This window comes from Carassius auratus, unplaced genomic scaffold, assembly GCF_003368295.1.
Source record: "Carassius auratus strain Wakin unplaced genomic scaffold, ASM336829v1 scaf_tig00215390, whole genome shotgun sequence".
Classification (NCBI taxonomy): domain Eukaryota; kingdom Metazoa; phylum Chordata; class Actinopteri; order Cypriniformes; family Cyprinidae; genus Carassius; species Carassius auratus.
In genome coordinates, this window is record NW_020528061.1 from 1 (window position 1) to 114375 (window position 114375).

The following is a 114375-nucleotide window of genomic DNA, read 5'->3' on the forward strand; positions in this document are numbered from 1 at the left end:
TGGTTGCTTTTCTTTTGTGAATAATGGAACCACCATCAGTAGCCACATGAAGACCGGGGTTGAGTTTATGTAGGCAGTTTTGAGGTGCACCTTATTTTTATTTTTGTCCTATAGTTTGAGTGCTACCAATTTTAGCTGAGATTTTACGCACGTTGGGTGCGTAAAAATAATTATTAGATCTCTGCTTAAGAGATCAGCTTTTTAAAATAGCTGAAAATTATGGTATTGATGGCAGCAGTAATATGCCTAAAGAACGACAAAAATCTATTTTGAGGAGTTATTAAATTGAAAAAAGATTTTAGCCTAAAAATTGTCTGTTTAATTTCCTGTGTTTAAGTTCCATATCGACTTCAAGTTTAACATTTGAATAGCAACTCAGCTTCTTTTTAGGACGCGGCAGTTCTGGTTTTGATTTTGTGGGAAATTTGCGACAGGTGCATATTTTGTGAAAAAAAATCAGATATTTTTTTTTTACTTTTTGAACGAATTGCAGATTCATGTTGGCCGGATGCGGCCCATGAATTGATGCTTCAGACTGTATTGATAGGAAAAGCACAGGAAGTGTATTCATCTTTAACTGTGGAGGATATGTGAAAGTGAAGGCAGTAGTGTTAAAAGCCTACGAACGTGTCCCAGGCAGCAATTTAGAACCTGGAAGAAAAGAAAAATGCAGAGACATCTTGAGTTTGCACGTGACTTACTAATGGATTTTTCATGCTGGTGTTCTGCTTCTGAGGTCAGTGACTTCAATGGTTGTGCAACTTAATTTTCGAAACAATAAAAAAATTCTGTTCCCAATCGTGTTGCAGTTTATGTAAAGAAAAAAATCACACACGGCAACTAAAGCAGCAATGCTTGCAGACGAACATGTGTTAACGCACAGAGACATCTTTAAGTACTAATGTGTCTGACATTTTTGTGTGCCAGAGTATGGGTCTCCATTCTGAAAATAGAGGTGATGGTTCGTTTGACTTGCGATTTTGTCAGTATTGAAAGTCTGACTGTTATATGCTTAAACCTAAGCCTTAAGCTGTGTTCAGCTCCTATATATTTCATATTTAAAACAAACAGCTGCACTGCAATTACATTTCCATACATTTATTTTTAAATCTCTTTTGCTCTTATAGTTTGCCTGCCAGGGATTATTATAACTTCAGTACACGTGCCTGAGGTCACGACCCCTGATGTAGCTCATTTTTTTTATACAGTGTTTGTTTCATCATTGGTTTCATGCATGTCAATCTCAGTTTTTCTATCTCAACATGAATCCTGTTTAAATAGACACATATTGCTTGTTTGTAGGGAAAATAGAAACTCAGCAGGACAGTTCTTTTCCTAGGGAAGCATCTGGAACAACTGCCACTGGTTTCTGCATTTAATGTAATTACAACAATAAAACACTATAATAAAATGTAGTTAGGTCCTTTAACGTCATGATATCTTAGGGCTAAAAATCCCAGTTCAACCATTTCTGTCCGGATAATCAGACTGCAACTCACAAGGCAGAAGTGTCCACTTTATGGTCCACCCATGGCTAAAAGCTTTATTGCGTGTTGTAAAATTCATGCAGAGGTGAGGGACCTGTCCTTGCTTGGTGTGGAGAGGTGGCTGTGTTGGGATCTCGCACAGCATAAAAACTGACCTCTTTTACCCCAGGGCTCTTAAAGGCCTGTTCGATGGCGCCCATCTGATGTGATTACTGAATGTTTATTCCCCTTTTCTCTCATTGTTAGTGCACTTAGACTGATTAATTATGCCAACCTCTCTCGCTGATGTCTCGTCTCACTCTGGGGAGAAAAAACATGCACTACTTGCTTCTTCCCCCTGTCTCTTTCTATCACTTGCTCCCTCAGTCCTCTCCATTCAAATCAAATTCAATTCAGAGAGCACTCCGTCTGCCATTACAGCCACTATATAATAATAACTACAGCCATGGTTAAACAGACAACAAATAAATAAGAACACCCATAAATTGAAAGAATAGTTAAAGTATGGTTAAACCCAGACTACTCAGTAAAACATAATAAGATTTTATGTGGGTGGCACTTTACAACCTTCCTGTCTCTTTCTATACCCAGTTGTCCATCTCTTTTCTCATCCCTCTGTCTTTGTCTCAGCGTCCTCATTCTGTTACAAAGCTGCTGAGTTTGACATTCCAAGAGGTATCAGATCACTAGACCACCACTTATCTTTCACATCTGCGGTGTGAAATTCTTGACACAGAAAAAGCCCTTTTACCCAAATAAACCTGTGTCTGTGTTTAAACAGGCATATTTCAATTAAAAAGCTGTGAACTGTCTGTCCACTATGCAAGCAATCCATTTAAACACCCAGACTGAAGCATCCACAGATGTCCATCCTTTATACCAGCTGAGCAGCCAAAAGGGAAGGACAGTACCAGCAGGCACGCTGTCTGCATTCAGATTTAGCCACCAAGTTGCTGCCACCTGACATGCTGTTCACGAGCCAACAGATTTTGTTTGTGATCTGTTCCATTATCTTGACAAATCCGTATTTAACTGCTTACCTATAAACTATACATGTGCCAGTTTTTGTTATATTGCTGTAATGAACATACACTGTATTGATATCATTGGCACTTAAAGGGTTACTTCACCATTCTTCTCCTCAGGTTACCATCTTCCGCCATTTTGGAAAGTACCCCAGAACGTAACTTGGGGAGAAGAATTGCTAAATAAATTATATTATGTTTCCTTTGCACACAAAAAGAATTGTCAGAACTTGGTAAAATTGTGGTCGAACCCCTGAGGTCACATGGACTATTTTACAGATGTCCTTGCTACGTTTCTGTTCGTTGATCGTGAAAATACCATTACTTTCTATGGAGGGTCAGAGAGCTCTCAGGTTCCATGAAAAATATTTACATTTGTGTTCTGAAGATGAACGAAGTTCTTACGGGTTTGGAACGACAAGAGGGTGAGTAATTAATGACAGAATTTTTGGGTAAACTATCCCTTTAAATATACTGTGAAATGCATTATTAGCCATTACCATTTTCCAAGTCTGTATGATATATTAAACCCATTTAAAAATCATAATAAATCATAATGCTATTATGAAATCACAAACTCTACAGTTCAAATAAATAAATATATGCAATGAAGGTTTAATAGCTTATGTGCTAATTATTTACATGCATACTTACTTTTGATACTACAAATTAGTATTGTCTCATTGCCATTATATATGTATTTCAAGGAATCTTAGAGGTTATTGTTCCCTTAGGAGTATTTTTATTACCACAAAATGTTTATTACAATTATCAGATTACTTGATTAATCGTCAGAATAATCACCTGATTACTCAAGTACCAACATAATGGTACCAACATAATCGTTGGTACAAGCCTTGGTACTAATTCTATATATGTTATTATCCAAATTGTTTACATTTTCTATCAACTGGTTAAAATTCATGACACTATGTGTATGCCGCATAAAACTTTGGTTAGCAAAACAGCAGATGTGTTGAATGAAAATCAAATTTACTCTGAGTTGGTGGCACTACAAAACTAAAGAAATGCAGTGGCTACCCTGGCTGCTCTGGAACACAATGCAGCTGGGCAACTTCCTGTTTCTGAAAATAAATTTTATTTTTTATTTTTTTATTTTTTATTTTTTACAGATAATAAAATAAATCAAACAATTATCCCTAATCTTAACCCTATAATATGTACGCTGTTAATTTAAAAGTAACTTAAAAGTATAAGTACACTGTAACACTAATAAGTGCAACCAAAATTGTATATAATCACATGTTCTTTTGTTCCCCCATTCATTTTCCTGATCAGTCTCAACTGCAGCCTCTCCTGTCCTACAGCAGAGACAATGCTAAGGTAGTTTGCGTAGGATGTTTATATTATTGAAAGAAAATAGTGTATTTATGCATGCCATAATTATATAGCATTACTTAGTTAACATCCTTCAGATTTTATTGGGCGTTAAAGATTGTACAAGGGTACATCCGCCCTAAGGCCAGCGAAAAAGAAGAGGAGACAGCTTCCTGGATTAACACTGTGTGTTGAGATCTGACAGCTTAATTGCGACTGCTTTCTCGGTAAAGAGAGTGCTTGATAAGAAACTTGAAAAGGAGGATATCGTCATCATTAATATGATTCATTTTGTTAAGACATATTCCTTAATACCCCTACCAGGGTCTCCAAGATCTCACTCCTGCATTATACATCCACGTCTTTATCATTTGTCTTCAGTGAAGTGCATGCGAACAATCCCTCCTGTCAGATTTTCCTTGGTGTGAAAATAGACACATTCTATTTATTAATCCTAACACTGTAATTCTCCACTCTAGCTCTCTATCCTTCTAGACATTTACAGGCAAATAACTGATAAAAAACAAAGCGTATTGTAAAATGTAACTTTTAATTAACAGATACAACAATATATCACATTTACTTGTTATAAACGTCCTCAGCTAATATGAGAAACTAGGTTTTCTCATTACCACTTTTCACTTTATAAGTGCAATAAAGGTGATGGAAAACAATTCCCAATCGCACAAACAACTGATATTGGAGGCACCCTCGCTGTGCCGTGAACATTAAATTATAAATAGTTTTTATTAGAGCAGTACTTGGACACAACTCTTTATTATCTGTGTGCATATAATGAACACCAAAGATATGTTACCATGGCAATAACTGGGAACAACAATCCCATTAGTGGGATTGATTAAAGGCCAAATGGAAAAAAAAGGATAAAAGAAAAAAGAAGGAGAGAAATAGCGGCAATATTATGGGTAAAACCTCTGATTATATTTACCGGTTGTTTCTGTTTTGAACATTAGCCTGTGTTAAGCCTTTACCCTGAGGTAGTGGTGGTTATTTAAAAAAAATAAAATAAAAATAAATAACCTTATTACAATTGAGTGATGAAGAGGAAGGTCTGTCAAATGAAAAGGGGCTTGGTGAACAGTAAAGAAAACAACTGATAGGGCATAACAATTAACGGATAGTCCTGAACATCTGAAATTTCTCATGGCAAAACACCCTTAAATTTACAGCTAGAGATGAGAATTGCCATATGATTCTGCTTCTGTGGCTTCATTTATAAAATGTGCGTATGCACAGATTTGATCTTATTGTAGTGTGTGTACGCTAAAATCCACAGCAATGTTCATATTTATAAAAAGTCTCTATACCGCCATGTCAGGGTCTGAGCAGGAGTAAACACTTTTCCTAGTGGCAAAGTCGGAGTACTGCAGCTATTGAACATCTAAGCTGCAATAATAATAATAAAAGTGGTGTATGTGCAAGCACCAGACTCAACATAAATAAAAATGCAGTGTAAGAGATTAATTGTGCTGTGTAGTCAATTTTTTTGTTAATGGGAGTTTTTGCAAGATTAAACTGACCTTTTTAGTAGCCTGATGTTGAGACTCGCATTCTGTAAAGTTTATTCCATGTTGTTGTTTTTTATTATTGAATTTTACAAGAAAACTTGCGAAGTCTTGATTTACCACTAATGCATAAAATAGAAAAAAACAATGCATAAACGCATCTCCCACTGTTTTGTCTGTAGCCTTTAGAATCGGCCTATGTCGTGCAATAACGGTTTTAATATATTCAGTTCAATAAATTGTTAACTGTTTTTATTTATAACATCTGCTGCTTTGCTTCTGAGAAAATGAATGGAGACATTAAACATTAAACATTGTTTTTGTCATTTACATTAGTTTTATTTGTATAAAATACACTATGTTTTTGTGTCAGTAAGTCTACATTAATTTGAGCAGCATTATAAACTGTAAATATAAAGAAATGTCAAATCACATGCAGGTTTTGAAAGAACTTAACTTTTAATTAGTTGGCTCTTGAAGATGACTGACAATTTTACCTGAATAGTTTATTCTTAAACCTAATTGTTTTATAATTACTAGTATTGTTATTATTATTTCTGTTGTTTCTAGAAGTAGCCATTTTGATAATAGTTAATAGAAAAATATAACCATACACACATTGTTTGTCCACAGAATAATTACACATTATTTAATAAAAATCGTCCCAGCACGAACCTCTACCTCTGCCAGCAGGACTTCAGTTTCAGACTCAGAACTTGTTTAGTAATTCAGATATTGGCGTGTGCTCTTTTTTATGGCAATTATAATAATAAGGGGTGTTTAAAAGGCAGAGATCTGACACCAGACAATCTTTTGAACAGTTGAACTGGCTGAATAATAACACCGCTGCTATCTGCACAGCCATAATTGATGAACTTTGCAACACTGACAGTTATTGAACTAAACTTGAATTCAACCAAGTTGAATAATGACACTATATTTATGACATAATAATCATATAATGACTCAATATAGAACTGCTTTAAAGCTTTAAAGCAATTTACACTGATTTTTTCCCCATTCAGTGCTGTGGAAAAAGTTTTTGCTGTCCTCAAAAATGAAACCAGTTCTCAACATTATTTACAGCCCCTTTCTTGAGGAGTGCCATTCTAAGAAACTTTAAACCATTCAGTAGTTCAGACCGTATAATCATTAATGACAGATTCTTTTATTTGCAGCAACATTCGTTGCTAAACTGCAGTATCTCATGGGAAAGAATCCCTGCAATTATTTGTTTCAAGATAAGCCACTCATCTTTGATGCATCGAGTTGGATGCATCAGACTCAGGTTAAGTCATTCAGCCATTCCAATGTGGTGGATCAGCGTTCTAATTATACCCTTGAAATGCTGGCTTTTAAAATAACTATCGCATGTGCCAAGATTTCCAAAATAGACCATATCGTTCAGCATGACTTCCCCTTTCATCTCACATCATTGGAGTAATTTGCACTCTGTATTTTAGTGGTTTCCAGCATACGTTAAGACAATCCAGTGCAGACAGTCACAACAGCCTTTGTTTTCTGTGCATTTGCGTGTGGATTAGTAACAAAAAGATAACAGATACTTTAAAAGAAACCATAGAAAACAGATCTTGGAGTTTGTCATTGTCATTGAAGGAATTATAAAGATGGAATCCACTTTAATCTGACACACACACACACACACACACACAGAGACTCACCTGCAGTGTCTGTGTACACCTGCCACTGTTTCGATGATGAAGCACTCTCCCTCATTCAAACAGAAGGCCATCTCCTGACTGTCCTGGCATGGCTTGAAGAACTCCGAACGTACAGTGGAGGTTGTGGGGGCAACTGCATTTGAAAGAGACACAGGAGGGCAAGAAAGATTAGGGGGGACAGAAAGAGATTAATCAAGGTTAAATAGATTCAATTCAATGAATCAAACACTAATAATCCATCAATTTCCATAATGTCTATTCCTGTGATAAAATTACGTCTGAGTGATTTCTCAATATTATGGCACGAATGGTGTTAATTGAATCACATGTTCAAGTACGATGGTTTCACAATCACTCCACTGATTAAAAATGAGCCCATGTGAGGACCAGAAAATATTCTAGAATCTATTATAGAGCTTATATAGGGTATAAGGGTTTAATGACTCAGGCCATCAGAGATAATAAACCTCATGTAATAAGCTACAACATGGATTTTTCAAAGCTTTTACTGCAAAAATGTATAGAATTACACATCATATAAAAATATTATTAGCTAATATTATTTCTATACACACACACGTGTAAAATATTCTGCAAAGACAATAAACAAACAAGCTGAAACAATGCCCGCTCACCCTCTTAGAAGCTTTGGGAATTCTGATTCATTGTGAAGAAACAGTTTGCTCTGATTGTTCTTTTAAACTAACCAGTAAAAATCATACACATATGTATGTCTGCTTTATCACAGAATATACAGTATGTAGCACTTAACAAGAAGAGGACCATAATGCATTGGCTATTTAATATATTTAATTAGTGCGATTTATGAACATAATCATGACTCAAGTATAATGAATCAGAATGCTTGTCAAAGCTAAATAGCCTGCATTACCTTCATGTAGTTTTCTGTTTAAACTGCAGGGATAATTCACATAAACAGGAATGCTGTTTATAAAAGACAGCCTACACCTTTTAATCTAAATCAGAATAGGGCTAGACTAAAGAATCCGGTTCCTCTGATGCTTCTTTCAACTGACTTCAACATGGATATCAACATCTGCTCTGCTGTTAGCAGTCACTCTGAATACAAATCCAAGGCCTGCTGCACTTGGTACATGTTTACACAGTCATATCGCCACCAACCGTGTCCATAAGCAGAAAACAATGCACTGAAAGCATGCATACACATAATCTTCCGGACATCTGCCACAAGATGAAATAAAGAGTCCCATGTAGTCTGCCTCTGCCAGCAGAGGAGGCAGTGCAAGCATGCATCCTGGTCAAAATCAAGGCAATCCAAATAGCACCAGACACCTGCAGTAACACAGGAAAGGTCAAATCAATCTGTTGTTCTCACGTATTGATGGATAAGTCTCGGGTCACTGGTGCAGAAGACGATGACAGATTCGAAAATTGTTGAAACGAGTAAAAGAGAACAAAGATCCTTCATTCGTTTGAGAAAGCTGCGATGGATGACTCCATTACGTGGAGTCACGCGGTAGCCAAAAGCAACTGCTTTGCACCATAAACAATACAACAGCGCCAAATGCCTTATCCGAGCCCTCAGACAGCAACCGACTGGATTTTTCATATCCTCTTGTTCAAGTGTCCATAGAAACTGAGGGTGTTATGACTCAGTATAAATCAACAGAGAAGCATCGATCAAATGACCATTGATCTGCACATTTTCTTGTTAAAACGGAGGATTCTGTTGGGTAGATTATTAGTGTCATTTTTCTCCAGAGTGGCGTTTCAAACCTGACTGGTATACTGCTGCTGACTGGCCAGTCGATCAGCAATCAGCAGTGTTTACTGTGTGACCCAGGGCTACTTATGGACTGATCTCTCAGCACTGCAGCTCTAATATAGGTGCTCATAAAATCTGCCGTATTGAGCCCATCTGCAGGCGATGACCGGCGGAACATGCAATAATCATTGGCCAGGACTATATTAAAAAAAAAAAAAAAAAAAATCCTGTATAATAAACACATGATCTCAAGGGGGTGGCGGAAGTGCTCGGTGAATTAATGAACATTGCAATCGATGCTCTGGGATTCAGAAGCGCTATTAGCAATCAGCTTCATTTTAGAAGCGATCATCGATGAGTTTATTAAATCAAAGGTACAGAATGCCTGCAGAGACAGTTCTGAAGCATAGCACCCACAATGCGTGCTTTATTCTTTTGCTTTCTATTGACAGGTTATTGAAACAGAACGGAAACCCAGAGCACGTGGGCAACGACCCCCACTATCCAGCCTAATTAAGTCTACAGGGAAGTAATGATTTCCTCTGCCCACAACAGGCTTTGCTGTAAAGACAAACTTTTACAAATGTCACAAAATTTAACGTGGGCAGATATTGTACAAAGAAATGAATAAAGACGACTACCCAGTCCCATTCCCTGAGTTTGTCATCACCAGTTGAGGCCATCAGAGGAAAAACGAGTGCATTCACACTGTGCACCTGCGCTGTGGGACTCGAGAGTGCTCTCTGCACATCAGACAATGTGGTTTCATGGGCAGCCAGCTCATGCATGACATGATAATTGCTCAGCTTCTGGTTATTTAGTGATAAATCCTCCCTCCTTGTTATTCCCAAAATGGTTTGTCATAACATTTGATTCATCCCGGTTGCTTTAAAATTAGCCTATTTTTGTCTGGAAGGCAATCTTCACAAGTAAGTCCCTTGATAAGGTGCATGAAACAGTCTTGCAGCAGTTCAAAATTGAATCAGAAATCCCTGTGGGTTATTCATCTGAATAGATGATATGTGTTGAGCTAATGCACAAAAAATAATGTGCATCCTTCATGCATGCTGAACAAGGTAAATATATGAATAAATCCTGCAGTGGGAGCTAATGTAAAACTGCACCTTATAATTTAAAGTACTGGAGTTAAATTACAGAGAAGATTCAGTCAGCTTACAAATAATATCAGATCATTTATTTTATATGCATTAAGAGCACTAAGTAAACTCTTTGAATCTACTGCCACTAAAACAAGAAAACACAATTTTCCACATTCACATTTTGTGTATTTGCATTTTGTGTAAAATGATGAGTAGGCGTCTAAAGTTTTTTAAAATGAATTGTCTTCTGAACTGGTTCATTTAAAAGAAGAGTCCCACTAAGCAAATAGCTGTAATGAATCAGATTTGCTATGCTTCATGTGAAAGAGAGAAAGTGTAGGAAGGTTAACGCATTAGTTTAACACCTTAACTACACAACCCTAAAACCGCAACTGTCTATATGTGTGAACGTGTATATTCTGAGCCAGAAGAGCAAAAATATTTATCATAGTAGTCGGCGAGACCAGGAGCAAATGTAACACACAACATTTCTTCAGTTAACAGTGATGACACTTTTCAGCATATGCTGTATTCAGTAGTGTTCGTTCTCTGAGCCTGAGAAAAAGAATCTTGTCGCTTTATATAAAAATCTGACACCCAGTATTTTTCCTGCTGTCTAATGTTTGATGCCTTCGAGTTTAAACATGTGTCAACCGATAGGTTTTTGGTTAAATGTTGCAAACACTTTAGCTGGAAGCTAGTTGGGAAAAATGCAACAACATTAGTTCTGAAAGAAAAATGTAATTACTGAACTGAAAGTGTTTTTAGTTCATCTTTAACATAATTTCATTAAAACTATCAAGAGTACTGTTCTAATTCAACAATTACTTTTAGTAAAAAAGTCCATCTATAACTGTACACAAATGATTTCTGACAGCTAAAATAAAAAGTGTCAGAATAAAGGAGAAAACTGTTCAGTATTATATTAAAGCAGTGTATATATTATATTATATATTATATTAGTTGTTATGTGAGGTGAAGTGGACAATCACTGTGATGCTACACACACACACACACAAACTAAAACACAGCTGATATATTTGTAATAGCCTGAGAGTTCTGAAGAAAAATGTAAAAAAAAACAAAAAAAACAATTGCCTTGGTCTCCCCTATTTACAGCAGATTAGAATTGTTCAAGTATCTTTGAATACGAGAGCAAATCATACGCTGTTGTTCCACTAGCCAGTTCTGCACACAATGTCTTGTATTATGTAATCTATGTAATATAGCAGTTCAACAACTCAGCTGTGAAAAGAATCAACCAATTTAAAAATCGCAGCAATCCCTAACACTAATTTATAATTCCCTGGCGCTCTCTTTCGGTTTCTAAGCCCCAAAACGCCCAAACTGAAGAGATGAATGGGAAAAGGATTTAAAATATTAAAAGAACATAGCTATTAATCACCTCCATATATCTGAAAAACCATACATACTGTATCCATGTGTAAAAAACACATGCTTCTGTCATAGCAGAGACAGCCATGCACATGTACATTTGTAACATTTTCCTGAAAGTCTTCTTGTAATCACCCTGCTCATTAGTGTGCTTATGCGCTGGCATACCTCTGGGGAGACACCAGAATGAGCAGAGTTCTTCTGTGCTGTTTACTGCACTGCACATCAAACACTGCACACACACAGCGCTGGAAGGTCTTCTGGGAACCTGGGCTTAGCTTTCCCATCATGCACCACTGCCCACTGCCCTGCTGCTCTCTCCTGAGTGGTGTACTGAGGCAGGGAGTCTGTGTCTGACCGCTGAGCGTACAGAGCTTCTGGGACACAAGCTCCGCAGAGAAGCCCCGGCAATTCTGTGGTGCTTTGCATATTTTGAATAATGTATGTCGATATATTAGAATAATTATGTAGGAATCTGGTCTTCGCTAACAAAAATAGATATTAAGAGCATATTTTTGTGGGTCAAGATCTTGGATTATACAATATTTAGTTCTGGCCCTCTAATTTGATTGGCCAGTGGCATCCAAGGATGGCTGATATACAGTTCAAAGCATGGATTTTGCCGTCTGTATCACTTCACTCATGTACTGGTTAATAGTATTTCAGAACAGAGCATCTAGGGCTATGAATTATTATATATTTTTTCAGATTCCTTTTTTTTTATTTTAATTTTACTGTATTCCATTATTTTGTGTATTTTTTAGACTCTGTTTTAATACTTATATTACTTTGTAATCATCATAAACCATGTCTAATTAATTGAAATCATGACACTTACAATATTAAATAGCAATTTATTAAAAGTTCAACAGATTTATTTTTTTAAAGGTCATAAAGGTTTATTCTTATCAAAGTTAATTTTCTGGATTCAATTTTAATAGTTTCATTAAATATTAATAATCAAAATCATCTCTTATTCATTTTTTTATTTATTTTTCAGAAATACTGTGTTGTGTATTTATATTTTTTCTGCTAAATAAATTCTGGTAAATAATTTGTCGGGTACTTTTTCCTTTAAAAATAATTTTTAATAATAATTTTATAATTAGTAGTAGTGTCATTACATTAAGTAATATTTCTGTCATGGTTTCTTCAAGTTAAGAACTTTTATTTTGACGGGTTGCTGTGAAGACCTTTAGTTTTCTGTTTGTATATGATATAATGACAGTTTTACTCAAAACAAACTTAGAGCAGTTCTAGAGATTATATTTATGTGTTCATGTACTCATATTTTGAGGCGAAAGAGGCTGTGTGCATCATGTGCACTTCATATGTACCGTATAGTAAACTAAACCGCGCATCTGCGCCATTCATTCACGACACGCAGAACATGCAGGATTCATATTCAAATGGTATTTTTGTGGCTTAATATTAATGAGTAAATTATTCGTTGACTCACTCTAGGACAGTCTTTTTTTCATTCCTGAATGAATCAGTGTTCTGAACAAATTGGTTCAGTAAATGACTAAATGACTAACTCCATCCTAAATGAGTCAGTGTTGATTCTCCCATATAGTCAGTCACCTGTTAAGTGCTGGATAACTCGGTGTGTTTAAACACAACATTTTAGACTAGAATATTCAGTGTTTCACACCATTTACTGGTGTTACAGTGTATCTTATGGAAAGAATGACTGAAAATATACTGTTGGACTGTTATATCATCTTTCTTAGAATGCTGTTCAGCTATATTTGTCTTTGTCAAATTCATAAAATCTGAGAAACAGAACTAAATGTTGTATAATTTTTAATTATAGGATTACTGCTGCAGTGTGGTTACTTAGAGATAAATTAAATGAACTCTCTGTATGATTTGATTTATCTCTTATGCATTTCACTATGTATAGGCCAATGACAGAAGTCACTTACGCACATGCTCACCTTTGATAGCCTCCACCTTGCTTTTACCTCTCACACTTACCCAGTGGGGCCACCTGTCATGGACAAATGGAGGTTAGTGGGGGGACTTGTGCGTAGAAGCGTATGCCTTTACTGTCAGAGGGATGGCGGGCAATGAATGCTTCCGCTTACTGACAGCTCATGATGGCTGTACACACAGGCATCTGTCACACAGTAACAGCACGCCCTGTCCTTCACCGGTCAGGATGACAGGCCATTGGGGCAACTTTCTGCAATAAGCCTGTTTTCTGAACTCACAACTAGTATTGGGGAGTGAGAACTGATTATATTTAAAATAATAATAAAATACTGAAGCTCAGTGGTCTTCATGACATCCGGTTTTGATAATGTCTCCATTCTTTCTCCTCTGTGGAGGGAACAGTGCACTAAAATACTCTGCCAGTGATTCCTGCACAGCAGGACTGTGCTGATACCAAAAATACAGAACAATAAATCATGTTTTAGCTGTGCTGAGGCTTTCAGTCTGAACTGAATGTGATGAAAGTAATACTTCATGTACTAAAATAATTGTTAATGCAACTGTGAAGTGCGTAGGTTTTCATACTGCATGATAAAATATTTGCACTATTGAATTTTCGATCTATAAAAAGTGCCTTCTGACCAGCCCAACATGGCAACATTGACTCAACCGTGAGGCATGAGGTCTATTGGAAATAACCTTATGTTTGGCCACCCAACGGCAGGCAAGGGGCGTGTTAAAATCAGTGATTCTTACAGAAACTTGTATACAATTCCATATGCAAATTGTGCACAAATTCGTTAAATTCCTTACAATTTCCAACCCTACTTAACCAACAGGGTTTTTATACGTGAGAAAACTGCAGAAAGCCAAACTCACAATAGGCTACTTTAACAAATGGAGATAAATGATGAGTACCAGTGATCGCCTGAAACACACCGAGGTTATGGATTAAGTATATAGATCTGCTAATGCCTTTAGTGTTGCGAGAGAATTCTTACTCTGTCCTTTGAGCATTTTCATTATGCTAAGCAAATTAAAAGCTTTCACCTCTGAATTACAGTGAAGATGAAAAAGATGATTTACTTCCAAAAAGGACGAAGCTAGAGAGTGCTACAGGGCTTACTTTTGTAAGACATGTTGCTACCAAAAATCCTTTTTGGTCATGAAAACAGCACATTTTAATCTGTTCATCGAGCCACCATGAAATGAACATTTTCCTTCTTTCTTTCTTTCCTTTTTTAAAGTAAAGTACCCTGCCAATTTTTCATTTAGATATTCCTGCAGTTTAGAAAGCTCAGATGACAGCATGTATGAGGCTAGCAAAACTGTAACAAACTTGTATAACGGATCGCTGCGCCAGCACAGCACCTTTACCTATCAGACAGTTGAAGTTTCTGAGTAAACAGTGATTTTTGCGCTGCGCTTGCATTAACATCATCACAATGGATCTACTGGCCTGTCTCAATGTAAGAGGTCAGAAGTAACATATTTGCTAAAGCAGGGACAGTTGATATTGAACATTAAAGAAGTAAGAAAATCAGGATTGAATGGAATAAAAAACCCTCTTATTCTGATTGATGTACATTTTTTGCATTCAGTGAAAACCTTTTTGATAGATACCACAGAGAATATATCACAGCATGCCTTCTAGATTGGGTAAATATATAAAGATGCTGCAAAAGTTCATTACAGCTGTCTAAAATGACCATAATTGAACAGGAGAAAACAGAGGGAAGACAATTTGTTGCTCTTTTAAGAAGAGGTGAAAGTGTCTAGACTGATGAGTTCCCCTGAGAGGAAAAGGAGACTGACTCATTAAATACCCCTGCGAGGCGGAGACAGGGAAAACTTAAGACAGATTAATGCCAGAAACGAGACCCATTACTGCTCTGAACAGGAAAAAAAAATCAGACAGAATAACTCTTAGAAAAGAGTGTGATGTAGAAAGGTGAATGGACTTGTCTTAGCACTTCCTCTGGAAACAATGACAGCCATGGCTGAACAAAGTGTGCCTGACTAAATGCAAGGGCCAATTACGACAAAACCAGTGGCCTGGAGGAGTTAAATAAGAGTCAGCCATGGCAAAAACATATTCAAAATACAGAATCATGATGAACTGGACAGAGAATGAATCTAAATGGTTTTAGCATGCTAAAAGCAAATATCCTTAATTAAGCTAGATGTCTCACATGCATTAGTAGAATATAAAAGGCAAATTATGTGCTTTCACAACCTCCGCTATGATAGTCCATGAATGACTTTAAACTGCACAATTTTAAATGGTATGAATTATTAAGCCTTCTATTCATTAGCAGGAAATATCTTACAAACATCTCCCAACACCACCAAAAGGGTTCTTATGTTTCCTGAATAACAGAAAACAGATGATATAAAAATAGATGATGTACAGGCTCTAAAACGCTATTAACTTCAACACCTGTTGACCATGTGACAGAAACAATAAGTGGTTTATAATGTGATGAATGTATAAATAGAAAGCAGCAATGAATGTATGAATGAAGCTGCTATCTTAACGTTTTATTATAGATATGTCAACTTCTTAAATCTACAGTTGCAATCTCAGGTTCCCCCCGAAACGAAGGCTGTTAAAAAATCTGGCAATTTAATTATGCTGCACTTTGTCTCAGGCAAGTTCTAAGGTAGCACTGTACATGTTCTTCATGGTGAGGACGATCCCCAGAGTTCATTATGACAAGCTCAGTGAAAACAAATTCAAAGATGCTGAACAAGATGGGAGAAATGGTGATTAAAAAACATATATTGTATGCAGTTCTCTGAGAAGCACTGCACTAAAAATACTTCAGCATAATTAAAATGGATCATTTCATCTTTTCAGCAATATTTGTTGTAGGTTTTTTTTTTTTTTTGCTTATTAGAGTATTTCTCCAATAGCTTTGCAACAAGCTAACATCAATCTCTCTATAAGAAAGCAGTCATGTAGATAGCAGGCTTGTGAACTGTTCAAAATTAACTTGATAATGGATTTCAAATGCTAATTCATATACTGAATTTGTGCTTATGTGGTGAACACGTTGAATGCAATGAATATAAATTAATTCAAAGTAATTAATAATACTTTAGTATAGGGACCAATTCTCAATATTAAGGAGTTGCTTATTAACATGCCTATTATTAACATATTGGCTGTTTATTAGTACTTGTTCTAATAAATATTCTAAATATTCTAGCACATATTCTGCAAGACCATATTCAACATCTCCAATCCTACCCAATACCTAAACTTAACAACTACCTTACTATTAATAAGCAGAAAATTATTAAGGTGAAAATCATAGTGAATGGTTTGTTAATGGCAGAAATTGGACCTTAAAATAAAGTTTTTTTTTTTTTTTTAGATAGATAGAAAGAACAGAGCAACTGAGTACAGGTACAAAATTCTCTGTACTTGTCAAACAAAGGCCGTTAATTGATATTTTATAGCACATTTTCCTCGCAATGTACTGATTTCCTGCGGCAGGAACACAAGCATTGAAATCCTCGACGCTAGAGATCTAGATTACACACTATTGTCTTTTATGAGGTTTTTCTGCACAAGACAACAAACCAGGACCCTTTAGCCTTCCCAAGTCTCCTGATGTACTGCAGATTTGGCCAGTTATTCATCATTTGATCTGCTTAAATCGCACTGCCTCCCACACTCTCAAAACGTCAAACTGATTCATGTATTCATTATCCAGTGCCGAGGATGCATGCTTAAGCTCGCACACTCTCTTTCTCTCCTGGTCCCTATATCTCACTATTCTTATTCGTCTTCTTCTTCCTCCTTCTTATCTCCGTCTGTCTCTTGTTCTTCCATGCTCACATAAAGCTACTTTATGTTTCTGCTTGGTCTCATGTTTCTCCATAAGAGGAGGAGTTATAATGAGCCATGTCTCTGAATACACAGTAGATAACAGACTTCTCCTGCGAATGTAACCGATAAGCTTAACCAGCTACCGTATTGAAGCCTTATCAAAGGCAATCTGCTGCTTTTCACATGCATCTTGGGGAGAGCTCCTAACATACTGCAGCACATGTTTCTCAGACTTCACTGGGTGTTTGACCAGAATAACCTTGGCAATAAGAGAACAGCTGCAGGTCTGATCCAGGATAAAGGGGAGTCTCCTTTGAGCTGGGTGTCCTCTCGTCTCTCCTGTCTCAAGCACCCCATACCCCACCCCCCACCCTCACTAACTCCTGTCCTGTAGAGGAAGTGTAGCTCCGTCAGCTTTGCTGTGAGCACAACTATATTTAATGGCCAATGAAATATTTATCCTCAAGCTGAGACACAGGAGAATGTGCAGAGCCAGCATAAATGGAGTGGGACTGAGATACAGGAGAGTGAAAGAGAGACGGGTTGAGGAAGTGCAAGGAATGAGGGGTCTGGATTGCCTGCACAAAAAAAAAAGGAAAAAAAAAATGCCAATGAACAAAAGCAAAACTGACAACTGTGCATGTAGCGGTTTGATTTGCTGTACTTGCTGGACTTTCGCCTTTTCAAATGTTAAATTGTAAATATTCTATTGTTAATTCACAAGAAATATGTAAACTATCAGAACTATTGTCAACAATGATTTTCATTATCGATTAGTCGGGTCTGCCCACAGTGCAGGCACAACTGCAGCCAGTCATCAAATTACAGTACTGATATGCATTCTATGCACAAAATACATCTACAAATATTTGAGGACACAGAACGAGCTCCTACAGGAAAAGTATGTGATCTAAGTTGCCCAAAACATGATAAATCTTTATTTTAAGCTTCAAGATTATGCATTAGCATAAGGGCTTGCCTGTCAGGCGCTTTGACAGATATGTATGTGCATCCTCGTTGCAAAAAAACTTAGTTAACGGTCATAATCTTATCTGTAAATGTCACACATTTCACACAAAAATTTTAATTTTGGCATAAAGGCATGCCATGACACTGTGACTGCGTTGTTGAAATCTTTACTGAAAGACCCCGTTAAACAGAGGAACACAGAGAGGCGAGAGAGACAATATTCAGCGCAAAAACATTAATTGTGATTAAAGGTCTAAAAGTCAACATGCAGTGCGAGTAATTTATGAGAGTAGGAACTGTGAAGGGACAGCAGCGTGTTGTCTGAATATAAATATCAGACGCTTTTACAGGATAAAGAAATAACGGTAAGAGGAGACTGACTATGATCAAAGTGCATGCGATGCATGTTCCTGCAGAGTATTACTGTGATATTATTTGTCTTCATTATCTTTATTATTTTATTTTATGATGTAGAGATTTAAACTATATTTACTATATAGCCTACAGTGATTAAAACAATTATTAAAACAAATTTATGTGAGGTTTTTAACCAGTTTTGTAAGGTTTTTGCCACTGCTGCTCTTAACTAACAGTATTGGTAATTACCAAAATAATTTTTTAGCTTTCTGTATTGGTTAAACCTCCAGTATGCATAAGCTCTTTAGTTACATTAATAGGCTATTTCTAATGCTATAATATAAGATAATTATTGGTTGTTATATCTGAAAGAAAGGCAGAAAAAAATGGTCAAGTGCTTTATAGTGTTTTTATTCAGATACTGTACCCAAATAGTCAAAGAGTACATAAACAATGCCAGCAAGAATGTGAGCTGTTAACAAAGGCAAAGGAGGTAATTTTTGTTATTATGTGAATAAATACTATTTAGTTGTTTCAGTTTATCTGTCCAAAAATTTCAATAGCATTTTTAGAATCTTTTTTTTTTTTGACAGATTCCTAAAATATTTGTGTTTTGTCTTATGACAAGTGGTCTAATAATTTGTTAAGCACTGTATGTTTTCATAGTAATTAGTTGGCACATTTGTTTTAAGGACATTGGGCAGAATGTGGAATAGTGTGTTTTTGTCAGTAACATTAAAATAAAGAAAATAGGGGTTTTTAATCTGATTCATCGATTCATAGAAAAAATATTCGACCAACTAATCGATCACCAAAATAATCGTTAGTTGCAGCCCTACCCAATATCAACCTCAATATCCAACATCTTATATTGTGTTTGAGTGTACATTATGTGTGTTGTGATACATTGTGTTTAATAGAATCCTGTGAGGGAAATAACATTTAAACTGAATGACCAAATCATTTGATTTGCTAACACATCCTAAATACAGAGAATTAAAGGAATAGTTTAATAGCATTCAAAATTAAAATTGGCTTAAAATGTATTTACCCTCGGGTCATCCAAAACATAGATTCATTTGCTTCCTAACTGGAACACATTTAGAGAAATAAAGCACTGTTTATAAGTGAAAATAGTTCAGAACCACAACTTTTACCACAACTTTAGCCTGATTGGTAATTATGCCAATTTTTTTTTTTTTTTTTTTTTTTTTATAAATTAAAATAATTAAGTAATATTAATAATTTCCCTTACATTTCATGTGTCTCTTATTTCATCATAAGCTCTTCATTAATGCTATCTCCTTGGTACCGTAGGACACTACCTTTGCATTTTTTGGCTAAAATGATGCCATAGCTAACAACATTTTAACACAATTCTTTTTGAAATGGTTTATGATTATTTCACACTAATATAATCATTTAAAATATAATAATTTAAGCAATAAGCCACTGGAGAATGTGTGGTACAGTGATTTTACTATAGCTAAAGGCTATTCTTATGATTTTACAATAATTTCGAATTAAAAATATCAATCCCTTGGACATAAAAGCGCCTGTAGTTGAAGAAACACAGAATTATGGATTCAAATACATCTTTTGAAAGAAACCAGTGGTTTTATTATGCTTTTATTATGCTTTCCCCCAACCAGAGCATCTTGATTAAATGCCCAACATGATTTAGTGAATCAAAATCCTTTTTTGGTCCTGGAAAAATTCTTTATCGAAACAATCAAATCCTTAATCCTAACCTTAAACATAGCCCAAAATATCACTCCCTCCCTAAAATTTGACTGGTTGATTCAACTCCCAACATGAGTGATTCAGGAGCATGCCCTACTTGGTTAAATCACATTAAGCTAGATGAAAAACATATCCTTTTGAATTCAGAAAATCAGGTTTAAGATGAGTAACATACAGCATGACCTAGATCTTAAGCTTCAGTAAAGCATCATGTCTAAAAATCACGAAAAATGAAACTGAAAGGTCTGTCTGAATTAGGAAACCTTAAACCCTTTTTCGTTTGCTGTCACTGAAAGGCAGTTATTTGGCGGGAAGCTAGCACAAAGGCGGCACTCTACCAGTCTATAAAAAAACCCTACTATGAATGAGAGATACTGGAGTGGAAAGATAGCAGTGAGTTACAAGTATAGGTGTGCTATGGTTATTTATTCTTTCAACCTGTATCTGTCGCTTTCTATTTTCTCACAGAGCGCCGGACATATCAGACGAGCAATTCCTTCACTACCTTCCGGAGTGAAATGTGATTCAGCTGTGGGCAGTGAGGTTGTGAGGTAGTGTATAGTCTTAGCAGTGTATGCGTGTGTGAGATGAAGCAAGCAGGGTGTGATGTACTGCTAGCAGGTGGCCTGGATTTAGTATGCACGGAAGCAGGATGGAGAGTGGAGTGTGTGCACACCAGTCTCAAAGTCTCTCTCTTCCTGCATCTTTCCTACCTTTCCCTTGGCTCTGCTCCCAGCATATGGCTCAAAGATGGGCATCCATGGGGCATGCATTAGGACCCACTGACACATAAAACAACAGGCCTGATGCAAGACTGCCCACACTGACCTTTTTCTGCACTGTGGCCAGAGCTTTCTGTTTGTTTGCTTGCAAACATTCGCACCACTGCACAGGCCATTCATGTGGGTGAGGTGATGTTATCAATGTTAACCAATCAAATGAATCACAATTAATTGCACTTGCATCAGTATTTGCAGAAGAAAGCCTGTAAAGAATTATCATTTAAGTCATAACATTACATATCATGCCATCTGCTGGGTATTTTTTGCAGTAGGCCACTGATGTCTAGATGTAGGATTGTATTAAGATCTGTCCGCAATCTAATCTCCATGTTAGTACTCTCATACGAACTGTGGTTCGCTTGAATTCGTCCAAACAAACATAGGAGGTGCCAGCTCTCTGGATTCCAGAAAAGAGGATTACAAGGCTGAAGCTCAGCACACCCTCCACCCTCTTCCTGCACGATCTGGGCTGATCCAATCATCCTGACACACTCTAAACAAGTGAGGGGTCACGCTCTTTGCCTCCTTGGAGTGTCTATCATGGGACCCCTGGGTGCTGGTGCATTTGAGTGACACAGACTCTGAATGTGTGTGATCCTGTTTAACCTCTGTGCCCTGCCAAGTGCCAGGCTCCCTGCCTGTTTAGTATGCAGACCTGTGACATTCATCCAACCACAGAGAATGAAAGATGGACTGCTGCCTGCCAATGCAGAGGAGAAGGGAAAAGGGGAGAGAGGAGAGGAGATGAAACAAGAAGGAGGGAAAAGGAGATGAGATAAAAGGGCAGAAGAGGAGTTAATTGAAGAGGAGATGGAAGCCACGAGGAGAACAGAGAACAGAGGATAGAGGGATGAGAGGGCAGACAAGACCAAATCAGACATGAGGAGAAGTAATAAAAGTAGAGATGAGGAGAGGAGACTATAGGAGTTGGGAGGAGAGACTAGGGGGAAGTGAAAGGGGGATGCGACAAGGTAAGACAGATGAGACTAAATAAGACACGAGGATTAAGAAAAGTAAAGAGGAGAAGAGACTAGATTAGAGGGGTTGGGAGGAGAAACTTGGAGGAGGCGAAAGGAAATGAGACAAGGTAAGAGGAGAAAGAGGAGAAAGAACAGAGGATGGAGGGATGAGAGGACAGACAAGACCACTTGAGACATGAGGATAAGAAAGAAAAGTGGAGAAGAGAGTAGATTAGAGAAGTTACCAGGAGAGACTAGGAGGAGGCAAAAGGAAATAGAGGTGATTGAAAAAAGGAAATGGGAAGAAGGTAAAAGGCAAGGAGGAAAACACAGGAAAGGAGTGGAGAACCAAGGATGGGAGATTAGATTAAAGGAGAGGAGGGACAATACAAAATAAGGCATGAGGAGAGGAGACTAGATGAGAGGAGACGGGAAGAGACAATGAGATCAGAGGAGAAAAGAGGAATAAAGATGGAGGAGAGTGAACGAGACGAGCCAAGAGGAGATGGATCTTGGAGAGGCAGGAGGAGAACAGAGAACTGGGGGTTAGAGGAAGGAAGAAATGGGACAAAAATGAGAGGCGAAGAGAGAAAAAGGAGATAGAGAGGAGAAAATAGGAAAGAACACAGAAGGAGATGAGATAATATGAGTCAAGAGGAGAGGGAAGGGAAGGAGACAAATGTGAGAACAAAAGACAAGGTTTGAGATGAGAAGAGAGAAGACTAAATGAAAAGAGGTGGGAGAGGGGAGAAGAAGGGAGGAGAGGAGAGGAAACAAGTGAAACGGTCAGGAATAAGAATGAAAAAGGAGGAGACGAGGAGCTGGGAGGTAGGAGATTAGACAGTAGGAGACAATACAAGTGGAAAAGGAGGCTGAGAGGAGAGAAGGTGCGGGGAGGAGATTAGGTGATGCGAGAGGGAGTTGAGATTAAAACAGATGAGAGGGGAGGAGACAAGAAGAAAAGAGAAAATATAGGAGGAGAGCAGCACAACCTATGAGAGGGAAAAAAAAGGGAAAGGCCCTTGTTGCTGTGCTCACTTTCTCTCTTAGTATCGCTCCTCTTCCCTCCTGCCTGAGATTTTCATTAACCAACAGCCCTGTGATTTACGAGCAGGAGCCCAGCTGAAGGTGGGGGAGTACAGTCTGTGTGCATATGCACTTCTGCAAACACACACATGATTCCTCTGCTCAAACGCACACAGATGTGCTACTACAAACATTACCTGAAACGCAAACAAACATTAATAATATACTTCATCAGATATGCATCAGTCGTGTTCTTAAAATGCCTCTTCTCGCAGTGGGCAGCTGCAATTATCTTCTCTTCTTTTTTGATGAAGAACCAAAGATAAGATTTAATCGAGAGTAGGTACAGATTTGATGAAGCAATCTGTCTTTACTTCACACAAATTCAAAGGTGAAGTGTTTTATTCCCGCACTTTCAGCAGTGACAATCAGAACTGAAGGACTGTTTTTAAGCAATAACATCAATAACAACAAAAAGATTTTTCAGTTGGGAAGTCCCAGCCTAAAATCACACTACTGGTTGAGCCAATGTTTTGATGTTCAATTGCAATTCTGTTTTGGTGCCACTAGTGTCGCACAAATTACACACTTCACCTTTATGCTGCAATCATTTCAGTGAGAGACCAAATTATGTACTCAGAACTGCGAAGCCCATCTTACATGTTTTCAGCCAACATCAACCCTATCTGTTTATTCACATTTGAACAGTCCTTGCACAAAAACACAGCGTTGCTTTAACAAAATATAAACCTGGCAGAAAGTTCTGACTGATATTGCAGAGTAGGCCGAGCTGATTAGTTGGCCAACATTTGGACATTTCTGAGATTACCAGCATTGGTAGCAGTCAGCTGAATATCCATAGTCTGAGAAGGTTTAACAGTGCACATTTCCTGATTTTGAAATATTTAAATGTTCATTTTTAAATTCAATTTTTAACCATTTATTAATTTGTACTCTGCATTGAATGATATTTATATTTTACCCAGGCAGATACCAATACTGCTATTAATATTATTTCTGAGGATAAAATTAGTAGTTACAGTATATCCACTCAACATCCTATTTGAAAGCCATACTTTTTTAAACATTTAATAGGCTTACAATGTAAATTTTAAAACCACTGTTAGTAATAATTAAAGAACATACTCAATCTAAAAGCTTTTAATTTGAATAATTAAACTTGTTTATGTGATAAGTCACATTTAACTTTGCATTTAATTACCATGAATAAAATAGATTGTCATCTCTCTCTGTTTCGATTAAAAGCCTGTTCATTTTTATCACTATGAAGCTTATTTTATGCATTTAATTTCAGAATGAATAAAATCACTACTTAAAAATACTGATAACACCTTAGTATACAGAACGATTCTCACTATTAACTAGTTGCTAATTAGCATGCCTATTAATAACATATTGGCTGTTTATTAGTAATTATAAAGCTTATATTTTGCATGTCCATATTCTACATCTCTAATCCTACCCAATACCTAAACTTAACAATTACCATACTAACTATTAATAAGAAGCAAATTAGTAGTTAGAGACAAAAGATGTAGTAAATGGTTTGTTAATAGTGAGAATTGGACCTTAAAATAAAGTGTGACCAAAACACTTAAATATCCTGTGCACTTCACGTATATGCTTCACACTCCTTATGAATTGTATCAAAACAATATAAAATATAGCTAGACTTGACAATATCTATTTTCCAAAACCCAAGTCAGTTTGCCACTAGAAGAAAGTGGGATAGAAACAAATGCATAGAAAGAGCAGAGAAGTAGACGCGATGTAGTGAAAGTGCACAAGAGAATAACAGACCAAGTCCTGGAAGGACATCTGAAAGCGTGGCCCTGACACACAAAATGTAGCTTCAGACTGATGGACCTGTTTTTCAAAATGGTTTCCACCAGAGCGCAGCACTCCTACTAGACATATTTATCAAATATGTTCTGCTCTGAGGCATGTTGTGATTTTCGCAAAAGCTAACTCCACACTCAACAAAAACAGCCGTTCAGGGGTGGAGCGTGTGAGTGACAGGCAGATACGCCGGGGAGATTGTGTCTACATCACCCGCCAGTCCTGAGGAGACAAATCGAGTTAATTAGCTTCCATTTTTTCAAACCTTGCAGCTGAAGTATGTGTTTGCTTTCGTTCAGCATAATGCCAGCTATGAGTTTGCATGGGGTGCAACACAAACAGCCCTTTCTGTTCCCTTAATCTTGTTCTGCGTGAAGCATTCCTATTCCACCTGAGCTCAGAGGTCTGTATGTTCGCTCACAGCTGAGATGAAATGGCTGCACCAAAACGATGTTTGTGAGCAAACAAATTATTTTGGGAAAAAATTAGATCTGTTCCTCAATTACATATCCGTCCCCCTTCAACCTTCTGCCATCGGTAATTGCTTTCCTTTTCATATTTTTCATATTCACACTATGAGAGCAGCTTAAAGGTTTTGAAGCCTATTAGTCACATGATCTGACGGTTCTGTTCAATTTCCCTTTTCTTCACTATTACACTCAGCTCTCTGATGAAATGTATTTTTATTATTTCTGTTTGCTTGCATGTTGGGAAAGTGATATCTAATTGAATTGTGTGCAAATGTCTATATTTTGTGTATTTCAATAGTCCTTGAAACATTGGGCTTGATTTGTTCTAGCATTAGTTAATGAAGGAGGACATGTTTTTCCTACATTGTGCAATTTTGTGTTCCTCTTTCATCTGAGTGGGGACAAGAGGTGATAATCACCAAATGAGACCAGCACCTTCTCAATTTCTCTGAGAAGCACACACATGCACTCTCTCTGCTGCTCCTTGACTCTAACTATTTCTATCTGTTTCTAGCAGAAAATCAGGGTGCAGCCTGGTGCCAGCAGCCTTTACTGCGGCCATCAGTTCACAACTGAACTCATTGCCTCTATCTGATAGGCTACACTCCACCGCAACCAGTTCATATAATTAACCTGTCAGCAGGATCAACCAGGGTTACACTTTGCTGTCCAATCTCATATTAAACCCAAACATTCTCACAGCTTCATTCAGCCAGAGAAGGACACTTTAATATTGCAGACCATCCCTGACCCGTTCTTCTTTTCTGTCGGCAGGCATATGTGGTAATTAATTTATTAGTCAATAATCCAATAATCTATTAGTATTGGTCATGCTTCATCTTCTTTGGAAGTCTGGACACCATCTTTGGTGTTCCCTTTACTCATTCCCTTTCTATTTGATCGATAAATTGTGCAAAAAAATCTTAAGTCATTTTAATAGAGGTTAAAATTGAAAGTAGGTAATTTTTTGGATGTTTATACTCAAATAAACCATTTTAATATATAGACACAACTATTAGCAAACCATTAGAATATTTAGCAAACTGCGACACTAATATTGTGAAATATTGTCGTTTTCATGTACTTTAAAATGTATTTTATTCCGTTGATGGCAAAGCTAAATTTTCAGCTTCATTCCTCCAGTCTTCAGTGTCACATGATCCTTCAGAAATCATTTTAATATGCTTATTCAGTACTTAAGAAACACTGATGATCTGAATTGTTCAAAAGAACAGCATTTATTTGAAAGAAAAATATTTTGTAGCATTGTAAATGTATTTACTATCACTTACTATCACTTAATCGCATCAATTAAATGTGTCCTTGTTGAATAAAATTATTAATTCCTTTAAAAACTGTATTGATCCCAAATTTTGATGGTAGTATATGAACGTATGCAATGCCATACATTTTATATATATATATATATATATATATATATATATATATATATATATATATATATATATATATATATATATATATATATATATACTGATGTTACTGATCACATAAAATTTTTATTTGCGTTACATGCAGGATTTGCCACTATGACACTAAATTTAACATCCAACAAAAAATATTTCAAAATAAATATGTTTAAGACACTTAACACTTTTGAGCTGCCTTTCTTTATTTGATGCACAATTGCTCAAAATGGAAATAATCTTGAGAATGTATAAAATTTACCATATTAGAATACAAATGAGAAATGAGAAAAACTTTCTCCTCTCCAACATACACATCTCACATACAACCAACATAAAACTTATCTGTGACGCATTAAACAGAGTTATCTCCTGCTTTTGACAGCTTTGTATGCAATTTTTCACGCCACAGCTCATTACATAAGCACCAGCCTTCAAATGTGGTTTTTCCACAAATTCACATCACCTCTATGTTAGGTGAAGCATGTAAGATTTTTCATCAAATACATTCTCTGAACCCAGTGTATTGTTCATTGACTACTATTATTATTCCATTCATGAGTAAATATAAGGCTACCCATGCACCATCAAAACATCCACTCAGATCTCCTTCAAGCTCAACCAATGGCAAGAGTTTGGGGTGTGGCTACTGTAGCAGGCGGAGCTAACGGATGTTTAGCCAGTATGGAACCATGGCTGACATGCTACATGGGAAAAGAAAAGCATATTCGGTACTAGAGGTGCTAGCCAAGATTCAAAGACTTGCCACAATACACAGACAATGGAGAAAAACAGGAACAAACATGGGTGTTGTGTTTTACAAAATGCAGGAATATGATGGAATCTTTTGAGTTTTTGCCAGACTTAAAGACTTTCTTCTGGACGTATAAGCTCATGATTTTTCTGCTCATGGCTATATGAGACATGTCCAATAACACGTACTGTATCTGTACTAGCCATCTGAATGGGTTTACACTTCTATTGGTTCTATAGGTTAACATTTGACATTTCATCATAAGAAGAAGTTTATGTCAGCTCAAGTTTGTGCTGAGTAAATGTATTGTTAGGTTCCAGTGATGTGCTTACTTCTGGTCTTCACTTAGCATACTGGTCTCTACATTGGTTAAAAACAGTATCCCCATATAATATGTACTGTATGATATCAGATAACCCAAGTCCTCTACAATGCTTTTTACTTGGTGTGTACACATTATTTATTTATTTTTTAATAAAATCTCCTACAGAATATTACATGGCCGTTTTGGAAAAAGTTAAGTTACGACATAGGACATACTGTACTTACAAGTAAAGTAGGACAAATCTACATTATAGCCAAAGCAACTCACTTCTGTATAAAACTCGTCCTACAGTACAACATACATTGTAACCCGACTCTCTTGTGAATGTGCAAATGGCATTTGCTGGAAGCCAGTGATAATAGTTTATAAAGTTTTTAATATTCATATTTTTTGTACAAAAACTCAACGCTTCACTATGAAAGGTGAAACCCATTGGAGTTGTAAGGATTACTGTAATGTTGGATGAATTAGCTTTTTGGAGGTTCAAAAATTCGGGCACTATTCCCTACCATTACCAAACTGTGATTATTTAATATAACTCTGATTGTGTTCTTCTGAAAGAAGAAAGGCATATACACCTCGGATGGCTTGAGGGTGAGTAAATCATCGGATAATTGTAATTGTTGGGTGAATTAAAACAGAGCTATGAATAACGCCACAAATGCAAATGGTTGTTAAGTATTTTGATTGTCAAATACAAACTTTATCTGAGTTGTTGCAGGCTTCCCCACTGGGCCAGGGCAAGATCACAACCCATGCAGGCAAACCCAAATTGCAATATGGGATGTGGATGAGCAGTGATTGTTTGAAATGGGAACTGTGTGCTCTGAAGCATACATGGGCACCTATGTGAGAGGATGTCATTACTTAAGAATGCAGAGTGAAAGAGTGACAGGCGTCAGGGGACACGGAAAGGCCCAGACGTGTAAGGGACAGCCAACAGAGGCGGGAAATTAGTGAGTGAAAACAGATCCAATGAGACGTGAAGGAGCCTCTCCTCTCGTTCATTGGCAATAAATGAAGCTCTGCCTCAGTCTATCTTCAGTCACGAGGCTCCGGGGCCCAGGAGGACGAATGAATGAAATGCCCAACAGGCAGACAGGGGAAAAACAGGAATGAGCCTCTGAAGGGAAAAAGCACAAATGTGTTTGTTTGGAAACCATGTTTGCTCTGACAGTGGATAGTTATGAGAAGCCACCCCATTGAACCTTCAGCAGGGACAGCTAATGTACATGAGGGCTTTCTATGTAATAGCACTCACGGGGGAGATGCAACTTAACTGCGGCTGTAAACACGAGCAGAGCGTATGTGCATAAATGCACAGGCAATCGCTTAAATCACAGCTCTAAAGAAGCAAAAATGCATGTCTATACACTTATGTACATAATCTCATGCTTTCTGCTACACATTACAGTTATTTATTGCCACTGATTGGCTATTACATGTTGCAGTCATCATTATGTGGCTGACAATGAGGAAACTCTAAACGCACACAATGCAGAGCGGGAGGCAATTCATATCTTCCTCGTCATCTTCATCATCATCATCATCGCCATAGTTATGATTGCTCTAACCTTTAGGGGCATATGGGAAGAGTAGCGTGATACTTGTTTTAATTACATCCTCTGGGAATTTGGTTAACCGCTGTAACTATTGTTGCTTTCTGTACAATTTTTTACAGACAATAAGAAATGGGTGCCTCTTAATCTTTTATCTTCCTCTTTGCATCGTCTCTTTTTATCTCCTATTTCTTGTGTTCACAAAGAGTAAGTGTCTGTTCACAGATACACACAAAAACACATGGGCACATTCAGCTTAAATATTTGAGGAAAACATCTTTATCCGGAGCCTATCCGTCATATCCAGGAGGTCGTCAGTCTGGAAAGTCGATAACAAATGGTAGACACAATGATAGGCTGGTCGTTTGTGTCATATGACATGTGTATGTGTGTGTATATTGCTTGTGTTAGCAGCAAATCTACCATCACTCAGCCTCCTCTGGCCTAAAGGAGTGATTTTTTTGTGATTCACCATCATTTATAATCCCAGAACAACATTACTATCAACTAGGACTGTTAATTGATGGAAACCATATGTTATCTAATTCAATATTTCCTAAATGAATAATGATAATAATTTAATACATTACTATACATTACTTCGGTAGATGTGTAAAATAGACCTTGATAAACATCGCAAAACATGACTTTACAAAGTCAACATGTTCTATTCAGATTTTTAGGGTTAAGGTTGGGCTTATGGCTAAAGTTAGAGACCTGAACAACATTGTTATCAATCTATTTCTCTCTGATTTTAGGGGAAGGTTATAGAAAGGCCTTCCATGACCAAAAAAGGATGCTGATCCTGTAGATGTTCTACTTTGGTAAATCACATCATGACAGTTTTGTGACCCGGCTCAAAAGAGAGAGAGAGAGAGAGTACTTGGGTTGTACCAGAGTCCTTCACAAGCACACACCTCAGCACTGACTAACACTGACAGTCAAAGAGATTCGGGCTCCTGTGTCGGCTGTTGCTTTTCAAAAGAGGCTGATTACTTTAATGAAAACAATTGACTATTAGCTCAGAACTGTATTCTTAATATCTCAATATTTACAAACGGCACTAAGCAAGAAACACGATTATGCATACTTAAGTAAATGTGCTATGACAGACTTTAATTATGTCCCCTCCAAGCGATCTTTGTTTGGTGAAGATTTTAATTTCAAATGATGTCATTGGTTTCAAAGTTCCACCTATTTAAGATCATGTCCCAGTCTATTGTATGCAAATATTACTCAAATACATATGGATGAATGGAAAGCTATGGAATGACAAATATACAGAATGATAGCGAGACAGACAGACATATATATATATATGGATAGAAGGTTTGACATACAATTTGATAGGACAATGACAGATTATAAATAGAACAACAGATACATAGAACGATACAAGAGAGACAGATATATTGATATTGATGTATTTATGTGTTTATTTTAGAGGGCTTTTGGACTGTTGCTACAGACAGGCACCAATGACGTGAGAACAGGAATGAAGTGACAACCACGCTGACACAGACATGCCTCCAGTCACAGTGCTCCAACTCTGAACCATAACGGATCAGGCAGCTGTAACATGTTCCCAGTCAAACACACCTTTAGGCGCCAGAGCAGACAGGTTCATGGCCAATGCACTCTTGGGACAGTATGTGATGTGTGCAATGCTGACCAGAGTCGTCACTAGAGTTTGCCGAATCAAAGACTGTCAAAGAACAGATACAGAGACTACTGCCAGAGCCAACTGGGGAAGCTCTATGGACAGGTCCCAGATCAGCAGGAACACACTGCCTTGAGCCACAGAAAAACACTGCTTACTACACTGGATTACTTTGCATCCCAAAGGTGCGGATTTGAGGCTTTGTATGAGAACACACCAAATCCTCACTGGATTTTCAGGACAATACAGTATGTACTCATCTCTTCACCAACTCGTAAATTCCTCTCGCAGTGCACAGCAGAGGAAACGACCTGCTGCCGTGCCACTGTTGAGTCATTCTTTAAGTCCTTCTAATGTAGTTCTCTCATATTGCTACTGTATATGAATCAAATAAAAGTTTATGAGATTTCACAAATACACCGGTTCCAATTGAAATATCTAGTTTAAAGATTCTAAAGTCTGACTCAAAAGTCTGACTTGATTTAAGAATTTTCTATTGGCTTTGCAGCAGATTTCACAGTTTTGTTAATTTATATATATATATATATATATATATATATATATATATAAGCCTTCTTTTTAATTTTCACTTTTGATGATCCACTGCCTCCTTTTCCACCTGACAAACAATTTACAATTTACTTCACTCTCTGCACATCCTATGTGCTCCCTGCCCATCAGGGAACACCATGCCTCAGTAAACCTTATGAAAACTTCATTATTTCAAAATTAACTCACCTAGCATTGATTATTTGTAACCACAGTTTGCCAATGTTTTTTTTTTTTTTTTTTGCTCTATTATTTATAAAATATCTTGTTCACAGCATTTCTGTGACCTAGTATGATCCGCTTGAAATAATCCCAACCATAATTACATCACTGGCAGGAATAGTTATCTCCTCCCCTCCGGGTAAGGAAAATAAGTGTTTTATAGCTGTCGAATATTACGTGTGGGTTCATGTGTGCATTTGAGGCTGAAGGGGAGGAGAAGCAGTTTGCGCATATGTGAGTATATGACATTTCTATCCGAGCCGAGAGGTGCCTTTCTTTGAGTTCTGTCTTGGACTCAGCAGGAGGTGAAAATAATTTCTACCCAGGCAAAGAAAAGTCACTAGTCATGTCTCAACCATCATCTCCATATGCCTCAGTGTGACTCACTTTATCTGGTGACAACTTATGGATTTTTTTTCATGACATTTGACATTAGCAGCTCCATTGATCAAAAAATCACAGAGAGCTGTCAAATGTTTTTGATGCACCTACACTCTTACACTATACACTACACTAAATATTGTAGAAACATGATTTTCTGTAAAGTTTCTTTGTAATGATTTGTATCATAAAAAGCGCTATACAAAAAAAAAAACTTGAATTAAATTGAATACACTCTTAAAAATAAAGGTGCTTAAAAGGTTCTTCACAGCGATGACATAGAAGAACCATTTTTGGTACTACAAAGAACCATTCCATCAAAGGGTTCTTTAAAGAACCTTCTCTTTCTTACCTTTTATATAATCCAAAGGACTTTCGCCACAAATAACCTTTTGTGAAACAAAAAAGTTTTTCAGGTGTTAGAGGTCCTTTATGGGACCATTTAGATAAAACGTTTATTCTATGGCATCATGAAGCACCTTTATTTTTTAAAGAGTGTATCACATTTCAGAAAAAGAGAAAAATAGAGAATTTTTAAATATTAGAGTCATGACAAGCATTCATTCATTATGTATCTAGCGGGTCTGCTGTGTTGTTGATCTGATGCTGCTGTTGGTGTGTATTTTGTGTGACAACTGGTATTCAAGGGCCTGATATGAGTGTGTTTGGGTCTTTTGCAACATCGCAGTAAACTGTGATTATAGCCTCTGACTAAGCGCCAATCAAGCCAAGTGCTTCTAGACTGCAACCACAAGGTATCTTAGCCAATCAGATTGGGGTTGCTGTTTGGTATGGAGATGTATCAGAGCGAGAAACTGCACTTACTGCAAGGGTTGCTATTTTGGATTTCCAAGGAAAAATAATCCAAAAAGGAAGGGGAAAAACAAGATTAAATTTCACTGTGTTTGTAGAGAAGACTAAAGATGGGTGAGTCGGAGGACAGGAAAAAGAGAGAGTGTGAGGAAGATGAAAGACAGAAATAGGTGGAGATAAGGGAGGAATCAAAGACTGGGTGAGAGGGAGAGATAAGGGGAGAGAAAGAGAGAACAGCTCCCATTCGTTGAATCTCTTGCCAGACCTTTGGGTGAAAAATTACAACCAGTCACCGCGGGGCACGAGTGACTTCCTAACCACTTTAATAAACTGCGGAGAATGTGATTGCACAGTTAGATAGTCTGTCAGTGTGTTAATGAGAAACAAGCTTTTATCAGAGTCAGCTACTCCAGAACCACCAGGGCACATTAGTGTAAAAACCTATAATCACCCATATAAGATCTCTTTAATAAAAGAACAAACAACCTTCACAGAAACCCTTGCACTTTACCTTCAAACAGACACAGCAAGAATGAACACTCATTCAAAAATAAATGAGAGAAATTGCCGGAGTTAAATATGGGAAACAAAAATTCCTGAAAATAAGAATACAATCAATAAATATTGGCTGTTTATATATATACTGTATATGATTCTGTTTGTATACTGTCTTTTTTATCATGATGGATAGATGGACAGATAGATAATATTTTGTGGTATATATAAAATGTATATTAGTTTTGAATTTATAATATCAATAACAATAAATTCCTGGCCTGTTAACAGAATAAAATAATGAAAAACAGCAGCTCGTGATTTTTCAATGTTATTAACAACTTAACACATTATTATTATTATTATTATTTTATGGAAAGAAAACAAAATATGTGCGAGTGTTAGGTTTGGCAGTTTGTGTGGATGAGACTTATACACACATATAAAAACTCCATACAGGGGTGGATTTCTGCATCAGTGCTCTTTACACATCTCGCTCACACTTCTCCATAACAAAACACCACTCTCTGCTATTTTTGCCTCATCAGATGACTCAGCCAATCAAACCAACTAAACGCAGTTATAAAATACAAAATTTCTCAAATTGCTAGAGTTTGAGAGAAAGCTACTTGGTAACTTTATCACCCACATTATGGATTGACTTTAAGTGAGTCATTATAGTAATAGCCATTTTTAGTAATATTAATGATGCTGAATGATGATACAAGTCCAGAGGGAACGCATTTATCACTTGAAGGACTATCTTGAGACTGAATGGTGGGTGTACCAAAAAAAAGACCGAATAAAAAATTTAAGATATAAGGTCTAGAATCATCTCTGCATTCAGACAGATTGAAGGGCTTTTATGATGTAACAGCACCCAAAGCTTATTTTTGGATACTCTCTTTGGGGGCGACCCTTGCCTAGACCTTGTAAAGAATCAGTACTAGAACAGGTTTCAGGAACATTTTTCTGGCAACAGGGGAATCAGGCAATCTATGTAAAGCACAGTCAGGGCCTCCCTAAATCTGCTCAGAGGTAGCACAAAATCCCGCTGAGACTGAAGAATGGAGCACAAAGCATGCCTCTAAATCACCGTATTATTCCCTGCACATGCTTGTTTGATTGGTGCACTCGCTTGAATATAAATAGCTATAGAAAACGTCTGGCCACATTGTGCTCATCTTCAGTGCTCAAATGTGTTTGTGTTTGCCATCTCTCTGTCTATTTCTCAGAAACCTCTTTTCTATGCTGTTCCTTTTTACTTAATTCTCATGGCGAGTTCAAATGAACCCATAGGAACACTGAATGCATGTGCACACAATAGACATATGAAGCCCAATCTGCAAGGATGCTCCATTTTAGCTCTGATCAAGGATGCCTGACAGGAAATCGCTTTATTATTCACATGCAGCAAGGTCTCTTGTACCCATTTTACAAGGCCTATAGTACCCATTCGAGTTAAGTGATCCGTGTTCTGAGGTCGAGACATGATGTTTGGACAGGAAGGCGGCGGTGGGTTAAAGGCCTCAGGCAGGATGGGAGTGACAGAGGAGCAGGGGTGAGGTGGGGGGAGGGGGGTTGAAGTCTAGAAATGAAAGTGAAAATGAATCCTGCCAGAATCAGAGTTGGAAGGTGAGAGCCTCTTAATCCATTTCCCATGCCACCTCTGCCTGCCCTTGCACTGTCGGCACCAGGTTTCAAAATGGAAGGTGACAGACTGTGAGCAAGAGCGGGCTGTGGAGAAGGCTAATCGGCCAGCCCTTCCCAACTCGGGCTCCTCCATCTCCCTTAGGGCCAGGAACAGGCCCAAGCCTCCAGCAGGATATAAATATACATGCACGCTCACACTGCAGATGCAAAGCAGCGGGTGGCTGATGACTTATAGGCAGATCTGGCAGCCTGGCTCCTTTTCTCCAATGCGCAGAGTTACTCATGTGAAACTCGGGGCTCAATCAGGAAAGTACGCTGAATACAGAAACAATCATCATTAATCACCGCTCTGCCGGCTCAGGGTGAGTTTCCAATTAGCATTTGGCCACTGGTTTCCCTGCCACCAATATCCCAGCATGCCGTGTTTGTCTTCTCCCTTACAAATCTATCTAGCTTCGGGCCGCGCACAGTTGCAGAAGCGCCTGCGTGTTTATTTTATGACGACAGCCGGCGGCAAAGTGAGAACGGCGGGCACATGGTCCTCCAGGACCCGTGACACAACTTCGAACTCATTTGGCTTCCAATGGCGAAATTAATGACGCAAGTTATCAAAGTGCCAATCAAGCAAATGCAAAGAAAAACAACGCTGACTTTTTTTTAACAAGTATCTAATAAAAGTGATCTCGACGCGCCATAAAACAATATACCGCTACTTATAATAAACCATAAACATTCATTGCTTTCTTATTCATTTGAAATAAACCGCAATTGAGCAGAACGGTTTATGAAGATTGGCGTGTGATGGTTTTCTGTGGCTACTTTAGTGGTGGAGGCGAGAATGGGAAGAGGTTTGTGCCTCTGAATGAAGGTCTCTGTTTGATTCTGAATGGCATAATGTACTGCACTGTGCCCAATACAGTGTTCTAGATGGAGTCGCCCTTTGTCTGAATATATCTGTGTGTGAGCAGACACAATGTCTATTCAGACCTCAGGTCTCAGCTGGGCTTTCCACTCTGTCTCTCTTTATCTTCTCTAGTGTAAACTTGCAAGAATGGCATGGTGGGTACAGTCACTCCAATTTGCTTCAGATAAAGCCTAACTCGCTAACAGGGATCATGAGCGTCTCTGTCGACCCTATCATTCTGAGGGGATCTCTTTGCAAAAACAGCATCTAGAGGCTATCTGATAGATACCAGCTACAAAAGTACAAATCCCCCCATCCGCTTGCCTCAGTGTTAGCTTATGAAAGAGCACTGTGTAATCTTTGTGATTACAGTGTTAAATTATAGCATATGATCATCTACTGTAGTACATGCACTCATGAAGTTTGAGTGGGCATGAGTGGAGGGGGAGGGGGGCTCCTAATGCTTGTCATGTGACATAGCAGCCACAATAGCATTGTATAACTGATATAGACTTATGTTTTATTTATTTATTTATTTTATTTTTATTTGTTAACTAGAGTATATCAGGAATATCTCAATTCTCAAACGTGTAAGTTAATGCGTTTCACCCCGGATTGTTATTTGATCTATAATGGATTATTGGCAAAGGAGGGTAATCTATTAACTACAAATAAAAACTCAACTTTTTACTTAAGTACCAGATATGGTACCATAAAATATTTTTTAACACGACTGACTTTGTATTTAATGTGAATTTTAGTAACAATATTGTAAGTTCCTAACATTCATTCATTTTACAGAGAGAAAAGAACATTTACACTATCAAAGAACATTTTACTTCAGTCTATCCAGAGTTCAGGCACTCTCAAAAACTCTCACTTTATTGTTTATAATTCAGTCAGCGAGCAAATGAACAAAACACTGCTTTTCAGTGATGACTCATCTGAGCGTCTCTGATTGGCCATTGCATTCATAAGCTCATCAATATCATGTGTGACTGGCTATAATGCAGCGCTGTACAAACGAGTCTGTCTCTGGCTCAGCACCAGCCAAAGCGCGAATGCAGATAATGATTATGTACCACGCTGAACAATCTAATCACACTGGTGTGATTGTATCAAATTAAAAAAAATATATGATTTGGCAATTTTTTGTCTTTTGGAATTTTTGCATTTAAAATCCACTTGGCTCAGAAATCGGAAGACAACTTTGAAAGGGCAAGTTGCCTCTGATCTAGTACATTTAAGCAAGCCAGCACTTCCCCACTAACAAGATAATGCTACCTAAACCATTCCAATGCGGTTAAATTATAAAGATGGATGGGATTCTTGAGCTCTTGATATAAGGGAGCTGTTACCATGGAGAGGAACTTTGTGATATTGAATGCAGGTGTCAATTGTTTTCTGTTTGCCTGAGACAACGGGGAGTAAGAAATAAAGATTCTGATGCAAAGTCAGTGAAGGACTCTACCCAAGATGAGATGTTTTATGACATGATTTATACAATGATGAAGGGGAAATTCACTGTTGACTATGCAGCAACTGTGACTTGCTGTGAAAAAGATGGCTTGATGCTTTGCTTTCAATCTCTTTCGGTGAACATAAGACATAGTTACTACTTACTGGGGCAATTTTATTGCATCTAACTTTATTTTAAGGTCCAGTTCTCACTAATAACAGACCATTAACCACAACTTTTGCCTCAATAAATTCCTAGTTTGATGCTTTTTAATAGTAAACAAAGTAGTTGTTACATTTAGGTATTGGGTAGGATTAGGGATGTAGAATATGGTCATGCAGAATATGTGCTTTACAAGTACTAATAAACAGACAATATGTTATTATAGCATGCTAATAAGCAACTAGCTCATCTTAAGAATTGGATCATAATACAAAAATGTTACCTATTACTTTACATACGGTTGACTTATCCCACTTTGTAGTGCGAAGGAGTCCCCAGACCTTAGTTTGAAAGCCCCTGGTTTAAATGGAAAGTTGTAGCAACTAACAGAATAGACTTTTTGTAGTTAAAATGCCTTATAGGGACACCGGTATTCCATTCTAAACCCGACATATGTTTATTACAGACTATGCTAGATGCTTCAACAAGGAATATCTTAGGGCCTAATAAAGATGACTCAGATTAGCCCAACATGTCATGCTGCAGAGAGGAGGGTGGAAGGGAAAACATAATTAGCAGCAAACAAACAGTGTTAGTTTAGAATGAGGAAGACGTAGTGTGCTTTTCATAGAAAGTGCTGGAGTCTCAGAGGGATGTGTGTACACTGGGCCATTTGACCATTGTCAGCACCTCTCCCTGAGCTCAGACAGGCCGCATGCCAAGAATCAGAGAGCAGAGGCTGACGCAATCATCTTAGTACACACGTCAGTCCACACATGAATACACATATTGTCAAGGATGCCAACTGAAACTACAAAAACATTTCTAACCTGAGCATACAGAGAGGGCTTACAATTGGGGAACTATGTCACTAGCAAAACCCAGCAGGTTATTTCCGAACAGTGTTCACAATACACATGCGTACAGACACTAGCTGCCTAACGGAATCTCTCCTAGTATGCTATCCTAGCTCTTGTCACCTTGATCCCATTGATCTGCAGGCCTCACAAGACCTAACATTATGCTTGCTAACTATCCATTCATCCATCCATAACATCGTAAACTAAGTAGTAAAACCATAAAAGGTTTTGATTAGGTTTAGCATAACACCACAGATGCCTGAAACATAATATAGTATACAGTATATTTTCACATTGCAGACATGTTATGACATTAGCACATCGCCCTTGTGACGTTTACGGAACATCATTAACACATCTAACTTGATACTACATAGAGTATGCCATTGTCAAAATGTTTTTGCTTTGATCTATAAAAGTGTTACTGATAACATAAAACAGTATTAATGAGAGAAAGAGATGTCTGCAGGGTTGTCTTTGTATTTATATTTCTTTATGAAAAATTCTGCATTATGAATCAAAATTATGTCACAGGGCATGGTTTGAGTTAATCTTAATGACTAGTGCTCTCTCGTTGAAATACAGTATCTTACCTCAAGCATTACATCAGAAAGGCCTTCTTTATAAATGTCTAATTATACCTTGTGTCTGTCATTATAAGTTTTGTGTGCCCAAAGATGAAGTCTTTCTATTCAAAACCTTTAAAATAATATGAATAATCAAAATATACTTAATGGATTCCTTTTCACACTTCTGAGTGCCGCACCAAACTGCAATGTTGTTAAATGTGACTGGTATCAATCCATCCATTCATGAAGCTGTACCCCCGTAGCTCTTCACTGCCAAACATAGAGCTTGAAAAACTTGCCTGTGTCAAGGGGCATGAAACACTCATTTATATCACTGGTATCGCTCACATTTCCATGTACATGCACTGCCAGTAAAATCAGCACTCTGGGTGAAGTGGGCTGTTTAAACTTCACTTGTCTCCACTCACCTGAGAGACTCTTGACACAAATGTCATTTTGAGATTGCTTGTTGTTTTTTGCAACTGCTTATTTAGGCACCTTTGTTGTTTGGCCCAGACAAACCACCGAGGCCTACAACTACTGCTGATACATTGTGTGCTTGAATATGTGTCGGCCAGCACAGCTAAGACACTTGCCAAATAAAGAAACCCTCAAACAGAAATGTCAGGTAATCTTTAACCTCCAGCAATGAAGGAAAAAAAAAACATAAAGCATGCCATAGAAGTTTGATAGAATGCCATACAATGCATTATATTTCCCATTATGCTTTGGTTGAACCCCCTGCATACAAATCAATTTATTTCATGTCTTTCAGAGTTCATTGACTGAGCAGACAAGCCATGAAAGAGCTCCTAGGAGAATATTCACTGTCTGGGAAATATAGTAGCATTGTTTACAGGCAAAGTGCTACTTTACATTCTGAATACAGAGTGTGAACATTTGAAGCGGACAACATCCACATGCATGTATTGACATCTATATGCAGCAGATGAATGTGTTTGTGAGGACATGCCCTTGGGCATTTCTTTGTTGTGGACCAACATGATATTTTCCCTCCTTCATTAATAAGTGCACCATCTTTTCTCTCACTTCCTGTGTGCTCTCACCCTGACCCTGGTGCTTCTTCTGCCACTTATTAAAGTGGAAAAAAAAACAGTTCTTCTGAATATAACTTGGCTCCATAAAGGCTATAAATTAGTGATGTAGATGTACACTTTCCCTGTCCCTGTCCCCAAAAATGGTGCTCCTTTATGCATGAGCGATTAGAGGAAGATGTGAGCACAGACTGGCCCGAGGCTGATGGATACCACTGAGTGACGTGGAGATCGATGGCCGACCGCTGAAACATGTCACGGAGAAAAATTTATCATGGACTCTAGTATGAGGAATGATACATATCACTCTGCATTTCAATGAGCCACTCAGAGGCCAGGAGGTCCTACACTGCAGCAACACAGAGACTGACAGAATCCCCCGAACATTTCAGATGACCTTCAACCTGTCAGAGAGGCGCGTCAAAGATAGTGTGGAAAGACAACGCTTTAGCTTCCATTTCCAGTGGATGTTTATCTGTGGAGCAGCAGTAAATCCTGCAATGCCTTACCTTGCGCTGAGCACAAACAATTATTCCTAGAAAGCGGGAAAGAAGGAGGAGATTTAGACACACTGACAGACTAAAGAGATTTGGCGTCGCTCTGTAAACTAAGAACAGCATGCATAAACCGTAGCGGGTTGCATCGAAAACTAAACGAAAGAGGTTCTTTCAACTTGCGCGCACACAAACACACTCGTATGCTGACACAAACAAACATACTAGCTTATAGGGGTACTTTGTCTTCAGCTGCACCAATAATCTCATCAAACACGCTTTCTGTCTGCTTTTCTGTTTTTTCCTTTCTCTCTCTCACACAAATAAACACATCACATAGACAAAGCCCATTTTGTGAGCTACTTCCTGAATTCATTACAGATTCACTCGGAAAAAGGCCAAGTAACATTGTTGCATAACCTATGTGAGGGATGAGGCCTTCTGCCACATTCTGCCTTAACATGAGAATAATTAGACAAGTAATGCTTGGTAAACTTGTCTGCCAAACCAGTGAACCATGGGAAAACCAAACCAGCCAGGCTTCATAATAGAGCATTTTGTCCTAGGTCTCCAAGGTGCATTATTTCACATGCAATATACCAGTTTAAATGACTGCAAGTCGGTTCAAGCCTATAATTGAGAGATGATCACAGATTCCTGTGACATGTAGCAAACTGGGTCTTCCAGAGACTGCAAGAGGAAGAAACTGCTGTGATTTTAACATAACATAATACTTGAAGGTACACCAGGTCTTTCACTAATAAGCAAGCATTTTTGTGTTTCTTGAACTATGGCAACTTTTGGCACTGTGGGCTTAAAATATACTCTCCTAAAGATGCTTTTCACACTCTAACTAGTAATTTGGCTAGCAATGTCTAATTGGGGACATGCATCAAAAAGTAATGTTCCCATCTTTGTGTGATTTCGAACACATCTCAAATTTAGTGTTATTTTTTATTGCATTCTGTGAGGGAAATTACATTTTATTTTAGAATAAAATGGGTAGCTTGGTGTGTATCCAAAATGCACAAAATTACATAATATCCTTTTGCATTTTTTGCATTACGTTTGATTGGATTCTAAATAAAATATTGCTCCCAAAGCAATATTTACTTTGGTTTTTATTTGTTTTCTTTATACTGCACATCTCATATTTTTGCCTTTGTTGTCTATTTGGCAAGTCATTTTACAAACAAAAAACTTTATCTAACTTGATCAATCTTTATTACACAATAACCCTTCTCTATATTTGAGCTATTCCAGTTTTAAACATAATAATTAATATTTTTATAATGGTGTGACGAGTGGGGCGGGATTGAGATTTTTCAATTCAATGTTTATTTTATCATTAAAGTTTTGATTTAAATTTCTGCCGGTTCATGCCTCCTCCTTCCCGTGATTATGAAGTTTTTATATTGTTACACTTAATCTCTCTAAAACGTATATATATATATATATATATATATATATATATATATATATATATACGTATATATATGAGACCTTTATCTAAAAGGTTGTATTTATGATTATATAAACCTTTTATATACTGTAAACCCATAGATTCATCTATAATGCATATCATTTTTGTTACACTTAAATAAGTAAGAAATAACTAAATAAATAATAAGAAATAAAAATAACTAATCCAGGCGCTCTTAATTATTAAATTTCTAGTATTAACACACACAAAAACAACTTCATCTCAACACATTCCATGTTTCCAAGGCAACTGGAAGTCTGTTTTTTTGCATATGTGATACTGTTGGATGTAAATTGGATTGTATTAAACATAATTTACTCATAAAAAATAAAGCTACTGTCAAGCAAACAAATACATGCATACAAACGATCGGTAAATGAAACCTGCTGTCTATCTATATCCAGTTATGGAAATAAGACGCACATAGTGTGGTGGAATTAAATCCGACAGAGCTGATGAGGACGTCGTTGCCTTATTCCTGTGAACCCAACTCAGACTGCAGATGAGCTCCATAAATACCCTTGTGGCTTTAAAACTGCCGCCCCCTCCCAAGTCCGTCCACAGGCTCATTAAAGACCTCCACTACCCCCATGGAGCTTCCAATCCGTGACATTCACCCAACATAACCGCACAGACAAAGCAAATTAGGTGACAGTTCAGAGTGAGGAGAAAGAGAGATGAAGAGATCAAAGACAACAGCAGACGGAGAAATATAGAAATAATGTACACCAACTAGGGATGAGTCACAATGCTTGACATAAACTAGCGGATACGTAATGCCGACAAGTTTATCTAGATTTCTACGCCTTTATTTTTGTGAAAACTATTTTAAATGGCAACTGCTGAGATATTAAGATGGCTGCCAGTCAGTGAGGAGGAAGTGCAGAGAGAGTGAGAAAAAGAGACACATACAAACTGTCATATCGTGGCAAAATTCCCAAAGGATGCAGTGTGAGGGGGTGCTGTTAATGAATGTGTGGGCTGAGTAGGACTCTTAATTTAGATCAGGAGTGAAGGTGAGAGTGTGGTGTCGAACATGTTGTCAGAAACATGCAGGAGACCGCTCAGCCTGGCGTAAAGCACTTGAAATGTGAATGAACATTTCTCATCACCACAAACCATGTTAATCCGGTGGATCAGCGCTCATCTGCCCCCCACTTTGGGATGGCTAAGCACTTCAGCTGGCAACATTGTAATTCTCTTCGAGATGTCACAATGGACCCACTGAGCTCAGTGACGTATTTCGGCTTTAATTCAGCAGGATAAATCTACAACTATACTTTTCTTTTCTCTTTTAATGTACATTGTTTAATCCAGGCTGTACTGGATCACTGTATTATCAGTTTTTTTAGTTTTTTTTTTATTCAGAGACAAATGAGGACATCATAAGAAATGTATCATAAGAGCTGATGATATTTGCATCACAGAACAGCAAGTTTCATAAGTACACTAGAGTACAGAAGCTATAGGGAAAAAAAGCAGAGAAAGCGAGAACAAAGAGGATGATTTTTTAGAAGATGTTATAGAAAGTGCTTCTATTCAAGGCTGTTTTAGTTAAGTGCTCACATAAGAGGTCTCTGTTTAACTGCTAATTGAACACGTTGGCATCAGTTCAATTTTTTTTTTTTCATTAAATGTTATTATTTATTTAAATGTTATTACAAATAAAATAGCGGAATACAACACGTCACTGCATAATTATGCAGTTCTTCTCCAAAAAAAAAGTTATATGCCCAGTATTACTGAAACATTTAATTTATAAAACAAATCTAAAGCTGTACAAATGATTTTATGAAGGATGTCATTTCCATTACAAGAGTGATTGTGATTGTGTTCTCGTTTTATTTGTTAGGAAGCTAGCTAGTTTACTGGATGAATGAGTCCGTAATCTTATTTAATGTTGTGTGAGAAATGCTGCAGTAATTGTGACATTAAATTGTTTAGTAGTGTTGACAAGAATTTACTGCACTGTATAAATGGTTATATTGCTTTCAACTCTACTGCCTTTACAAACAAATTCATATACAGCTGCTGAGGGAATGACAGTAAATTTGGCACCTTCCTTTTCCAACTGCTGCAATCCATCTCTCTTATTTTTCCCCTTTTGTACTGCAAAGTGCTTTTTCATTTGGTGTTTGAGCAAAAGGAAATGCTGCATTGACATTTGCTGTTCTGCTATTTTACCTTTATATCAGTTACCCTGCTGTTGTTTACTTCCATGTAGCAAACCCAACAATACAAAAAGGGTACATGCAGGGAGCTACTGAGATGCCTAAAGGAATAATTGACCCCAAAAAATAAAGTTTTGTCATTGTTTACTCAGCCCCAGGTTTTATGCTGTGATTATTATTATTTTTTCCTGTAGAACACAAAAGCAGAATATCTGAAATCATAGCATCGCTTTCTATGAGGAACAGATCTGATTTTTGTCATTATTTACATGTTCAAAATGCTCACAAATGCAGACATGGTTTTATGTTTACGCGGAGCGATACACAATGCAACATGCAAAAAGACAGTATAAGTCATTATAATCAGTAATTATGTCCCCATTGGATGCAACAAATGCCTTGTTTGTAACAGGGTTTTTTTTTTTTGTCTTGTCGTGCCGCAACACACTTATCTTAGTATGGTAAGGGGCGTAACATTTCCATCACACGCTTGAGGCATTCGGCCAATCATAACTCACTGCATAGCTGGCCAATCAGAGCACACCTTGCTTTTCAGACCTATGAGCTTTGTAAAAATTGACGCGTTTCAGAAAGGCGAGGCATAGAGGAGATACAATAATGTACGGTATGTTGAAAATAATGTTTTTGAACTTTAACCGCATAAACACATTTCATTACACCAAATACACAAAATAATGTTCTTTTTTTACAGTAGCACCATCATATGAACTCTTTAAGGATCTCTGTTGAACCAAAATTTGAGGGACAGCATTTATTTTTTAAAATAGATATATTTTGAAGCATTGTCACTTTTGATTAATTTAACCCATCTTTACTAAATCTAAGTATATGCTGCACCATTTTTTAACCTGAACGTGATCACAAATGAGATTTCACAGCTTCAGGGCAGAGAAAGATGATAAATTAATAATTTAAATGGTCATTTTTGTGTAAACTGTCCTTTAAGCAGATCACCCCTGGGGCAGCAGCAAATGATGTCATTTGAGCTTGGCTCTGTCTTTGAAGGTGGGGTTCAGTACAATGAGCTGGACTCTTCATGGTCAGTTTCATAAAAATGAATTCCTCCCTGTACGCCTGGATTCGTGGCAGCTGGCATGGCTTACACTGGCCTCAACTCCAAGGCCACAGACTTAATCTTTGATCCATATTATTCATTTTTATCTTACTGTCTCCTTCTTTGTCTTTCATAACCTACCACCCCCTATTTCCACTCATAATTCTCATTTTCTCTCTTTTTGGTGCGGCTCGAGGCTCTGTGGTCATCTGGCCAGTAGTGATGTCCAGTCAGATGACTTGCTCCAGTCTGCAGAACTGATTATAGAGGAAGATAAAGGAGGAAGTGTCAGACAAAGACAAACATAAGAGAATCCAGACCTAGGAGGTCTATGATATCTGGAGAAACTATCTGTTAGTATTCCCATTTATCTGACAGTTGCTCAGTCAGCACAGAACCCCCTGGAAGTATGCAATTTGAAATCTGCCATCTTCACCCATGGGATATTTTTAAACAAATCACCAGAGCTGTAAATGTCATGTGATTAATCACTCTGGAGCTAAAGGAGAGTGACATCAGGTCATGCTAATGGGAACACATACAGTCCCAAACTTTTACTTTGATGCTGACTGTGATGAGCAATCATATGACAAACATCAGTGAAATTTGTTTTTATACATAATATAATATAATATAATATAATATAATATAATATAATATAATATAATATAATATAATATAATATAATATAATATAATATAATATAATATAATATAATATAATATGGTTAGATTTATCATAATGTGCGTGAAAGACAATGAAAAGCAAATATATATATATATATATATATATATATATATATATATATATATATATAAAGAGTATTATAAAATATATATATATTACTTGATTAATAGAATATTAATAGAATAGAATAGAAATCAATTAAATTGAAACAGAAATCTTTGTAACATTTTAAATGTCTTTACTGTTACTTTTTATCCATTGATCAATAAAAAAATGAGTCCTTGATGATTAAAATTATCTACGGAAGTTCTAAGCGGCCATGCATTATAATATTTTTTCTTCTTGTTTTCTCGTTATAACGACTTCATTTTCTCGTTTTCTCGAAATAACGAAAGTTCGTTTTCTCGTTATAAACGAACTTCATTTTCTCGTTTTCTCGACATAACGAAGTTCGTTTTCTCGACATAACGAAGTTCGTTTTCTCGTTATAACGACTTAATTTTCTCTAAGAAGTTACAAAACTGCGCCAGCAGGTGGCACTATAGACCTGAATATAACTGATGGGGTGTTGTACACTATCCACTTTACTGTACGTGGACCTTCCTCGCGATCGCTATAATTTTTGCAGTCTTCATTACTGAAATTCAATTAACTAATAAATGTTAAATGCTTGAATCAATATGAATATTTTGTGTATTAAGTTCCTGCTAGATGCATGAGTTTCACCAACGCGTTCTGTGTCATAAAATAACTGCTTATCAAAACCAAGGTTGACATCCCTGTATTCTGTTTATCTACAGTAGGACGGGATTTAACGATGTAGGCTGATGTGCTTCTTTTCCTTATTACTAATCTTTATTGTTAACCATATTGATGGGAAATGTGATGTATATGTAAAATCCATAGGCTAATTTAATTCAGTTTTGTTCTATAATGTTGTAATCGTTTTTTCCATGATATCTGCTACATCATATAGTGACTACTACAAATTACAAATTATATATAATTTTATTTCAAATAAAGGGAAAATGAAAGGTGAGTTTAATCCAAGCAGCTCTAGTTTCGCGGTGTTGCCATTTAAACATGTTAATTACAAAAACAAAACATTCGTTGTACTGTCTCTGGAAAAATCAACAGTGATTGATCAGCCTTTATTTATATACAGTATTGTAGACGTTATTACCTAGGCGAAGCTAAATTTGCTGAAATATAGGCTACAGTAAGAGCGCCTGCGTTGTCCATCAGATGCCTGTCAAAGTTGAGTTCGTTACTATAGCAACAGTAAAACTGTCATGTCGTTATAACGAGAAAACAAACTTTCGTTATGTCGAGATAACGAGGAAAATAAGTCGTTATAACGAGAAAACAAAAAGGAAAAATAAATTATAATGCATGGCCGCTTAGAACTACCGTAATTATCAGTTTAAGTTGTTGTTGTTTTTTTCTCAATGACCCCACATTTTTGGAATAGCAGTGTTAGTTGGCAGTGCAAAACTCAGCTTTTGAACATTCAAAAGCAAACATTTAAATATACCTACAGCAGCTGATTCAGAAGCGCCAGATTGTCTTAGCAAAGTCAGAATGACCTCCTCTCCTAGGTTCACGAACAGTCATCCATTAAAATTTTTTGTTGTAAGTAATCCTAAAGATTCCTAAATGCATCTATTTTCGAAGGACAAATAAAGTGCTTTTGCTTTCGCCTAGATACACACAGCATCTCCCTGACATGGCTGCTTCAAGACTAACTGTGGTTACTGAAACCATGCCTTCTTTCCTTGCATTAATATCGGGCGGCATTATGCAAATATTTCCACATAGTGAAATAAGACATGTGGGGGCATGTTTGAATGACCCGTTATGGGGGCGTGGCAGAGTCTTAATTTTTATAAAGAATATCTCTTTGGATTTAAAACTTAGTCTTTGCAATTTTACAGACCTTACTCATGCACCAAGAGCTTGTAACACTCCAAAGAGAAAGGAAAAATTGTAATTGCACCATATGACTCCTTTAATAATAAGAGAAAGATGCTTTTTGGATCTTTAATCGCAGCATCTACCATTTGAAGCTAACAGGCCCGAGCTAACCAGCCAAACATTGATCGCTTTGGACCAAGAACCGTTATGGCAAGTGGGAGTTTAGCAACAAAGAACTTGTTCTCTCATGCCCATTCGCAAGACCCCACAGCTGTGTAGCTGAGCTGACATTTTTAAACAGGTTGCTTTTCATAACCTGTCACAGCTCAATCCTCCAGCTGACAACAGACCCACGCTCTCGCAGATGGAAAGAATAGGCTCCAAAAAGAGCAGTGGGAGGAAAAGAAGGAGAGAATGATATAGGGTGATGGAAATAAGAACATGGCACCACGCGCCATTACTGTCTGTCCTCCTCATTATCTTTTGATTGTCTGTGGTTGCGTGGGGTGTTCTTTTGAATCTGAATTGGAAACACTTTTGTCAGCTACTGTTTGCATTTAGTCTCGCACAAGGACAGCAGACACATCCTCCTCACCACAGCTAGAGAGCAGCAGTTCGTCTACAGAGAACAACTCACCCTGTGTTAAGTGTACTTGACAAGATATTTACTGTGAAATTAGAGAGAAAGTCAATAATTATCTTTTATTGGACTCCCAAGCACACCGTGAGTACACTGTGTTCCCCATAAAATGTACTTTTTAACACAGCACTGTGGATTGTACAAAAAAAGTGGTCTCTTTGTTTGCCCCAATTCTCTTCCTTTCAATTTGCCAAATGGACACAATAATTAGCCTTTTTAACTCACTCACGGCATAAGACAAATAATTTTCTGAATCTCTTATTAAACTGGCAAACAAATATAACAAGCTCAAGCACAGAAAACAGCACTAGATTTGATCAAAATCTCATATTTCATGTCAGGTCTGACCTCTGTGCGACATTGAACTGTGCGACTTCCTTCCATATGTAACAGCATACTGGACAAGTTCCTTATTTATTTGGATGCTAAAATGGTGTTAAGAGCAAAATTGGACCATGCATGAAATTAAATTACACACATGTATCTGTGATGCAATATTTAATTAGCAAATGTTGTGGTATTTATATGTGCTGTGGAGCAGGCTTGTCATATAGATCCTAAGCTGACACTGTATGTATAATCATAAAGATGAAGCGAAGAACAAAGAACTTTTCTAAGATGCATATCAAAGATGCATAAAACTCATTCGTTCTGATCGTGGACGCCCACATAATTACAAAGACTCATGTATTGATGTGTGCAACATTCCATCACCCCAGTGAACCTCAAGCCCATATTGTGATAATCGTTCATTAATAATGACGCCATTATCTATCGCAAGCCAAGGCTGTCATCTAACATTTCATGTTTTGTTTGAGGTACCGTAATCATTTGAAATTGCTCCAAATGACTTGCATGAGTGAGAGATCTCATTTGTGAAGAAAATTACTCTTAATTTTCCCCCTCAGTCCAGCTATTCACTTTGTCAGCGCCACTCCGATGGCCTGTTCATAGTAACAATGTCAGAAACAATTCAATCTCATCTCTGCTGGCTTTGAAGCCTCTCTGTGAGTTGTAAGCCCTAAATGCTATATGCTGTTTTCACTCCCAAATGTCTTTTCTTTCAAAGAGACTATTAATTCCAGATATGCTCTTTGGTCACCAACTGTGCATGTTCTAAAAGAGGGTAAAATATTCATGCTGTTCAATCATAAATATATATATATATATATATATATATATATATATATATATATATATATATATATATATATATATATATATATATATATATATATATATATATATATGGCATATAAATATATTTATATATGCATTCATAGAAATTTTATTCTCATTTTCTATGTGGGTCTTCAAAAAAGACGAAGACTATTCCTCCAAAGCCATGGAAATCTAAAGCGGCCTCATTTGTCAGCTGAACTGGTTGCCCATGGTGCACACGGAATACCAAAGCACTATGTGGGTTTCATTTCGTGCTCTGGTGGAATACCTTGGTTCTTGGAAATATTTAAATGTGTGGGTAGTCGGCACAGTCTAATAAGGTGGATATGGGAGGGACAACAACGGCTCAAATCAAAGATCCACAGTGTGGAAGAGCTTTACTGCAGGCGTCGAATGTGGTAGATAAATAAAATTAAGCACAGGGCATTGAGCCATTTGAAAACTCATGTCAATAAAAAGAAAGCGCATTTCTTTTGCGTCGACATGGCAGATTGTCTGCGCTTAAACGACACAGAAATTCCACACAAATGTTTATTGCTTTTAAATACAGCTGTAATCAGTCTAAGCTAATTGCGATTGTGTTAGACAGCTCAGAGACGCTAATTACCAGCACAGCTGTATAATTTAATAGGCTTGACCCATGGGTCATTGCCGCCAAGCGGATCTCTTGTTGTCATGTACGAACGCGGAGAATCCCACTCCTACAGAACTCCAACCAGTGGAGTTCATTATCAGAAATGGGCATCAACAATCATTCTCCAACACTGCAGGGCCTAAGGGGAAATAACACTGTTTGATCCCACTGTCATTATCATCTATTCCCACTCCCACACCCTGACTCTTTTTCTTCATCAAGTCAGACATTTCACACCCTCCCCCCGCCCCATGGCAGCCATTACAGCATTTGGTCCTCCCATGTCAGAATGAGTAAGATTCTCTGACTGTATCAGTTCTTCTCCTGAATTTCACATCAGCTGAGAGTCTGAATGCACTGAAATAGATGTCAAAAAACTTACATTTTGGCATAGCCAAATTAACAGACTTGATTAAAATTAAAAGTCAAATAAATAATGACTTTTGTCAGATCAGATTAAATGTTTTCATATTTACAATGCATTTAGTCGATATACTCTAGATCCGTATATATATATATATATATATATATATATATATAAAAAGTATGAAAACTGCAAGAAAATATTAAGCCGCACAACTTTAACACTGATAATAAAGCACCAAATCAGTATACTAATGACACTGAAAACCAGATTAATTGCTGCTGAAAATGTAATAAAAATATAATGATAATATATTAAAATATGAACAATATTTTTCATAGCAATACATAAATATACTGACTGACTTTGTAAGCTTAATAGACATCTTTCACAAAAAAAAAGTAAAAAAAAAAAGGATTTAATAATTATATTTAAAATTCTTACCAACCGAAAACTTCAGATCTCTAATATGCCCATTCAAATATTTAAACACATTAAAATTAAATCCATTATTCACCAAAAATCTGACAGTTGTGGTGGTGAAGAGCAGTTTGGAGATTCTGTAATAAATATTCCCTTTGTGTTCCACAAAAGAAAGAAAATCATACAGGTTTTAAAAAGACAAAAGGGTGAGTAAACAAGGACAGAACCTTCATTTTTGGGTAAAACAGGCCTATTCTTTTTAAAGCACACTTTACAGTGTGTCTGGAAGCAAGTTGTAGTTTTAATGGGAATGAAACCCACTAACTGCAAGAGATGCAGGCAAATGAAGCCAGTCAATACTGGATGTGCTCAGTATTTGTTAATGAGTTTGGGCTTGCAGAACAGTGCAGAAACCCACCCCCTACAGATGGAATGCACAACGCTCGAGGGAGCAGGCTATTTCTAATTAGCATTACATAAGGGCCAAATAAATACATGTTCTCAGAAAGAAAGTGATGAAACCTTGAACATTAATGAATTACAGCTCATCTGAAATGTTCCAATATCACTGAGATTACAAAGCCTGACATGAAAGAATCTAACATGCATTCACGAAACAATAACTGAAGCTGAATATGAAAGGTGAGGAAATTTACTTGAAAACTAGCTGACAGTTGTGCTAATAACCAAGCCTTTAGCTGTGTGGGTTAGCATGTTAGCAATGCGTGTGTCTGCCGATTCTCTTATCTTACTGAGAACATAAGGAAGGAGGAGAACACTAATTCTGCTTTTCTATCTGATGGCATACAGCAAGCTTCGCCTGACACACCTCAGGAATCAGCGCTGTTTTTCCAAGACACACCTACACAAACCTGCGCGTCTATATAAGCACATTTGTCATGTCTTTTGCAAGGCAGAGCTCGTGACAGCTTCGCCACACTCCACCCATGATCAGAGTCGCAACAATTCACACACATCTGCTTATCCAAGCACACCTAAGACGCTGTCAGGCAGTTACGCGTTTAAAAGCTGCCCACAGCACATTGACGATACCGTCAGCTAGCCACTTTAATTGAATGTGGGTGATACATATGACGAATGCGGGCTGCTTGCCTCAGTGCGTGTGTATATATGTATGAGTGTGTTTGTGTGGGTGGGAAAGTCAGATAAGATCTGCTTCCATCAGTACTTCTCTGGTGGAAATGTCATCACTAGTCACATATGGATAGTCAATGGCCAGTGAAGGCCACTGATATGCAAAATTTTTAACCCGACTGACTTGGTTAACCTGTGAATTTCTAATACATGAAGCATTCTTTTGAGTCGGATAGGTTCACAAACTCATTGACAAATAGTTTTTCTCAATTTACTGATTCACTGAACTGAGAATATTATATCTTTCAGACTTGCAACAAGCAAGTACTCACTCGCAACCATTTCTTTTGGATGCGTTTGAGTCTTGGTAACGGCTCACATTTTTCTGAACTGGTTCATTGAAACAAAATATTCAAAGGAGTCAAATCACATACACGTGTTGTATTTCCCATCTGTATGGAATGCTCAGTGGCGCAATCGGTGTTGCCTACTACATCAGGGGTAAGTAATCTGGCCGAGATCCATCAAGCCTCCATTTTCCTGGTTTTTCCTCCCCTGATGTTTGAGAAACAGAAGGCTCAGCTGTGTTGTCCCCTCTTCGGTTATGATGAAGAATAGACACTCCATCAGTGTAAATGAAGAGATGATGGTGAGTGCCAACTAACACGCCAGGCAACATGTCTGCCACGGGCACTCAGGGAGCCTCAAGTCTCAACAGCTGATTTGATTTAGTCCAAAAATAAATAAATAAATAACGCAAAATCACTTCAAAGACCACCCCCCCCCCTTGATTGACAGATGAAGTCTTCTCTTTGTTGGTGTGAGTGGGACTGTGCATTCATTTAAGCATGTCCACATCCAAACACACATTCTGATTATTTCATACTGACTCTTGACAGAATAAGAACCAGATAAAATGGAAGAAAGCTCGAGGGAGTCTCATTTTATGAAAGTCTCTAAAGAAAACAGCAATATGATGAATAGATGAAAATATGAGATCTCCATTCAGACATGTCTTGAAAATACCCCATCCTCTCATTTTATTACTGCAATATGAAAAAAAAAAATTGATGTGCAGTTCCTAAAGTACTAGTCCGGCACCAGTGTGGGGAGAAAAAAAAGGTTTCAGTTAAGATTGGTTTTAGTATGCCACAACCATTCAGCGCTTGATAAAAAGAATAAAATGGTGCCTGATGAAACAAAACAAACAAAAAATATTAATTCATTTAATCTTAGATTTTTTTTTTACGTATTTTATTTCTAACAAATTTACCAACACATATGCACACTAAATATTTGATTTCGTCTAGAGTTCACTTGATATACACATATTTGTTATAGGTAATTATTCTGCTATAGAAGAAAGAACCGACCAATCACATTTCAGTATACAAATGAATACAAATGACAACCAATCAAAATTGCGTATGCAAATATGTCAACATCTAAAGATTTTAAATGGCAAACTTTCAGTTCAATGGCAAAGTTTCTTTTCAAATGATTCGTAATTGTTACCCAGTAAATTGGAAACTTGCAAAGATAATAACAGGTTTTCACCCAGCTGCTGCTTTTTTTCACCACTTTGAAGAAACAATTATCCACTTATTTTGGAACTGTATTGCAAAGTGTTTTAAATTGACTTTTCTAATTATGTAATCCTCTGTATTACCAAAAAAGTTATTTGATGACTTTTAAAATAGACCCATTTCATATTAGACTTATAATTATTATATTACTATTCTATTCAATATTTTGCATTCATAAAATGTTTTATTAAATAACCATGTTTTATTTTCAAAACATTTGGATATATTTTAATTATTTTCTAGACTCATAAATTGCATTTCTTGTAAGATTCTACAATAACTACTCTGTTGTAAGGTACAGTATTTATTATTGCACAATGAAATACTAAAACAAACAAAAAACAAACATTGTGAGCAAATATGAGAACTTACAACAATAGATTTCTTGGAAAATAGTTTATTCAAATTTTTAAAAAGACAGCTAAGACTTTATACATGATTTAAAGGAGTTTGAATTGAGTTTGAATGTTAAATGGTTCAAGCTGAATTAACTGCAGAAATGTGTGGAGAAAAAAATCTAGGAATATCAATTGCCTTTTAAGCACTGTAATTAAATAGCAATAAATTAGTGTATGTTTAAGACACTGCATCTGCTCAGACAGTTCAAACGGCACTCTAAAAATAAACCTAATTTTAGCCTCTAAATGAATATTAAAGTATACTGACACAACTAAGAAATGTTGACTCAGATCTTCCAGCCTAATATGCTCGCTGTAAGAGAAAACTCTATGTATTTACCTAGAAATACACAGTCTGATTCGGGGACTGTAGATTTTCTAGGAATCCAGCTCCACCTTTGGTGATGTAGTACCTCCTGTCCCTCACTGAGTTATTAAATTATGGATTGTGTGCCTGTGAAATATGACATTAAAGAGCAGCATAGACATGCTTACGGGCAGCACTCTCCTCTTGATACTGACAGTAATTGCTACTCCACAGTGTAACACACAGCCCTACACGTGTACTTAAGCTAAACTATTCATTCAAGATGAGGAGTATTAAACATCTGAGAGTGTTTGGTTCATAGCCGTCACTGCGGTCAATCAGTGTGTGTGTTTTCTTATGTAAGTGAAACTTGTATGCGGTATTTTTCCTTGCAGTCGGAAAATATCTCTGAGTGGACAAAAAATGCATTATTCAGCTCTATCATATAGATACTCAAATGAGCAGTTTGGTGACATACACTGACAGACTCAACAATCCAGCCTGTAACTACACCTAGAAACACACACACTATCTCTTTTTCTTTTTAATGGCTGACTGCACTGTCATATAGATTACATCTTTAGTGTTGAAGGTCTGCCGAGCAATTCCAGAGGTTACACCCAACAGTGACTCCATTAAACTCCAAAATTCAGAGTTACGCAACCTTTTAAAGGGCCACATGCTTAAAGCATGTAAGGTTGAGTTCACATTGAGTGATCCAGCTAAACCAAAACAAGAGGGCAAAAAGAATGGCTCTGATGTAACGTCACATCTAATGGCCATGACCCATGCCATTAGCTCTAAAACAGGCTGCAGCACATCCTGCGTTAGCGTGCAAATTCAAGTGTTCCCAGCCATGAAATGAAATGCTTTTAATCAGGCTAAAGGAGTTAACTTCCTGTAGATTGCTCCATTACACTATCAACATCTGCATTTAACAGTCTCTTTGGATGATGAAATAGACTTTTGCCAAAAGTGAATAAAGAACAAATGGCAAGATGGTGATTTTCAGAACTACAGTGGGATCCTTAATGTCTGAATTCACACTGAGATTTAATTTCGGATTCTTAAGGCCCTGGCTGTTTTGTGGCAACATACTGCCATTTACGAGACTTCTATTTTTAAAGAAATCAATACTTTTATCCAGTAAAGGATGCCATAAATTGATTGAAGGGTGACATAAACGTAAATGCTTTAATTTCAAATAAATGCTATTCTTTAAAACTTTCTATTCATCTAAGTATCCTAAAATATATAGGTTGTGATAATGAATTGGTGGGTTTTTGTTAAATGTGAGCCAAAATCATCACAATTAAAAAACCAAAGACTTCAACTACTTCAGTCTGTGTGCACTAAATTTATTTAATACACAACATTTGAGTTGAATTACTGAAATAAATGAATGAAGACATTCTAATTTATTGAGATGCACATGTATATTATATGATAGTATTTGTAAGTATATTATAGTACTGAGGAATGTATTAAACAGTAAACCTGTCTTCAACACAATAAGAGGAAATGCCTTACATAATAATAAGACATTTTTCTTGAGCATCAAATCAGCATATTAGAATGATTTCTAAAAGATCATGTAACACTGAAGACTGCTGGTATGGCTGCTGAAAATTCAGCTTTGCAAACACAGGAAAAAATGTATATATATGTTTGTGTGTGTGTATTAGGTGATATAACAAACATGTTATAATATCTAATGTACAAAAAAATATATTAGTATGTGCAGGAATTAATGTTAAATGCTTTAAAAATACTGTTAAAAAAGAGTTTTTTTGGCACATTTTCTTTAAATTTAAAGTTGCAAAATGAAGGAGACATATTTATGTTTCTGCACATTTTCTTAGTTATTTATCAATTTTAAATATTTGTGACATTATAAATTCCTTTCTTCAAGAAAATCTGATTTACTTTTTCATTAAAGCACAAGTTGCTCTCAAATCATGCTGGAGAATGTGATCATCAGGTTTTACACAAACATATGGAGGTCATGTAGCCACAGTGCAGCTATCATTAAATTCTGAAATTCATATACATTTTTCAGTACAACTTATCATTAAAACGGTTATTCCTATAATATAATTTGTAATAAAAATATTTCTATTCAATCAGAAAAATGGTCTCAGGCATTTTGAACTCACAAATTCAACTGCTACACTGACATATTAACAAGACATGAAATACTATCCACTTTGTAGATGGTGCGGAGAAAAATGTCCCTTCATCTCACAGGAAACAAAATTGCACAAACATTATTAGCTATGCAGATGATGGCAGTCAGACTGTTCACCTTGGGGTATGAAAATGGAACCTCTTGACTCATACACAATGGCTTCGCTACTGTTTCAGGATGTCAAATGTAATTTCTTGCCTCAGAAGGTCATGAATTGCAGATGTAACATTAATGTCAACTTTCAAATTCCTTTTAAATCATTTCGAGAGCTGCATCCTGTGATCTCTGTTGACTCCAGAGCCCTCAGAATCTGAAGAAGGTAAGATTGTGAAGCTCATGCACCCTGACTGTTCCTTCCTGTCCCTGTGAGCTTCAACTCGATAGTTGGCAAGAGATGTGTAGGAGAGCGAAAAAGAGGAACACATCAGAAGATCACCATGACTCATGCTCATTCTGTGCAATTTATAGATACAGATGTGTACACATACACACAATACCCTGGCTGGAAGATGTATAGCTAAACCATCCAGACTCAAACACGTCTATCTCTATTGAAAGCCATTCAGAATTGGCTCTGCATTCTGATGAAACCTGTTGCAAGAAACATTATAATAATAATAATAAATCTATTACTTATATATAAGCTCATCCGCTTTACAATATTACATTCTTATGATTCAGAGAGCTATACACACACACTGCGGTTGTCAGTTTAATATTTGTAAATTAATTAATACTTCAATCCAGTAAAGATTAATTAGATTGAAAGTGACAGTAAAGACATTTAAATATATATATATATATATATATATATATATATATATATATATATATATATATATATATATATATATATATATATATATACATACATACATACATACACACACACACACACACACACACACACTATCTCTCTCTTTGGAAGGGAGGAGTTATCTTTGACTGTCTCAAAAAGGTATTGTATTTTCCTTGAATGAGATCATTGCAAAAGCAGTTATACCTTAAGTACTGCCTGCTACTCAACTATGTATTTTTTTACTTCTCGATTCCCCCATGGTCCACTCCTCCTCTTCACTCAGGGGCATTCCAGTGTCGAGGAGGTCACAGCAATGCAATCTCCAGCTTTCTAAGTTCTGAGAAAGTAGACATGGTAAAGCACTTCATATCTGGTTTACCCTTGATAACCTTGAGAGCACTCTGGGTCAAATGCAAACACTGGCCAGACAGCAGGGAGTTGTCAGCAATATGAATAATTCTGTCAGCGAAGTACTTCTTCCCTTGTTAACGGTGGTAGGTATCTTTTTTGATGAAATACGCAGGTTGCGAGGTTGATTCACCTCCTTACCTGATTTATAGGATTTGCAATGCGCGCACGGTTGCCTGGCTCATGAACTGGTTGCTTTCCCTCACAGCAGTGCCCTGTATGCGTGAGAGCTTGCCCATTGCATCAAGGGTAATTCTTTGCGACATCACCAGGCACGTAGAAGTACAAGAGAGTAATCTCTCTAAATCGCCTAATGCCACAGGCTGTTCCTGTGACGTACAAATAAGTGCATGTGCACGCAAGAACGGCTCCCTTTGATGATATATATGAAGCTCCTGGGGTATTGTGTCATCAGCGTTTACTGTGAAGTTTCGAAAAATGGAATAATAGAGGCTCTATGGCTTTCTAACAGACCTTGCTTAAAACAAGCTGACTATGAATTTGTAATGCATGCTATTTAATTTAAGGGACTCAGGCAGAAAAACAAAATGCAACTAATAATTTATGACACACATGTATAAATAATAAAACCACTGACTGGAGATAAATTACAGTTGTTTTATACAATGCTTCTATTGGCAGTAGGTCAAACTTCCACTCAAAGTCAGAAAAACCTAAGTGCCAATGACCCCTAACAGGGGAATGTCATTATGGCTGAGAACTATGCCAAAAAAATGGCAGCATGGAGGATTGAGACATCTCTCCTCCCTCTCCATGATGTACATTATAGATCATCAGCTAAAGGTCAGTGTATCACTGGAAGGACAGAGCAAGAAGACCAAAGTGAACTCTGTTTCTCGGCAGTTCACTATCCCTCCTTAATATCCTCCTCTGTGTGTGTGCTGCTGGCAACCTTGTGAGAAAGATGCTTCATTTTTTCCACTTTGTACAAACTCTAACTTAGTGTGCTATTTCTTAGAATTTGTCTACAACCTCTTTTCAAGTTTGTGTGTTATCAAGATTGTAGCAAATTTTAACATTAAATATTCTGCAGAGTACAGGAGAGTAGAAAAACAAGTCCGTTTTTATTCAGAACAAGTTCATAAATAAATACATACATATATAAAAAAAGTGTATTATTTTAATGGTGTATTGTTTTGTTAAGGATTCTTAAATGTAAATTATTCCAATTGATCCATACAGGGTTATAATCAATTATGTTCCCCTGTTGAGCTGAGCCACTTTTCCCCATTCGGGCCAAATTGTTCTCATTGCTTAACCATTCCATGTCAAGCCAATCTGGCCCAGCAGTGGCGATATGGTTTCATTTTCCACTGTTGGGATAATAACAGAGCTCATAATACAAATGCATCGGCAAACAGGTGACCAACCATGAGTGGTGACTTAACTGCACACATTCTACCAGCATGGTTCCAGGCTAAGAACGGTTTACAACCATGACTTGCCAAACCAAGCTCAAGCTGAAATATAACTGTAAAGATTATTTACTCTTCTTAGGAACATTCGTTTCAATGGCGGAAAAAGTGGCCTAAGACCCCAAAGCATTTCCAGTGGCTGGAAAATTCAATTGTTACATTTTAAAGTATACAGTATAAGCAAATGAACAGAATACTGGATTAAATTGTTCAGTGTGAGCCGATACTAAAATACTATGAAAAGAAGCAATTATTTAGCTGAATGGTGAGATCACAATGTAAATGTGACTAATGAAAAAAAGCCAAAATATCTTTCTGTTCTTCTATAAATTAATAAATAGGCAACTTATCTTACTAACAACACATTTCAAGTCACGTCTCTTTAGTGAATGAAATACTCTTATAAGCCAGTTCTTTTAAATGACTCACTTTTTAATGACTCAAATGGCAGACATGCTCACTGAATCAGCCTGGGCAGTTACTGGATTCGCATCTGACTCAATCACTTACGGTCAAATCCGGCTGGCGCTTCCTGAAAAGTACTAAGAGAATTGTTAAATGAAATGATGAAGGGACCAGAATCACATAAAGTGGAATTGAAACTAAAATTGTTAATACGATTCCCATTGCTAATCAGCACTAGAGTAAACACTGTGGTAAATGTCACAGTCTTCTTAATGAATCTGATATCATGCGGCGTCACCCTTTACTGTAAACGATTAATGCACCTGAGCTACAGTAGGTGTTCCTCTCTCTATTTGTCTTTTTTCTTATGTTAATCATGGTTGTAGTATTAGTTTTGGTGTACTGTCACCAAAAGCTATACACACCTTTATAGAGAACAAACACAATCCTTGTCAAGATCAACTTTCATTTGGACGACACAGAAACTTGTAAATCTACTGCATTAAATTATTTCTAATCTATATATTTGATGCATTTACCGAAACTAAAATATGTATTTGCAGTGCACTATTGCAACAATAAGAATTCCAACAAAGCAAACAGCCTCCACAGGGAGCAATGAAACAACATGTTACGAGAAAACAGGCATTTTGGAAAGCTACAAAGCCGTGCGAGGAAGACATTAACTTGTCAATCAAGAGATCAAAAATGCTGTGCCAACCAGCTGAATTGTGCCGCCTATTTCCACTAGTCTGCCAATGAATTGTATCTCTGGATATTATTCTAATTATACAGCTCCGTCTCTAATGCAACAATGGATCGCAGACCGTGATTGTGTCTAGCTTTTAACTGCCACCGGGCCATAATGGCTTTGTGAAATCAAGTACGGCCCGTCGCTAAGATAATGTATATGCTTCTCTCACAGTACAGAGGATGAATTAGAGCACATGGCTCCATTGGCTTGCCAGGCTTGTGGAAATTCAAGATGGAAATGAGCCGTGAGTGATGTGATTTGTTGGACGATCTGCCGGACCCTTCACGCGTCTACCCACTGCAGCACAGCGACACACTGCAATCAGCCAGTGCAAAGCCCCCATTATGTTCAACCATTACTGCCTCACAATAGCAGGTATTATCAGTCATACGAGCGAGTGACTTTGACTTGTGCGTGGAGGAATTGGTAGTGACGGTTTTAGTTGTCGCACGAGCAATAAAGGTAGATGTGATAATGCAACATAAGCCGTAATCATAAAGGTTGTGGCATTTGTCATTTCTGCCAGTGCGTTTGTACATGTGTCAGTGGGGCTTTTTCGATGCACGTATGTGTGGTTTTGTGGATTAAGTATTACAATGCACAGCTGTGCCCAGACTCACTGATTAAATGGTTATGTATTAGTGTTCCATAGCAAACAGCCCCATCTCCACCTGTCAATGCTTCCAGCCCTGAAGTTTTAAGTGTTCAGTGTTGCCGTGGCTAGAATGAGCTCATAACCTCTGCAAGTACCTACTATAATTGCACACTGATTATCATTACTCACGCTGCCATTACTGCAGCACGAGTGTCATTAGCAGGCTGCCCTAACGCCATTTCTGACGGTTCACTATTCCCTTTTGTTCAACTTTATATTCCTGAGTGCTAACTCAAAGCATTTTCAGGCCAAACTGACTGAGTGAGAAGCTTTTTTGTAGAGTTGAGGAGCTTTTGTTATGTAAAACCTGTCATCTGTGTCCACTAACATACAGTTAATGCCCCTTAGTTTCGGTGGATTTCTTGGTACACCAATCGGAGGAGTAACTTGAATCTCCGTTTTGTGCTTTAACTGACCCTTTCGTAACAATCAACCCTTTCATTCTGAAGCAATTTTAGCAGTTAGTGCCCCCAAACAATCAGACCAGCAGGTGGGGCTAATCCTAGATTAGATGAAATGGTTGGTTGGTTGGTCATGTTTGTTTACCCTACAGAACCATCCAGAGACTCTGGGACAGAGAGATTGAATTTACACTGAGTAAAGGCACCCAATCTCAGCACTTAAATTGACATGATTTGTTTCACATTTGCTGCAAGTGAGTGGAATATTATTGGCTCTTAGTGGGACTGGAGGAGTCTGAGATTCAGAGAATTGTCTGATTCTTTTCCAGTTAAGTTTTGCTTATAAGATATTCTTCTAAGCGGGCCTTAATAAAAGTCATCACCAGCTGCTCTTTGCTATTTCACGTCGACATCTCAGTATAACCTAATTCCTGAAAGCACTCTAAAAGTCACACGTCTAATGGCATAAACAAAAAACAACACAAGGTTTGACACACTGCTCTTAGTAACAGAACATCTACTGTCTTTTTAAGACAAATGTTTTCTTAGTAGGTTTTTCATCATCAAAGGCTTCTGGGATATAGGAGGTGTTTTCCTAACCTGTTATCGCTCAACATGCATGATCTCAAATATCTATACACATTTATAGTTATTCATTCACATTTTTATCCCAGCTGACTTCAAGGACTATTATAGTACATTTTATCAACATACTGTATATGGCCCATGGGAAATGAGCTCACAACCTTGGTGTTAGCACTATGTCTTAGCACTATGCTGTACCAGATAAGCTACTATATAGGAACAAAGCCTATATGTAGTATATGCGTACAGCAGTAACATTCTGTGCATTGTTTTACAATTAAAAATATTTACTGTAAGCTATTGTCTACTTTTGTTAGAAAACGTGTACAAAAATTATAATTTTAGGGGTAAAACAGCTCGTCACTGGGGCAGCACCCTGAAAGGGTTCAAATTACTGAAGTATAAAGTTAGCTTAAATGGTAAATGTCTGGTTATATGTGGTGTGGACAGTTGTGTTTGTTATTGGAATCTTATTGCATCACATCTGGTTAGGACACAGTGTAAGGGTGCATTTCCAAAACTTGAAGTGCCATTTTAGTACATTGTATGGACATATTAGTATCTTAAAGGGTATCTTAGTAACCTAAAAGTGACATTAGTAGCTTAAAGGTTCATATTAGCTTAGCAACTTTTTTTCTCAGAAATGTAAACAATAAAAGCTCAGCATCATTGTCATTGATTAATTAAGTTTTTGACTCGTCATAGGATATGACTTTTTTACATTTTTAATATGATTACCTCCACTGGGAGAGATTTTGAATATATGTTATTCAGTATGCAAATGGCACATTATGTCAGATGCATTACTGAGCCCTACCCTGTGCAGTCACAGTCCTTCGGTTAGCCTTTGCAGCTCTCTAATGGCACGGAGACGAAAGCTTTTATGTTGCACGTGGGGGTCACTGAGCTCTGATCATGCTTGATTGATGGCTTAGATGAGCAGCAACACCTCCCAACAGGGTTCCCTATAGAATCAATTATCAGTTGTGCATGTCTGAACCTGATGCTTCCTCTGAATGCTCAGTGTGGTGGCCACAGGTCATCGAATCCTGTGCTTCTAGTGTTCAGTGTTTTTTATTGGTTTTAGTAGTTTAAGCTCTTCAAAGGGCATGCAGACTGAATATGATGAGCAGCATTGTGGGTCCATTTTTCTCCTAAGATGGCCTCACTAAGATGAAGAGAGGCAGAACTGCTTGAGAAAGCTAATGGCTGTCCATGAATCTTTAAACAGACTGAAGGATCTGACTTTCAATGAGTATGAGTTCATCCTGCGCTATGGGTGATCTTTTTGCCTGGACTAATGACTCGTGAATGAAGCCATCATAAAATCTGCTATTTTAATGGGAAGTTTCAGGACTTCTTTGGATTTGAGAGTATGTAATAAACTGGATGCTGGTACATGTTTGGTTGTTTGGGGTGAGGAGTAGTAGCTGGTGTTCCTTTCCGTGGCTACTAGTAAAAGCTTAGAAAGATTTGCAAAAAAATTAAATAAAATACTTTTTAACTATTACTAAAGTAATACACTATTGTACTTTGTCTGCCCCTAAAGATTGTGTATTTAAGTACTAAAATACCCATTTATGCTATTAATAGGCATTGTATGGTACTAATATGCATGTTTAAGACTAATATGCACCTTTAGTGTATTCATTTGCCAAGTTAAGATTTTAAGTAAGATTTAAAGGGCAGTTCACCTAAAAACTTTTTTTTTTAAATGACACAATTTATTCACTGCTGTTTTTAAATTGATTTGACTTTCTTTCTTCTGTAAAATATAAGGATTTTAAATAGCCATGCTGCTCCTTTCCATACAATATAATAAAGGGGACTGGGTCTGTCAAGCTATAAAATGACAAAAGCAGCATTAAACCATCATAAAAATACCACAAATTGGGATCTTTATGACTAATGCACTATATTACATTAAGTCTTCTGAAGCCACACAACAGCTTTATGGTAAGATCACATTAAAACTGAAGTCAGTATTCTTTACAGAGTCATATGGACTACAAAATTACTTGTCAGCTAATGCCAAATGACTACTTGTGCATCTTGTGATCAAAACAAAATTGAAACCTTCAGTAATTAATTTGAACTACAGATTACAGTCTTTCATATGTCTTTAAAATGACTTGAAATTTAGCAAATGAATCCTATAGACTACAGAACAAAAGTAAGGTTTGAAACGGTGTAAGGGTGAGGAAATGTTTAATTTTCCAGTGAGGCACTGTATCACTTCGAACTTTTAACCTTACTGCCTGTCTCTGAGTTATTTTTGTGCATTGTTCAAACTGCAGGGGTGCACCCCGCTAGCACACTTGGTGCCATGAACTTTCAACCACACACAGACTGCAAGATATATATCACAGAAATTGTAACATATGGCATTTGTACTCGCAGAACCACCCAAGTCTCACTTTGAGCACACACATGTACATCTACACTCACATACGGCACACAAACATACCTCCTGGCAGCAGTCCCTGGGCTGTTTTAGCTCTGATGGAATAGTGGAAAGCTTATTGGAACTGTTCACAGTGGACCGACTCTTCAGTACAGCTATCACAGACGGTAGAGAGATGAGAAATCACCTGCTCAGGCTGTAGAATTACAGCATAATTGGCTTCTAAAGCAGAGCCCGGCCATGTGAAACAATGCAACTCCAATTGACCTCTCTTCTGCACTCTCTTCACACACACAAACACACGAAGAGAAGCAAAAACACTGCAGCTTCCGCTCTGCCACTCCATTCGAGGCCTCAGATTTCAGCACTGGACAGCTCCCTGTCTGCCAAAGCACTCCGGAGTTACATTGTTTCAGCACCACCACCATTAGACAGCTCTCCTCATGTTAACAGCTATTGGCAAAGAAAATCTTTTCCTCTTTGTCCTCTTTTGTATTGCTGACAGGCCCCATGTTTACATACTGTGGTAAGTGAGAACAGGTCAGAGAGAGATATAATAGAAAATGAATATAGTGGGCTGGAACAGATGTTATTGCTCACTGAAACTGCAGACTTCTTATATTTATTTTATTTATGTAAAGTTCTGAGCAGAGAGAGGGCAGGGCACAGGGCTTTGGCGTCACATTCTGCACACTTTTTAGCTGACGCTAAAGTCTTGGCACTAAGCATATTAAGAAATTCCAGCTACACCGAGAGAATGTTTTGTCAGGTAACCTAAAAATGTGCTTCAAATGTCTTTCAAAATATGCATGTAGAATCAACTAAACTAAATGGTTTGTTCCAGTTTAAATAACACTTAACTTGACTGAACAAACTGAACAATCATAGGCTAAGGTCAGATCAGGTAGAAATTGTTCTTTAAAGCAACAGTTTAAAAAATGTAAATTCATCTACCCATGAATTATTCAATCTGATTAGTAAACTGGATCAAACGGTTCACAAAGCTTAACCCTTCAAAAGAATGATTAGTTCACCAATTCAGTTGTCATGTTCAACTCACTGGCTCAATGATCCGTTCACAGTGGTTCTCGAGTTAACAGCTCACTGGAGGGAAAGATTATCAGTGAATAATGTGTTAAATCTGTCTGTTGCTCATGTAAAGCTATCATGTTGCTTGAACTTGGATTATATTGCACATGTTGTATGGACTAGTAATATGGTGCTTTTAGTGTTATTTATTGGGCTGAGTAAACATAGATTTTTCACATTAATCACAAATCACTATTATAATATATATATATATATATATATATATATATATATATATATATATAGATTTTTTTTTTTTTTTTTTTTTTGGTAAACAGAAGTAGGTAATAAATACACATTTAAAAGGATATGAGGTTAACATACTTCCTTTAAATGTGACAACAACACATACACTACCTTTCAAAAGTTTGGTGTCAGTAAGATATTTTTTAAGGAGATTAACACTTTTCTTCAACAAGTACACATTAAACTGATTAAAAAATTAAATTTAGAATGTTACTATATATATATATATATATATATATATATATATATATATATATATATATATATATATATATATATATATATATATATATATATATATATATATATATATATATATATATAAAACACACAAAAAAATGTTTCAGCAGAATTGTTTTCAACACTGATAATGAGAATAAATGTTTCTTGACCACCAAATCATTTAGAGTGATTTCTGAAGTGACACTGAAGACTGGAGTAATGAGTACTAAAAATCCCTTTGCCATCATGCATATATTAAATTTTAAAAGACATTAAAATGTAATATAAATAATAGTAATAGTATAAATAGTAATTTTCCACAATATTGCTATATTACTATATTTACTATAGTTTTGAACAAATAAATGCAGCTCTGGTGAGCAGAGACTTCTTTACAGACCTCAAACTTTTGAACAGTAGTGTATTTACTCTACACTAAGCTACATTATCTTCCACATTGAAAGCATCCTTGTAACCATATTGATTAATGTTATCTTTATTAAAAGCTATGCTTTAACTTGCTGCATAGTCCAACAGCTAATTGTTATCATGCAGCCTTGACAAAATACAAGAATTTTAATAAAATACTGAGCCAGCGGCTGATGTACCTAACCGAGCGAGAAGCTGCAGGGGGATAAAAAGCAAAAGAAGTAAAGGCTGAAAAGAACACCATATCACCACAGAGAGTACGAAAGAGACACCGACAGCCATATGCAGTAAAGGGAGATGAAGAGGAACCGAGAGAGACATACAAGAAGGGACAGAAAGCAGAATGGATAGCATTCCATCCCCATCAAGAGACGAGTACGGGAGAACAACACAGAGAAACAGCAGACACATGGGAACTCAGAGGATACACTTTACTCAGCACAAAGCCCCAGGGCTTTAGGACCAGCAGTAAATGGAGAGTGACATTTTAAACAGTATGCATAATGAATAAGCCCGAGCAAGGAGAAAAACACAACCCAGGCATAGCAGCTGCCACTGCAGCCAGTGATCGAATGAGCGTGTGTGGCCAGACTTAAATACACCCTTACCACTGGCAAGGTGCACTGAGATTTAATTCACTGCGTTAGAGAGAATATATCACTTTGATCTCTGCACTATGAGGAATGCGATCTCTGGCATTCCTTTATGTCTAAGGCAAAGTGCTGGTCAAATCGGAGCATCAGGCGCAACAGTTGCTGAAGTGCTCTCATTACACATGAGTGGGAGAGTGTGTTTTGTGATGCGGGCCCTTTGATTCTTTCATTGTCTATGGGAGGGTCCAGTGTCAATCAGAAGAGCCCCCAATGTTCCTCCAGGCCAGCAGGGGGTGATAGCGAGAGGTGCAGTATCACAATGTCATGACACCCCCGACATGCATCATTCAGGCGTCATCCGCTGCTAAGCAGACCTCACAGAGGCAGACGCTGTCAAGCCTAATCCTCTTAAACAAGATTTACAAACTGCAGGCATGGCGCAAACATATCATGTCAAACATATCATATCATGTCTATTGTGTAGCTATGATTTAAGCCTCCACTCTAGGTGAAATGAGTGAACAGGCAGAAATAACACTGAAACAAAAACAGATGGATATTTCTTCAAGCATACACTGAATGCACGCAAACCTGAGCGCGAGATGAAGAAAGACCATCACACTGCCGTACAGCAGTGATATTTTATATCATAAATTTACAAAAACACAAACCAAACAGAAGGTGTAGGGTGGGGTGATCTAATAACTTGGTAAGAAAATTAGACAAACAAGAGTGTGAGTCCTGGGATCAGCTCGAGTCAAAGTCACCCTGTAGGACCTGTGACTACAGACTGATGGAAAAAGAGTGAGGGGGTATGAGGCTTTAATACATTTGATATAAAATATTCAATCCCGCTGCATTAATCTGCCTTTCGTTCTTGCCCTTAGAGCAATGTTTGTCCTGTGCAGTCCTGACAGAGGACAAAAAGGAAGAATCTCACCTGCCTCTACCAAGCGGCTCCATAATATCAAGAGAAAGCTTTAGTATAGCATCCCTAAAAAATAATTGCTTAGCTGGTGAAGCATTTCTGTAAATATGTATGATGTATGCAAAAATCTAAAAAGTATTTTGCTGTGAGATGTTGCATGCGATATTAAAATACGAAAAAGATATGTTGATAATTATTTTCATGTTGTGACTGTTAGACAAGAAATTGAAATTTTGTCAATAAGAATGGATATTAATTATTTTTTATATATATATAAAGATTACATTACTTAAAAGTGTTAAAAACTGGTTAGTGTTTCTATGGAAATGCAAAATATATAATATCAGCTGATATGTTTCCACTATGGGACTAAATATCCAGTATATTTTATCATACTGTATATCACTGACATACATTGCATATCTGGGTATAGTTATGGCTTCTACCACAAAGGGCTCATGCTAATGTATTTTAATTAACAAAGAAATATATTAAGTTGTTTACGCTATATTGAAAATGTACAGAATAATATATAAACAATGAACAATACATAAGTAGTTGCTGCTTTCCATATATTGAAAAATGCTACACTACTTATATATCAGTGTATGTGTGTGTGTGTATTTCACATTTACACCTAATATCACACATTGTCATACATGAAACGTTTAGCTATGCAAGCAATGAAGGTGAGAAAAGATAATAAATAAGTGGTCAGCTTTATGTCAAGTGTTTCAAATAAAGCTATTACATGTACAAAATGTATTGCAGTTTTAATGGCTGTATATATTTTAATATGTATCAACATATGGTCTATGCATATATTGTAGTATACTGTAAAATATAATCAATAGTTTCCCATGTTATATATGGAAATGTATTATTTACTATATATATCGCATTACATGTTTCAACATCACCATTACTCCAATCAAATGCTTTATTGTGACCACAAGCAGACTGTGTGTAATATTTGTCTGATTAGTAAACAGAGAACATGCTTCATGCTTCTCTCCTGTGTGTATGGTAAGTATAGCACTGCATCTGTAATGAGAGATGACACTCAGAGCCCAAAGCCACGGCCAAAAGCAGAGCTCACTGATGTAGCCCTGGAGGAGTCAAGCACATGCTTATCTAGGACACCAGATCCCCAGCTGGCCACATCTGGACAAACTGGCGTTGCCCATATACACGCACACGAATGCAAATGACATAATCTAGAAAACGCACCCAAACACACACATGGTATTTATTGAATAGTCCGCAAACCACACAGCTGTTGCAGATTACCAAAAAACCCAAGTGCTGATTTTTTTTTTCCCCCATGCACACCAAGCTCGTGATGGATTCGCCCTGGGCTTGACCTGAAGCAAGATTGAGCTTGCCTGAACCACAGACTCCCTGTAAATATATTTAGCTCCTCCCAAACATGTAAAACAAACACTTTTTTTCCCCTCTCACACACATACAAACCCTGACTCTCTCGAATGGTCATACACAAAAAGTATTGGCAATCTAACCAATCTCCAAGCAATCTACCACAACAAGTGTCTCTGCCTGGCCTTTGACATTGAGCACTGAGAGGCAAGCATCAGAGCCCTTCCCTCTCTACTGCTCTGTTATAAACACGCTGCCTTGAGGCCGTTTCACTACTCTCAGGACTAACTGAGCTCCCTGACAGAACAAAAAATCGTCCATCGTCCCACAACCCATGTCACACAGATTGCTTTCAGTAGACTGCATGCTGAAAACAGGATCTCACACATACATCTATAGCTGCCACAGTACACCTTGAATAGAAAAAAGCATGTACAGTACCATTAAATAGCACAATATTACTGTTTTAATGTATTTTGATTAATAACAAAGCCTTGGTGAGCATAAGAGACCTGTCAAAAAAACATATTGACCCAAAACTAAGGTGAATAAATACATAAAACACGCATTCATTGCCACAGCCAGCATAACATTTTCAGCACCCGCTGCCATGCTAAAATCATCTCACACACAGTTATAGCTGTCATGGTGCACATTGAAAAGATGTGCACTGCTCTTGAAGAGGAAAAATATATATATTTTAACAAAAAAGGGTTGCTGTTGGGCAGAAAGGGAATTCCATCTTTTTACCGTGACTCTCAAATCTCTTAACCATATCTTTTCTTAATCTTTATTATTCCCTCTGAAGCTCGCTGGACGAATGGATAGATGGCAAACCGCATCCACACTGTGATGTTTGCCCTCACAAAGGACGGAGGGGAGCCACTCACAAAGGAAACATTAGCAGTGCTTCCATCCAGATGGCTGAATGAGTTCCAGAGGGGAGACACACACACACAAACGCATGCACAGATAAGACAGGTGTGGGAAAGGCCACTAGCCTTAATTTTACTTGAGACGGCATGCTTGAGCACATCTTATCATATTCCTGCAGAGCAGTATGCCATGCTGGGATCAAAGTGCTCATATTTAATGTTGAAGGGCCAGTATGCACAGCACGCCTACAACCAAGCAACGAAGAGCGAGAAAGCAGACTGAAAAATATTTGCAGAGATGTGCATGTTTGACTAGGTGAAAAGGGGAGTCTTTGAACTCTACAGCCTAAGTGCTTCATGAACTTCAGGTATGTGAGTAAACGTTAGGGGTTGCATTGACTCATTTAGTTCTTCCAGAGTCGACATTTTGAGGCTGTGTTGACTAATTCTAGATCACATGAGTGCAGTTGCATTTGTGCAATAACTGGCAACAGCAGGAGCAATATTCCTCAATTCACACACTGCATCCTAGTAGGGCTGCAGGACATTAGCTTTGTATTGTAACCTTTAAAAGCATATTTAGAAAGTGTTTTAAAGTGTTTTAAAGTCTAAATAAAGCCACAAAAATGTTTATGGAATTGTTAAAAATAAAAATAAAAATAAAAACAACACCCTGCACTCATAAACATGTTATACTGTAAGCAAATCACACTGGCAACTGACATGCTCCATGTTCACAGATAAGTAAAACATTCTTGCAAGCTTAAAAACGAATCATGTCACGAAGAGGCTGACAGAAATTACACGACTGAGACATGACTGTTTGTGCACGGCAATGCAAACAGCATGAATCTGGCAATGGAGATGATGCACGCTTTTGTTTCTCACCCACGTCATCTCAGCTGCGTGGACATTCTCTCCCCTCACACACTCTCCGTTAACACAGTGTTGGACTTGCCAAAAACAGCAAAGACCGCTGATGCTGCAAGGCGTATGGTGAGTCATATTCATAAGGTAAACACTGACCTGTGAATATTCTACTAGCTGGCTACTTTTCTGGAAAATTAGTAGTCATGTGAACCCAAGTAAACATGTGAGTTGTATATAGTTGTATGTAGGTACCCATAGTCCTGGGTGATAAATGATATCAAGATCACAAAAAAAATATGTATGTCAGCAAAAGTTATAAGCTCTGGACATATTTACTTGCTATGGTTCAGTCTAACAGTCGATCACGCAACAGAAATAAAAATCAGTGCATGCTACTAATATGTCTACATGTTCTGCATGTTTCTGTGTGAATGAGTGCCATAGTTTCACCTACAGACTCAAACACACTTAATACTGACTAATACTAATACTTCAGCATCTAATACCTAATACTTCAGCATCTGCTGTCTCGCTATACGAGGACAGTCATAAACTTCCTCTCCAGAGTTGCTCTGAGAGTCACTTTACAAGCTTTTGTGAAACTACCGTTTGTCAGAGAAAACTGCCAAAATAAAAATATGAAAGAAATGTATATAATAATAATAATAATAATAATAATATTGCTATTGACCCTTTTCACAATAATGTTATGACGCATTTAACAGGCATCAGCAACATAATTGCACAAGTTTTTTTTTTGTTTTACTTTTTTTTAAATGTACATTTATAACACTTTTCTATGTATTATCACCTTTTCATCAAATTACAAAAAAGTTAAGGCTAATGCAAGGGTGTTTCTAATGCAGCATCTATAGGAGGGACGGTAAATTTGACACTGTTCTCGCTTCTGAATGCCAATATCAATCTCTTTTTTTGAAAGTTTTTCTTTTGCTATTTGAGCAAATGGGAATGCAAAAAATTATTTTTCAATAATTTGGGTTTGGGTTTTATTTTATCAAAATTAACCCAACTATGATGACTTCCGCTGCTGAGAAACCCAGAAAATTTTAAATAGTATCAACCATTTACACAGTTCTGTTGTACAGAATCTTATTTGAAAAATTAATAAAATAAAATAAAATTGCAATGTTTTGTTGCAAATAAATTGTTATATTTTAAGTACATTTTAAAATATTAAGTTGCTAAAAGGTAGCTAGAGTCAGATTGTGAATAAGTAAGATGGTCTAGGTCTAAAATCCATGTACTAACCATTTTATTGCTGATTAACAGTCAATTTATATTGCGAAAAATATCACTATCATAAGATACGGAAAACATATTGTGATAACATTTCAGACCATATCGCCCAGCCCTTGGTACACATAAAACACACACATTTTCGCATACCGCACTTGCAAGAACCTGATGGCAGCACCATAAATCTGCCGTCTGAAATCCATAAGTAATGACATCTAAGCCAGCACCACAGGGGGAGCTGAATGCAATTGCAGACATTTCTGCAGTACACTACCTGGTAAAGATTACTAAGTGTGCCAAATTAACCATGGCTGCCAGAAGAGCCCCAAAACCATGCCACTTCTGATCTATAAAGATTTTTTTCTAAGACAAAGATATTTGGAAAAATGCTGGCAAATGTGGCACACGCTGAGAGAGAGAAAAATGACCAGTTTAAAAAGCAATACAGTAGAGAATAAATCCAGAAATATTTGGGAGGAACAAATCATTCCCGACACCTGAATTTGTACCTGGATGTGAAAAACAAGTATATTCAGGTAAAAGGAACAAACTACATGTCATGCTTGGCAAATGACTGCAAGTAAGGCATCACTCCAGAGCGCGTCAACGTCAAAGTGCATCTTCCTACATTTTTTTTACAGAGCTATTTTTATGTGCTTTGTTGCATGTTGAGCAGATCAAACACATTCCCCGCACTGGAGTTTCTTTCTGTCTGTCTGCGACAGGTGCTTCAAGAAATGCTTGGTATTGTTGGTGTGTAACTCAACTATCAATGATTTAATATTTCACTTCAAATGGAAAGTGAGAGATGTTGTGGAGAGAAGATCCTCAGCAGAGCATCCTATTTTATAATTTACACTGTTGCCTGACAGGTTGAGAAGCCCTTCGTGTAGTCACTAAGGCTCGCATTTCTTCCGCTCATTATTCATGAGATATGCAAACTTTGTTTTGGGGCGGAACGCAGCATGCCCGGGTCATGGATCGTAACTGGGAAACAGAAGGGAATGAGGAAGGGAGATAAACATGGAAGATGGGAGATTAGAGGAGAGCCAGAGTTTGGGGGTGAGCACAACATTGAGCTTGGAGTCGTTTACATTATCCCTTCGAAGCTTTTACCCTGCCAGGATTACACCAATGAGCCCAACACCGCTGCTCTGGACGTCTCTGCTCACTTTCATCGCCCACACATGCTTGTACACACACAGACTGTATATGTACAAAGACTACAAATCCTACAAATACATTTAATACAAAACAAAAGCCATGTTTACTCTTTCTTTCATCATTTTTCTGAACACAGATGTATACAATCACAGCTCATTTTCCAAACAATGTCTACTAGTAGCAATAATAATCATTTTCTGATTACAGTGTTTACAGTTTCGATTTTTCATGCATTCAGAATCAATTTTTTGTTTCATCTTCTGCTAAGAAAGGGGGGGAAAAGTTTTAGCCTGTAGGTTGCTCTTAAAATCATTCTTTGCTTAATTCCTCACAAATTAAGCCCATTTGTAATTGAATGCTCAATATTACCGGCCTTATATATGTATATGAGGTGCACTGAGGAATATATTCTCCTTCATTAAAAAGGTCTTAAAGTAAGCTATTTGATAAGAATGTGTCATTTGTTATAAGCAAGACCTTTTGAGGTTTTCAGCACAGCAAAACTGCAGAATATAATTAACAGAATATAATAACAGAAGGACATAATTTAAAAAAGCAATATTCAAGGCCACCACTAATGGGGTGAAACTGGGAAGATTCTAGAGGCCACCAGGTCCAATGGGGTGCTCATAATGATTAAAGTAAGCTTTATAAATATAATTCATTTAATGCATTTCACTTCACAAAACATTTTTTCCTAAGAAAACTATATATATATATATATATATATATATATATATATATATATATATATATATATATATATATATATATATATATACTGTATACATACATTAAAGTGACTTGTGATTGTTATATCAAAAAAAGTAAGCTATACTATCTAAACATTGCGTACAATGAAAAGCACTAAACAAATAAATGAAATAGAGTTAAAATATATATTCATTTACCATTTTCTTTAACAATTTAATAAAAATGGTTATGCGTTCAGCCCAGGTGAATGATGCAGCGTAGCAGAATGAGCCTGCAAAGCATCTCAATGCAGTCATCTGACAGCACCTGCTCTCCCCACAGGCCAATGCACCAACTCTAGCTAGAGAAGAGTGTCAAAATGGAGTCTCCATCCACAAATATATACAGTACCATTCTTCTCTAAATACTTTAGCCTCTACGAGCACTCTCTTTTAACTCTTATGAGCATTCCAAAGTACCAGGTGCAGAAAGCCCAAATGTCACTTCTATCTATGCTTATCTATCCATTCAGAGGTGAGCTGATAACTTGTGTAATTCAATACAGAGGATATGCAATAACTGAACCGTAATCCCCTTTACTCTGCCACAGCCGTATGCAATAATGTCATGTCATATCTTGTTATAGGACAAGATGTGAGTTCCAGCCTATGCACTAATGGGTAGGTGGTGGGAAAGGCAATAAGAGACCAAAGAATAAGAGATCAACATAGACACACGGTCCTTTTCTTACACAGAACTATTGTATGCTTTCAGAAGACTTGGAATAAAGTGCTAAAAGTCACATTGACCACTTTTATGGAGCTTATTTGAAGCTTGAAAGCAACCAGGACCTTCTTAAAAAAATCTCCTGTAGTGTCTTCACAGAAGAAAGCCAGCCATACAGGTTTGGAACAGGGGCATTTTTACTGGGCCACAAGCCCCAGTGAAATACAGCTGTGCCCCAGTAAAATAATGCTGATAAATCCTTGTTTGATGATTGTTTTAGATTTCATATGAATTATTCAGATAGTTCACTCAGGCACTGAATCATTTGCAGCTGATTCTCACACCAAAATAGTAATGGGACACTTTAAGAGCAAAAAAACGAAAAGAGCACTGGATGAGATGTGTATATTTGCATTCCACTGCGGGAAACAAAGCTTGCAAATGTCTTCTTTTGTTTGTCAATGATGAAGCAGCTATTTATTGTGCATGCAGATTCTGAACAACTCTCTACTGCAAGCAATGACAATCCAAATATATATATAGGGACACTTTTTTTTGATAGAGGACCTTTGCCCCAGTTTTGATTAAAAAAAAGGCTAGAAAAACCTCTGATTTGGTCACCAAGCGTGTACAAACCAGACTTGACCAGAATTTACAGTTACCAAATAACCAATGTCTTTGAGATATTGTCTTTCTATGCACAGGATTGTTTTTGTAAGTTCGATCTGTGGATTACAAAAGGATAACAGAAGTGCTGGCTGTCTCAGCGTAATGGGTACAAGCAGGTTGTGGCATTGTGTGTTTGCCCATGAAATGCTCCATTATATCACTTATGTTGAAAGTCTATTTTGCGGTGAAAAACATGCACACATGACTCCATTTCCCAGTGCTTGGAATGGGACATCCCTACCACTTATAAAAAGAGGCCTGATCAATTATTTACACTTCCTGCCACATGCGTTCTACATGTTTCTCTTTCTGAGCATTAATATTTTAGCTCACACTGCGACATCCGTCCCCCCACCCACCCCCCAAACTCTAGGCTTCCCAGTGGACATTTTGTCCACATAAATCACACGGTGACATTAAAGAAGCCTAAGATGGCCTTCACTGCCACTTACCGCAAGTACACATTGGGGCGCATTAATCTCGCCCTCTCTCCAGACAGAGGAGCGAGCCCCGGCGCTCACGGCGTACTAAAATGTCACTAACAAACAAGGCCGCTCCGGAGAGGACTGTCTGTAAGTGCACAGTTACACAAAGACCATGAGGACAACTTGGAAGTCTGCTGAAAATGTCACGTCACTTTTTGCTGATAAAAGTCAGCTAATCTGCAAGATAAAAGCAATCCTTCATTTCGGAGTGGCCTGGAAAACATCAGGTGGAGTGAGAAGTTCTCCCTCAAGGTTCATCTCTCACTCTTTGAGGCTCTAAGGTTGTGATTGGTGGTCACACATCACGTGGCAACCCTGTTGCTGGTATCTGGGGAGAGCAATGTGGCAGCAGCAGCTGGAACTACGCTCTCTTGGCCCAGGCAAAAGCCTCGCTGACCTCCCATGAGACGGCGCTAAATGGATTTCTGTCTTTAATCCCTGTGTATGATTTTATGGTACACCTTCCCCTCAGGAGCCACAGGGATTGCAGCGTACGGCGTACTTGAGTGCATGCTACGTGTTAGCACGTCAAAATTATTAATCGCCACATCAGAGCTTTTCTCATCCTTGAGCCTTCTATTTTAGCAGTCAGAGTGTAATTTTCTGGCAATGTTTTTCCCCAGGCTTTAGCCTGACATGTTTTCGGTGTTTCTCTCCCGATGCCGCTGCACTTTCATACCTGACAAAATCCGCTTAACCACGCCGGTTTCCGACTGTGCTGCGTAAGGTGTGCGTGGAATCACAATGATGTGTCAGAGAAGAAGCATCCCCGCCCCCCAAAGGCAGATAGCCAGCTGCATTTAGAGCACCAGCCGCCCACTGCCTCCTTACACAGGAAGTAATGAGGCTTGGCCCCTGAGCCAAATCAACCCCGAACATAGATAGGACATAGAGACCAACTGTGAAAAACACATACAGGAAACTCAGGCATGCAGACAGGGGGAGAGAGGGAAAAGGAAATAAGGATAAAGAGGAGGAGGAGAAGAGAATAAAATGATAATATTAGAGCAGGAAACGTAAAGGCGGAGGACGACGTGCATCAGGGAGAAAGAAATGGAGTAGGAAGGTAGGGAAGAAGATGAGCGGCTCAGGTTTCAGCGCTGCGGCTAATGGACGGCTGCATGTCATCCTTCAGAACAATCAGATAATAATACAGATACGAATGAGAGATGCACTCGCATTGGGGCAATTTCAAAATGATGTTAGTGTCTTGCTTATTCAATTGGGATCCTATGGAAAATACAACATAGTCTCTCCCGGTGCATTACCATACAAGTCCCACTAAAACATGAGATCATTTTGCAGTCGTAAAGATGAATGCGTTCGCACATGGCCGCTACCAGTGCATTTCATCATGCTCCCTCTAAGACGATCCTCAGAGAGAAAGTCCAAGCAGGGGCGGAACGGGCTTGTATTATATTATACAGTGATGTATTACCCGACACAATATTGCAAATTCAAAATCCAACTTACAGTCCACTACTCTTTTTCTATTTGCCATTTCTATTCATAAAACAGCTTGGCCCAGCAATAACACCTCCCTTGTTTGATGCAGATCTATTCCAACCATCTCATATTTCACAATATATAGAAATTTCATACACTTTCGGAAAGTGTTTCTGAACTGCACACTGTTAAAAAAAGCATATCACTGCATTAGTGCATCATACACATATACAGTACTTTCTGTCCATTTTTGTCATGTGGGCAAACCTGGCACATTTGACATAAACCCTGGCTGTGAGTGGGTTTTTGGTCAAGTTAATTAATAGTTAGTAAAAAAAAAAAAAAAAAAAAAAAAGAGTACATACACATATATATATATATATATATATATATATATTTTTTTTTTTTAGGCAGCACTACCATTTTCAACTACGATGGGATATGATTTGTTAAGTACTCAATCAGCATATTAGAATGATTTCTAAAGGACCATGTGACACTGAAGACTGGATTCATTTTAAACAGTAATAATATTTCATAATTTAAAATAGGAGCACATGATAATGCTATTGAGAACGTTACAGTTTTACTGCATTGTTAATCAAATAAATGCAGCCTCGGTAAGCATTCAAAAACATTTAAAAATGTCCCCAACACCAAACTAATATATATTTTGCTTGCTTGTTTTTTAGCAGCCATTTTAATATTTGTTTTGGGGTCAGGAATCACAACTTGAGAAACACTGCTTTATGGAAATATAAACTGGGAAAAGGGCCCACCCATAAAACCTTTGTCACAAGTTCTGTGAATTTTTTTAATAACCCTGACACAGAAAATGTCAGTGTATTAATAAATAAAAAAGACAGCCATGTGGTCTGCAAGAAGCTTGGCCAAAAAAGCATGGTTTCTTGTCCTTCTCTGGCCCCAGGGTCAGGGCCCTCCTTTGTCCCCCCACCTTTCCCTTATCAGTATTCGCTCCAGGGCACATTCAGCTCAAGAGAAAATTCACTCCAATGTGAAAGAGAGAATGTGTGGTATTAAATTATACATCATCTTCTTTTTATACAAGCAGCTCGCTATGTTCTCACTGTTGACTAGGGTGTTGCATTCAGTTTACATATTCACACGTAACAACAGAAAAAAAAAGAAAAAAAAACATATATATTTTTTAAGATAAAAGTCAGTTATTGGGAACATTGCCTAGAGGCATAAAGAAGCAGATCTTGACTTGTTTCCCTATGAGAACACACAAACCATGGTTAACTGCTTAGATTTGTATATGCTATAAACCTCTCTGGGATTTCCAAGTTATGGTTATTGAAGAAGAAGCAGGAGCACTAATGCAAAATGCATTTAAGTTATCTCTGCAACTGTATTCTAACTGTAAGGGGCTGTTTAAAGTCCCAGGGCTGGAGGACATTCAAACTCCACGCTAACTAATTGTTGCTGACACAAAATTGATGGCCTGCTTTTAACACCTTGCTTTATAAATAAACAACGTTCCAGATTTGATTACAGAAGTACATCAAATTAGCATGCAGACTAAACCTAATTCTAAATTCCCTAATAAGACATCTTTTTTTGGATTTTGTTTAGACATTGCTTCATTTCAGGATTCATAAGTGAATTGTGCATGTGTTAGAGAATAACTAACTCACCCTCACTAATTCAGTAGCTTGAAAGCAGATTGACTTCTTTCAAATTAGTATAGGCTAGCTTTTCCAGTAACAAGCTACTTTTACCAATGTTGAACAATTAAAAATGTTCCCTCCTGAAATATCTTCCAGATAAACAGTAGCATTACAATATCAGGTTCATTTTATTGAACTAATTTGTTTACGGTTCATGCAAATTAACAGACTGGAAGTGCATCCTTGTTTAAAAAAATAATTCTACATCAATTCATTTTCAACATCAATAAGAAAAGAAATGCACCAAAATCAGCAAATTAGAAGGGTTTATGAAAAATCACTTTACACTGAGGACTGGAGCAATGGCTGCTGACTTGAAATGCAAAAACCTCTTAGTCCATGTCAGATTTTTCTTTTAAATGAGCATTTTTATCAGGCTCCTATGAAAATAACATGGGACAGTTTAAAAAAATAAGGCATTCAATAACTGAATGATAACCTTCTTATTGCAATTAAAGTGAAATTACTGAATCTAATCATAGGAGACTGATAAAAATGCTCATTTAAAAGAAAAAACCTCAGAAAGACTTCAATTGCCTTCTTCTTTTAAATTGCAATAATATTTTACAATCAACTGTTTTTACTTTTACTTTTTATACTAAATAGCAACCCTAATAAACATTGCTCATTAATCCCCCACTATTTTTATTACAGACAAATACAGCTAACTAAATTGTAAAATACATGAATAATTAATATACATATATAAGTATCCGGATAGGTAGCGTTAATGTAGCAAACTACTAGCTTGACAAAAATATGAGTAGCTTGTTGCCTGACAGCTACAATTTCAAAATAGCAATGCTGACACTAGAACTGACAGTATTATCCTACAGATGTACATGGACATACATGGAGTTATACAGTATACACACAGATTACAATGTAAATACAATTTTCCATTTGTAGTGCTCTCATATCTCTCTTCTTCAGTTCTCTCTAGTATACACTCTCTCTAGTGTGTGTGTGTGTGCACTCCCTGCGAGTGTCTTAGCGTGTATCCAGTCTACCTACCATACCTACTGCAGTACTCATATCTTTACTTATCTAAATGGAATCTCCACCCTAAGACCTGATCTCCACTGACAGGACGAGAGCAGCCAGCAACCTCTCCAGCACTACACTTCCTCTTTTGCCTTCTATCTGTCTCTCCTCCTCTCACCTTGAATATCTGCTTTAGATCAGGCGAAATCTCTCTCTAACAACAGACCTACTTTAAATAGGAGAACATGCTAATGCTATTGGGAAAAACGGAAGCTGCAACACTAGGAGTCATTATTCCTGAAAACTGATATGACACAAACAGGGCAAGTGGGCAGCACCGTGTCCACATGATACAGAGAGGATAAAGACGGATGAAAAACAGTCGCCTATGTGCGCTCTCATTAACATGCAGAACTAATGAACTCAGCAGCAAGCAAGAAGACTATTAGACTGCTTGACTGCCTCTTTTGTAATGCTGTGAAGAGAGCTAGAATAGGTATCTATCCTGATGCATAAGAAGCTGGAAAATGATTTTATTTGAAGCCAGAAAAACAATGAGACCTTACCAAATAATGTGGCTGTATGAAAGAAAAAAAAGGTGTTTCATAAAATCACATCATCAAAGACGGTGGGACGAGGTCACACGAACAAACATATCTATGCACCCACATCCATGCATGTATACAATCGAAATGTTTAGATGGTCATACTTACGCGTCCTGAAGCGATGGTGTGGGCGAGTAGGCTTCGTTGAGGTGCCCTTAGTGGAGCGCCCATGGTTCCAGCGTTGACCAGGCTTGGACGGGGATGCGAGGGTGGAGGTCGGTTGGGCTGTTTGGGTGGTGGTTGTGCTCGTCATAATCGTATTGGTCGCCGTACTTGCACTTGGTGGCCCAGCCCGTGCAGAAGGAGATGCATTTCGGTTCCCACCCTCCCCGTTGGATTTACGAACAGTGGTGTTGCGTGGTGTCACCTCTTTTCCTCCCGGTGGGGCAGGATTGGTGGCTCGGGTGGCAGTGGTGGTGTTGGTCAATCGCGTTCCCACTCTGTTATGCAGGTGTGGAGCTATGTTTTCTGAGCCTCCCCCTAAGGCTCCACCACCTCCTCCACTGCTGCTACTGCTACTGGCCGTCTGGTTTGAGGACTGCCCAATTTGAGTCCTTAGCACTGTACCTGTACCCTCAGCTGCTCGGGTCACTGAACCCGGGGCCACTGAGGACGGGGCGGAAGTGGTAGACGTGGAGCCATCAGAACCCTTGGGCAGGGCACTAGGTTTAGATAGAAAAATGGGGTCTTGTCCAATGCGATTGGCATCCACCAGGTCAGTTGGGACGTAATCCTGCACTGAGCCCACCACAATCCATTTTAGAAGCATCAGGCTGAGGCCTAGGCCCACAAATCCCATCAGTAGGGGCACAACACAAAGCCAGGTCTGCTGGCGGGGCCACACCGCACAGGGGCCACAGCGGAGGGGCCCTGGGGCCCGGGGAGAGGCTTGTTCACCCCCGGGCTCCTCCAGGGTCATGGTCTCCATGGTGGCCCCAAGTGCCGTTCTCTCACTCATGCTTCTGGGGTTCAGGGCCCAGCCAGGAAGTAGTGCAAGCAGCGGAGGGGGCTGGGGAGGGAGCCAAAACTGGGCATCTCATTAATATTCATTTAACACTCTTCTATAGCTACAGATGCATGCAATACTGATTACTCATATGAACAGCACAGCAGACATCAGCCTATATATATATGCATATATATACACATATATATGTATATATATGTATATATAAAAATATATGAACACATAAATAGTTATTCTTTACAAAAACAATAAAAAACCCTAAAGCTCAAAAGACACCAATAGTCAAGTACAAACTCACACATACACGCACATACAGACACACTCGTTCAGGAATCAAAGAGGACTGGGTTTGGGAGCAGGTTTTGGGAATGAGCCTCTCTTTAGTTCAGCTTCCATAGAACCGAAGGTAATTCCCAAGACACTCCATATATAGAGATGAAAAATAGAACAAAAATTTAGTTTTGCAGATCCGTCGATGTTCTGCCCAGAGTCAAATTTTCCTTATAAATCCATGAGTGTTTGAGCGAGGGCAGCTCCCTGCTGCAGATCTTCTCTCACAGCTGCATTAACGCATCGTTCGTCGCGGCTGGCGCAGCCCTGCCTCTGTATGTGTGTGTGAGTGTGTGTGTATATATATGTGTGTGTGTGTGTGTGTGTGGAGAAACTCAGGTAGCGGCAGAAGCACAGCTCCACTCAAGGGACAGCTCTGCGTCTCTCTTTCTCTCCCCCGACACGGCACTTCGTCTCTGGCTACGCAGCTTGTATCTTCCCTCTAGTCTCTACAGCGGTGCATCAGTGGACATGAGCAGCCGGTAATCCACCCCACAGGAGAGAACAGCAGAGCTGGGGAGAATCATGTACTGTGATCAGGCAGAGACGGCTGCGAGGGTTAAATCCATCAGATCTTTTCCCAATCCCAAGCCCTTATTTCTCCCGTTCTGTGAGTGTACATCCGAGCCTCTGCCCTGCATCCATCATTGCACCAGAATTCAAAGGCAGTCCTGTCTCTGAGCTTGCTACATTCCCACACTGAAAGACTCAGACCTTGGCAGAAACACAGGCACACAGAGTGTGAGAGAAGCAAGCAGAGGGAGATGGAGAAAGAGCGAAAACATGAGAGAGAGAGAGAGAGAGAGAGAGAGAGAGCGAAAGCATTACAATGTGCAACAGAGAGAAAGCAGAAGAGGAGGGAGAATGAGTGGGTGAGCATGAGACTGGGAGAGAGTGAGATAGGCGGCGGGGGGGAGAGCGCTGCTCTGAAAACTGATGCAGCTGCTTTTCTTAGAGGCTGCAGTGTGTGTCTGTGTGTGTGTTTTCTAGAGTGTCTGTGTCTCAGAGAGAGGTGGGGGTGTGTGTGAATGATGCTAGTTTTAAATTTCTTGAGCAGCCACTATTTCCCCGTCCTGTCCCATCTATCTTTGTTGACTGCATATGTCCAGATTGACAAACATAAACTGCTCAATGACTGTTCTTGAGCTTGTTTGTGACCAGACAAGGAAGAGCAGGGAGTTTTTGAAGGAAAAGGATAAGGGAAGATAAACATAAAGTGGAAGGAACGAAGGAAAAAATTAAAAGTGAAATGGGGAAGGGGAAGGAATGGTGGGAAGTGAAAAAAGGAAGTAAGGAAATAAGGAAGAAAGAAAGGATTGGAAGGGAATTTAAAAAAGGAAAAGTAAGAAGAGAGGAAGGAAGGGAAGGGAAGGGAAGGGAAGGGAAGGGAAGGGAAGGGAAGGGAAGGGAAGGGAAGGGAAGGGAAGGGAAGGGAAGGGAAGGGAAGGGAAGGGAAGGGGAAGGAAGGGAAGGGAAGGGAAGGAAGGGAAGGGAAGGAAGGGAAGGGAAGAAGAGAGAGGTACAGAAATATAATAAAAAGAAAGAGTAGGTAAGGAATGGGAAGAAAAAAGAAAGAATGAAAAGAACAAAAGAAGGAAATTAGAAGAAAAGACGTAATAAAGAGAGGAGAGGAGAGGAGAAGAGAGGAGAGAGAGGAGAGGAGAGGAGAGGAGAGGAGGGGAGGAGAAGGAGAAGGAGAGGAAAGGAAAATATGTTTGCTTCAAAACTCCAGTTGAGCAACACAGGTAAAGTAGTTCAAATCCTCCCACACACCCCCGAGTGCCTGAGGGATGGCATAAGAGAGGCTTCTGTGTGTGTGTTTTCTAGAGTGTCTGTGTCTCAGAGAGAGGTGGGGGTGTGTGTGAATGATGCTAGTTTTAAATTTCTTGAGCAGCCACTATTTCCCCGTCCTGTCCCATCTATCTTTGTTGACTGCATATGTCCAGATTGACAAACATAAACTGCTCAATGACTGTTCTTGAGCTTGTTTGTGACCAGACAAGGAAGAGCAGGGAGTTTTTGAAGGAAAAGGATAAGGGAAGATAAACATAAAGTGGAAGGAACGAAGGAAAAAATTAAAAGTGAAATGGGGAAGGGGAAGGAATGGTGGGAAGTGAAAAAAGGAAGTAAGGAAATAAGGAAGAAAGAAAGGATTGGAAGGGAATTTAAAAAAGGAAAAGTAAGAAGAGAGGAAGGGAAGGGAAGGGAAGGGAAGGGAAGGGAAGGAAGGAAGGGAAGGGAAGGGAAGGGAAGGGAAGGGAAGGGAAGGGAAGGGAAGGGAGGGAAGGGAAGGGAAGGGAAGGGAAGGGAAGGGGAAGGGAAGGGAAGGGAAGGGAAGAAAGAGAGGTACAGGAAATATAATAAAAAGAAAGAAGTAGGTAAGGAATGGGAAGGGGAAAAAGAAAGGAATGAAAAGAACAAAAGAAGGAAATTAGAAGAAAAGAGACGTAATAAAGAGAGGAGAGGAGAGGAGAGGAGAGGAGAGGAGAGGAGAGGAGAGGAGAGGAGAGGAGAGGAGAGGAGAGGAGAGGAGAGGAAAGGAAAATATGTTTGCTTCAATATCAACATCCAGGAGCAAAACTTGTTGAGCAACACAGGTAAAGTAGTTCAAATCCTCCCAGACACACCCCCGAGTGCCTGAGGGATGGCATAAGAAGAGGCTTCTGGAAGACAGATAGAGACATACTGTACAGTCTTTGTGCCATCGTAGGGGTGACTTGTCTCAAAACAGAATACTCCGGGGAAGAAGGCAATTGAAAAAATTGTTTAAATAAAAAGTATGGCAATGACTTCTATCCATCAGATGTTGACTGGATTTTTAGATGTGGTCATTGCACTCCAAAATGTATGTGATTGTGGAGAGGCAGGGTTTAAAGGCCTGTTCACGATGAGATAAACGTTCAGTACTAAAATATGTTTTGATAAAGATTTAATTTGAACGAACAACTGTCTATGTGTCTTTTCAGACCCACAAAAACTTCTGCATACCTTCAGTGCAAAAGTTTTTTATGGAGAGGTTTTCTAAATGTTTTATCCATTGCACAGCGAATAAAACTGATCAATCAAAAATCATATAAAATATAAAGAAACTACTGTTTAAAATACAGAATTTGCATTGTCATTTGTAACACACTGGTCTGAAAAGATAAACTGCAAGGAAAAAATTGGACAGAATTTTCATACAGAAATTATTTTGTGCAGAATATTCGGAATTTTGTCATCATTTACTTCAAGCCTCAAGTTCCATATCAATATGAATTTCTATATTTAGTTGAGCACAAAAGAAGATATTTTGAGGAATGAAACAGCTGATGGTACCCAATGACTTCCATGGTATGCAAAAAAATATTATGGAAGTCAATGGCTACCATCAACTTTTTGGTTACTAACATTCCTCTTTTGTGTTTAACAAAAGAAAGAACCTTTTTAAGTGAAAACTTTGAATGGTTGGAGAAACAAAGCACACATCACCAAAGAGATGAGTGTTATTTTCATCCAGTTATTCTGATTAAACATTACAAGGTCAATAATAATCATAAAATCAATAAATCAAAATACAATCAATAGAAAAAAAAAGAGAAAAAAAATGTATGCGGACTATACATTAATATTACATTTAATAAATTAATCATCAGCATAAAACTGTGACACCAATTCAACATCTAACATTGTCAAAAGAAAATGCTGCCCGATTAACTTCTGTCCGATTAACTGAACTTCAACTGTAAAAGCAAAATGTCTTTCTTACATTATCACATCTTGTACAAATAAATGGATGGGCTTCTTTCAATTTCATGTTGAAACACATTTCCGTTAAGGCTTTTTATTAAAAGATGCTTGCACCAAGAGAACTGTAAGGAGCAGAAACAAGCTTGTGAAGTTATTGTCATGGCAACCAAATAACATTATTTGCTTAAACACATTCTGCAATGAAGTATCTGCAAATTAACCAATACTGGAGAAACAGCTTCCTTTTTCTTCAGTGACACCCAATTGAAAACCACAAACCATAAAGACAGCTACTCAGAGCAAAACAGAGGAGCAGAGAAACAAAAAACCATGGTTCATTTACAAGTCGACGCACCTCGTGAAATCTGGATAAACCTAGGCATCTTGCCATCTTAGGAAAATTGCATAATCACAAAATACTGTACACACTCAAAATCACAACACGAAAACAGACCACTTACCACACAATACAGAAGAAGGTTAAAGCCCTCATTCAAGCAGATCCCTCTGCAAATAATCAATAAGAGCCTTTGTAAAAACCCTTTCCTCTGGGGGGCACTAGACTGTGAACAGACACCCACCATGAGTATGACCTGGGGTGGATTTGAACACTTTTACGCTCTGATTGACAGCACTTGATTGACAGGTGGACATTTCTGCAGGAGCAGAGACAATTAAATGTGTGGTGAAATTCTTTTTCACTCAGCATTAGTTTGAGAAGGAAAAATCTTGTTTACAACACAATTCTACATGATTTTGAGCCTCAGTAACCGAGACATGGACTGTGTAACATCATGAGCACAATATTCCCATGTATTGAATCTCTTTTCCTCTGCAGAGCAAATGAAACCAATACCACTGGAATAGACATTGTAAATGACAGGACTGTCAGTATACATCTAAACATTTATTTGTGAGTTACCGCATGGATTTAAATAGCAGGCGGTTCTATAAAAGAATAATTGAAGCCATCGACAAAATAAAATGAAAGAGATTGTGCCATTAAAGGAAGGCAATCCTCTGTTGGATTAATGTCTTATTAGTCTGTGCAGTGAGTAATCACTTTCTAACTGGTCATTTCTTAATCTTTGGGTGCAGTTGACCTTGAATTGAACTGGATCCATCGTTTATGGCGAGCCTTGCCAGAATAAACATAATTGCATTCGAGAGATTGGAGAGATTCCGTCTGTTCAAAGGGAAGAGTCTTTTTGCCAATGGCACTTGAGACTGGACTGAGATCCACCCACATTCACATAAACCCACACATCTACATACACACGAGAAAACAGAATGCATTTTCTCTAACATACTGGTGGAAAAGGCTTTTTAAAAGCTTTAGAAAATGGTAAATACAACATGATGCACAAAATATATGCTGCCCAAGCTTGGAAATAAAAGTAACAGAAATAATAATAATAATACATGTATAGCAATTTTCATACATTAAATGCATCTCAAATTTTCATACATTAAATGCATCTCAAGATGCTTTAAAATACATATTTTTGTAAATTTATATAAAAGTAACAAAATAAAAATAAAAGCAACAATTAAAATATATTTAAAATTATTCTTAAGAATTATAAGAATAAGAATAAGAATAATAATAAGAACATTATGTTTATGACAACTTAAAAATGGGGCCTACCATTGGTTGCTGAAAGTGTACCAGTCATAAATGGGTTATATATTGTACAGGCATGAAACTGTATATGCATTATTTAATATAAAAACAGGCAGAACAAATTCAGCAAAAACATATCTAATTGCAATTTGCATTAATAATAATAATAATAATAATAAAAATAATTGTTTTCAAACTTTTAAACCATAAGGCTTTTATTTTGGCCAAAACCTGCAGGGAAACTTCACATTTCATTATATATTTATACAATTACAATGCACTCACTGCGATTTAATAATCGCGCCAAATCATGTTACATTCTCAGGCATAGCTAAACTTAATAACTGGCAAGTAACACTGTTTCATATGGTCACCAACATTTATTTTTACTCTCATTTGGTGCTTGGTGAGTTTTAAACTTCATATATATTTAAAAAATGTGAATGCTTGGAACTTGAATCTAATAAGGTTTCTGCTCTTGGATCTTCTAAGCACTCTAAATGCAGAATTTTGGATCAGCTGTGGTTAAATTCAATAGCAGTTTTAAAATGTGGTTTAGTTGTGACAAAAGTTGCATGTAATTTAAAACAAGTAAATACATTTTTATGAAATATTGTGTCAGACTGCAATATGAAATGATTTCATTGCAATATAACAATATAAGTTCACTCTGTCCCTTTTGCTCAGAAACCTCTTAATCAAAGAGTCCTTTTAGTTAATGATGTCACAATGAGCTGCTGGGGCAAGAGGCCCTCTAATGCATCTTCAGAGAGTGCAGTTACCATGGCGGCTGTGAGTGACAGATTGTCAAGGCAGCTGTAATAGATGCCTGTCACTAAGGATTACCACTCTTCTGAATTAAGAAAGAGTGCTAGGAAGAGTAGCCCTTTTGAACGAGGGCTTTCCTCCTTCAGCATCAGAGTGAGAGATGGAGAGAAAGCGAGAGAGAGAGAGAGAGAGAGAGCACTCCATGCAGGTTAGAAACAAGACCTCGGACTTGAAAAGTCTGGCTATTCCCGCTGAGAGTCTCACAGTCCAGAATAAACATGCACCAAAAAGTGTACACAATCAGATGTACAGAGCATTCACAGAAGCAAACAGAAACAGATATGGGTCCTCTCAAACTGTGGTCTATGTAAAGTCTGAGAGGCCCAGCTGGTATTGGCGAGATCAGCATGAGGCAAAGATGTCCAGAGAAGACACTATGGAGGAGGGGACACAATCTGCTGTAGGGAACTAACAAGCACTGACCATTTACAACCAGCAGGGGTCAGGCATTTTCATCTGAGACCTAATAATCATCAGTTACAGACAGACAGAGACAGACAGACAGACAGAGACAGACAGACAGACAGACAGAGACAGACAGATAGACAGACAGATAGATAGATAGATAGATAGATAGATAGATAGATAGATAGATAGATAGATAGATAGATAGATAGATAGATAGATAGATAGATAGATAGATAGATAGATAGATAGATAAGAAAAATACATATAGATAGAACAAATAACTGAACAATAGACTGAACAATATATAGATTGATAGTGTGATTTATATTATTCCTTCAACCTGCACACACATGGCTCTGGTCTCCAGTGACTTATCGACGTGCAGCTGACCCATCTTTTTGGGCCACAGTGGTGAGGATGGATCCTCCCTAGAGAACTCGTTCATTGGGCCATAAATCCCTCTTACACTGAAAGGCGGCTCTATCGCTTTCCAAGTTGAGAAAGTCTATTTGTCTCTTCTACCCCTCACTCTGGCCCCTCCCTTTTTTCTCTCATGCCGTCTCTCGTCTTCTCTCAACACTGATTTTCATTTATATGCTGTTGACTCAGTTGGTCATACCCTCTTGCTGAATTCTCTTTGATTTAGCTCTGACACTCTCTCTGACACATCCGACACCCCTCTAAATCCTCCACTGTATGACTCTGAGCCTTTTTACAGTATCACTTTTATTATCCTACTGTGCCAAACAACTCATCTATAGAAAATTTGTTAGATCTTGTTTGGGAGAAAAATTGCAAGCTCCATGTGAGAGAAAGCAATTGGATTTGTAAGGCTGTGTCCTCTAAAGCTTTGATGGGCTGCAGCATGTACCATTCCATTTGGTTTCCAGGTTTACTCCCTAAAGATGACCTTAATGCCTTCTTTTTGCTGATTTCAATCCAATGAATAAAAAGGATGAAAATGGTGCTACACTGCACAGTTTAACAAAGAGGTCTCAGTAATTAAATGCATAATTAATTGTGACTCAGATGCAGATTTTTGAAATGCTAATGCCCTGCACTGTCCTGGCACCATGTGTGCATGACAATATTTAGGCCTTGAAATGGATAGTACATCTAAGTGCAAACAGCAGACGACTTAATAGAATCTAATTATACTTAACGACTTTGTTGCAGCGTTCAAACAATGATATATTAACATTCATAAAGACATTAAATGACACTATACAAAAAGAATAGATGTGTGCTGTTACGTTTGGATAAATGAACCTTATATCTGAAAGGGGAGAGGCTATAACTCAATCTTTCAAAAAGCTGCACCAAGAAAGACTTTTATTCATGAGGTGCCTTTGAGAATCATTTCATAAACAGGAAGACGGTTTCGCAATCTAATGACCATTGTTCCCATTTGTGAACGTTTCTGCGTACATTGCTTTGGTTTCGTTATTTCTCTGTGGAGCTGGTAAATTGTTGTTTTGTGATCATCGACTAAAGCCACCGTAATACTCTGAGCAATGTGCTTTAATATCAGAGCCATTCCATGTGCCTTAAAGAATCCATTTATTCAATGTTCAAAGAGACAGAATTTTCTATTTATCATAGCTGGAATGTGTTTTTACTGCAGATACAGTTCAAGGTCGCTTCACAAGCTATATAACTGTGTCATATAACTATGTCCCATCATTACTTTTCTCATGACTAAACATGGCATTTTGATAACTAAATATCTAAGGTCTAAAGATTTTGTTTCCCGCCAGATGTTGGGTGGAATTAGTGATTTCTTTGTAAGCAGGCCTGTTGGGTCTTGAACAGCACCAAAGCACCTTGTTTGAACAGACAGTAGCTGCAGTCAACAAACAAACAAGCAAACAAACATGATGGTAGCATGTCCACTTTTCATCATAGTAAACAAAAGGTAAACAGAGTATCACATACAGTACACAACTAAGTATGGGTCATGATCATCAATCATTTATAGGGCTAGGGCCCTATGAAATCCATTTTATTTTTACCCAAATTCCATTTTCAGTTTAAATTTTAATAGACTTTGTTTTAATGTTTAATGAATTTAATGTCTAATGCATTTAAATATTAAACAGCAATTTACTACATATATAACAAAAATTAATTTCAAGGCCCTATGAATTTTTTTATTTTTATTTTCTCAAATTCAGTTCTAGTATTAGCATATTTCATTTCCAATAAATGTTTAATAGTTTTATTGAATATTAATAATCAATCTCTGATTCATTTTCGGGGAAAAAAATAGGCCACTAATTTATTTATTTATTTATTTTTTCTAAATAAATACCAGTATTTAACGTTTATTATTAGTATTACAATCTTTACATTAAGTAAAATTTCTGTTACAATTATAGGGTTCACATAATGTTGCTAAAAAAATATTTTTTGGTGTAATGAAGTGTCTTAAAGTAAAAAATGTGGTTTAAAGTAAAATAAATAAATAAATAAATAAATAAATAAATAAATAAATAAATAAATAAAAATTCCCACATACTATTGTTCCTCCTCTATGCACCACATCAATTTTTAAATCGGTCTGAAAAGTGAGGCGTGCTCTGATTGGCCAGTTATCCAGTGCTTTGTGATTGGTCAAATGCCTCAAGCATGTGACAGAAATGTTACGCCCCTTACCATGTCCCAGTTAGAACACAGGCGAGACAATACAAAAACATTAAAACCCATTAAACAAGGCATCCAGTGGGGACATAATTATGGATTCATTGACTTATACTGTCTTTTTACGCATTGTGTTGCATCGTGCCATGTAAACATAAAACCATGTGATCAGAGAAACGACAAACAACAAGCGCTACTCTACACTGCTCAAATCTCATGTTTGAATCATCAGTGGCAAATTCTTTAAATATGTTTCTTTAAATATATTTATAGGGGGAGATTTTCTCCCACTTTCAGTTGTTTTACTTTAATTATACGTTCAGATTTTTTGAATGAAAGATCAAAAGTATAAACAATGCAGATTTATTTTCACAGCTGCCTTTGCTCATATTTACCAAGGGTGGCAATAATAGTGGAGGGCCCTGTAAAAGGCTCATGAACTACCTTTAGAGCAGATCTAGAGATTACGTTTATGTGTTCATGTACTCATATCGAGGTGGCAGAGGCTGAAAACATTGAGAGCATCACGCACACTTCAGTATGTGTGTATTAAAGGAAACTGCGCATCTGTGCCATTCATTCCCACAGAGACGCGCAGAACATGCAGGATTCATACTTGAATGGAATTTTTTGTGGCTTAGTATTCACAGACACTAGACTACATAGCATTTTGATTTAAGTGTACTGACTTAATTTTGATTTGGCAAATTCCGTGTTATGCAGTAAATTGTTTTTAGGACTGGATTCCACGATTGCATCCAGGTTTTCCGCATCGCAAAAATCATAGGGCTGTATAATAGGGCTTTTAAAAGACCAATAAAAGTTAGTAATTTTTCAGGCAACCCACTGACAAGGTAATTGTAAAAATATGTAGCTTTGCATCATTAAAATCAACAGGGAAATGAGTAATATTCTTGAAGAGCAGTGACTGATTATTCTCATGAATTCAAAGATGAAGCAAAAAATCATCTCTGTAATTTACTCAGAAGCTATTCAGCACAGCTAGAAAGCAAAGATTTATGTAAGAGGAGAGCAGTATGAGTCTGCATACTGAGTACCCTGACATCCCCAACAGAACTGGCACAGCTTAATGGACCCGTGAAATCAACACTGACACTCTCACCGTGCACTCCAGAATATGCTTTTGTAGTTGTTTACCTGTTCTTTTTAACACTTTCAAAACTTTTTAAACTTTTATACATACATGTAGGGATTTAACGATATTGATCTTGATATTGCGATAGCAAAACTCTCTTGATATTATCGTGGACACATGACGATATGAAACAATGGGTCTTCAGGGCAAAAAGTTTAGTTTTTGAAATATATTTAAACTTCTTATTTTTAACAAAATATGACTTAATCCCTTCAAGTCTGTTTTCGCTGTGCATTTCATTTTGCTCAGGCAATCAGCTCATGATCTCGGGTTTTCTCGGCTCAGAACGGCTCAGTTCACATTGAATGGATGCAGTGAACTCATTTATTGCATGTGCTTTGAGTTTAGTGCATGTTCTGGAACGCAACAGCCACCAGTTTGGCTTTATTTTCATGGAGGATGATTTTAGCATTTTAATAGAATTGTAGTAAGACACATTTTTGTATATATGTGTTAAAGTTTTTTAAGTTTTCCTTTAAAAAATAAAAGCTCTACTGCTGTTTCTTCAAAATAAAAGCTTAAAAGTGCGGTATGAATTGCTGACCGCTAGCGGTTTAAATGCAGTCCAAATTCAAAATATCTCTATAAGTGTAGAAATTAGGAAAGAAGTATTAATTTCCATACTGTATTGTAAAGCAAAATGAATAATGAAATATCAATTTTCATTTATTTTACAGTGCAGTTGTTTTAAAATATATTGATATTACTGTCATTTTTTTTTTAGAATTATTGTAATATTCTAATTAGTTTGGCTTCCTAAACCACCAGTGTAAATGTAATTTAGTTTGAGACTGTATATCACATATAAAAAGAGGGTTGAGTCCCATTTAAAGTTTAGGTACAAGTTAATTCCCTGACTTTTTTCTGCTTGGAGCTCTTCATTTTTAACTTTCAGTGCATTAGATCCAATAATTTAACTTAAATGTACAAAAGTCTTTTACAATTCTTCATTTTTATTTTTTAGAATGTGGCGATAAATATTGTTTCTTTGATTTCATATCGCGATATAATCGTATCGTGATTTCATTACATCTCTACATACATGGGATAAATGAATGTACAACCCCAATTCCAGAGAAGCTGGGACGTTTTCTAAGAATCTGTGATTTGTTCATTCTCTTTAACTTTTATTTAATTGACAAAAGTACAAAGAAAATATTTTAAAAGTTTTCACTATGGATATATATGGAAATATGAACAAATTTTGATTTTGATGGCTGGAACACACTCCAAGAAAGTTGGGACAGAGGCATGTTTAACACTGTGTCACATCAACTTTCCTTTTAATTACAATGTTTCATTGTTTAAGAATTAAGGATACTAATTGTTAAAGTTTTTCAATCAAAATCTTTGTCCAGTCTGACAAAGAATGTCGTTGTATGATGCTCCTTTTCATGATCTTCAAATGGAATCAGATCTGGACTGCAAGCACATGCTGTTGTAGAACATGCAGAATGAAAGCTGGCATTGTCTTGTTCAAATAACCATGGACTTCCCATGAAAGACATCATTTTGATGGCAGTATATTTCTCTCTACAACTCCATAATATGCCTTCATGTCAATGGTACTTTCACACATGTGCAAGTCACCCATGCGTATTGCACCGATCCGCTCATATACCATGACAGATGTTTGCTTTTGCATCTGTCACTAATGAAATTTTGGATGGTCCCTTAGGTCTTGTAGACTGAGAACTCGAAATCCATTTTTAAGTTGAAATGGGGACTCATCTGAGTACAGCACACCTTTCCACTGTCGTTTTGACTATCTGAGATAAGCTCTGGCTGTAGATAACCCGGCGGCATCACTGCATAGAATTGATGTATATATTTATCCTAGAGTAGAGTTTCAAATTGAAGCAGACTGTTAAGTGACATCAGTTTTCTGAGGTACTCCTGAGCCCATGTGGCTATATTTAAGACCGCAGCTTGATGGTTTAATTTAATTTATGCATTAAGCAGACGCTTTTCTCCAAAGTGACTTATAGTGCATTCAGGCTAAAAGTTTTTACCTAACGTGTTCCCTGGGAATCGAACCCACAACCTTGCACTGCTAACGCAATGCTCTACCACTTGAGCCACAGGAACACTATAAAAGATTAAAAAGATCTCAACCAAAGAAACCTCCAAGAAGCGATCGCAGAGGCAGTTTTTAATGCAATGCCATCAGAGGGCTTAAATGTCATGCACATTCAACTGATGTTTCCTGTCTTGCCCTACATGTACTGTGATTTATTTGGATTCCCTAAATCTTTTCACTATATTATAGGTGGTAGTTGGTGAAAGACCTAAATTATTTGCGATTTTGCATTGCGAAATGTGATTTTTGATTTCTTTGACACTTCTCTCATGAAATTTGGCAAAAAGTGAAGAGCCATGATACAGCTTTGTTTGCAAAGACTGAGATGCTCCTTTCATACCCAAACATGATACCTTGCCCTATTACCAGTTCATATGCTTACAGTGAACTGTTTCAAAACAGTTTAAAATGGATATACTATAGCCTTTTGACTTTTATTTTGCCTTTGTCCCAACTATTTTTGTAATATGTTGCAACCATCAAAATAAAAATGTGTTCATATATACAAAATACATTCACGTTAGCCAGTGAAAAATTTGGAAATCTTTTCTTTGTACTACTTTTGTCAATTAAACAAAAGTTAAATCCGTCATATGATGTTGCTAAAAATAATTTTGTTTCATTTGTATTTTTATTTGGTGTAATGCAATGTGCAGTTTCAAAAAACAAAAAAAGGTTCAAAAAACACATTATTTTCCACATACTGTGTGTAACAGAGTTATATACAAAGTGTGTCTCCACTTGCAAATAATGATATATCAAATAATCACATTTACAAATGACTAGATGGAAAAATGTTTATCAGAGCTTCCTATTGGCTGGCTGGTTCTACGTGCTGTGTACGCCCCTGTTGCGTTCGTCAGTTCATTTGTAAAAAGGCCAGTGGTAAGTTGTGTGTTTGGTAGCTCTGAAATTCTGTCTGTTACTGTCTACAAAATGTGTGAGACATCATGAGCAACAGCATGTATTCGATATCAAGACAAGTGCTAGACATTGGGGAAGAGTGTAAAAGATGTTTGTTTTATTTTAGCGTGCCAGCACGAGGAGTGTCGAATATGCTGGAACTGATCAACTCACTCTGTGTTATCCTGTTTTCTCAGGTACAGGTTATGTTGTGGTTTTGTGACAATATAATCCTTCAACAATGTTTAATATTTTTTTTAATTTTCACTCTCGGTCAGTTCATTTGTAAAAAGGCCAGTGCGTGCCAGCACGAGGAGTGTCGAATATGCTGGAACTGATCAACTCACTCTGTGTTATCCTGTTTTCTCAGTGAATAAAAAAACAAAGGCTGGGAGAAGAGTTTGGTTTTCACGAGCTTTATTGATACACAACACAACGCAGAAAAGATTAAAAGAAAAGACCAGTTACATTGGTGCCGTGATCGGTCTTTCTAAGCACCTGTGTCGGACGCGCAACGTCAGGCGGAACCCGGCATTGGCGTGCAGCTGAAACGTGAAAATCTGTGCACGCGGACGTCGGGGGATCGTCGCGAGGCGGAAGTCGGAGGATCGGCGCGAGGCGGACGTCGGGGGATCGTCGCGAGGCGGAAGTCGGAGGATCGGCGCGAGGCGGACGTCGGGGGATCGTCGCGAGGCGGAAGTCGGAGGATCGGCGCGAGGCGGACGTCGGAGGATCGTCGCGAGGCGGACGTCGGGGGATCGGCGTGTGGCGTTACTTTGGAGCTTCTGTGCACAGAGGACTTGAGGCAATCGAAACAAAGTTCAGAGTTTGACACGGGTGGAGCTTGGAAGTGAAGACGAGGTGGTTGCTTGCACTACTACATGAATACAGGCACTGAATTGAGTATATATATATTTTTTTAGGTTTATACAAAATTGAATTGCTATACTTATTCTCTGAAATATTTCTGGGTTCAGTTACTAGTAGTGTGATTTTTGGAAAGACATGGAAAAGTATAACACACCAGGCCTGGGCAGAGGGAGAGGGGTGTACCAGACTGATGTAACATTTTCTGTGGATAGAGGGCTTACTGGTTATCCACTTACTTCCACACCATGTGTAGCTTTTCAAAATTGTGGAGAAACTCTCAAAACTGATCAGTCCGGGGGTAATATGGCAGATAGGACTGCATTAGGGACTTCTACTGAAGGGGGCAGTATTCCTGTAGATATGTTGGTCACTGTTGTGAAACAAATAGGTCAATCCATCAGTGAAAATATTGTATCTTGTTTGGAATCAAGAGTGTTGGGAGGTGGGGAAGGATTCAGAGCTGAACAACCTGGCAGTAGCATACTCTCTGGAACACAAAACCTGAAGCTGGTATTACAGTCTGATGTTAAAGAGCCAGCATACTATCGAGGGGATGGTTCTGATAAATGCACAGTGTATGAATGGGTGGAATTGATGTCAGTATACTTGCGTAAGCGTGAGTATAGCCAAGAATGTCAGGCTGAAGAGGTTTTGGGCCGATTAATGGGGAGGGCACGGGACGTTGTTAAAATAGCTTTACGCAACTACGCAAAAACTGACCTGACTAATGGCCCTGGACCTATTTTTGACATCCTGAAGCAACATTTTGGTGAAACTGTGCACTCTGCTATGCCCTTAGCTGATTTTTATGCTACACTGCCCTTAAAAGGAGAAAGTCCATTTGATTATTGGATAAGGTTAAACAGGGCAATTGATGTAGCAGAGGACTGCTTGAAAAGACAAGGGAAGAAACTTGATAATCCATCTCAGGAGGTGACCGTTATGTTTGTTAGACATTGCCCTGATCCCCAATTGCAGCTGATTTTCAGATGTAAACCCCAGCAACATTGGACAGCTGCTGAAGTGCAAGAAAGGTTGGATGAATTTCAAAGGGAAAACAAGTATACACGAAATCAGTTATCATGTTTAGCTCAGAAACAAGAAACTGTATTGCATGTTTTACCTACTGCTCATGATGAAGTTAGCAATAATGAGGTATCAGTAGTCAAGTGTAATGCTCCTCAAGTACAGCAGTCTTTTGCTTGCAGTTCTGTCGAATCCTTAGAGCGGCTGATCACACGACTGGAACATGTGTTGGAAAGAGTTCCAAGTGAGATGACAAAACCTGCTGAAAAGCCTGTTCGACCGAGGCCCAAAACTAAAGGTGATAGGTGGGGCCCGTGTAAGGTATGTGGAGACTCTAACCATACCACCTCTTACCACTGTCGAGCAAATGGGCTTTGCTTTGTGTGTTTTGCACCAAATCACACACGTTTTGAATGCCCAAACATTGTTGCAGATGGGCTTGTCAGGGTCTCGTCAACGGCATGTCCCTCTGGCCAGCAGGGAAACTAAATGGCCCGCATGAGGTGGGGGGAGATGCAGGGCCCAATGAAAACCCCCAAGTATTTGATGTTGATTTGGAATCACTATATTCTACTGTGCGTGAGGAATTTGACCAAAACATGACTGTGATAGTTCAAAACACACGAAAACTGTCAATGCATGAGGGATTGTTTTATACTGACGTTTGTTTGGAAAACACCCTAACTGTTAAAGGTATGATAGATTGTGGTTCTATGGCTTGCACTGTGAGCCCTGGGGTTGTGTCTAAGTTAAAGGATGCAGGAGTAGCCTTGACTGATTCGGTGACTCCATCTCATGTAGTGCTGGTCGGCTGTGGAGGGTCGAAAACAAAACCTAGTGGGATGTGTGACATAAACATGACTGTTTACGGGTGTACTGTTCAGGTTCCAACATTGATTGTTGACGGCCAAGATGATGACATCATTGTGGGTAGCAATGTGATAAAGTACCTGATCAAAGAGTTGAAAAGTCGAGGAGAATTGATTAAAAGAAGGATGTCTGTCAATAAGGATTCTGAGGATAGTAAACTTATTCAGTTGCTGGCTAATGTGGAGAGGTGGAACGGAGCAGTCGTTCCTGGAAAGGTTGGGACAGTTAAACTGAAGAATTCCGTAACACTTGAACCCTTAAAGGAGCATTTAGTTTGGGCAAAGCTTTCTAATCTAAACAATTTGTCAGCAGGCAGTGCCATCATTGCAGAGCCGTGTGGAGCACGCTCCAGACCCAGAAATATCTTGATTGGTCGTACAGTGGCAAGGTTGTGGGCTGATGGATGGGTGCCTGTTAAGGTAATTAACCCTTCATCGGTGCCCATTACTCTCAGACGTAACGCAAAATTGGCTGACATTTATCCATGTTTGGCACTGGAAGACTTTGATGATGCATGTGAAGGCGTCACAAATGGAGGGTTATTATGCCCAATCAGACAACATACCAACAATGTAGAGGTTCATGACAATTCAAGTGGTTGCAGTTTGTCTGACATTGGTGTACCCAGGAGAGACTGTGAGTTCCATGATAGGTTAACGAAGCTGGGACTCGCAGGCATTGATTTGAGTTCCTGTCATTTGTCTTCTGATTGGAAAAAAAAACTTGTTGATCTAATTGAGAAGTATGAATGTATTTTCTCTAAACACAGACTTGACTGCGGCAAAGTTGAGGGCTATGTACATCGGATAAGGCTGAGTGATGACCGTCCATTTAGGCTTCCATACAGACGACTTCCGCCTAATCAGTACGATAAGCTTAGGCAAGCCTTGGATGAAATGGAAGAGAGAGACATTATCAAGAGATCTAGTAGCGAATATGCTTCACCTCTTGTTATTGTTTGGAAGAGAAATGGAGATTTAAGACTTTGTACTGATTTTAGGTGGCTCAATGCTCGAACTATAAAGGATGCTCATCCATTACCACATCAAGCCGATGCTTTAGCTGCACTGGGTGGAAACATTTTTTTTTCCACTATGGACCTGACGTCCGGCTACTACAATGTTGAAGTACATGAGGAAGACCGAAAATACACTGCTTTCACATCGCCTTTTGGGTTATATGAGTATAACCGTCTTCCTCAAGGACTTTGTAATAGTCCAGCAACTTTTATGAGAATGATGCTCGGAATTTTTGGAGATCAAAATTTCTTGAGCCTTCTCTGTTACTTGGATGACGTGCTTGTATTTGCTCCGGATGAGGAGTTGGGTTTAAAGAGATTGGAGCTGGTTTTTGAGCGCCTGAAGTCTCATAATTTGAAGTTGGCTCCAGGGAAATGTCATTTTATGCAAAGGTCAGTGAAGTTTCTTGGTCATGTTGTCAGCGAGGCGGGTGTGGCTTCAGACCCTGATAAAATCAAGGTGATTACTGAAATGACAGAGTCGGATCTTATGGATGACAAAACTGGTGCTCCATCCCAACAAAAGATACGTTCTTTCCTTGGGATGGTAGTATATTATCAGCAATTTATAGAACAGTGTTCAGTAATTGCAAAACCACTGTTCCAGTTAACTGCTGGCGCTAAGGGTCAGAGAGGTAAAAAGGTTAAGAAGACTGTGTTGAAAAGAACACTTACTGCAGAGGATTGGACTGATGATTGTAGGCAGGCATTTTGTCGTCTTAAGCAGGCTCTGATTGACTGTGTTTTATTGGCTCATCCAGATTTTAACAGGTCTTTCTTGGTTTCGGTGGACGCTTCCAGTAGTGGCCTAGGTGCTGTACTTTCACAAGTACCAGAAAATGGGGATATGGCAAGGCCAGTTTGTTTTGCCAGTAAGTCACTTTCATTTGCTCAGTCAAAATATCCAGCGCATCGGCTGGAATTTTTTGCATTGAAGTGGGCTGTATGTGACAAATTTAGTCACTGGCTGAGAGGTCGCCCCTTCACAGTATGGACCGATAACAACCCCCTGACATATATTTTGACAAAACCAAAACTGGATGCTTGCGAGCACAGGTGGGTTGCCAAGTTGGCGCCATTCCAGTTTGATATTAAGTACATACCTGGTTCAAGGAATATTGTGGCAGATGCTCTTAGTAGAGAGCCATTTGTAAAACAGAGCACTTTGCATCGCCTTACTAGAGTACCGTACAATTTGCTGTTGCAAGATGCGTCAGCAGTCCAAGGGGAACAAGTGCAAGAGGTTTTCAGATGGTCTGCACACCCTTTTGAGCCGAACACTGAGCCGGGTATTGAGGCAAAATGTGACATGTTGGCAGTGCATTCTCAAGCACCGGTAAGTAGGCCATCTGGTTCTTGGTCTGTGATGGAAGTGTCTGCGGTCATGGAGGCAAAAAGGTCTAATTTGGTAACCTCACATTGTGACCTTTTGTTGCCTCAGTTGATTCATCTTGTTTTACCTACTGATCAACCAATATTGAAGGGCCTGTCACGTGAAGAGTTGGCAGATAGGCAGCGGACCGACAACATATTGGCTAGGGTGATTTGTTATGTAGAAAGGGGTAAGAAACCATCTAGTCGTGAGCGTAAACAGGAGCCAGTGGAAGTTGTCAGGCTGCTTAGATCCTGGAACAAGTTTGAGATGAGAGCCGGGATACTTTACAGGGTTTCTCGGGATGTGGTGTCAAAGAAAAAGTCATTCCAATATGTTGTCCCAAAATCATTGGTGGTGACTGTGTTGAAGGGGGTTCATGATGACGCTGGCCATCAGGGCCAACAGAGGACATTGTATTTGGTGAGACAACGTTTTTTCTGGCACAAACTTGAAGCGGATGTGAGAGATTATGTCAAATGCTGCAAGAGGTGTGTTTACGGTAAATCACCTGAGCCAGAGGCTAGGGCTCCTCTTGAAAACATTATGACATCTGAACCCTTGGAACTTGTGTGTGTCGATTTTTGGTCAGCTGAGGACAGCAGGAATAAGTCAGTGGATGTACTTGTTGTCACTGATCATTTTACTAAAATGGCACATGCTTTTCATTGCCCAAACCAGTCAGCCAAAGCTGTAGCTAAGCAATTATGGAGCAATTTTTTTTGTATATATGGCTTTCCCAAACGCATTCACTCCGATCAGGGAGCGAATTTTGAAAGTGCATTGATTTCTGAGCTGTTGTCAGTTGCAGGGGTGGAAAAGTCACACACCACTCCATATCACCCAATGGGTAATGGGGGTGTGGAAAGATTTAATAGGACACTTGGAAACATGATTCGAGCACTCCCCCCTGCAGCGAAGCAAAGGTGGCCTCGACTGCTTAAATCTCTGACATTTGCATACAATTGTACGATTCATGAGACCACTGGATATGCACCTTTTCAACTGATGTTTGGCAGGACCCCGAGACTCCCAGTCGATGTGGTGTTTGGGTCAGTTTTGCGAGATAATGATGTTGTTGACTACAATGAGTACGTTAGGGAATTGATGGAAGATCTCAAACAAGCAGTGACGATTGCGAGAAGGACTGCTGGAAAACAACTGAAAAGACATGCTGCTCTTTATAACAGAAAGCTCAAGGGTGCTCCAGTAGATGTTGGGGACAGGGTTTTGTTGGCAAATAAGGGTGAACGTGGCAAGCGAAAACTGTCCGATCGCTGGGAGAGCAGTCTGTACATTGTAGTAGACAAAAATGTTGAAACAAATACTTTCAAAATTGAGAATTCTTCCTCAGGCCAAGTGAAGATTGTTCATCGTAATTTGATCATGCCTGTGAATTTTTTGCCTTTCCCTGATGATGTTGCAGAGAGACCTGTGGGAGGGGAAAGGTGTGTTGGCGGTGACCAAACTCACACGCTAGAGCACTTGGAGAGAACAGTTGATGAGAGAACAGTTGCATGGGTTTCGGAGCTTGAATCTTCAAGAGATTCCAAAAAGGGGTCAGAGGTTTCGGAAATTGGCAATGGTGCACAAGAATGGCTTGTGTGTCATAATGATTCCGGTGACCCCGTGGTATTGGCTGAGTTGGAAGACTCTGTTGGATTTGCATGTTCAATTGACAATGAATCTGATCTGGACATGAATTCGAATTTGTCTGCATTTGATCTATCATCAGATGTTGACTCTCAAAGCAATGTAACTACTGTGGTGTCAGCTCAATTTGACAGCAAAACTGATGTTGGAGGTTTGATGACTTCAGTTAGATCAAGAGCTGGAAGAATTATCAGACCGGTGGTGAGGCTTATAGAAACAATGCAAGTACAAAAAGTAGACAATAAGGTTAATGCCCCTGTTTGGATCTAATTTGTTTTATTACTACTTTTATTGTTATGCTTTTGTTTTTATTTTATTTTATTTTTTTCTTATTTATTTTTATTTTTTTTTTTTTTGATCCTGTTGTTCTCCCATTTAGTTTTTTTTTATATTGTGAATGTATTTGGTCTGTATACCAAGATGTGATTTTAAGGGACTGTTTCTATGTTGATTGAGTGTACTGAACATGTAACAGGCATGTTGACCTATGAGTTTGGAGGGGCGTAGCTAACCCCTTCTCCTCTAATTCTTTGTAAGAATAGTCTATGAACTGGAATGCTCATCAACATTCTTATCTTGGATATATTCAAATTGCATCTTGTTTTGATGTGTTTTTGTTTTGTCAAGGTGTAAATTTATATATTTCTGTTTTGTATTCTGCAGTTATTTGTACCTGAGTGTCATTAGTAGTGAGTATGTTATGCCATGGTAGGTTAGAATTGTTGCAAGTGGAGTTCAGGAGGGGAGAATGTAACAGAGTTATATACAAAGTGTGTCTCCACTTGCAAATAATGATATATCAAATAATCACATTTACAAATGACTAGATGGAAAAATGTTTATCAGAGCTTCCTATTGGCTGGCTGGTTCTACGTGCTGTGTACGCCCCTGTTGCGTTCGTCAGTTCATTTGTAAAAAGGCCAGTGGTAAGTTGTGTGTTTGGTAGCTCTGAAATTCTGTCTGTTACTGTCTACAAAATGTGTGAGACATCATGAGCAACAGCATGTATTCGATATCAAGACAAGTGCTAGACATTGGGGAAGAGTGTAAAAGATGTTTGTTTTATTTTAGCGTGCCAGCACGAGGAGTGTCGAATATGCTGGAACTGATCAACTCACTCTGTGTTATCCTGTTTTCTCAGGTACAGGTTATGTTGTGGTTTTGTGACAATATAATCCTTCAACAATGTTTAATATTTTTTTTAATTTTCACTCTCGGTCAGTTCATTTGTAAAAAGGCCAGTGCGTGCCAGCACGAGGAGTGTCGAATATGCTGGAACTGATCAACTCACTCTGTGTTATCCTGTTTTCTCAGTGAATAAAAAAACAAAGGCTGGGAGAAGAGTTTGGTTTTCACGAGCTTTATTGATACACAACACAACGCAGAAAAGATTAAAAGAAAAGACCAGTTACATGTGCATTATTGTTGCTCTTCTATGCCCCACCTTTCTGAAACGCGCCAATTTTTACAAAGCTCATCATTTTCAAAAGAGAGGTGTGCTCTGATTGGCCAGTTATCCAGTGCATTGTGATTGGCTGAATTCCTCAAGCGTGTGATAGAAATGCTACCCCCCTTTACCAGGTTCAGGAAACTTTCCTCTGTTAAATGTGCTGCAAACATTCGAATATTTGGGAGGAATTGTTCTGTAACAGTGTTGCAAAAACAACTTAACCACTCATTTCTAGTTGACATCTTTGACAGCTTTTAACACTCCGGAGACAAAGGAAAACATGAAATTGCATAATATGACCCCTTTAAAGATAATGAACAAATCACAGATTCTTGATTTTATTGCATTTTTATTAATGTCCCAACTTCTCTGGAACTGCGGTTGGAAGTGGTTTTGGTCCACCTGGAAACGAAGTCATATGTACCAGGTTACTGGATTTGTTTGCAAAATTAGTGATATCAAATCTCTGAAAGAAGCTAAAGGCTTTGTTTGAGGGACTTATTTGCAAGTAAACTATATAGGTAGAACTGAAAGTTCTGTTTTATTTACTTTCTGTGAAGTCATCTGCACTTTTAGAACATTTCTAATTACAAAGTCTTCACACATTTGTAACTCATTTATTTGTTATTTTCTGTACAGTTTGTTCTGCTGTTCAGTTATTTGAATGAGTTTCTATAGTAATTAATGCAACAATTTCACAAACCGACGCCCCCAACGACACAAAACAAATGTTAGTGATTGCTCTAGCGTCAAGAAGACGGTTTCTTGCTGTCCAAATGGGTATTTCTTTACTTAAATAAGATGAAAAATGAATTAGACTTATTAGCAATTAGCATGCCCATAGTCAAAAGTATGGCTACGTAATAGCTAAATCTGTGGTTCTCAAACACAGTGGCAGCTGGTGACCAAATTATTTATCACACAAAAGCAAATAATACACTTAAAATGTATTAAGGGGATAGTTCACCCAAAAATATTCTGTCATAATTTACTCATGACATAAAGTCATGGCTGTGCAATGCATCAAATATATATTTTTGGAATAGCTTTCCTGATAGCATAAAATTAGAGAATATCATAATATCACAATAATGTTAAAATACTAACTCATTCACATGAAGCCAATTTCACTAAGAACAGTATTCAATTTCAGGACTGAATCTAAAAATGCAATGCCTGACAGTGAAAATCATAGCAACGGACAGAACAAAAAATAAAATGCTGTAAAAATAGATAGAGTATATATATTAAGTTTTGGAGTGAAAGCACAAACAGACGGACCTGCCATGTGCTCATATAATGTATAATGTGTTTCTTTGTGCTTCAAAGACCTTGTTTTGTTGTTGCAACAAACCTCAACTTTTTGTAGGAAGATTACGCTTTGTACAATTTCCATATTTTTTATATTTCATATCTTTATATTACAACTTTTAAGTGCATACGGTTTTTAAATGTTTTATTTATTTAGTAAAAAGCAGTAAGATTCATTATGTTTTATAGTGCTAGTGCTGATTTTGTTCTATTCAGGTAATGTCTTCATGAAAAAAAAAACATATTTTTCAGATTTTGATATATACAGTATTATATTTCCTCAAAATTCAGGAAAAATAGAGATATAGAAACATTTTGCTCTATTGTCTAGACCTAGTTCCAAATCTTTCTTCAGCTACCCAAAATAAATTTTTTTGAAGAATGTTGGAGTCCAAACAAACAGTACATTGCATGGAAAAACATAAACTAAATAAATAAGTAACATGTTAGAAGTCCTGATGTCTGGTCTGCTTTTGAATAAATGAAATGTAGGGTCAAACTTAAAAAGAACCAGACTTTGTAATTCACAGTAGACTTTTACATTATATTGTTAAGAATGAAACATGTTCCAAAACCCTGACTTCTACTCCAGGGGCAGGCTATAGAATGAATACATGTATTATATTTTGTGCCTCTTTAAGACTGACCCTGACTACCGTTGATTATGCCAAATTCATTCCATAATATGCCTGTTCGTTATCATGTATATTCTGGCTTTATAATGAGGTGGTATTGAAGTTATTGAAATTTAAAAAGGTAGGAATTAGACTAATTAAAAAGCAGTGAAATTCACCAGAAGAGCAGCTGCACAAAAATTAATTAGTTACATTGTATTATGTGATTAAAAGGCAGACACTATGCAAGATGGAAAACTTAATGACTGCCACATCAGCCTGCATTCACGTCAGACGCATAAGCAATACTTTAATCATTTAAAGGGAACTGAGATTAAACTAAATTAACTCAAGCATCTTAGGTTTACCTTGAACTATTAAAATGAAACTTAAATGTATTCTATGGAATAACTAAACAAATTACAAATAGTAGTATTGGGTGTGTGTGTGTGGGGGGGGGGGTGTTGAGAAGCATGAAGGCTGAATGTTCTGCAGGCAAAGACAATGAAAGCCATATTGTAAAACAGAGTATCAAAGAAAACCTAAGACTATATAAATGTGTGAGTGACTGTTTTTATTTTACATTAAAAGGAAACATCTCAAATTCTCAACTGTAACCGCAATAACAGAAAACAGAGTGACTTGCAACTTACTCCACTGCGTTTCCCTATATACTGTCACTGTTCTCAAGCCTTTATTGAATAAAGTCTAATCCCGGTTCGATCTCTACCCTGTCAAGAACCATTTATTGTTCTTTGCCTCACACTTCACCACTTGTTTCATGCTGATCTCCACAATGAGCAGACTGAGGTTCATCCATGCGTTCTATTCTGTACTTCTCATACTTAAGCATCTGCTAGCACAGATTTTTCTGAAGATTTTTTTTTCTTTTTTTTTTTGATAATGCCCAAAATTATCAGATTTTTTAAGTGGGCAATTGTGAATTATTATAGACTTCAGAGCCATGACAAATCATTGCAAAAGATGACATCACATTTATATTTAATCGCTCTGGAACAGAACCTAAAGCTGAAGGTATAGCTGTATGGGAAAAATTAATGTGTGCTACTTACATAAAGAAAGAAATCAAAATTCTGATGCATGGTACTGAAAAAGAAGAGATGATGCAACAGATTTACAATATCAACTGCAATATTAACACCCAACTGTTGTTAACTGACAAGGTGCGCAAATCCAAGCTGATAATGAACGTGAATTTGCGCAGCTTGTCAGTTCACAACGGCTCTGTGTAGTAACAGCTGCTCTATGTGAAATCACGCACCTGATGGAATTTACCCCTGGTTAGAGGCTTTACCGGCTTTACTGACGAGATGTCATTAATCATCAGTCGATATATATTGTGCACCCCTAACTGTAAGCTTTAAGACAACTGTTAAAGCACACACGTTTTTGTATATACTAGTGCTGGGTCTCAGTACACATTTATATTTATAACTATTTAATGTATATGTTAGTTTTTCTAAGGAAAGACAATCTCCACTAAGATGCAAACTATACAGAGGACCCTCTCAATTGGTACAACACTGTAATCTTAAAATGTAAAATAATCAACTAAGCCCAAACTATTTATTTTAGTTATACCCTGCAATAAACACCGTATAAACATTAACATTTAAATTGCACATGAAGTTTATATATATATTGACCTGACTGCTTCTTTTGTTCTCAATTAGCTTTGGATAAAAGTGTCTGCTAAATGAATATATATACTGTAAATTATATACTGTAATTACGTTTCTACTGTATGATGAACTAAGAAAATCTATAAACATTTAAATGGTTGTCATAAAAAATTACAATACAGAATTATTTAAACACACTAAACAATATATATATATATATATAATATATATATATATATATATATATATATATATATATATATATATATATACAAACACACACACACACAATATAGTGCATGGATTTAGCAATACGTTTCTACCTTTAATTTCTGAAAAATTTTGTTTCAAACCTGATAATTTGCTTTGTATCTAAAGTTTTATGTTTTTATTTTATATCTGAAGTTTCATGCATTTATCAACTAAAAGATCAGTCTTGGGATTTAAGAATCAATACTGATTCATTAAAATCCAGATTTATTAAAATAATTAAATCAATATTTTCATCCTAGCCCTGGGATACAGAATACATTTTAAATAAATAAATACATTTTCATTATGTTTTTTTCATTGTTGTAAAAACATTATTGATTTTCACATCAAAATATTTTTAAAAAGTTGAAATCTGTTAGTTTACATTATTTAAAAAAAAAACATTAAAAATCGATTTAAAAAGTGCTGAAGTTGAAGAATGCCCACCAATAAAAATAAATAAATAAATAAATTGCAATTTATTTTTTAAACGGAAAATCAAAGTGCTATATCAAAGAATGAAATCTCTGAACAACCCAGCTCACCAAATGATGACTACAGGTGAGGATGCTCTGTGCCCTGGTCCATTTACACTGGCATAAAAGTACAGAAAAAAAAAGCCTTGCAACAACTTAAGATGGATATACTTGTAAACCCATGAGCATAAAAGACATGGGAGAACACACCGGTCCTATATGCAGTACACATCTCTTTTGTCTCCCTCTCCCTATCTCTCTCTCTCTTTCTCTGTCCCACTGACTGAACATGCTGGCATTATTAGATTAGAAAGTGATTCAAAGTGGCATTTCACACATGCACGTCCCTGCAGGCCCACAACACAGCCGCAGGAGTGTGCATTCCTAGTGTGTGACACACCTCTACGTCTACTTGCACGCACACATCAGCAGCCCCATCACACATAGAAACACACAAACATATGTCACAAATCTTAAATCCTGAATTTTAACAGGACAACCACTGTCCCTGTGCATCTGCAACCTGTGCTACTAAGAGATATAGGACATCCAGCCTCCACAGTGGAATGAACTAGTTGAGAGAGTTTCACACAAGCATAACTGAAAAGGATAAGATTTTTGGCATAGTTCTGTTTAGAGCTGTGGAAGATAAAGACTACAGATGCATTTGCAAGAATGATATTAAACACTGCCTTTAGAGGCTGCCAGTCCTGGATGAGAGAGGTACAATTTGTATCATAGCGAGACAGATGTGTTAAATAATACACTATCCAGTGATGGAGAACTGTATAAATTAATAAAATGCAACGCTGAGTGGTGTGTGGGAAATCTGTCACCTGTAATGAGGCACAGAAGCAAACTGCGTCCAACCTGGAAGAAAAGGACAAAACTTGGGATAATAAAATAAGAAAATGAAATCTAGTTTACTATAAAAGCTTAAATATTTAGAACTTTCAGTGCTGGGGTATTTATTTATAATTATCTATATTTGTAATACATTTTACTCATATTTTCCTTTTTTTAGATTTAATCAAAATGCCAAATATTGACAAAATGCTAAATAAAAAGACTGAAAAAAAACATGCTATATATAAAACAATATGGTCCTTAACTGATTAAATCTGATCTAGATGATAGATTAACTGGATTACTTGAACTGCTAGACCTTGATCAAGCTTGTTAAGATTGGTACAGCCACAATAAAAGACCTGCTTGACAACCTTAAAATGATAGGACATTTTTTCTTTCTAGCTGAAATATAGACCAAAACTTTTATAAACCTGTCTCACTTTTCAGTGTAGATGACTGTTCTAGAACATACAGTACTTGCTTTACATTTTAAACCACTTGGATCAATTTTGCCATTTCTCTGTCAGACCTGATCTTAAAGTTCAAGTGAAAACCAGAACCCACAAGTCATACATCAATCACAAAAACTCTGGGAGTAAAAGGCTTTGAACTGCACTGCATTATGAATTCACACAAACCTGTCCCACTTTTACACAGCTCATCCTATTTTTACAGTATTTTCAACTAAATAATTACTGGACTAAATTAAACTGATAAATCACCAAAAACTCACTGCATCAAAAAGGCTAGGTCTGTAAACAACAGTAATCCAAAATGTCAAACATTGCACAATTTAAGAGTGAAAGAAGGTTTAAAAAATTCTGGTCAAAATATTTTAATCTATATAAATATCTGATCTATATTACCTTTATTATACTGTAGAATTCATGTTGTCACCGAAACGCTTGCCATTTTTGGACTAAATTAAATAGATTTTAAGGAATCTTACACATCTCTGCTCCAGTATATTTACATAAATCAGTGATGTAATATGGCCAAAACACCAAGCATTTAAAAGCAATTTAGGCTGATTTATTTCAAGTCTTTGCAGTCACTATCAAGACTTCATCATCTTTAATGATGCTTGGCCTTCGTTTGTTTAGAATCTTGGATCATATTCATTCTGGCAGCAGCATCTCATTTCAAGCTTGCTGGAAAAAGTTGGTTACTTTCATAATGCTGTAAATATATGTATAAATGGGTACTTAGTGGTGAAATTGACAGTCATTATTTTTGAGACGTAAACATTATAATAGCTTATAGAATATGAAGTGGTTTAGATTCATAAATCAATACAGTTCTTTAGGAAGTGCATTAAAACCATGGCATTAGAACGACTCTGAAAAAACAGAACCTTTCACTATAAATACTTAAGTTATCCAAATACACATTTATTGATTGCACATATTCAGTTAAAAAAGTTGGACATTTTAGGAATGCATTAAAAAAAAACTTTTGTGGTGCAATGAAAATGTTTCAAATAATGTTTTTTTTATTATTATTTTATTATTACAACGAGACATTTACAAGCAAAATTATCATTTACTTTATTAGAATATAAAAAGTGCATTAGGTATTTAAATATTTCTGTTTCAAACTGTATTGTGCTGATACTATTAAAATCTATATATTAAATATGTGTTGAATAATGTTTCCTTTTTGTGACGGGGAACTTACAGAGCTACAAGAGTATTGCAATAACAGTCACAGATACCACAGTGTTTGATCGATAGCACTTTAATGTACCCGAAATTGAAATATGGTGCCAAGATGGCCTTAGTATGAGTTATTTTGTTATATTTCTAGCATATAATATTAAGCAGGGTTTCCAGAATATCAGCGCAATTACCCAATGAGATATTGAGTTCATACAACAGTTCAGTACAGCCACATAAAAAGAGTTGTGTGCCTCAGAGCAATACAATGAACTTGTTACAAATTCAGGGGTTTCATGAATTGTTTGAATGATTCAGTGACCCATTCTTGTTTGGTTTCTAAATGAATTAGCTGTTTAGAATGAATCATTTGACCAAATGCTTCTGTGACTCACTCATTAAGACGTGATTTACTGCCACCTGTTGGCAGCTGTAACTTCATAATTAAAACTATAATTTTATTTCATATTTTTATATTTAAAAATATATATATTAACAATATTATTTTAAATGTGTAATTAATAAAGTTAATTTCTGAGGGGAAGGTAAATATGTTTGTAGCAAAAAAAATACGTAAAATTATTGACCAAACTTGATCCTTAGCAGGGACTCGTCTTACCATCTAGATTGTTCCCACTGTGACTTGAGACTCAAACGTGTGTGACTTGTCAAATCTCTGCCAGATAACAGTTTATTATGCAATCTAAATACCAAATAATAACAAGGAAACATGATGTATAATGCAGCTCCTATTATAAAAAATTAGCCTGAAATAGACTATGACTCTGTAACGGAAACAGGTCAATTTAGCTCAAAGGGAATCATTTAAGATTTTAAAGGGAATTTGAACAGAATCACTGTTTCACGGCTGGTCACGGAGACGCCCTGCGATTCAGTGAACGAGCCGTTTAACATCAAATCTGCGCTGGATACTAATATCCAAACTATAGTCAATTAGCACCAGTAACAAGATCGGCAGTTTTAAGACATTAACTTGTAAGCACAAAACACAAGATACTTCTCTTTCAATATGAATAAGGCTTTATTAGATAAATCTAAGAACATATAAACTAATCTAACACATAAACGCACGCCACTCACACATTCACACAAGTTGCAGGAAGGTCGAAAGTTAGGGAAAGTATGAGTTTAAGAGAATGGAAATATGGAATCCCAAGTTAACAGCAATACGTTAAATTGCATAGACATGAACAACCATCAATCACGTAATTAGCCCTCGTATTGAGTTCCTCAATGTGAATAAAAATTATATTAGATACCACCAGCACAACAAAATATCTGGGGATACATTGCCTTCGTTTCCTGTGAAAGGGAGTCCCGTTGAAAGGAGTATCCCAGTGTCGCTGATTGGCTGGCAGTTCAGTAGTGGCTGAAGTGACGTCTTGGAAGCCAGTGGTTGTTGGGCGTTGGTTGAAGTTGAAACGGGCACCCGAGGTCAGGCGTCGGAGAGTCGACGTTACAAAACTTAACTCAGAACACGAAACTCTCAAACGGAAAAAGAAAAGAAATAAAGTTTGACGAGACTAGGTGTGTTTCCTTCTCATCGTGGGCTAAGTAGCAGCAGGCGTGCAGGCTGAAGCACGCAGAACCGCGCTCAAAGAACAATGATGACTAACAGCATGGCTAGAAGCTACAAGCTAGGTAGCAAAGCTACAAGCTAAAAGCTAAGAGCAGGCATGACTAATAGCAGAGACTAAAAGCAGACTAAAAGCTGGCATGACTGATAGCACAAGGCTAGAACTAAAAGCGAAAGATTTTACGATGTCCTCAGTTTTTAAAACTGGCCTGTTGGCCACACCTCAATGTTGTCTTGACCAATCAGATATTGTCTTGGCTCGGGGGGTATCATAAATCATATGTTTATCTTACCAAGCATGTGGTCCGAATTTTCCTGCTCTGGCAGGGTCTAATTGTGGACATGATTCCTATAACACGAATACGATACATGGGGACAAATAAATTATTGTCTGAACTAATTCAAGCAAGCAGATTGGATCACAGACATACCAAACACATTAACAAATCATTAAGCTATGCATAGTTATAAAAAAAACATACACAAAGTGATTATAACATGAATAGTCAAATGTGTGGGTTACACATAAATGAATATGGAGTGAAGCGATGGACTGATTCATTTATAAGTCTTTTTGAGTTCATTCTGGTCCATATATATGTACAAAAGCAGTTTCTTTGCCATTCTCTTGACAAATACTTCTGTGGAGACAAAATCCCTTCCCCCTTAGGAATTTCAGTCTGGTTCTGCTAGGTGGGGGGAAGTCAATGGAAGTGTTTAACTCATGGGTTTCCATGTGATGTCCAGCGTTGCATTTCAATTACGAACAACACATTTGACACCAAATTTCTCTTCTTCGAATTGAAATTGTAAATAATTGTTCTAGTGGTTCTTAATGTTGAAAGCTGTTGTGTGAACAAGTTGGTTGGTCATCTTGCTTGGTTCTTGTGGCACTAGAACTGATCTATGACTTCCTGAGGAATTCGGCTCTCGTGTTTCAAACATCGCTTTGATAGACTCTTTAATTTGTCTGGTTCGACTCATTTCTGTTGCAATTCTTATTTTAAAATGTCTATGCTATACTACTTTGGGCTGCTTATTCAAAAAGTTGCAAGACATAAAATATGAACTTAACCAACTACAACATATTGCAATATAAACATCATAAAGTAAGCATTGTCATAATTAATCAAAAGTAAATCATATTCAATCATCTGGCATCGATGCATGGTATTTATTGATTGCAAATTCCTCTGAAACTGTGAGCCCGTAAAATGCACAATAGCGCCATTTTTAAATTAAAATGTGCAGGTGAAAGCGCAGGTCTACACAGAAACAGTAAAGATTCTGTTCAGTGCCAAGTTGTGGAAAAATCTGTTTGCATTCCTTCCTGATCCCAACATTAGGAAAGTGTCAATGAACTTTATTTTAAGTGCCATACTGCATCACTATGAACTGTCTATTGTTCACTTAATTTTACAGCAGATTTGTTTACAAACAAGGCACAATTCGATGCAGAATTTTTTAAAATAAAAAGACAGTGCTGTGCCAACTATACTAGATCCAAGGGTGAGGGTGCAAAAAAAATCTAAATAATGAGAAAATCGTCTTTAAAGTTGTCCAAATGAAGTCCTTAACAAAGCATATTACTAATCAACAATTAGTTTTGTTATTTACGGTATAGGACATTTACAAAATTTTTCATGGAACATGATCTTTACTTAGCCTAATGATTTTTGGCATAAAAGAAAATCTATAATTTTGACCCATTCTGTTATTTTGGCTATTTCTACAAATATGCCCAGCGACTTAAGACTGGTTATGTGGTCCAGGATCAAATAAACATACACAAGCCAATCATAGCAGTGGGCATTCCTAATTCCGAGTCTACAATCTTCCACGCCTATTCAAACAGAGAGTTCTGATGAGGATGGTCAAAAACAGGACAGAAAATAGCCTATTACTTTTAAATTATGATGTTTTTTTATGTAAAAAAACAGTTCATGACCCCTTTAACAGTTCACACACATCTGTTTTAGTCGTAATTATATAAGTTAAAAGCTGCACTCTTTCAAAGAACAACTCCAACAAAAGCCAAATTGTACTCTATGCCATGAGAAAGAATGGGACCACAAAAATTAATCTTACAATTAATGGCAGAATGGTGAATATAAAGCGAGGCATAGA

The 114375-nt window shown here is 37.5% G+C and overlaps 1 protein-coding gene across 1 annotated transcript; it reads right to left on the minus strand.

Annotated features, from left to right (window-relative positions):
• Positions 1 to 7054: 7054 nt before the first annotated feature.
• LOC113094473 (pro-neuregulin-3, membrane-bound isoform-like) lies at positions 7055 to 83026 on the minus strand. The gene is made up of 2 exons (XM_026260084.1): positions 81036 to 83026; positions 7055 to 7191 (listed from the first exon to the last, which is right to left on the minus strand). The coding sequence occupies exons 1-2, from the start codon at positions 81883 to 81885 to the stop codon at positions 7055 to 7057; spliced, it is 987 nt and encodes a 328-aa protein (XP_026115869.1). The 5' UTR covers positions 81886 to 83026.
• Between the last annotated feature and the right edge of the window lie 31349 nt (positions 83027 to 114375).

Bases quoted from the DNA above. Each gene is read 5' to 3' on its own strand.
- LOC113094473 (XM_026260084.1), bottom strand. From the start codon at position 81,885: ATGAGTGAGAGAACGGCACTTGGGGCCACCATGGAGACCATGACCCTG. The intron at 7,192-81,035 runs GTAAGTATGACC...TTTCAAATGCAG, and splicing joins ACACCATCGCTTCAGGACGC to TTGCCCCCACAACCTCCACT.